At 53.0% G+C, this 110,980-nt stretch overlaps 3 protein-coding genes and 1 long non-coding RNA gene across 7 annotated transcripts; 3 read left to right on the forward strand and 1 right to left on the reverse strand.

The window, feature by feature from the left end:
- The first annotated feature begins 2,677 nt into the window (after positions 1-2,677).
- On the forward strand, positions 2,678-4,655 carry LOC121485023 (galectin-7-like). Its single transcript, XM_041744984.1, has 4 exons — positions 2,678-2,725; positions 3,136-3,224; positions 3,938-4,139; positions 4,494-4,655. Exons 1-4 carry the CDS (start codon positions 2,711-2,713, stop codon positions 4,605-4,607), a joined length of 420 nt encoding a protein of 139 aa, XP_041600918.1. The 5' UTR covers positions 2,678-2,710; the 3' UTR covers positions 4,608-4,655.
- A 17,464-nt stretch (positions 4,656-22,119) lies between these two features.
- Positions 22,120-33,698, forward strand: CAPN12 (calpain 12). The gene is made up of 21 exons (XM_041735175.1): positions 22,120-22,356; positions 22,719-22,788; positions 22,923-23,041; positions 23,233-23,366; positions 24,299-24,467; positions 25,831-25,905; positions 25,977-26,062; positions 26,139-26,213; positions 26,825-26,988; positions 27,074-27,303; positions 27,658-27,669; positions 28,422-28,630; positions 28,733-28,775; positions 28,855-28,914; positions 29,299-29,356; positions 29,650-29,738; positions 29,827-29,889; positions 30,578-30,656; positions 33,241-33,357; positions 33,436-33,494; positions 33,586-33,698. The coding sequence occupies exons 1-21, from the start codon at positions 22,120-22,122 to the stop codon at positions 33,610-33,612; spliced, it is 2,175 nt and encodes a 724-aa protein (XP_041591109.1). The 3' UTR covers positions 33,613-33,698.
- A 416-nt stretch (positions 33,699-34,114) lies between these two features.
- ACTN4 (actinin alpha 4) lies at positions 34,115-107,354 on the reverse strand. Of its 4 annotated transcripts, XM_041735205.1 has the most exons (22): positions 107,071-107,353; positions 61,363-61,477; positions 61,007-61,126; positions 57,665-57,751; positions 56,572-56,659; positions 55,832-55,910; positions 54,580-54,661; positions 53,767-53,852; positions 49,179-49,271; positions 47,354-47,584; positions 46,612-46,759; positions 43,041-43,191; positions 40,556-40,664; positions 40,203-40,343; positions 39,943-40,125; positions 39,707-39,841; positions 38,591-38,770; positions 37,654-37,800; positions 36,703-36,783; positions 36,335-36,400; positions 35,595-35,753; positions 34,115-35,463 (listed from the first exon to the last, which is right to left on the reverse strand). In XM_041735205.1, exons 1-22 carry the CDS (start codon positions 107,230-107,232, stop codon positions 35,305-35,307), a joined length of 2,802 nt encoding a protein of 933 aa, XP_041591139.1. In that variant the 5' UTR covers positions 107,233-107,353; the 3' UTR covers positions 34,115-35,304. The 4 variants fall into 4 exon arrangements, with proteins under 4 accessions (XP_041591139.1, XP_041591135.1, XP_041591125.1 ...); XM_041735201.1 differs by lacking the exons at positions 36,703-36,783; positions 53,767-53,852 and adding an exon at positions 52,471-52,556 and having other exon boundaries at positions 107,071-107,354; XM_041735191.1 differs by lacking the exons at positions 36,335-36,400; positions 53,767-53,852 and adding an exon at positions 52,471-52,556.
- On the forward strand, positions 43,365-60,993 carry LOC121479540. Its single transcript, XR_005984747.1, has 3 exons — positions 43,365-43,943; positions 58,076-58,169; positions 59,989-60,993. It is a non-coding gene; the product is annotated as an uncharacterized LOC121479540 (long non-coding RNA).
- Positions 107,355-110,980: the final 3,626 nt, after the last annotated feature.

Below are 110,980 nucleotides of genomic sequence, written 5' to 3' on the forward strand. Positions count from 1 at the left end.
AAAAAGAAAAAACAACAAAAACAAAACAAAACAAAAAACAAAAACAAAAAGAAAAAACAGAAATAGGCTAGAGAGGTGTCCTTTCCCGCATTTGAATGGCCCTGTACAGAACCAAGAAGCCCCTGCGTGGTCTTCCCCGGGAACCACAAACAAGCCCGAGCCCCCAACAAGCTGCCGCTGGCAGAGCCTGGGATCTTCAGTGCCCACAACCACGGGGACAGGGACGGGGGTACAGTGAGTTCCTTTGCATTGACCCCAGTAGCTTCCCCAAGGAGGCCGGGGGTGGGCCACTCAGTCTGCTCACCCCTCCTCTTGAGGGTCATGGCAAGTGAACCCTGTGGCCATGAACTGCCAAGGGGTGGCGGTGGCTTCCTGGGCAGTGGAGGGGGGCTGGCTTGTCTGGGGCGCCAGGAGTCTCCATGGGGGTGGCAGTGGCTGACGTCTGCACACTCGGCAGATCTCCCCATCAGGGGCACCTGGTGGCTCAGGCGAGTAGGCGTCTGGCCTCAACTCAAGTCAGGATCCTGGGCCCTGGGATGGAACCCACATTGGGCTCCCTGCTCAGTGGGGAGCCTGCTGTGCACCCCGCCCCCGATCCTGCTCTCTCTCTCTCTGTGTCTCTCATTCTGTACTCACTCAAATAATTAAATCTCAAAAAAAAAAAAAAAAAAAAAAAAAAAAAACCCCAAACCCTGGTCGACAATCTGCAACACCCTGCGCATTGAGCACGTTTCCCCCTGGGAAGTACAGCTGGTGGGGCGGGGGGAGTGAGAGTATTGAGAAACAAACACATCCACTACTTCCTTGGAAATGAAAAAACTGCTCCCGAAAATATCATTCCGGAACTGATGGGAGGATGATCCACAGAGGAGAACAAGGAGGCAGCGGGGCGCGCCGCTCTGAGCCCCAGCTGAGACATGGGCCAGCGACCAGCGCCATAAGGGATCACGTGCAAACACTGGACCAAGCACCCAAGTCAAGCTGGGACTCGCGGGTCGGCCACCGGGAAGAAATCTCCAGGCGCGAAGAGGAGCCCAGGGAAGGACGGGGGGCTGCCACCCCCGCCCCAGAGGCGGGGCCCAGAGAGTGGACACCCTGATGTGGGTGGTGGGCCCATCACCCTGGGACACCTCAGGCCCCTGGGCCCTGGCTTGGGAGTCCCCATGCCCTGGCCTGGCCCATGCCAGGCCCCACCCAGCGCGGGGCGCTTCCCTGCCCTGTGGCCTGGGCTGAGAGGCTGCCCCTCTCTGGGCCTCAGTTGGCTCCCCTGTAAACTGGGGGTGCTTGTGGGTCCCCCAAACACAAGTACTCGGCCTCCTTCTCCGAGGCCCTGGCTCCCAAGCTGTGCCCCACCTGGGTGCCTCGCGAGGTGGGAGGATGGAGAGTCTGGGAGGCCTGGGGGACAGTGAGGCAGTGGATCAGGTTCTGGGTCTGCTGTCACCACCCAGAGTTTCCATTGAGTTCCCTGCCCCAGGCCTCCTGCCTCTGTGGGGTGGGGCAGGAGTGGGAGCTGGGAGCAGGGTGGTGCAGGTGGGGAGGAGGGCTGCTGGCTGCTAGGAGGGGTTTCTGCTCAGCTGCCCCACCTGCCTCTTCCCTGCTTTCCAGAACCATCTGTCAGCTCCTCCCTCTGACCCCACCCTTCCTATCCTGGAGTGCTCCTGTGGGGCTCGGGCTGTGGGGCTGGCAGTGGGCTGGGGTGGAGGGTCCCTGGCTGCTGTCATCCTCCTGGGTCTGGGTGTGGGCGGCCTAGGACAGCCGTCCCCTGCCGTCCCTGCCCCTGGGAGCTGGCTGGCTGGGAGAGTGCGGGCAGCCCTGGGAGGTGGAACAGGACAGAGCTCTGGAGGGAGGGAGCGAGGGAGGGACAGACAGGGACACCTGGGGGAGGCAGTGGGAGCCAGAGGCACAGCCGGGGCTGGGGCCCAGCGCACCCTTGGGGACCGAGGCACAAGACAGACACTGCCCCGGCCAAGGGAAGGCAGGGCCACAGGGACGGCGGAGGCCGGGCCAGGGCCTCTGGGCATCAGCCTCCCCCTCTGAGCCCGGCTTCTTGTGTGTGGAATGGGGGCGCCGATGCCCCTGAGGCCGGGCTGAGCGCAGGGGTCCCGAGTGCGCAGGCGCGCCCCGACGCTGGGCAGTGGCCCCAGTTGGCAAGTCTGACTCCTTCGTTGGGGTGCGGGCCTATGCTCTGGGCCCCCGGGCCACAGGCGCCCCTCAGGCGAAGCCCCAGCCCCTGGGAGCCCCTGTCCTGGGGCTGTCGGTGCGGGGGTCAGGATTCTGGGGGCGGCTGAGGCGGCCTGTCGGGGTGCAGCCCAGCCCTGGGTCCAGCCTGGGAGGGGGCCCGCGCTTCCAGCCACCGGCGCGGCCCCTCGGGCCAAGTCTCCCCAGATAAAATGGGCAAAATACTCTCTTCTGGCTGCCAAGCTGCAGGAAGGGGGCTGCCTGGACGGGGCTCCCCGGGTCCCCTCTGGCCCTGGTGGTTCCCTGGGATCTGTCATTAGGACCATTAGTTCAAAGGAGCGGGGAGTGAGGGGAATCCTGGTCCCCAGAGACAGGGTGCTGGGCCAGGTGGCCCCGGGGCCAGGGTCTGTGCCAGGTGTGGGTGGTGGGCGTGGAAAGGGGTGATGAGTCAGCCAGGCCTGCCACACCCCACCTCACATAAGGTCCCAGCAGCCATCCCCAGCAGCGCCACTGCCTGCCCCGCGCCCCAGCCATGGCAGAGAGCTCTGTGAGTGCCCCGGGGCCGGGGGCTTGGGGGGCTGGGGGGGCTTGGACCCAAGGCCCCACCAGACTAGGGCAGGGCCTGGGCCCGCCTGAGGTGGCCTGTTGGGAAGGAGAAAGCGGGTGCCAGGGGTGCTTGAAGAGCCCGGGCTGTGGCTCTTGGGTTGACCCAGCCCGTCCCAGGGCTCCCAGTGCCCCTGGAGGCTCCCTCCTGGTGTCCCTGTCTCTGCTGATCCCGTGTCTCTCTCCACCTCTGCCGCTGCCTCTGCCTCTCCCCTTTCTCTCTGGGGCCTTTCTTCTCCCTGATTGTGCTGATCGGGGTCCTGGTCGCTTGCTCCCTGGGGTGACCCATGTGCGTCTCTCCCCTGCACCCCTGCTCCCCTCGGACCAACCCCCCCCCCACCGCTGCTCCTGCAGAACGTGCCCCACAAGACCTCACTGCCCGAGGGCATCCGAGTCGGCACTGTGATGAGGATTCGGGGTGTGGTCCCGAACAAGGCTGGCAGGTGAGAGCCGGGGCCCAGCAGTCGGGGTGGGAGTTGTCCAGGCTCAGCTCACCCCGACACTTCCAGCCCAGACCCGAGGATGCCAGGGCCACCTTTGTCCCCCAGGGGCTTGGAATCCCCAGACCTTGGCTGACTTTCTGGAATCTCATGTCTTCACTCTGTGTCCCATGGCTGTGTACAAGCTGGGGTGCCCGTGTGTCCCTAGGAAACTGGGGTTTCAGGGCAATCTCAGGATTCCTGCCTGTAGTCCTCTACCTCCCAGCCGGAATCCCCAGGAACTCTGCAAATATGTCCTGTGATGCGGGGTGCCTGGGGCATCTGGGAAAGCCACGCAGTCAGCCCTGTGACATCGGGGTCTGGCTACAGTAGGAGTTTGGGGAAACCAGGAATGATGGGGTCCATGGTATCGTTCTCAGCCTTGTAGGAAAGGGGATAGTGTAGGAATGGGGAGCACCCTGGCCATTGGCACCATGACTCATGGCAACTCTCAGAGGCTTTGGAAATCGAGGGGGACCCAGGCCATGGCACGGTGACCCTCGTGCGGTGGATGTGTCCAGCTAGAAGTTTCTGGGTCCCCTGGAATCTGGGTTCCTGGCGGCAGTCTACAGCCCTCCCTGTGGTGTGCGCCGTTCCAGGTCTCTATATTGGTCGTGCTCTGGTAGAGGGGAGGCAGGCCCGAGGCCCCTGAGGTCCTTCCGCACCCCCCCCCCCAGGTTCTACGTGAACCTGCTGTGCGGCGAGGCCCCGGGGAGTGAGGCTGCGCTGCATTTCAACCCCCGCCTGGATGAGTCCACCGTGGTCTTCAACACCCTGGAGCAGGGCGCGTGGGGCCGCGAGGAGCGAGGCGCGGGCGTTCCCTTCCAGCGCGGGCAGCCCTTCGACGTGCTGCTCATCGCCACGGAGGAAGGCTTCAAGGTGGGTCCCTGCTCCCCCAGGCGGCCCCCCAGGCCCAGGCCCAGGCCCAGGCCCCGCCCGCAGGGAACCGGGGCGGCTGCGGGCGGAGGGGGGAGCGCAGCCAGCAGGGCGGGGTGGGCCCCCCCTCCCCCACCGTCTCCTCCCCCCCTCCCCTCCCCCACCGTCCCCCCCCTCCCTTCCCCTCCCCTCCCCCGGCGCATCCGCACTGCTGTCAGGGGGCAGGGGTGTGGCAGGGCACGGAGCCGCGAGCGAGGCCCGGTGCCCAGGGCGGGGTCCCCTAGCGGGGCAGGGGGCAGGGCCCAGGGCGGGGGCGGGTCACGGCGCGGCCCTGCAGCGCGGCCCCTCGCCCCGCAGGCGGTGGTCGGCGACTCCGAGTACCACCACTTCCGCTACCGCATCCCGCCGGCGCGCGTGCGCCTCCTGGAGGTGGGCGGGGACCTGCAGCTCGAGTCCGTGAGCGTCTTCTGAGCCCGCAGGCGCCTGCGCCCCGCACGCAAATAAAGCCTCCGCGCGTTGCGCCTCGTGTGCGTGTGTGTCCCCTGCGCGTCCACGCGGGAGGCGGGCTCGAGGGGCGAAGGCTGCCGGGGTCGCCGCGCGGCTCCGCGGCCGAGGCGCGACGCGAGCCCCGCTCTGGGCCGACGGCGGGGCCGGGAGGCGTCGGGAGTCGCGGTCCGGGCGGGCGTGTCGGGCGCGTCCTCCAGCCGCGCTTGGCGGAGCGGCCGGGCGGGAGTGCGGGGGTGCCCCGGGGGCTGCAGCGCGCTCGGGCTGGCCCCACGGGGACGACTGTCCGCTCGCCTGGCCCCCGCGACCGCAGCGGACGGAGACGGGTGCTGCGCCCCGACGGTCCCGGCGGCCTGCCTCCCCGCCAGCTGCGCGCCCGCTGCCCTCGGGTGCCGGCCGGCGGCTGGCGCGGGGGGCGGGGGCCGAGGGGGCGTCGCGGGACCCGCCGCCCCGAGTCGGGACGGGCCCCGCCCGGGCGCCGCGGGGCAGACGCGCACGGAGCCGGAGCCGCCTCTCCCCGCCGAGCCGACGGAGACGCGGCGTTCAGGCCCCGGGCCCCGCCGCGGTCCCCGCCCCATTCGCACGCTCCTTCCTCCTGGGCGGCCGGGCCCTGGCTCTGCGCGAGCGCCCTCGGGGGCGGGGTGGGGCCCGCGCAGACACCGTCACCCCCCGCCAGGCGGCGCGTTTCCGATCGGAGGCGGCGGCTGCTGGTGACTTCTTGGCTGGGGGGGAGGCAGGTCGCGGCTCTGAGCGGGAGGTGTCAGGAAGGGTCCTCTGCCGTGGCCGTGGTCCTGACTGTGAGACGGATCCAGGGACGGCCTGGGGTTTGGGTCGGGTCGGGGAGTCAGGCCCCTGGAGGGATGTGCCCGGTTCCCGGCGTGGGCACGTCGCCTCCCCGTGGCCCCTGCGGATGCTGCAGCTTCGGCAGTTGGTGAAAGAGCGTGGGCAGATGCAAAAGAATGTGTACGACCTCCAAATCCGGCGAATTCGGATCCTTCCAGGACAACTTTTTCTGCACCTTCGGAGCTCCCGCAGGGTGCAGCCGCTCTTCATTCTGGGCCCTTCTTTGTATATTTCTGGGTGGGCTGTGTCGTGAGGGGTCCTCCTCTCGCAGTGGGAGACCTGAGAAATCTCACATCGGTTGGTACACCAGGGCTCTTCGTTAAATGAATTAATTTTTATTTTATTCATATGTCATGTAGTTTCCGAGCTTTTTTTTTTTTTTAAGTTGTACCTACCCATAGGTTACAGATTTGGAGGACAGCGGAAGGTAAGACACTGTTGGCAGAGCTGGTAAACTAGGTTGGACGGTAGTGATCCATCTGTGTTCATTTCCTGATTTTTCATTTCTGTCTTATCATATATACAGCGGAGAATGTTCATGTTCACACAAAACATTACTACATATTAAGAAGGTATTTGAAAGTAAGAGGCAGAAAGTTGGCAACTTACTCCTAAGCGGCTCAGTCAAAATTATTAAAGTTTGGGCTGTACTTAAAACTTTGTCATTTCATACATATAGAGGGAGACCATTTGAGTTAATTTTTTCCTATGTTGTGAAGTAGGGGCTCAAGTTTGGCTTTTTTGTGCATGGATTTCCAATTGAAAACACTGTTCTTGGGATCCCTGGGTGGCGCAGCGGTTTAGCGCCTGCCTTTGGCCCAGGGCGCGATCCTGGAGACCCGGGATCGAATCCCACATCAGGCTCCCGGTGCATGGAGCCTGCTTCTCCCTCCGCCTGTGTCTCTGCCTCTCTCTCTCTCTCTGTGACTATCATAAATAAATAAAAAATTTTAAAAAAAAAAAGAAAAGAAAACACTGTTCTTGGGGATCCCTGGGTGGCTCCGCGGTTTAGCACCTGCCTTTGGCCCAGGGTGCGATCCTGGAGTCCCGGGATTGAGTCCGGCATCGGGCTCCCAGCATGGAGCCTGCTTCTCCCTCTGCCTGTGTCTCTGTCTCTCTCTCTCTCTATGTCTATGAATAAATAATAAATTTTAAAAATCTTAAAAAAAAAAAAGAAAACACTGTTCTTTCCTCATTGCATTGTCTTGACACACTCATCAATATTGAATTAATCATAGATGTTTGTGTTTATTTCTGGACCTTCAATTCTATTCCGTTTACTATCTACAACATGTCCATCCTTATCCCAATATCACCATCTTGATTACTGTGATTTTGAAATTGGAAACTTTGACGCCTCCAACTTTTTTCTTTTTCAAAATGCTTTGTTTAGTTTGAGTCCTTAGCTTTTCCAAATAAACTTTAGAATCACTTTGTCAGTTTCTCAAAGAAAAAAATCAGCGGTGATTTTGATAGGTATTGTACTGAAACAGGCTGATCAATTTGAGGAGGATTGCCATCTTAATAATATTAAAGGTCTTTGAGGGCAACCCGGGTGGCTCAGCGGTTTAGCGCCATCTTCAGCCCAGGGCGTGATCCTGGAGATGGGGGATCGAGTTCCATGTCGGGCTCCCTGCATGGACCTGCATCTCCCTCTGCCTGTCTCTCTGCCTCGCTCTCTCTCTCTGTGTCTCATGAATAAATAAATGAAATCTTAAAAAAAAAAAAAAAGGTATTTGAATCCATGAACATGGGCTATCTTCCCATTTACTGACATCTTCTCTAATTTCTTCCAACAATATTTTGTAACAACAAATTGTAACTGTGTACAACAGTGCCTGTACCCATTATATTGCTTCTCTGATTATCTAATTCTTTATATTTACTTTTGTGTTTACTTTTTCCACCTATTTTATTTTATTTAAAAACTTACCTAGGGCAGCCCCGGTGGCGCAGCAGTTTGGCGCTGCCTGAAGCCCAGGGCGTGATCCTGGAGACCCTGGATTGAGTCCCACGTTGGGCTCCCTGCATGGAGCCTGTTCTCCCTCTCCCTCTGCCTGTGTCTCTGCGCCTCTCTCTCTCTGTCTCTATGAATAAATAAATAAAATCTTTTTAAAAATAAATAAAAAAATAAAAACTTACCTATATTTAGTTTATTGCTCCATTATTTTTTACTTATTTTTAAAAAGATTTTGTTTATTTATTTAACAGAGAGTAAGAAAGAGAGAGAGAGCACAAGCAGGAGGAGCCATAGACAGAGGTAGAAGCAGACTGCCTGCTTAGCAGGGAGCCCAGTACAAGCCTCCATCCCAGGACCCTGGGATCAGGACCTGAGCTGAAGGCAGATGCTTAACCGACTGAGCCACCCAGAACACCATGCTTTCTTATTTAATAACAAAATAATTTAAGTCTACTAACATATTCCTGATTATAATTTATTCTAACAATTGTGCTTTATTATTTTTTAAAGATTTTATTTATTTATTCATGAGAGACACAGAGAGAGAGGCAGAGACATAGGCAGAGGGAGAAGTAGGCTCCATGCAGGGAGCCCAATGTAGGATTCGATCCTGGAACTCCAGGATCACACCCTGAGCCGAAGGCAGCCGCTCAACCACTTGAGCCACCCAGGTGCCCCCAAAACTCATTTTTAAAAATAACAAGCAGGGGCACCTGGGTGGCTTAGTTGGCTAAGCTGCTGACTCTTGGTTTCCACTTGGGTCAAGATCTCAGGGTTGTTAGATTGAGCCCCAAGTCAGGGCTCCAGGCTCAGTGCTCAGCAGGGTGTCTGCTCAAGATTCATTCCCTCTGCCCCTCTCCCTGTCGCCTGTGCGTGCGCTCTCTCTCTCTCAAATAAATAAAAATATTTTTAAAAATAGTAATCAGGGGTCCCTGCCTGGCTCAATCAGTGGAACATGTGATTCTTGACCTTGGGGTCACGACTTCAAGCCCCATGTCTGGTGTACAGATTACTTTAAAAGAGAAAAAGAAAAAAAGAACAAGAATTGTATCGGGATTTGTAAAACAATAGATAAATTCCAACTACAATCAGGAAAAGACAATTTGGCTACTATCTCTACCATTCAATACTCTGGAAATATTAGATATTGTGATAAGATATAAACGAGACATAGCAGGTATAGTGATTACAATAGAATTGGAAATTAGCAAAAATTAGAAAAGCAAAAATCTGACAAAAAGCAGAAATTTAAAAACACTCATAACTTCCATAGGTGAAGAGACTATCTATAAAATAATGCATATAATTAAAACACAATTGTTTGGGATGCCTGCATGGCTTGTTATTTTTAAAATTGAGTTTTGGGGGCACCTGGGTGGCTCAAGTGGTTGAGCGAATGCCTTTGGCCTAGGTTGTGATCCCAGGGTCCTGGGATTGAGTCCTGCATCAGGCTCCCTGCAGGAAGCCTGCTTCTCCCTCTGCCTGTGTTTCTGCCTCTCTCTCTATGTCTCTTATGAATAAATAAATAAAATCTTTAAAAAATAGAGTTTTTGTAAATGTTTGATAGATGCTTAAAATATATATATATAGTTATTAAATTAACCTTACTAATCATATTACTGAAAAGTTTTTTTTCAGCAAAGAAAAAGAAAAACATTTTGCTTGCAAAGATGAATTGCAAGGGAGTTTGGGTTTTATAAGAACTGACTTGCCAAATAAAATATACAACACGCATTTAAAAGAAAGCAAACGGGAACCCTGGGTGGCTCAGTGGTTTGGCGCCTGCCTTTGGCCCAGGGCGCGATCCTGGAGACCCTGGATCGAATCCCATGTCGGGCTCCTGGTGCATGGAGCCTGCTTCTCCCTCTGCCTGTGTCTCTGCCTCTCTCTCTCTCTGTGTGACTATCATGAATAAATAAATAAAATCTTAAAAAAAATAAAATAAAAAATAAAAAATAAATAAAAGAAAGCAAACACATGGGATCCCTGTGTGGCACAGCAGTTTGGCGCCTGCCTTTGGCCCAGGGCGCAATCCTGGAGACCCAGGATCGAATCCCACGTCGGGCTTCTGGTGCATGGAGCCTGCTTCTCCCTTTGCCTATGTCTCTGCCTCTCTCTCTGTGTGTGACTATCATAAATAAATAAATAAATTTAAAAAAATAAAAGAAAGCAAACACAGGATTACCAAGTTTAGAGTTATTCTGTCCATCATTGGGGGAAAAAAATAGTCATCTCACATGGGTGTTTTAACCTCAAAAATTGTATCATTATCTTTATTTTTTTTTAAGTTTTATTTATTTAAGTAATCTCTACACCCAACATGTAGAGTCACGACATGGAGATCAAGAATCTCTAGCTCCATGGGGGTCCCTGGGTGGCTCAGTGGTTTAGGACCTGCCTTCAGCCCAGGGTATGATCCTGGAGACGTGGGATCGAGTCCCACGTCAGGTTCCCTGCATGGAGCCTGCTTCTCCCTTTGCCTGTGTCTCTGCCTCTCTCTCTGTGTGTGTGTCTCTCATGAATAAATAGATGAAATCTTAAAAAAAAGAAAAAAAAAAAAAAAAAAAGAAGAATCTCTAGCTCCACCAACTGAACCAGCCAGGTGCCTTTATGACATTACCTTTAGATACCAACATTGCAAAAGTCAATAAAGTTATGAAACAATAAAGTCATTTTTTAATAAAGTCATTTTTAAAAAGATTTTATTTATTTATTAGAGAGAGAGAAAGAGAGCATGAGCAGGGGAGGAGCAGAGGGAGAAGCAGACTCCACGCTGAGCAGGGAGCCCCATGCAGGTTCAATCCCAGGACCCTGAGATCATGACCTGAGCTAAAACCAAGAGCTAGAGGCCTAACCAACTGAGCCACCCAGGCTCCCCTATTAAGTCATTTTTTTTTAATACAATGATTCAGCAATTTTTTAAAAGAATTTTGTTTATTCATGAGAGACACACAGAGAGAGAGAGAGAGAGAGAGAGAAAGGCAGAGGCACAGGCAGAGGGGGAGGCAGGCTCCATGCAGGGAGCCCCAGGTGGGACCCGATCCCGTGCCTCCAGGATCCCACCCTGGACTGAAGGCGGCGCTAAACCGCTGAGCCACCGGGGCTGCCCTATAAAGTCATTTTTATTAGAAGCCAGTAACTTAACAAAAAGTTCTAGATTTTTTGTATATATTTTTACTTTATTATGATTGTTTTAAAATTATATTGTTGTTCAAGATTTTATTTCTTTTGGGGACCAGAACTAGATAAGACTGGTCTTAGGTCCTGTTTTTTAAAATTGTGGTCTAGGTGACAGATAACAATATATTAGTTTCAAGTGTTTCAGTGATTTGATATTTGGGTGCATTGCGAAATGATCATCACAATAAGTCTAGTTAAACAGCCATCACCATACGGAGTCATGGAATTTTTTTCTTTTAATGAGAACTTTTAAGATGCACTTTCGTTTTTTTGTTTTTTTTTTTTAAGTCTTATTTATTTATTTGAGAGACAGAGAGAGGTGGAAGAGAAAGAGAGAGAGAATCTCAAGCCGACTCCTCGCTGAGTGCAGAACCCAATGCAGGGCTTGATCCTACGACTCATGAGATCGTGACCTGAGGGAAAAGCAAGAGTCATTGCTTACCCGACTGAGCCACCCAGGCGGCCCTAAGAACTTATAGGGTAGCCTGGGTGGCTGTCGGTTGAGTGTCTGCCTTTGGCTTAGGTCATGGTCTGAGGGTCCTGGGATGGAGCCCTGCATCCGGCTCTCTGCTCAGCAGAGCCAGCTTCTCCCTCTCCCTCTGCTGCTCCCCCTGCTAGTGCTCTCTTGCTCTGTCAAATAAATAAATAAAATCTAAAAAAAAAAAAAAAAAAAAAACAACGTACTAATTGCCACAAAGAATCATTAACTGCAGTCCCCATGCTGTACATTACATCCCCAGGACTTACTTATTTTACAACTGGAAGTTTGTACCTTGTGACCCCAATCCCCCATTTTGCCCACCCTCATCCCCCCGACCTCAGGCCACCACTGATCTGTTCTTTATGAGGTTGAGTTTTTTGTTTGTTTGTTTTATATTCCACATTAAAGGGAGATCATGTGGTATTTGTCTTTCTCTGTTTGACTTGTTTCCCTTAGCATAACGCCCGTGGGTTTCTCTGTGTTGTCACAAATGGCAAGATTTCATTCTTTTTTATGGTAAATCATATTCCATTGTGTATATGTACCACGTTTTCTTTATCCATTCACCTATCGATGGACACTTAGATTATTTCCATATCTTGGCTATTGTAAATAAAGCTGCAATGAACAAGGGGGAGGGGCACATATCTTTCCCAGTTAGTGTTTTCATTTTCTTTGGAAAAATACCCAGAGATGGAATTGCTAGATCCTATGATAATTCTGTTTTTAATTTTTGGAGGAAGCTCCATACTGTTTTCCACGACGGCGGCACCAGTCTACGTGCCCACCAACAGCGCACGAGGGTTTCTTTTCCTCCACATCTTGCCAACACCCGATGTTTCTTGTGTTGTTGATTTTAGCCATTCTGACAGGTGGGAGCTGATATCTCATTATGGTTTTAATTTGCATCGCTCTGATGATGAGTGATGTTGAGCATCTCTTCATGTGTCTGTTGGCCATCTGTATCTCTTCTTCGGAAAATGTCTATTCAGGTCCTCTGCCCAGTTTTAAATCAGATTGGTTTTTTGGAGAGTGTTTTGATGTAAGTACAGTTGATTTTGTTTGTTTACCTGCTCTCCTAAGTTTTACACATTTGCACAACTAAGCTTTACTTTGATCACTGTCTCATCTTTTCTGTTTTTATTTTGTATGATCTCCACATTTTCCTGTTTTTTGACCTTTGCCAATTGATTGTATTTTTTTTTGTTTTGTTTTGTTTTAAGATTTTATTTTTAAATTTATTCATGAGAGACACACACAGAGAGAGGCAGAGATACAGGCAGAGGGAGAAGCAGGCTCCATGCAGGGAGCCTGACGTGGAACTCGATCAGGGTCTCCAGGATCACGCCCTGGGCTGAAGGTGGTGCTAAACTGCCAGGTGACCAGGGCTGCCCCTTTTTTTTCGTTTTAAACTGTTCTATGGGAAAAAAAAAAAAAAATAAAAAAATAAAAATAAACTGTTCTATGGGGCATCTGGGTGGCTCAGCGGTTGAGTGTCTGCCTTGGTTCAGGGAGTGATCCCAGGGTCTGGGATCAAGTCCTACATCAGGCTCCCAGAGGGATCCTGCTTCTCCCTCTGCCTGTGTCTCTGCCTCTCTGTGTGTCTCTCATGAATAAATAAAATCTTTAAAAAAAAAAAATAAACTGCTCTACTAATTTGAAAGTTATATGTCCTATTCTTATTCCACTAATGGTTACAGATTTTCTTTTTCTTTTTTTTTTAAGATTTTATTTTTAAATAATCTCTATACCCAACGTGGGGCTCAAACCCACAACCCCAAGATCAAGAGTTGCTCTGTCTACCAACTCAGCCAGCAAGGCGTCCCTCTTTTTCTTTTTTTTGAAGTATAGTTCACATGTAAATTTTTTTCAGCTTATACTTGAACCTGTGGTTTCTTAATTAACGATGTCAAGAATTAAATGTGATCTGTTAATTCTCCCCAGGTAATACAAGGGAGATGATATAATTAATCCTTCTTCCCGGTAACTTATTCTGGTTTTTGTTGATATACTTTAGGGCTTTCTTATTATTCTTTGCCTCTCCTTTCCCAGTGTTTGGTTTCCATGAGGCCACCAAAACAGCAAGGAGAGGACAAAGGCCAGCCCGATCTATAGCCAATGCAGTCATTAGCTACTATTTGTTCTGATTTTGAAATAATCACAAACCTATGGAGAAGTTTCCTCATAGAGACACTCTAGGTGGGCAGAGCTGGGAAATGCTGGGCTTTGGGCCGCTGCATCTCACGACTGTGTCCCTCAAAGGACGTGCCCTCTGTCACAGAGGACAGCCTCACCAAATGTCATGTCCTTCCCAGGGAGTGGCCCATGCCAGTGACCAGATGGTTACTGGGCTACAAAGCCCTGGCCCCTTTGTTTTCACTGGGAACAACTCTGAGCGGCCACCCCAGCTCCAGATCTCCTCATAGCATTGTCTGGGCTTATCTCAACCAGGTTGTGTGTCAAATCTTCCCTCCGTCCAATCCTGTCCCCCTTTCCTTTTGAGAGTGTCACCTGAGGCCACCCCACAATAGCCCTTCTGCATGCAGCCCTTTGTCTCTGGTTCCATTTTTTTTTTTTTAAGATTTTATTTATTTATTCATGAGAGACACATTGAGAGAGAGGCAGAGACAGGCAGAGGGACCAGCAGGCTCTATGCAGGGAGCCCGACGTGGGACTCGATCCTGGGTCTCCAGGATCACACCCTGGGTCAAAGGCAGACTCTAAACTCCTGAGCCACACAGGGATCCCCTCTGGTTCCATTTCTAAGGAACTCAACCTAAGACACAGGATGATATAAATATATGTGGCATTAGGTACAGTCCAGGGGCCCTTGGGTGGCCTTAGCTGGAAGACTCACTTCCAGAATAGTCAGCCAGCATCTGATGAAAAGCCAAACAGGCAATTACTTACTACAAGAGCTTCAAGTATTTACCTTTGAGAAACACAAGAGGCTTCATTAATTAGCATGATGCAGGCGCATGGGTGGCTCAGTCCGTTCAGGGTCTGCCTTCAGCTCAGGTCATGATCTTGGGGTCCTGGGATTGAGCCCCTGCTCAGTGGGGAGCCTGCTTCTCCCTCTCTCTCTGCCCCTCCCTCTTTATGCTCTCGCAAATAAATAAAATCTTTAAAAAAAATTAGCACAATGAATGTCAGAAATGGGTTTTGGGGGTGGCTCAGACGGTTAAGCAACCAACTCTTGATCTCAGCTCAGGTCTTGATCTCAGGGTCATGAGTTCAAGCCCTGTGTTGGGCTCCATGCTGGGTGTGGAGACTACTCAGGGGAAAAAAAAAAGCAATGGGTTTTCATTTATATATCGAGTGGCTTATTAATAATTAGCTTAGCTAATGAACATGTCTGGTTCAGTTGATAGTGCATAGGACTCTTGGTCTCAGGGTTGTGAGTTCAAGCCTCATGTTGGACATAGAGTTTACTTAAAAAATTATTGGGGTGCCTGGGTGGCTCAGTTAGTTTAGCATCTGAGTCTTGGTTTCGGCTCAGGGTTGTGAGATTGGCTCTTTGTGGGGTCCTGTGCTCAGCAGGGACTCTCTGGGGATTCTTTTTTACTTTCCCTCCACTCCCCCTGCCAAAGCGCATGTGCTCTCTCTCTCTAAAATTAATAGATCTTTTTATTTTTTAAGATTTTATTTATTCATGAGAGACACACAGAGAGAGGCAGAGACACAGGCAGAGGGAGAAGCAGGCTCCATGCAGGAAGCCCGATGTGGGACTGGATCCTGGGACTCCAGGATCACGCCCTGAGCCACCCAGGGGTCCCAATAGATCTTTTAAAAAATTAGCATAATGTGTGTTAAAAATGGGCTGCTATTGGTGAAATTGGTAACAAGCAGCGTTGGCTAAAAGATTTCCGATACTTCCCACCCTTGTTTGAACAGTGATAAGAATCTAGTGAACCTTCACTGCTCACTTGGGGGTATGGTGCCCAAAGCTTGAGTTCTCAATGATCCCCTGATGGGTCAGTGACCCCAGAAGGGCTGTGGTTGCCTGACACCAGCTCACAAGGCTAATTGAATGTGGTCCTCAAGGATGTGGTCAGGTGCACCTCAAGTGAGCCTTTCATGAAGGGTGAGTTCAGAGCACCTCTAAAGAGACAGCTTCCTGGGACTTTGTCAAACCTACAGGACAGGTTGGGAGGCCATTCTTGTTGGTGCTATGAGTCGTCATCAGCCACTGCTTTGTCTCTGGCGAGTCTAGGCTGAGTCTCAGCGAGTCTAAGCAAGTCTCAGCTCTGCTGCCCTTGGCGTGGGCTTGGTTCTCCAGCACACTCGCCTCTTGATGCGAATTGACGGAAGCCAATGCATCATGTTCAAGCCAATGCATCATGCTCCGATACCAGTTCTTTAGGGGGAGGTATCAGTGGCTGCCAAGAATTGGAGGCAGGGCTTTCCCTTCACACAACCTCACTACTCAGTAATCTGTTAAACAAAACCTCTCCAAAGGAATTCAAGCAAATGTAAGAACATTTAAAAAACAAAAACAAGGGGGATCCCTGGGTGGCTCAGTGGTTTAGCGCCTGCCTTTGGCCCAGGGCACAATCCTGGAGTCCCTGACTAGTCCCACATTGGGTTCCCTGCATGGAGCCTGCTTCTCCCTCCTCCTGTGTCTCTGCCTCTCTCTCTCTCTCTCTCTCTCTCTCTCTATGTCTATCATAAATAAACAAATAAATCTTAAAAAACAAAACAAGGGATCCCTGGGTGGCGCAGCGGTTCGGCGCTTGCCTTTGGCCCAGGGCGCGATCCTGGAGACCCGGGATCGAATCCCACATCGGGCTCCCGGTGCATGGAGCCTGCTTCTCCCTCTGCCTGTGTCTCTGCCTCTCTCTCTCTCTCTCTGTGACTATCATAAATAAATAATAATAAAAAAATTAAAAAAAAAAAAAAAACAAAACAAAAAACAAAAAACAGGGATGTGGCTTAGCCGTTGAGCGTCTGCCTTCAGCTCAGGGCCTAATCCCCAGGTCCCACATTGGGCTCCCCATGAGAAGCCTGCCTCTCCCTTTGCCTATGTCTCTGCCCCTCTTTCTGAGTCACTCACTCACTCACTCACTCACGAATAAACAAATAAATAAATAAATAAATACATACATACATACATACATACAATCTTAAACACACACACACAAGCCATGCTCCAAAAACTGGCAAATAAAAGGAAAGAATCAAGGAAGCATCCTCTCTTTTATGTATTTTTTTCAAAGATTTTATTTATTGATTTGAGAGAGAGACAGCACAAGAGAGAGTGAGCGCGAGTGCAGGGGTAGGAGGGGCAGGGAGGGGTAGAGGGTGAGGGCGAAGCAGTCTTTGCGGGGAGCCCTACATCAATGTGGGACTCGATCCCAGGACCCCGGGACCCTGACCTGAGCGGAAGGCAGTCTATTAAGGCTGAGTCATCCAGGCAGCCCCTGTCTCTCTTTTATGACTGTACTTTAGGGCCAATAAACAGCAGATAAGGAGGTTTCCCTTTGTATAATATTCCAGCTACTACAGGAAGATGAAATGACAGAAGCACAATGTCACCATTTTGCAGTCCCCATCTGGCATCAGCACTTGTAGGCAGCGAGCACCTGCTGCTTAGCATCACGAATGCAGAGACAGCCAGATGGAAAAGCCAAACACCTCCTGGGGTGTCATTTGCCGAAAAACGGAGACTGCAATGGATAAGTGTCTAGATTTCATGCCCAATTACAGGGATTACAGGAGACAGAGGCACATGTGAAATGCCACTAGGGGGGCGGTGCATCAGCCTCACCCGGACCTTGGCAAAGTCTCCAGGATAATCGAGGTGTTCAGCCAAAAATTATAAGAAAAACAAAGAGCTGAAAGAAGAAACTTGTAGATTAAGAGAGATTTAAGAGACATGTCAATCAACTGCAGTAAATCCATCTTATTTGAGTCCTGATTCCAATAAATTGCTAACAATTTTATGACATTCAGAGACAGAAATGTGCATACTGACTGGGTATTTGGTGATATTAAGGAATTTTTTGTTAATTTTCTTTCTGTGGCAATGGTATTTGGATTAGTTATGGTGCTCTTTGAGAGTTTTTCCCTTTTGGGGCACCTGGGTAGATCAGTGATTGAGTATTTGCCTTCAGCTCAGGTGGTTATCCTGGGGTCCCAGGATCGAGTCCCGTGTCAGGCTCCCTGCAAGGAGCCTGCTTCTCCCTCTGCCTGTGTCTCTGCCTCTCTCTGTGTGTCTCTCATAAATAAATAAATAAAAATATTTTTTTTAAAAAAAGAAGAGTTTTACTTTTTAGAGCAATGTATTAAAATATTTACTGAGGGACGGATGCCAGGGTGGCTCAGTTGGTTAAGTGTCTGCCTTCAGCTCAGGTCGTGATTCCAGGGTCCTGGGATTGAGCCCATGTCAGGCTCCTTGCTCAGTGGGGAGTCTGCTTCTCCCTCTGCCCCTCCCTCCCATTCTTTGTCTCTCTTAAATAATCTTTTTTTTTTTTTAAGAAATATTTACTGAGATAATATATGAGGGAAGGGTAGTGGGAGGGGAGGGAGGTGGTAGTGGTGGGGTATAAGTGAGGCTGCATTTCCAGAGTTAATAATTTTTGAGCCTGGGTGAGGAGAATGTGGGATTCCTCATACCATCCTGTCTACTTTTGTTGATGCTTTCAATTTTCTGGAGCAAAAAGTACCTTTTTAGAGAATAATATTGCACTGCGGGTATTCTTCTGAGGCTTGCTTTTTCATTCAATGCTATGTTTCCAAGATTTACCTGTGCTGTAACTGCAATTCATCCAATTTTCGCTTCTGTGTAGTCTTCCCCTGTATGAATATAGCACGATTTTCTTATTTTGTTGACAAGACAATGGATATTTGAGTTTGTTTTTTGTTCTTTTTTTTTTTCTTTCTATTACAAACCATGCTGCTATGAACATCTCTGCAGGCATCTCCTGGGACATGTGTACAAACATTTCTTCTTCTCTTTCTCTTTTTTTAAAGATTTATTTTATTTTATTTTTATTTATTTATTTTTTTTAAGATTTTATTTATTCATAGAGACACAGAGAGAGAGAGAGGCAGAGATACAGGCAGAGGGAGAAGCAGGCTCCACGCAGCGAGCCCGATGTGGGACTCGATCCCGGGTCCTCAGGATCACACCCCGGGCTGCAGGCGGTGCTAAACCGCTGCGCCACCGGGGCTGCCCTAAAGATTTATTTAAAAAAAAAAGGTTGATTTATTTGAGAGAGAGTGTGAGTGGGGGGGAGGGATAGAGGGAGAGGGAGGAGAGAATCCCAAGCAGATTCCCCACTGAGCAAGGAGCCCAACGTAAAGCTTGATCACACGAACTCAGGACCCGAGCAGAAATCATGAGTCAGATGTTTAACTGACTGAGCCACCCAGGCGACCCCGCGCATTTCTCTAGTACATGCATAACTGGGAGTGGAGTCGCTGTGTCATGGGGTAGGCATTTACCGAGGAAAGCCAGTTCGTCTTCTCACGTGTACCAAGTTGCAAGTATCAGCGTGTCTGTTGCTCCACATCCCTGTTGACAATTAGTATTTTCTGGCTTCCTTTTTTTTTTTTTTTTAAGATTTTGTTTATTTATTTGAGAGAAAGTGCGTGAGAGCACCCACAAGGGGGACGCAGGAGAAGAGGGAGAAGCAGACTCTCTGCAGGGAGCCTGACGCAGGGCTCCATCCCAGGACCCTGAGATCAGGACCCGAGCCAAAGGCAGATGGTTGACTGAGCCACCCAGGCGCCCCCATTTTCTGGGTTCTTAACTTTCTTCCTAGTGTAGTGGGTGTGATGGAATTTCAGATGGTCTTAATTAGCAGCATGTTTTCACATGCTTATTGGACACTGATTCTGTGATTGCTTATTCACGTCTTTTGCCCATTTTCTATGGAGTCAATTGTGGTTTGTTTATCGGAGCTCTTTATATATTCTGAATACTAATCTTTGAGAGGCGATATAGTAGAGTCAGTAAGCCAGACCAGATTGAAATCCTGATTCTAAAACCGTGAGAGCACAGGAAAAGCACCGCGCTCCTCTAGGCCTCAACTCTCTCAGCTGTACACCTTACCGCTGGCCATGACTATGTTTGTGTCCCAATGTTTTATTTTTGTAAAGATTTATTTATTAGGGGACGCCTGGGTAGCTCAGCAGTTAAGCATCTGCCTTTGGCTCAGGATGTGATTACACAGTCCCAGGATCGAGTCCCACATCAGGCCCCCGCATGGAGTCTCCTCCCTCTGCCTATGTCTCTGCCTCTCTCTGTATCTCTCATGAATAAATAAATAAAATCTTAAAAAAAAAAAAGTTTTATTTATTGGGGCTGGGGGAGAGAGTGCACGAGCAGGGGGAGGGGCAGAAGGAGCAGCAGAGAAGTAGACTCCCCACGGAGCCTGACCTGATGAGAGGCTCAATCCCACAACTGAGAGGCTCAATCCCACAACGTGACCTGAGCTGAAATCAAGAAGCTGCTACTCAGCCACAAGTGCCCCCTTGTGATAGTGTTTTAAGTAGATTTTTTGTTGTTGTAGTGGCTCAGGTGCAGCCTTGGTGAAGCAGGAACACTCCACCCTGTGCGGGTTAGATGAGGGGGCAGGCTAGACACAGTGTAAACTGGCCCCTGATCCCTTACTCGGTGGCTGCGGGGGAGCTCTCACCCCATAGGGATGTGGGGACATTCCGGCTGGTGCATGGGTGCAGGTATCATTCACGCCAACCAAATCGGGAAGGGTTTTTTCGGTTGCTAGTGACAAAAAAAAACAAACAAACGAACAAACAAAAACAAAAACAAAAGACCCAATTAAATTGAAATTAAAACTGGGAAAGAGAGGAGCAGAATTGATTGGCTCCTTCGAAGTAAAAGTCTGGCTTCCGGCGCCCGGACCGAGGGGCGCGGCTCACGGCATCTTTCTGCCCGCGAGGCCTGGCCCCGCTTCGCTCGGCGCTGCCCTCCTCAGGCCGCGTCCCCCGACCGGGTGGCCGGGGTTCAGGGATGACGTCCGACCGCTCAGGGGTCCCGGGGACAGAGAAGCCCCGCCCCGAGTCCCGGGCACGGAGGGGCGTGGCCAGGGCTGCGCTTCTCTGATTGGCTGGAGTGTCTTCCCGGAGCGAGGGGGCGGGGCTTGAGGCTAAGGACCCGTGGATCCCCAAAACCATGGGGGTGCTGATTCTAGAAAAGGAGGTAGGGGGTGCTGGGCTCACAAAGCAACGGACACCCACCACGCTGGCTTCAGTGCGTTTTTCTTAGGTTGGCCCCGGAGGCATATGTGGGATCCTGGATGTGAGGCGGGAGGCGGGGAGGGATGATCGCGGGGGTCCTGTTCGTGGGGTGTGAGCAGAACCTTCCAGCGAGGCAGGCCGGGAAGAGCAGCAGCCCGCGGGGACCTGAAGACGGAGGCGGGGAAGGGCCGGGGTCACAGGTAGTTGTTTCCTGCCCGCTGCAGGCTGTCAGGCCGGTGTCGTTCCTCGCGTCCTCGCGCAGTACCTCAGGGACAAATACGGGGGAGGGCTGTGACCCGGAGGGGAGCGCGGTGGCAGATGCGGCTGTGCAAGCGACGGCAGCAGGAGGTGACAAGTGGCTGTGGACCGGGCCTCAGACGTCGTCCCAGCAGCTGATGTGGACGGGGCACCTCCTGGGTGTCAGGCGCTGCTCTGACCGTGCCCCACCTACCACCTCGGTCCCTCAGGTCCGCTGTCCTGCGACTGCCCCCACTGTAGAGCTGAGGAAACTGAGGCACAGAGAGGTTAAGCGACTTGCCCAAGACACACAGTGCTAAGTGGCAGAGGCTGGATTTGAATCCAGGCCTTTTGGCCCCTACCCTGGCAAGTGCTCCAGACCACTGTCACCTCACATGGCAGGGGTGGGGGATGGCCTTGGCAATTCTACAGGAAGGCATCTTGTTTACAACCCCTTTTTGGTGGCCACACAGCAGGGGGGCCCAGACAAGATCTGTTGGTCCATTTGGATGGAAGGCCGTGGGAGGACTCAGGGACGTCTGTCGCAGAGGCGACAAGATTCAGCCAGTGCAAGAGGCCCCCCTCCTGGGGTGGAAGTCTGCTGGGACCCAACCCGGTGAGTCTCTGGCCTCTCAGAACCTACTTCTGTCATTGCTTCCAGGGGCTCTGGCTTCCCCTGGGGGCCCCAACCCCGAAAGGGGGTCGGATCAGGTGTCAAGGTCACTGGAGAGTGTGGCTCCCAGCCCAGGGGGTGTAGGGCAGACCCCACAGTCAGCGCTGTGCTGGCGAGCAGGTCGCTGTCTGTCCGGGAAGAGGGGGCAGGGTCCTGGTGGCTCAGGACGAGGGAGGCGGGTTGGGCCCCCCGCCCCGGGAGCTGCAGTGGGGGGCTGGGGGACGGAGTAGCCACAGGGCAGAGAAAAGGGTGCAGAGGGGCAGACAGGGGGGTGCACAAGAGAGAAGGTGCGGGAGAGACAGCCACGCAGAGGTACGGAGACAGGGACGGAGACACGGGGAGGGGGGTAGTTACAGCGACAAAACCCAAAACACACACTGAAGAAAAACCCCAAAACACAGCAGAGGAAGACAGGAAGAGACAAGAGAGATGGACAGAGAGAGACAGAGACAGAAGAGAGACACGATGGCAGATAGAGAAAGAAACTGTCACATGGAGAGACAGAGATACAGTGTAAAGGCACCGCCCCCCCATACCCCCCCCCCCCGCCCAGCCCCCCAGAGAGAGAGGCAGGGACCAGAGGGCAGGAACACACCCCCACACTGACCTCCTTCCAGGGGCAGCCGGTCCTCCCTCAGCTCTGCCCGCCTTCCCTCTTGCTGTGGGCCAAGCCCATTAAGCTGCTGCCCCGGCCACAACTGAAGGCCCCACGCCCTGGGGAGGAAACCGCCATCGAGGCGTCCCTTGCTCTGTGGCTCCCCAAACCATCAATTAGTATTTATAAAGGAAGGCTCCTGGCTGCCTAAAGACCCCCATCAGGGCTCAGATGGAGGGGAAGCCCCACCCCCGTGACTCAGGAGGTTAAAGAGCCTGGGGCCGCCCGGGAGCCCAGAGTGTCCGGATGGCGTGTGGCAGCGGGAGGGTCACCATCCAGCTGGTGGACGAAGAGGCAGGGCCTGGAACCAGAGGCCCAAAGCCCTTTCGGGGCCAGAGATACGAGGCGATCCGAGCAGCCTGCCTGGATGAGGGGATCCTGTTCCGAGACCCCTACTTCCCTGCTGGCCCCGACGCCCTTGGCTACAACGAGCTGGGGCCCGACTCCGAGAAGGCCAAAGGGGTGGAATGGATGAGGCCCCATGTAATGTGTGGTGGGGGGGGTGCTGGGCCCCTGGGTCTGAGGGAGGAGGGGCTGGGGGGCTGGGCCCCTGGGTCTGAGGGAGGGGGGACTGGGGGGCTGGGCCCCTGGGTCTGAGGGAGGGGGGACTGGGGGGACTGGGCCCCTGAGTGTGAGGGAGGAGGGGCTGGGGGGCTGGACATGAGCAGGAAGGCTGAGAGTTCCCCGCTGGGTGTGGAGAGGCCCAGGGAAGCCGGGTGCCTCCCGCAGGCTCTGCCAGCGTCTCCTGGGGGGGCAGCGAGGGCCGGGGGCCCAGGCTGGGGACCTCTAGGTGGCCCCTTCCCTCCCTTCCCTGGCTGAGGCCTGGAATCCCCTGTCGCCCCCAGGAGTTTTGCGCGGAACCCCAGTTCATCTGCGAGGACATGAGCCGAACAGACGTGTGTCAGGGGCGCCTCGGTAGGACCACGGAGCCATCTGGCCCCCCGATCCGGCAGGCGGTGGCTGGGACCCTGCGGTTCCACCCCTGGGTGCCCCCTCGGCCTCTCCCCGCACCTCAATGTCCCTCGTCCCATCCTCGCCTCTCCTCCCAGGTAACTGCTGGTTCCTTGCGGCCGCTGCCTCCCTCACTCTGTACCCCCGGCTCCTGAGCCGGGTGGTCCCCCCTGGACAAGGCTTCCAAGATGGCTATGCAGGTGTCTTCCACTTCCAGGTAAAGCCCAGTTCCTTTGCTCGTGCCTCAGTCTCCCCCCTGGTGACACGGATTTCAGAGTTGACGTTGTCCCCTTGGGGCTGTCATTCTTGGACGGGCACAGCAGGGCGAGGGGGCCGAGGATGGGGTCCGGCGCGGTTGGAGGCTGGTGGCCGAAGCCGGGGCCCGCCCTCACCCCCCTGCCCCCCCAGCTCTGGCAGTTTGGCCGCTGGGTGGACGTGGTGGTGGACGACAGGCTGCCGGTGCGTGAGGGGAAGCTGATGTTCGTGCGCTCGGATCAGCGGAACGAGTTCTGGGCCCCGCTCCTGGAAAAGGCCTACGCCAAGTAAGGACCCGGGCGCACCTCGCTGGCCAGCAGGCCCCAAGCCCCAAGGGAACCCGAGACCCCCCAACTTCTGCGATCCTCTAGACACCCTGCCAAGGGTCCTCCCCAACCAAGTCACAGCGCCCAGGATGTCACACCGTCTGATGTCACCATTCCCTGAGGGCCTCCAAATCATAAATACCTCCCTCTATGGACATTTCACACAGAACATTCCTTAGGGCCCCGCCGACACCCACAATCCCTGAAATCTCATCTATCAGACCCGGGAACCGCTATATCTAAGATGTACCCCCTTGGGGGACCTCTAACCTCAGAAGACCTCTTGCTCCATTGAGAAACCCAAAACACTTGCCAAATTTTTTATTTTTTAAGATTTTATTTAAAGAGAGAGAAAGAGAACGAGCGAGAGGGGGGTTGTTGGAACAGGGAGAAGCAGACTCTGTGCTGAGCAGGGAGCCAACGCGAGGCTCGACCCCAGGACCCCGGGATCATGACCTGAGCCAAAGGCAGACGCTTAGCCGCCTGAGCCCCCCGGGTGCCCCACGCCTCCCAAATATGGACTGTAATCCCCGGGACCCTCAATCTCTGCTTTCCTCCATCCTGTGGCTCTGAAATCCCTGACAAGCCCCATAGAGATGACCCCCAAAGCAGACATCTCCCGGAGACTCGGAGTTTCAGACATAGCCCCCTGGGTGCCCCCAATTCTGACACAGCTCCCCTGGGATCCCCCGAATGCCACAGTCCTGGAGGCCCGGGGACTGCAGGCCCGATTTCCGAGGGCTTCCAGAGTGTGCCACGGCCCACCTCAGGGGCCCGCAGGTGTCAGGGGCAGCCCCGGGCCCACGCCCCGGGACAGCGGCCCCCGGGGTCCCAGGGGGCGTGGGAGCTGCCCGCACACGCCTCACGCGTGCCCCCGACACCCGCTCCCACAGGCTCCACGGCTCCTATGAGGTGATGCGAGGCGGCCACATGAACGAGGCTTTCGTGGACTTCACAGGCGGCGTGGGCGAGGTGCTCTACCTGAGGCAGGACATCCCGGGCCTCTTCTCGGCCCTGCGCCATGCCCTGGCCAAGGAGTCGCTCGTGGGCGCCACCGCCCTGGTGAGACAGCCCCCACCAGGACCAGAGCCCAGCCATGGCTGTGGTGGGGGGCCGCGTCCTCCTCTGTGTTCCCCATTGGCTGCTCTGCCCCCCGCCCCCCCAGTCAACCTCGAGCAAGTCAAAAGGCGATGTATGTGCTCTCATAGCTACACAAGCTTCAGGCACAGCTGAATCCAGGTGCTTAGCGCACGCGGAGAATGCGGTTTTCTATTCCTGGTTCCGGCTTAGCTTCACCCTCGGGCAGGCATTCCCCTCATGGGCACCAAAGGGGCCCCCACAGCTGCAGGGCCCTCCCATCACCCCAATGGGTCCAAAAAAAAAGTAGTAAAGGCAAAGCCTCTTTCTGAGAATTTCAGCAAAAGGCCTAGGATCGATTCCCAGGGGCTCAGCCGGAGTCATGCGTTCATCGGTGGTGACCCAGTCACACGCCCCGTCGTTCACGGAGTTGATCTAATTCCTGCTCTCGTTCTTTGCTTAACCCCGTGCTCATCTGTGGGCTGTCTGTCCTTTGGGTTTCTTTCTGCCCGTGTCTCTGTCCTCCCTGTGTTTTTTTTTTTTTTTTTTTAAGATTTTATTTATTGGGCAGCCCCGGTGGCACAGCGGTTTAGCGCCACCTTCAGCCCAGGGCGTGACCCTGGAGACCCGGGATCGAGTCCCACGCTGGGCTCCCTGCGTGGAGCCTGCTTCTCCCTCTGCCTGTGTCTCTGCCTCTGTGTGTGTATGATAATAATTAATTAATTATTTTTTTAAAATTTTATTTGTTTTTTTTTTTAATTTTTTTATTTATTTATGATAGTCACAGAGAGAGAGAGAGGCAGAGACACAGGCAGAGGGAGAAGCAGGCTCCATGCACCGGTAGCCTGACGTGGGATTCGATCCCGGGTCTACAGGATCGCGCCCTGGGCCAAAGGCAGGTGCCAAACCGCTGCGCCACCCAGGGATCCCAATTAATTATTAATATAATAATTTATTAAAATAAATTTTATGTATTTATTCATGAGAGACACATAGAGAGACAGAGAGAGAGGAGAGAGAGGCAGAGACACAGGCAGAGGGGGGAGCAGGCTCCCTGCGGGCAGCCTGATGTGGGACTCGATCCCAGAACCCCAGGATCACGCCCTGAGCCAAAGGCAGACGCTCAACCTCTGAGCTACCCGGGCCCCCTCCCCACGTATTTTGTCCTGTGTCCGTCTCCCTCTCTGGCCTTCCGTCACCCATCCGATGCCCTCTTGGAGCCCTGTGTCATTCAGCTGGGTGCCCTGGTTGACTCCTGCTTTGGTGGCAGGAGGCTGGGGGGGACACAGAGGAGCAGCCCCCCGCTGGTTCCCCACTGTGGCCTCACCGTCCCCTGTCCTCTGCCCAGAGCGATAGGGGCGAGTACCGCACAGAAGATGGGCTGGTGAAGGGACACGCGTACTCAGTCACGGGCACGTACAAGGTGAGTGGCCCCCCATGAGTGGGCTGCTGGGGTGTCCCAGCGCCACCCCCCACTGACAATGCTGCCTCCAGGTGACCCTGGGCTTCACCAAGGTGCGGCTGCTGCGGCTTCGGAACCCATGGGGCCGTGTGGAGTGGACGGGGGCCTGGAGCGACAGGTGGGATGGATGTGGGGTTGGGGGGGGGCCGGCGCCACCTGCTCAGCCCTCACGCCCCCACCCCACGTCTCCCTAGCTGCCCCCGCTGGGATGCGCTCCCCACCGAGTGGCGAGATGCTCTGCTGGTGAAAAAGGAGGATGGCGAGTTCTGGTGAGCGGCCCAGGGTCCCAGCCCTGCCTCTGCGCTGGCGCCAGGCCACAGGGGCGCGGGGAGGGCCGAGGCCTGCCTGCAGGGACTGGGACAAGTGCATTGCGAGAAGCTGTCCGTAAGGCGGCAGCTTTGGGGTTTGGGGTTACGGTCTGTTCGGGGGAGTCGAGGAACAATCAGCAGTAATAGAGGAACTGGGAGCCACAGGCATGTTGGGAGGGTCGAGGGGGCATGGGTAACAGGTAATATTTAGGACAATTGTGGGAGGCTTGGTGACATCAGGGGCATTTCTTCAGATCTGGTAATATTGGGGGGCTGAAGAATACTTGTTGGCCATTGAGAGTCTGAGGGTCTTGATATTTGGGGGCTGAAGGCAATTTGATGATAGGTGGGGGCAGTGCATGGATCTTGGCTATTTGTGGGGCCTTTCTGGGGACTTGGAGCAATCTGGGGGAGCTGGAGGGCTCAGTGACTGGGGGTCACTTCCGGAGACGCGGTACTATGTGGTGGGCCGACGGGCGCTCGGCAGTGTCTAAGGACTGGCGGGGTTGTGATCTGGGGCTGAGATCCTCGGGAGCGCGGCCCTGGGGTCCTGACCGCCGGCCACCGCGCAGGATGGAGCTGAGGGACTTCCTCCGCCACTTCAACACCGTGCAGATCTGCTCGCTGAGCCCCGAGGTGCTGGGCCCCAGCCCGGCGGGAGGCGGCTGGCACATCCACACCTTCCAGGGCCGCTGGGTGCGCGGCTTCAACTCTGGCGGGAGCCAGCCTGGCACCGGTGAGGCCTCGGAGGGTGCCCCGAGAGGTGAGCAAGGGGGTGCCCCCCGCAGGCCGGGTAACCCCGTCTTTTTCTTTCCTGCTAGAAACCTTCTGGACCAACCCCCAGTTCCGACTGACGCTGCTGGAGCCTGACGAGGAGGATGATGATGAGGAGGGGCCCTGGGGGGGCTGGGGGGCAGCAGGAGCGTGGGGCCCGGCGAGGGGGGGGCGCATCCCCAAGTGCACTGTCCTTCTGTCACTCATCCAGCGCAACCGGCGGCGCCTGAGGGCCCAGGGCCTCACCTACCTCACCGTGGGCTTCCATGTGTTCCAGGTGGTCCCGGCTTAGAGGGGGTGGGGGCCGGGAGGTGGGGGAGGCCTGGGGGGGTCAGAGAGGGGAGATTGCCGGGGAGAGGGTCAGGGAGAGACTGAGGTGGGGAGGGCCCCCGGGGGCGGGGGCCAGTCCCCACGGAGGGGACCAGGGGTCAGAGGAGAGTCATAGGCTTGGAGGATCAGGGAGGGGACACGGAGCAGAGAAGGGCCTTGAGGGCGCAGACGGGAGGGGCCGGGAGGGGCGTGGCCGGTCAGAGACAGGGGTGTGGGGGCTTAACGAGGGGGGTGGGGTGGGGGGCTCTGAAGGGTGGCCGCCCCGCTGTGGGCTCTGACTCCCCGCTCTCCCTGCTTGCAGATCCCAGAGGAGGTGGGTGTCGGCGGGACCCGGGATTGCAGGTCCACCCTGGGCGGGGGCTGGGACAGGCTGTGGGGCGGTCGGCCCTGACAGTTGCAGGCGGTGGGAGCCGGGATCGGGGGTCAGACGGCTGTGGGCAGGAGGAGCCTGGGGTGACCGGGGGGGGGCTGCGGGCGGGGGCGGCCTGGGGTGACGGGGGGGAGGGACTGCGGGTGGGCGGGGGGGGGGGCCTGCGGTGACCAGGGGTGGCTGCGGGCGGGGCGGCCTGGGGTGGGGGTGGGGGACTGCGGGTGGGCGGGGGGCTGCGGGCGGGGGCGGCCTGGGGTGAGGGGTGGGGGGGACTGCGGGTGGGGGGGGGGGGGGCGGGGGGCTGCGGGCGGGGGCGGCCTGGGGTGACGGGGGGGGGGGGGGACTGCTGGTGGGCGGGGGGCTGCGGGCGGGGCGGCCTGGGGTGGGGGTGGGGGACTGCGGGTTGGGCGGGGGGGGCTGCGGGGCGGGGCGGCCTGGGTGACGGGGGGGGGGGAACTGCGGGTGGGCGGGGGGGCGGGAGGCGTGCGGGTGGGCGGGGGGTGGGGCGGGGGGGCCTGGGGGGGTGACCGGGGGGGGCTGCGGGCGGGGGCGGCCTGGGGTGACGGGGGGGGGGGACTGCGGGTGGGCGGGGGGGGGGCCTGCGGTGACCGGGGGGCTGCGGGCGGGGGCGGCCTGGGGTGACGGGGGCTGCGGGCTCACGGGGCCTGGGGTGACCTCAGCCGCCCGGCCCGCAGCTGCTGGGCCTGTGGGACTCCCCGCGCAGCCGCGCGCTCCTGCCGGGCCTGCTGCGCGCCGACCGCTCGCCCTTCTGCGCCCGCCGCGACGTGAGCCGCCGCTGCCGCCTGCGCCCCGGCCACTACCTGGTGGTGCCCAGCGCCGCCCGCGCCGGCGACGAGGCCGACTTCACGCTGCGCGTCTTCTCCGAGCGCCGCCACACGGCCGTGTGAGCCGGGCGCCCGCCCCCTCCCCAGCGGTCCCCGGGCCGCCCCCTCCCCGCGGGGATCGGCCCGGGCCGCGCCCCGACTCGCCTCCCTTGTCCTCGCAGGGAGATCGACGACGTCATCAGCGCCGACCTGCACGCGCTCCTGGTGCGGGGCGGGGTGGCCGGAGGGGGGCGGGCTGGGGCCTCTCGCACCCCCGCACTGAGCCCCCCGCCCCGCCCCACAGGTCCCCTACGTCCCCCTGGAGCTGGGCTTGGAGCAGCTGTTCCAGGAGCTGGCAGGAGAGGTGAGGGCTCGCGGCACTCCCAGGTGCCTAAATCTCCTGACTCTCCTCCCAGTGCTCACAGCTCGACCCTGCCTCAGGCCCTTTGCCCTGTCTGCACCTCTGCCTGGCGCGCCTGCTCTCCCCTCGCGTCCCTTGTCCTGCCTAAGGCCTCATCTTTCTCATATGCCTCCCCCCGGAAGCCTTCCCGGATTCTCCCCCAGGCTGGTCAGCGGCCTCCCACTGTGGACTCCCGGACTCCCACAGCTCGGTGCTTCCCTGCTGCCGGCTGCCGCCCTGGGGACAGGTCCCCCCCCCTCCCCCACCAACCTGTCTCCGCTGTGTCCCCAGCACAGCCCTGAGACTGCCCGGGCCAATGGCCTCACAACTGACTCTCTCCTTGACCAGGAGGAAGCACTCAGTGCCGCTCAGCTCCAGACCTTATTAAGCATTGCCCTGGAGCCTGGTGAGTTGGGGACCGAGGTGGACCCCACAGAGCCCCCGCCCCCCGTGCGTGTTAACCCACCAGGCCACTGCCACTCATAAGGCCCCCTCTTCCCCTAAGGGAGGCAGGGAGTGTAGCTGCCGTGAGGCGGCTCGGAACCCCCTCGCCTGGGTTCAGACCCCTGCTCTGCTGGCCACCAGCTGTCACGTGGCTCTCTGTACCCCCATTCCAACAGTGGGGACAGCAATAATCCCCAGCACTTACAACGATGGCCAGCACACAGGAAGTCCCCCGGGGTTTTTTGTTTCCTGTAGCCAGGGCCCGCACGCAGACCCCTCGAGACACTCAGACCCCTCGAGAGATCGGGCTCAGGACCTGCGAGCAGTTGCTGCGGTGTTTTGGGGTACATGAGGGGGCAGTACCTGGGTGGGGATGTTGGCGTCTCTGTCTCCCTTCTGGGGATAGATTTTAACCAGATGCCCCATCCCCAGAACGGACAAAGCCTCACCCTGCACCACTTCCAGCAGCTCTGGGGCCATCTCCTGGAGTGGCAGGTAAGGTCGGGGCTTTGCTGGGGCCTTCTCCTCCTGGAGGGTGAGGCACCTTTACTACTAAGGACCTAGGTGCCCTGTGGGCTAGCAGGGCCCCGGGGGCAGGAGAAGGTGGGCCACATCATACCTTGGAGGGACAGCCTGGAGGGATCGGCTGGGATGTCCTTGCCCCATCTACCCTTCTGTGGTCTCTCTCAGGGCCCTAAATAGCTCAGGGATGGAAAGCACAGGCTCTGGTCCTCGGGTGAAATCCCAGCCCCGGTTCAGCCCCTTTCTGGCAGTGTGACCTTAGGCAAGTCGTCTCCCCTCTGAGGGGCCTTTGCTTGTCTACCAGTGGGAGGCATTAATCCCCACTACTCTGGATCCCCGTGAGGAAATGGTCTGAGGCCCCGCTATACTCGTGAGCGGTGAGCCACTGTTTGCTGAGCCCTCACCAAGCCCCCTGTGGCTAGGATCCCGACTTGTCCTCACCGCCCTATTCCAGCTGGTTCGATTATTCCCACTTTACAGACTGCGGAACAGGCTCAGAGAGGTAAAGCTGCGCGCCCAGGGAACCAAGCCAGGAAGAAAGGGAGCTGGGGTGGGAACCCTGGCTGACTGGCCTCCGAGGCCCCCTCTCAGCCCTCTTCAGGGTGAACGGCGGGGGGTGAGGGGGGGGGGAGGTGAGACTGACCTATACCTCCCGGCCCAGGCCACATTTGATAAGTTTGACGAGGACGCCTCTGGAACGATGAACTCCTATGAGCTGAGGCTAGCGCTGAACGCGGCAGGTACGCTGGGGAGGTGTCATGGGGACCTGCCCCCCACACACACCTGCCATACTCTTGCAGGCCTGGCTGCAAGCCGGGCCTCCTGGAGGGAGGAAGATGGGGAGAGCCTGGGAGCTGGTGTGAGAGGCCCGGGCCCCAGGGCACTGTGGTAAAATGGCCTGGATTCCCAGGAGCCTGGGTTGGATCCTGCTTCTCGGGACTTACTCCCTGGGGGCCCCGGGCCTGCGAGTCCACCTCCTGGAGCCTCAGTGTAAACTGGCCACTCCTCGGGGTGGCTGGGAGGGGCCTGCGGGATGGGCCGCGGGGGCAGCGCTGCGGGGCACGCAGCTGCGTTACTGCAGGAGTGCCCGGAGTGCCCGTGCCGGCCAAGGTTTCCGAAGGCTTCCAGGAGAGGCAGAACAGCCCCATCCCTCCGTGTAGCACAAAGCCCTACCCGAGGGACGAGGGACGGAGCCACGGAGCTAAGCTTCTCCCGGGCTCTGGGGCAAGTCAAGGAAGTTCCCGAGTGGAGGGCTGGGACCGGAAGGGAACTCCCACATCCCCACCCCCCACCCGGGGCTCCAAGGGTGAGACAGGGGAGGCGGGAGGCTGCCGCCTGGCTCTGACCCCGTCTGCGAGGCAGGGAGGCCCCAGGGAGGCGCTGCAGAGTCCAGAGATGTGCACGGAAAGAACCCGAGCCAGGGGGGTTGAGGAGTCAGAGTAGAACCTTGGGAGGTGGCGCACGCAGACAGAAACGGAGTCCCGGGAAGTCCCGGGCGCACAGAGCAGAGGCCAGAGAGGGAGGAGGACGGAAGGTTTGCCCCGACTCATCGATGTCACTGGGCACCTGGTGTGTACATTCTTGGTGTTATTCTAGCCAGACGACTGAGATCGTGCTGGGTTGAGAGGGGTGGGGAGCTAATGTACTGCGGTGCACACAGAACGTCTGGGTCACATGGTAATACATGCTGCGACAGGAAGAGAAAGCAGGTGTGTACGTGTGGGAGGAGGTGGCTTGAGACAGTGGTCAGGGAAGGTCGGAGGTGCTGTTTGAGCAGACCTGGAGGAGGGGGCCTGAGCCTTGGGGACACGGGGGCAGGTGCAGTATAGAGAGAAGGAACAGCCAGCACAGAGGCCCTGAGGTGAGCATGAGCCCTGCCGGACCAGCTTCAAGGGCCAGGAAATGCAGAGGAGGACGGCGGCGGTCAGAGATGAAACGTCAGTGCAGGGAGTCAGTAAAGCCCCATGAGACCTCATGAATACCTGGGGCCTTAAAAATTTAAAAAAAAAAAAAAATGTATGAGAGGGAGGAGGGTGAGGCAAGTCCAGCTGGTGGGGGAGAGGGGGGACTACAGGTGACAGCAAAGGAAGGGTCACGCTTGTGTATGGAGGGAGTACCAGGGAGTGGGCCAGCAGGAAGCAGGTTCCAGAGACCCTGGAAATGGGCAGGATCGGGACGGGGGAATTAGCAAGAAAAGCAACGTGCTGCAACTCAGCCACGCACTGCTCTGCGGCACCACTGTCCCCCAAACACTGCCTCTGCTCCTGGCTGTGCCTCTGAGGCTGGGGACTCTGGGGATTTGGCAGTGGCCAGAAACCCTTCCCTTCCTCCGCCCACGGCTTCCGTGCCAGAGCCACCCATGATGGTGACAGCTCAGAGGGGTCAGGGTGGGGACAGGGTTGGCACAGGGAGCCCCAGGAGGTGCCCCGTGCGGCAGGTGGGAAGAGCAGGGGGCCCACGTGAGGAGTAGGAATGTTCTGGGCCAAGGGAGGACCGGGCCTTCTGGGCAGAAGGAACATCACAGGCAAGGGAGGCAAGACAGCACCGAGCCCAAGTGCAGGAGGGGAGGAGGGGGAGGAGGGGAGGAGGGGTAGGTGAGGCGTGGTCTGCGAAGGCCACCAGCACCTAGTACCCCAGGGGAGGGCTTTCCTGGGCAGGACCCTGCAGCAGGGGGCACACCAGAGGGACCAGAGGAAGCTGACAGTGTGCACGAAGGCTGACAGGAATTTGAGGGGGCAGCTGAGGGGCCCCCCTAAGGTGGGTGAAGCTGGAGGGACTGCGGGAGGTCACTGTGCCAGTGTGGGGCTGTCCATGGCACCAGGCAGAGATCTGCTCGATGAACAGGGGCACAGAGGGGCTCCAGGGCCAGGGGCAGCCCAGGAAATCAGCCTCAGAACCGTGTTTATCTGCACACGTGGGGGAAGGAGGAGCCATGGTTTTCGGCTTTCGAAAGCCTATGGAGATTTCTCGTCAGAGGTGATTTCTAAAGTTTAGACCTTGTCTCCTGTGAAGAAACTGATGCCATGTAGGGCTAACAAAAAGGCTCTCAACTGCACAGAAATCTTCTCCGTGCCCATGCGCAGAAACTGGCCAGAATCTAGAGGCGTAAGAAAGCAGGCACCCAGTCGTTATGTGCCAGACGCCGTTCTAGGCTCTCCATCTAACAGCGTCCCGCAACCTATGGGGTCAGGGCCGACCCAGGAGAGAAAACAGTGCAGTGAAGGGAGCTGCAGGTGGTCGCACAGCTGGGATCAGAGAGGTGGCAGCAGGCCCCTGGGGTGGGGCTCACAGGGACAGCCTCGGCTCAGAGGTGGCCTGCCCTAGGCTTCCACCTCAACAACCAGCTGACCCAGGCCCTCACTAGCCGCTACCGGGACAGTCGTCTGCGGGTGGACTTCGAGCGCTTCGTGTCTTGTGCAGCCCAGCTCACCTGTATCTTCCGTGAGTGCTGCCCCTGCATGGGTGGGGTGGGGTCCCCCACGGGCCACCGTGGGCGCTCAACCGGCCCACACTGCACAGGCCACTGCAGCCAGCACCTGGATGGAGGCGAGGGGGTCATCTGCCTGACCCGGAGACAGGTGAGCCGGGCTGGGGACTGGGGGCACGCAGGTGGCCAAGCAGGAGCCCTTGGAGACCTCTACCTCAGGCCGGCGGTCTTCTCTCCCGCAGTGGATGGAGGTGGCCACCTTCTCCTAGAATCTCCGCGCGGAGCACCTGTGGCTGGAGGCGGGAGAGCTGCCAGGAGCCCTGCCTTTTCTCCTCTCCCAGCCTGGCCTGGGGTTAGGGAGGGGGCCTGAGCAGAACCGACCCCTCTGCCTCTCTGCCTGGCACGTGGGGCTGATGCTCTGATGCTGAGCAGCCGTTCAGAGCACCGCCCTGGGAGCCAGCCAGCCTGGGGGGTTTCTGTCCCCACCACTCAGCAGCAGGGTGAGCTCCCTGCGCTTCTCTGTGCTTTGCCCTCCTCACCTATAAACAAGGACGGTCGGTTACAGCGCTTCTCTCGCGCAGGCTACACCAGTTAGCACTCGGAACAGGACCTGGCTTAGCGCGAGCCCCCCAGGAGACCCTCATGTCTACACACTCATGGGGACAGGGATCTCCCACGCCCAGCCCTGCTCAGGGAAGAGGTTCTCCTGCGGCTCTCCTAAGAAGTAGAGAACAGACACAGGAGAGAGATAAAGAGAGACCACTATAGGAATCCTTCTTAAAAATATTACATGTTTTATTATCCTGTCCCCAGAAGGGTGGTTTATCCAGAAACCGAGAAAAAAAATAATCAGAATAAACTCAAAAAAAGGGGGGGAGGGGAAGGGAGCAAAACCCATCAACTAACAGGCAGCCAGGCCAGCAGCCCACCCTCCACCTCAGGAGGGTCCCCAGAGACCCATGCCCAACGACAGACAACAGAGAGAAATCAGTAAGGGGCTGGCGGGAGGGCAGCAAATCAGCTATGTCTTCATTATGAGCAAGAGGCGGCGAGGATATGTTGCTAGGTGAATATATATTTATATAATAAATCCGTAAGTTAATAAAGTAAATAGTAATTCTCTGAAAGTTTTTAATTCCTTTTTTTTATAGATTTTTTTTGTGTATTTTTTGTTTTTGTTGTTTTATGGTTTTTTTGTTTGTTTTTTTGTTTTTGTTTTTGTTTTTGTTTTGTGGTCCTTAGAAAATCTGCGAGATACACGTGTCTGGACAAAGCAAGGTGGGGGCTCGCAGGGGGTGGGGGTGAGAGGCTGGTCTGCCCAACCCTACTCCTCTGTGGCAGAAAACGGGGGGTTTGAGTTGCACCCCCTCACCTCCTGGCAATCGCCAAGTGGGGGAAGAAGGGAAGAAGGGAGGGGCGGGGTCCTCTTTCCTGTCGGGCAGCTGTGTCGCCCTCTGCTGGGCCCACTGTGGGGCCCATGCAGGCCCGGGCAGCTCCTGGACAAGGCACGTAGGGCTTTGGCCTGGATGTGGGAGGCCTTGAAGGGACCTCGTAGGGGGAGAGGGGAGGACAGGCAAAGGAGGGATGAGGTGGGGAGGGCATTCCTAGGGCCTGAAGGGACCTGTTTTGCTGTGGGAATCCACTGTCCCCTCCACATAGTTAAAAAACAAAACAACACATCATATATATTTACCAGACCAGAAGCGCTGACGCCTTGTGTCTCCCTCACCCCTCTCTAGGGGGAAGGGCCGACTGACAAAGAGAGAGGAGAGAGCCTGCCCCAGCCCCTCCCTGCCCACCCCCCCCCCCAAAAGACTGACAGAGTGCTTTGCATAGATACAGAGTCAGAGGAACAGGACCTGGGCGGCCCCCACAGCGGGGAGGAGGGCAGAGGGCTCCCCCAGCCCCTCCTGGAGGCTGTGAGGAGGGGGCATTCGGTCAGGGTTTCTCCAGCAGGGACCTCACAGGTCACTCTCCCCGTACAGGGCTGTGGAGAAGGACTTGTAGTCGAGGGCGCCGGGCACAGCGTCAGGGCCCTGGTACGGAGCCATGCGAGCGATGCAGTACTCCGCCTGGTCCGGGGGCAGCTCTCTCCGCAGCTCCTCAGCCGTGATGAAGTTCTGGGGGTGGCAGGGTGGGACTCTGGACCACCCACACCCACACCCATCCTGCCCAGCCCCTCACGACCAGTCCTGGCTGCAAGGGCTCCTCCGCACCAACCCCCGAGGTGCCTCCAAGGTATCCTGCTTACCTTGTCCCCTGCCAGAACCTTGAAGGAGGCAATGACCTGGTCAGCTGTGTCTGTGTCGGTGGTCTCCCTTGACATGAAATCAATGAAAGCTTGGAAGGTCACGAGGCCACTGTGGTTGGGGTCAACCACGCTCATGATGCGGTTGAACTCGGCATCACCCTGCAAGGGGGAGTGGGGTGGGGGACAGGTAGCATTTGAGCAGGGCAGGACTGCCAGGCCTGGCCTGGTGGATGCTCTCCCCATGGAACGGAGCCAGGAGAGCGGGGCCCGGCGCCGGAGGACAAACCACCTGTTGTCAGTCTGCCTCCAGGGGTTTTGGCTTCCCCAGGCCAAGGGCCCCACTCGTCCAGACTGGGATGTGCTCCCTCTGCTCCTCCCCACCCACGTCTTTGGGAAGTGGGGGAGTTGGGGAATGGATCAAACAGGTCTACTGCTTCTCAGCCCTAGGCTCACGATTTAGCTCTGGAGGGTGGGGAAGAGAGAAAGAGAGAAAGAGAAAGAAAAAGGGGAGAGAGCCAGAGGCCTGACCTCCTCTCTCGGGAGACTTCCAGGGAAGGAGGTGGGTGGCTCAGGAAGTCATCGGAGAGACCCCAGCCCAGCAGAAGCAGCACAGGTAGAGGAGGAGGAGGAGGAGGCAAGGCTGCGCTGCTCTGGTGGGGGAGTGTCCCCGAGGAGGCGGTGAGGAGGAGAGGGAGGAGGAGGAGAGGCAGAGCAGCGAGGGGGAGGCAGAGGCTGCATACCAGGCTGTATCCTGTGGAGATAAGCAGAGCCCTGAAGTCATCGGAGTCCATGCTGCCTGTCTGCTTCTGCTCGAGGACGCAGGGACAGCAGAGGAGGCCAGGCCCAGAGTAGGCAAGAGGGGCCGCCCCATGTGCACAGCAGGGAAACAGGACAGTGGCGGGAGCCAGGGAGACAGAGGCGGCCCCGAGAGACCAGGTAAGGGGGCAGGTGTCCAGAGAGACACAGGGCAGGGAGGAGGCAAGAGAGCCGGTGAAATGGCACACACATGGCAAGGGGTGGAATGGCGAGAGGGAGGGAAGACAGAGAGAAGGAGAGAGAAAGAAGAGCAGTTAATGCCACAGTCCTCTGGGGCCCAGGGAACGCGTACCTGTCGGTCATTCTCCACGTCGTAGCCCAGGCTGATGAGGCAGGCCTTGAACTCCTCCGGCCCCAGCGCCCCGCCGTGGTCCTGCCGGGCGTCCGAAGGCAGGAGTGTGCGAGGGGCGGTGTGGAGACCAGGCCGGCACAGAGACATGGGGAGAGGGGCCAGGGTCACATGCAGAGGACAGGGGAAGGGGAACACATCGGGGGAAAACACAGAGTTAGAGGTAACGTGGACAAGGTGATGGCTAGGGACAGTGGAGCAGGGGGACGGGCATGGCGGCCTGGAGGGCGGTCGGAGGCCAGCCCGCCGCCTGGCCAGAGCAGGCATGGGGCTGAGTGGTGCAGAACAGAAGACCGAGGCCCAGGGCTCTTGGGAGGGAACAGGGAGCTCTCCTTGCCTCCAGGATTTGGGATGGGAGGAGCTGACACTGTCCTATCTGGGACACCAGGTCCCTGCCTGACACGGTGGAGCTGAGCGTGCGCCCACAGAGGGGAGGTGGATAGCACACTGGGCCCAGCAGGGCGGGTGGGACCACAGCAAACTCAGGAGCTCAGCGCCTTCCTAGTGGGCCTGCCAGACGAGATCCAGACTTCTGAATCTTTAGAATGTTCTGCGTACACGTGGACTAGACACACAGTCAGGTCACAAATCTTGGGTATGCTGGGACTTAGGCTGCCCCAGGGTCTCATTGGCAGGTTGGTGAGGACACACGGCCTCAGAGGCAGGACTTGGGACCCCCACCCCACTTTCTCCTCCTGAGGAAACGTGCCCAGGCCATGGGTCAAGGTAATGCACCTCTGCACCGGGTTCAGTGGTGGGGAGCCTGCTGGGCCCTGTGAGTGGTGGCTGATACTCAGCACTGTGAGGTGAATGGACAGATGCAAAGACGGAGGGGGCAGGATGGGACACTGACAGTGGGGAGGGAAGACGCCAGGGGCAGACGGAGCTGCTCACCTTGTCGAAGTGGTTGAAGGATGCCCGGAACTCCTGCATCTGCTCCTGGCTGATGCCCTTGGCATCACGGGTAAGGATCTGGTTCTCGACCTCGTTGATCGTGCGGGCGATGGTGGTGAGCAGCTGCTCCCAGCCCACACGGATGTGCTGTGGGCGGAGCAAGGGTGTGAGTGTGGGCTGGGCAGCTGCTGGCACCACCACAGCCATAGCCGACGGGGGCGGCGAGGAGGCTTTGAACTTGGCTCTCCCTGCACTCCAGGCCTTGACTCTCTCCCAAACCCCAACCCAGCCCCACACTCTCCTGTGCACCTCCTCTGCACACAGGGAACAGGCATGGCACCCTATCCACTGCCTCTGCCAAGCAGCAGGGTCACATCATGTTGTGTATGTCTGGTGCTGGAAGCAGCTGAGGGCCAGGGCCCAACATGTGCAGCATGCATGCGGAAACTACACAAGTAGAGTGGGCAACGTTTAACCAGCTTCCAGGGGAAAAAAACCAGGTTTCTCTGTGGTATCAGTGCACTTGCACTGTGTCACTGTGAACAAGTTCAGGCTGCCCAAAGGGTGACAACCAGCCCTGACACTTCAACTTGGCCATGGCGAGAGGATGCACACACTGGCTGGCTCTGGGTCCTCGAGTGAGGGTGACACAGCTGAGGCCACAATGGGGCAAATGCTGCCCTCCCAGCTCCCCCTGACCCCCCCAGGAGTGGGTCCTTGACACTGTGTCATCACAGTGATGGAAAAAATGATAGGAAAAGTGTGATTTTTAAAAAGTGTGTAAACACTTAATCTAGTCTTTTCAGTCTGAGGCAACAGCAGACACCTTTCCTGCTGGGCAAAACCCGTTTGGGTTAGAGAGGCCCGGCCTGCGCCAGCTGCATAAACCTCCCTTAGTGCTGGCAGGAGGGGAGGAAGGGGCGCCCGGCGGGTGTACCTCCATGGTGTAGTTGGTGTGCTTGTTGTCGAAGATGAGGGCCTCCTGGATGAGCTGGTGCTGCTGCTCGAGCAGATCCAGGTTCGGCTTGTAGTCCACGATGCTGCGCTCGTACCGCTTCAGATGGTTCAGCTGGTCCTCCAGGGTCCCGTTCATCTCGATGGAGATGCGCCCAATCTCCTGCACAGAAGGCAGGTGCTACTGCATGCAGGAGGTGGCCAGATGCTCGGCCATGACCAGCCACGCGGAGGAGACCTGTTGCTGGCATCCCCACACTCCCAGACTGTCCCCTCCAGTCCCACTCTCCGCTATACAAGCAGCTGTGGGGGAGTTTCTGGACTGAGGCTGCCAGGCCTAACCTCAGTGCACCCTGGACTCCCTGGGAGGCCTGGAAACTGAGGCCCAAAGAGAGCAACTCTTCACAGTGAGAGGCAGGGCCAGGATCGGGACCCAGGCCTGGCCAGCTTCAGCATCTGTGCTCCTGAAGCATGAGTACCCGAAACGTGGCCAAACGTGGCCGGGTGGCACAGCCAGCATGGGGTCCAACACCCTCCCCAGTGCCACCCCACCCCCCCGTCCAGCTTGGTGCCTGGCAGGGAGTGAGCACTCTCTAAGGCGTGCCCAGAGCTGCCATCAGCCTCCTGACACACCTTCCAGGGCTGGGTGCCAAAGGTGAGCCTGCCAGAAGGGTCTGTACTCGGACCACCCTGGTCCCAGCTACACCGTGCTTGTAATGAGGCTGCCACAGAGCAGGGCCCAAAACATTTGCTGAGGCAATGAAAGGACTGTTTCCAACCCCTCTGGCAGATGAGAAAGCTCAGGGCAGAAGTTCTATTGTACCTGACCTCCTGGTCAGCGGGCATGGCAAACCCGAGACTCGAACCCTCCCCTACCTGACTCCTCTGCCAAGTTTCCCTCTGGAGGGTGCTGCCATTTCCATCAACAATCACTGACCCTTTCCAATCTTATGAGGCTGTCATCGCTCCCAGAGCAGGGACCCAGGAGTATTGGGGACCTGCACAAGGGGCGCGCGGCCTCCTGCTCACAGTGACTCCTTCTTTATTCTCCCCCGAGAGACCCACCTAGATCTTCTAGGCTGGGGCAACGGGCCCTCACCTCCATCTTAGTCTGGATCCAGGGCCCCACGATGTTGGCCTGGCTGGCAAACTGGCGGCGGAGGTGCTCATTGGACTGCTGCTTGCTCTGTTCCTCCAGGAGGGCGTGGTCCCGCTTGGGCACCAGCTGCTGCACCTGGGGGACAGTGGGGGGAGGGAGGAGCAAGCAACAGTGGTCAGGGTGGCAGCTCCTCACCTGGCCAGCCCCGGCCCAGCCCTAGCAACAAGCCCACCCACCTTTTCCCACTTAGAGTTGATGATTTGCGGGGTGACGGTGGTGTAGGGGTTACTGCCCGACAGTTTGATGTGGTTGCTCTCGGCGATCCTCTGGGCCTCCTTGTGGATGGCCAGGATGGCCTCCCGCTCCCTGTCGGCATCTGGCAGTGTCGACTTGAACTGGTCGTGGGCTGAAATCAGGCCCTGGAAGGAGGAGAAGAGGAGTGAAGGGGCAGCCCAGTCTCACAGAGGTCCCAAGAGAAAAGCGGGTGGGAGCAGACCTCAATCTCCTCGATGGTGTGGACGATGAACATGTCCTGGAGGTCCTCCATGGCACTCTCCATCCAGTTGTTGAAGGGGGCTGCCCGCTTGGCATATTCCAAGTGTAGCTGGTCGATGGTCTCCAGCTGCTTCTCCGTTTTCTGGTGTGTGTCGGCAGGGACAAAGACAGAGAAGGGATGGTGGTCAGTGAGCAGGTGGTTGGCCTGCCCTTGGTCCAGGGCACCAAGGGCTCAGAAAGCGTCCCCTCGGGGTGGGTCAGGAGAAGCTCGGGAGTCTGGGCATCATCCACACAACCCCAGCAGCCCTGAGAGCCACAGGGGCACAGAGCTCCATGGGTGATGTCGTCCCTCACCTCCAGGGCTTCCCTGCGACTGTGGGTCAGGGAGCCGAGAGCATCCCACTGGTCACAGATCTTCTGGCACCGGGTGTTGACATTGTGGGAGTCGTAGTAGTCCAGCTCACTGTGGGTGGGCACATGGCGGTGAGACCCGGCAGGCAGCAGGCAACATTCAAGGTCATCCGTTCTGCATCACCCCCCTCAGTGCCTCCCCTCCACCCAAGACAGGAGGAATGTAGAGGGGAGGGGGGACAAAGCGGGGCAGGTGTGGGGGGAGGCTCCTGCTCACTTACTTTAGACTTGCTGTCATGACACACTAACGCAGGGGTCCCCAGAGTGTGGCCCTCAACCACACCTGTATTGGGACTGATTTTGTCACTCAGAAGTCTAGCAGAGCATACTGGTTAAAGAATGGACTCCTGGGACAAGTTCCCTAGGTCTGAATCCAGGCTCTAATTTTGTACTTGTGTGATCCCAGGGGCGTGAATTCCCTATTCCAGAGAGCTCGAGCTCAGTTTTCTCATCTGTGAAATGGGCATGGGGTCAATGTAGAGATGCAGTTACTGAGTGCACGTGAAGTGCTGACAGCAGTCCTTGGTACTCAGCAGGTAAATGTAGCAACACAAATTAAAGGGATTTATTTTAATGAACACTAAAAAACTGAGTAACGAGCCTGCAATGTCATTCTTAGCAATTAATAATACATCTAAGAAAGAAGTGGGTGCCTTAACAGTTCCTGGCCCCTCTGCCACCAGCATGCCTCCTGCCCCTACTTTCTTCCCATCTGTTCCAAGATTTCTTCCTCCTGGGCTCTAGACTCTGGATATTCTCAGAAGGAGGTTCCCAGGGAGTTGATGTACAGGCAAAATCTTGGGGGCCTGGTGTAAGGGATGGGGAGCAGCAAACGAGTCTGGAAGGAACGGGACGTGGGGGCCAGGGACCACCTGTGATTCCACCAGGCAGGTGGGACACAGGGACAGGCAAGGACTGGGAGAAGGCACAAGGCTGTGCTCCAGAGAGGGGCCAGGCAGCCTGAGCTCTGTTCCCGTCTCAACTACGCCCCAGCAGTGTCACCTTGAGCAAGCCTCTCGGCCTCTCCGTGCCTCAGCTCCCCTTCCATAACATGGGGTTGCTGGGCCATTAAAGGAGTGTGTGGAACACAGGGCGCTCTGGGTTTTTGAGCTCTGGTGCTCTTCACCAACGTTCAGCTGGTCTGTCTATTCAGGCTTACTCTGGCCAGCACTTGGCCCTCTGACTCATCCTTGGGGGAAGAGACAGCACCCCCAAACAGCCCTTTCCTCCTCCAGGGCTGTTGTCCAGAAAAATTACCTCAGCAGTTGCCTGCTGCCTCACTCTGGAGAGTGGGTGCCACACATCTGTCCTCTGTGCCTGGGAGGTAGGCTGGCCGAGCACTTACCCCAGCCGGCTTCCTGTCTGCCTCCAGGGGCTCACCAGTCCATGGCGGAACACGCCCACACCCCACCTCCCATGGTCCCTATGGACATCTGCATGTGTGACCTCTCCTTCACCTGGGCAGGCCGGGCACAGAGGCTCAACCCTACAAGAGGCTGCGAGACCCCAAGGGAGGCCCTTAACAGTGACCAACAGGGAAATTGTCTTCCTACTACCGTGAAGGCCCCGTGGGCGAGCAGTTGAGCACTTCTGCCTCTGGCTGAAAGAACGGGGCAACCCCCAAAGCAACTGGGCGGTGCAGAGGGGGTGAGTCAGGGAAGAAACTGGTCCTGCCTGGCATGGGGCTCCACCAGGCACTGCAGCTGGGCCCCAGCCTCGTAGAAATAAGCAGAACTTCAGGGATGATGGGGGGGGGGGGGGGGATGTCTGTGGAAAGGGCAGCTCCAGCCAAGCATCCTATTTTTGAGCAGACAGCTATTTTGGGAGCCTTGCCGCCCCTCCAAGGCCTGTGGATTTTCCATGAAGTAATGGCCTAGGCCTCCCACTCCCTCGGCCCTCCCTGCTGCTGGCCGCTGTGCTGGTAGAATAAGGCCCCATTCACTGGCTCCTGGAGGTTCAGTGTACTAATTGTGTGCACAAGTTTATCTGACTGGGGCGGGGAAGGGGGAGCCAAGAACCCGGCTGCCTGGAAGCTTGTACAATAAATGTATTCTGAGCGAGCAAGGGAAGGGGCTGGGCAGAACAATGGGCTTTCTGTGCGGCCCGATTCCCCCAGGGAGGGGCGGGTGGGAGCAGCGGGGGCTAGGGGGGGCTCTCCTTGGTGTGGCAGGCAAAAGGTAGAGCCCAGAGACCCCGACAGCTTAGGGCATCAGAGACCTCTCTTCGGCCTGAGAATATAGATTCTGCTGTTTCTCATTTAGGGGTTAAGACCAAGAGGGCAAAAGGCATCATTCCATAAGGCCCCTCCCTGGCCCCTGAAAGGAGATGGGGGTGAGGGGCGGGACACCCCCCACTTAGGCCGAGAAGCAGGCTGCGCCTCGGGATGCTGCCCTCCCACTGGGCAGGGGCACCGCGAGACCACACATACTTGAGCTCCTGAGCAATTGCCGCGATTTGCTCCACACGGTCCTGGTGGGCGGCCAGGTCGCTCTCAAAGGCCTCGTGCTTGCGAATGAGGGCTTTAATATCCGACAGGGTGGCCGTCTCATAGTCCCGCTGCTTCAGCATGGCTTCCTTCCCTGGGGGCAGGCAGAGGGCAGGAGGTGTTTAGACAACAGGGCCGCGGGAGTTCAGAGGGCTGTCCAGCCCCAGAAAACGGGATACAGATTCTACATCCTGCCTCACGAGGACGGTGCTGTGAAGACTAGAAATCCCCAGAACTGTTTTCCTTGCCTTTTCAAGGGATCTCTAAACCCAACTCTCACCTGGATGGAGCTGGGAGACATTGTGGGGCTGGGGGGCCTGAGACAGATACCCCAATTCAACCTGTGTGTTCTTAACTTGGGGCTCTTTATCAGTAGACTGTAGGAACTAAACTGTGCCACCACTGCTGGAAAGGTAGACACCCATCTGTGGAGGGTCAGCATTTGGACAAGCTGACCAGCCCCACTGGGGTTGCAGCCCATGCCCCAGTGGTGTGTGGGCAAGGGGGAGTGTTCTGGTCAGAGCTCTCCATGGGCCCAACCCCTTGTGGCTGCCTCCTGGCACATGGGGGCCAGGTTCCCTCGGGGTGGGGCCCTATCACAAACCTCTGTGTCCTCTGCCACCCTACGGGCCTTCTACACACAGTGAGGTGGGGCCCATTGTCAGGCCCTTTGAAGGGAGAGAAGAACACTATTATTAGTCCTGGAGCCTGGCTAATTATATACCCCAGGACAGAAGCTCAAGTAGGCCCTGGAAGTATGCGGTGGTATTGCAGAGAACGGGACAAGAAAAGGCCAGTCTGTGAAGGTAGCTGGGAACCCTGGCACCCAAAGGTGCTCTGCTTCAGGTAAGCTCCCTTGGGGGCTACCCCTGGAGTGGCAGCTCAGAGACCTACTGCTCAGCTTGGCGTCGGAGCCCATGACCAACAGCTGCCTGCCTGGCGTAGCAACTCCTAGTGGTGGGATGGCACGCAGCCTTTCCCCACCTGTTCCCTCATCTGTAAAATGGGGCCTACACCAGTGCCCAGTCTCAAGTCTCAATAAGGTGGTGTTTGAGAAGGGCAGGCACGGAGCTGGTACCATCCGCATTTGAGCCGTGCTGAGGATGGGGCTGGCACTGGTGGGCAGGAGGCGGCAGAGAGTGACTCCACTGGCCCTGCCGCCCCAGCCCTGGGGCAGGAGGCTTAACCACAAAGGCAAGCTTGCAATTCCCTTCACCAAATTGCTTTCTCCCAAGGGTGGGAACCAGAAATAGTAGGTTACTGCTTCTCTGCCTCAGCAGAGTTTCAGTAAGGGAGCTGGCAAGGGGTGCAATGGGGAGAGTCAGGAGGACTGGCCCGTGGCCATGGATGCTGTGGATTTAGGCCAAGGGGCAGCCACAGTAGGGATACAGAGGCTCGTTTTTTATTTTTTAACCCAGACGATCCAAAACCCTCTGCACAGCCTCCACACAGACCCTTGCCCCTGCAGGCTGTGGGGGATGGTGAAGGAGGCACAGAATGATGGTAGCTCAACCCAGGCTCTGGGGCCACCCCTCCAGAGAAAGGAGGCTGCTAGCGTGGGATCCTAGGAGTGTAAAGGAGGCCAAGAGTCAGTCTGTCCTCCTGCATTGCAGAACTAAGTGGTTCAGAGGACAGAAGCTTTAGGTCTTGGGAACGAGAGTGGGGAAGCCTGCCTGGGGGCTCCAGGCTGACGTGAGGGGCAGGGCCAGATGCCAAAGTGCCTGCAGGGAGGCAGGGGTGGGGCAGGGGCGTGTGGAGGCCTCTGAACCAGTTGGGCCCTGGCTATAGACTGAATCAACCTCTCCTAAACGCCTTTTGGGTGAAGTCCAACTCTAGTCATTCCCAGGAGAGGAACTCTGGTGGGCCATCATATCCACACCCCTCAGCCTCAGGACACCATCCTGCCAGGACCTCCTACAGCTCCAGGTGGGGGCTGAAGAGCTGATCACATGGGCCATGAGGCCCGAGAAAGGAAGTGCATGGGGGTGGTGCCCAGAGTCCATGGAAGGACAGTGGAGAAGCAGGACATGGATGATGAAAGGAGGAGACAGCGGAGTTCAGGAATGGAGTACGGATGCTATAAAACCCACTTACACGCCCCAGGACCCTCTGACAAGAGAAAAGCCAGAGTCTGTGGGGTTGTGAGTTCCCTGGGCAGGGGCCTCGCCCCCCCTGGGAAAGTATTGGGCTCAGGAAGAGCCGAATGAAAAAATAAATGAACAAATGCACTAAAGGGCACCCCCCACCCTCCCTCTGGCATCCACAGGCTGCTGCAAGATGGAGAGTGGCCCCCACCCCTGGGCCCAGTGGACTCTTGAGCCAACTCTTCATTACCTGGTCCGCATGTTTTCCCCAGCAGATGGATTAGGGTATCTCTCTTGGGCTGGCAGCTGCTGCCAGAAAACAGTAGCCTGCACAATGTGACGCAGGCATTGGCTGAACTGCAGCCAGGGATGTGTGGGACATGGGCCCTGGCTCTGTAGATCTTGCAGGCTTGTGTGTTCATGGCCGGCAGGGCTGGGGCAGGGTCTATACAGGGGCATCTAGGTAGATCTCAGCCTCTGGCCTGTGTTGGGGCTGCCTGCCCAACAGCTAGAGGAGCTCTCAGAGGCACAATGAGGACCTCATGGGAGACTGTGGGGTGGGAGGATGTCACACTAAGCCACATAAAGAGTGTGACCAGCCAGGCAGAGTGGGGGCAGCAGGACACACCCGGGAAGGAGGTGGCCAGCAGTGGGAGGACAGGCGTCCTGGCTCGTGGCTTTCCCAGGCACTGGCCGAATTCTAAAGGCTTTCAGACCCCTGGGACTTGGAATCTCAGCCACTGTGTGGGTCCTGACCGAGGGCCAGGGACATGATGGAATTCCACATCTAGAGCCAAGGGAACAGGCAGCTGCAGAGCTTCTGAGAAACAGGCACCGCTGGCCACCCTTTTGGGAGAAGCCATTCTTCAGGGGGCCTGGGCCTCAGAAGGGGAGAAAGAGCTCCTGGGTGGGTGTTGCGGGTCAGTGTTCACCAGCTGCAGGCCAGGCAGCCAAACCAGGAGGCAGCTCCCTGGCCTTGCCCATAAGGACTGTGCTCAGGCACACGGGCTCTTCTGTGTGAAGTCCATGGTCACAAAGTGTGCAGGCGCGGGGAGGCAGGCAGAAAGTCCCCCTCTCCCCCTTAGCCTGGCAGCGGCACCATCCTCAGGGAAGGCAGTGGAGGGACAAGGGTTTCCTTCTCGATGGAGCTGGGACAAGGTTGGCCAGTGTTCCTGGACGACAGCCTCCGACCACCTAGAAGGGGCCCACCTGTAAACACTCTCTGAGGCGAGAGCAGACTAGGCAACTCTGCTCTGAAGCGTTCCGTCTCCCTGGGGCTGGGTGAGCCCAAAGCAGCATTTCTGACAGCCACATCCCCAAGCAGCAGGAAAGAGGGCCTGACAAACAGATCAACGACACAGAAGGGGCTGTGTGCACACATGTGTGCGTGTGTGAGAGACAGGAATGCTGAGGGAGCTAGAGGACCATACCGTCGGTCCAGGCCTCGTGGATGGAGGCCTTCTGCCGGAACTTCTCTGCCAGGTGGTCGAGCCGCTCCAGCCTGCGGATCTCATTCAGCAGCCACTCCTCATAGCCCTTCTCGGCCTGCTCCAGGTGCTGCCAGCCGTTGTTGATGTCCTGTGGGGACACGAGAGATCAAGGCTCAAAAAGGGGAGCTGGGGCGCCCTGCAGGGCAACACTTTCCTGAGGGATGCTGATGGCAAGGCAGGCAGCAGAGATGGGCTGGGTCACATCTAGCCTCTGCTTTGCTATATCCACATGCCTAGACAGGGTCCCTGCACATGCCGGGGACAATTCATTTTTTGCATTAAATGAATGAGTGACAATGAAGGAATGCCATGGCCAGCGCTGTGGGAGCCAGGTGACTGTGCAGTGAATACCATCCCTCTTCTGAAAAGGGGCCTTGAGCACGTGGCCGTCCTCGAATCATGGCCAACTGGGGTCAAAATTCAAACAATGCCACACAAAATAAGGTGTGGTTTGGGGATGACTATAAAATTCCAGGAAGTGATGAGGGGAGGAGGAACGTGGTAAAGAGTCAAGCAACCCCCCTACCACACCCTTGCACCCCAGAGGCTATGCCTTCCAGTTAAGAAAGCCTATGTTGGCCAAACAGTAAGCCTGGTGGTGGCGTGAAGCTGCTCCTCTGTAGCTGGCTGGGGCATTGGGCCACACCCCCTGGGCCCCAGCTGGCCAGCCCCAGGCACTCACCGAGACCATCTTGCCCTCGGAAGGCATGAAGGCGGGCCGGTTGCTGAGGCGCAGCTTGGTCTGCAGCGTGTTGAAGTTGATCTCCAGCTGGCACTTCTCCTGCACCTTGGGCGGCTTATGGACGCGCCGGTAGTCCCGGAAGTCCTCCAGCTTCTGCTGCATCTCCTGGATGGTCTTTTGCGGCACGCGGTCCTCCAGCCACGGGATGGTACGCCGGATCCACTCCAGGAGCTGTGGGCCCATGAGACGTCTCAGAGTGCTGGAGGGGTCTGGCCCCATTCACAGGCACCAGGGATGTGGGTTTTCAAGGGCCTCGCCTTGGGGATCACCCCTGGTCCCCAGCCTGACTTCTCCAGGATTCCCGCTGGGATTCTATGGCTGTGTGTGCCTCCTCTGAACCAGTGCGCTATTCTCTGGTCACTTCTTATTCATGTGTTTGCTCTTGGGCTTCCTTTTCCACAGATCTAAGCAAAGTGGCCTCATTCAAGTGCCCCTCCCACCACACGGGCCCACTGCTGCCATGCTTGCTGAACTCAGCACTGAGAGAGACATCTCACTGCTTCTTGTTCAGGGGCTATAAGCGCCTCGAGGGCAGGGCCCACAGCACGCTGGGCTCACTTAAAGGTGACCAGCATACACTTCAAGGGCCTAGGATGTAAAAAATTCAACAGTAAAATTGGGGGGATAAAAGTGACACGTATTTTTATGAGCCACTCATACAATGAGGCCAAGGTACAAACAAGCAAACAAACTAGACATTCCAGAACAATCCTAGGAGAGGAAAATCAGTTCTTGCCCAGTATAGATATGCTTGAAGAAGTGGTTCCCAAATGTCAAGCTCTGACAAAATGAGAAAACCAAGGAGAGGGGTATCTAGGTCTTTACATCTTGATGCATGGTGCCAGCTGCCCGTTCTTAGGAAGCAATGGGATTCCAAGATAGAATCTTAACTTTTCCATGGTGTTAGAATGGTGGTTAACAGATGGTAGCTTTTTCTTTTAATTTTTAAAAAATTTTAAGTAATCTCTGCCCCAAATTAGGACTTGAACTCATAACCCCAAGATCAAGAGTCCGCTGCCCTACCGACAGCCAGCTAGGTGCCCTGCTAGCTTTTTCCACCAGTCTCAAAGAATAGTCAAACCACTGCCCTCGAGGAGCTTCAGAATCCAGAAGAGAGGTACTACATTCCCAACTGAGTTTCTAGGTTCAGGCTCTGGAGTGGAGCTGCCTGGGTTTGAACCCAGCTCTTTCCTCTACTGTTAGCTGCGTGCCTGGTCCCTGACCCTCTGGGTCCTAGTTTCCCCCCTCGGGAAAGGGATAACACGAGTTCCCTCCTTCTGGGGCTGCTATGGAGACAACAGATCCTTTTCTAGAAGTGCTGGCACATGGCCCCCTATGACAAACCACAGTCCTGTCACCCTATCAGCTCCGGAGTCTTACTCCATCCTACAGAATTGATCATTGCATAGTGAGGGCATGGGAAGCTTTTAAAGACCTCCCCCAGTACTTCTGAGGTGGTGGGGTGTTCAGCAAACTCTGTCCTTGAGTACCTCTGCAGGAACCCAAGCTCAGGACTGCAGGAGCCAGGGAACATGGTGACACACCGCCCTGACCCCTTAGCCTTGTGAGACTCGCCTGAAAGGTCACATACTGGCTTGGCCACAGTCCAGTCTGGAACCTTACGCCCTTATCTAGAAAAGTGTCACTGCCATACCTGCTCAATCCTCTGCAAGTGTCACATGACCTTTGCCCAAGGGTAACAAGAGGCAACCCAATTCTCCTGCTCTGGTGGGGCCACCCGGCGTGGAGTGAGTAGCAGACTTACGTCACTGGCCAGCCTCTCATAATCTTCCATGAGGTGTTCATTCTCCTGGTTGACAGCCAGCACCTTGCAGATCCGGTTGGCAGCGGTCTCGGCCTGGGCAGGGGAAGCACCACAGTCAGGGTTGCCTGGGAGCTAGTGACCCTCCCTCCTGCCAGGCTCATCCCCTATAAGCTGGCTCATCCATAGCCCACACAGCACTCCCCAAGGAAGGAAGGAGAGAAGCACAGCTCCAGCAAGATGGCACCCTGAGTAGCTGTGTCCTGATGGGTTCTGCCGATGTCCCCAGAGCCTACGGCTAAGGCACACCCCCTGCCCCTCAGATAGTTGGGCCCCTTGGATCCCTTGGCCCAGACCCTGGAGGGGTTGAAGGGGGCCAGGGAGCCCCTCACACTATGACAAAAATGGATTAACAGGCCCACAGAGAGGAAGGCTGAGTAGTGACGCAAGGTGGGGTCCTCAGCTAGGCCAAGCCCTGAAGGAGTCTCCCCCTGGGTGGGAAGGTCTACTGCAGAGAGGCCAGCACCAGGAAGCTGTGGCAGAGGAGGTGCTGGTGCCCCCAAGAAGTCTGTGCATAGGCAAAGTACACGTGTCCCCTTCCTAATCCTCCCCTCGGAGGTGGGTGTTAATGGCTCATTGGGCAGAAGTCACAATCCAGGGGGCAGAAGGGAGCCAGGGATTTGGAGAGCAGGAGCAGTGAAGACTGTGACCAGTCTCTGCTCAGAACTACAGGACTATGTGCTGCCTTGTCCTGCTGTGGGGGTGGAAATTCAAGGAGTGGAGAAGAAGGAGAGTGAGGGGGTGCCACACGGGGAGAGAAGAGACTAGGTACCTTTCAGGAAGCACAGAAAGAGTCCAAGAGGAGAAGTTGAAACGGCAACAGAACAGGAACAGAAATAGTGAGGAGGGTCTACAGAGCGGTGGGGAAGGAAAACAGAGAGGCTTGGGGATGGCTCCAGACCCGCTGGCTGCGGGCACTGACGCCCAGCCTCTCCCATCAACACTCTGCTTCTGGGATGGACGGGGAGGTGAGTGGGGGCCAGCCGAGATCAGGTGCGTACACACGTGCCCACACATGCACACACTGTGCATCATGCTGCAGGACACACATCAATGGCCCCAGGCAGTGCTCCTCAAAGACGAGGTTCAGGAGGGCCTCGGCCGATGAATACCCAGCCCCAGTAAGTGCAGGAAACAGAACTAAGGTCACAGCTTTGTGAGGGCATCGTGGAGGTCAGTCCCTGAGCCCTGACTTCAGAGAGACAAGGGGCACCCCAGCGCTCAAATCCACCCTGCTGGGCAGACCCATGAAGGTGCGAGCTGCTAATCACCAGTGCTCTGCTTCACCACTGAATTCCTGGCACCCAGCTCAGGGCTGGGGATGTTTTAGGTACTCAGCACTGATGAATGAGTGAACAAAGGAATAAGGAGCAAATGCTTAGTGACCAGAAATAAACTCTCCAGGAGAGAATGGGCATGCTTCATGCTAGGTCTGGAGTTCGCCTTGTGCTCATAAAACAAAACAAATGCCAGAGAGCACTCTTCTAAGAGACAGGATTGAGTCTCTGAGGACAAAAAGCAGCAATAATAGAAGCATCGCATTGCTGTCTTGAGAAGTAAACACAGGCTGGGGGAAGCCGCACCCACAGCTGGAGAAGCCCAAGTGCTGCACGTCCCTTGGTGAGCCGCTGGCTCCCAACAGCCTGGCCTTTACTTCCTCTCTCACAAGAGGGGCCCAGCTGCCTCCAAAACCCCCGAATGCTCTGGCCTGAGCTTTCCTGCCAGTATCCGCTCCCACAAATCCCTCAAGGCCTCCCAGCCCCCACCACAGCAGAGTCCAGTGCTCAGCCCAGGAGGGCAGTTTGGTGAAGTGGTAGGCAGTGAGGCTGGCCTGGGCCTGCAGAGTAGTGAGTTCCACGGCAAACGTGCTGTTAGTCGGGTTGGGTGTGAGTCCAGGAATCCCAGCACTGCCCACCCTCGCTCCCCTTGCCTGTGCCCCCCAGCAGAACACTCCAAACATAAGCTCCAACCACACACACCAGATAGATAGTGAGAGGCCACGAAACTCACTCTGTGGCCACGGGGCTAGAGGGATGATGGTAGACAGGGGCAAGCCCCACAGGCTGCTGACCACTAGCTCAATGACGGAGTACTCATGGGGCTGGGCGCTATTCTAAACTAAACCCTTTACCAACCTAAGGTCATTTCATCCTCAGGACAATCTTAAGACAGGGAATGGGATGATCCCTGTCTTACAGATGGGGAAGGTGAGGGGAAGGGACTCATTCGAGGTCGTATTGCTACGAGGTACCAAAGCAGACCGCCCACAGAAGGCCCCCGTTGGGCCTGGGGCCCTGGAGAAGGTGGTCTGGACAAGATAGGTGGTATAGTCCCTGTCCTGTGACTGCAGGAATGGCTCCTTACCTCCCTGAACTCTGGCTTCCTCCTTTGTTAAATGAAGGTAACAGCACCCACCCGCCCTGGGGTGTGCACAGAACTCGCCTAGAAACTGTACAGGCAGAGTCATTGGAGAACTGCCTAGCATGTAGTAAGTGCCCAATTAGTGAGAGCTAGTTTCTCCTCCTCCGCCCTGCCCAGTTTTAATTGGTGACACAAGTATCAAGTCACTGGGAATACACGGATACTGCCCAAGACCAGAGACTGGAAGGCAGATGAAGGGGACAAAGGTGCCCAGGCCTCTCTCCCCAGGGGCAGCCAGACACCTTCTTGTGGAAGAGGACAGCTGCTATTGGGAACAGACACTTCCAACTGCTCTGCCTGTGTCAGCAGCCCTGCTGGAGACTGGAGCCCGACAGGCTGGGTTGGCAGACCAAGAGAGGATTTAACCTGCAATGCCAAGCCTTTCCCGGGGCATTTGGGAGGAGGAAGGAGCTTGTGAAGAGAGCCAAAATGGTCAATGCTCCCCTGTGAAAGAGCACAGCCAGGGCTGCAGGAAAGTGGCCAGTGTGGACTACATAAAAGAAGGGTAGGGTGACCAAGGGGTCAGGAGCACGGGTGCAAACTGAGGCTCTGGTGGGACTCAACCATCCTGAGACACTGGGATGCCACCACCCCACAGGGTGGGCTGTGTCCACAGAGAATATCCATGGCGTGTCAGCACCGGATCAGCGCTGGCTCAGTGGTGGCACTGGGGGCCCATGGTCACGAGAACCCTTCCTGACTGGGCCTGTCCTCTGGCCAGGGCTCCAACCACAAATGGTGGTGGGGACATAAGGGGGACAGCAAGGGCGAGTCTCCAGCCACAGCAGCGAGGGGTGCTCCCGCCCCAGCTCACCTTTTGAGCCCCCGAGAAAGCGTGGTAGAAGCAGGACACGTAAGTCATGATGGCTTTCTCATCTGGCCTCAGAGTGCCTACAATATCTGCGCAGAGAGAGAGAGAGAGAGAGAGAGAGAGAGAGGCAGGAGAGAGTGAAAGCTGCAGGGAGGGCGGCCGGGGCCGGACCCTAGGCTCATGCGGGAGGAATAGCGCTTGCTCTGGACTGGAAGCCAAACCCCGGCTCCGGCGGTGTGGGCATGTTTCGTTAAGGTTTTGTAGAGGGCGAGAGGGAAGTCCAAATAGGAGGATTCCTTTCCTAACCAGAGCTGGCTTTGTGACATGAGCTACTGGCTTTAGAAAGGAAGACTTGCTTAAGGCCAGAGGGGTCAAAGGCTAACCAATCTTTCTGCAAACATCAGTGAGATCATGTCTTATGTAACCACCTACCACCCCAGAATAGATTGCCAAGTGGTCTCCTGGGGCCCTTAGAATAAAACTCCTGATCCCGGGCTACTGTGATTCTAACATCTTGGCCCTGTTACCATCTCCAACCTCATTTTTCTCCTCTCAGCTATTCCTTGAATTAGCCCAGCTCATTTCTGCCTCAGAACCTTTGCATTTGGGGATCCCTGGGTGGCGCAGCGGTTTGGCACCTGCCTTTGGCCCAGGGCGCGATCCTGGAGACCCAGGATCGAATCCCACATCGGGCTCCTGGTGCATGGAGCCTGCTTCTCCCTCTGCCTGTATCTCTGCCTCTCTCTCTCTCTCTCTGTGACTATAATACATAAATAAAAAAAAAAAAAATTAAAAAAAAAAAAAAAAAAAAAAGAACCTTTGCATTTGCTCTACCCTCAGCCTGAGATGCTTTTCCTGCTGATCTTCATCCGGTAGCTCCTGCCATAAATCCCAAGCACCCTTCAGAAGCCTTCTGGCGTGGCCCCCAGCTGAAATAGCCATCCTGCTCCATGTTCTCCACTGTGCTCATCAGCACATGAAAGGACTTTATCTGTGGACATGCCTGCCCCCTGTCTTGCCCACCAGAATATAAGCTCCGTGACACCAGGGATCCCGCCTGACACAGTCACTACCGTGTCCTCGGTGCCTGGAACAGAGTCTGTTACATATCAGGCACTCAATAGATAGCGTAAGCAAAGACTAAATGGGCAGTGATGCCTGGAGTCGGGGGGGGGTGGCTTCCAGTCGGAGAGAGGCCACTGCCGTCTGCAAGAGAAATGAGGTGAGCGTGGGAGGCGAGAGGCAGCAGCGGCATTGGGCAGTGGCGGCAAGGTGGGCCGGCCTGGCCCTGCCCGGTACCTTCTGCGCTCCCGAAAAGGCATGGTAGAAGCTGGACACATAGGTCATTATGGCCTTCTCGTCGGGCCGGGCCGTGTTCACGATGTCTGTAAGTGAACGACAAGGGTTAAACTGCCCAAGTAGGGGCGGGGGGAGGGGTGGTCGCTCACTGGGATCCAAAGTCTCCCAAGGCCACAGGCATCCCAGGAGAAGGACCCTCAGAATGGGTTCAGTGACCCCCGGTGACTCCAGTGGGCTTGTCCACACCCTCAGCCCCTCTATCCCCCGTGGTCTCTAGAAAGGCCAAGGCTGTGGGAACTGGATTAAAATGAGGCCACTTCCTCTCTCTGAGAATGGCCTCCAGGGGCTGCCGGACAGTCAAGCCCAGGGGCCACCAGAGGCCACAGCCATGGGTCCTGGCTGGGGGTGGTGCGTGGCTGGGAAATGGAGCAAAGCCGGAAAAGGAAAAAACAAACACTCCACTTTGATGGGCTCCGGACTTGGTTGTCTGCAGGAGCCAGCCCTCCAGGGCCACCTGGCTTGCCCATTCCAGGGGAGCAGCAGGACTCAGGCAGGGCTCTGTTCAGAGATGCAGCCCCCAGAACTCGTCCTCTTCAAGCTTCTCCTTTCCCTCACTCCCCCAGTCCTCCCCCAGCCCTACCCGAGCCTGTCTGGTCTGCTCGGGCTGCTCCCACTCTGGCTCCCAGGCAGCACCCTGTCCCTGGCTCGACCAGCTTCATTCAGCCTTTCGCACTGGCACCGCCAGCTAACCTCAAGTTACTGCAAGACATGCTCACAGAACAGGGTGGTGACTGAACAAAGGGATGTGCTTACCCTCCGCATCCAACATCTTGGGAATGTCCAGGTATTTCTCGGCCACTTCGAAGGCATTGTTCAGGTTGGTGACAGGGTCGTCCTGGCGGGAGGGAGGTGAAGGAAGGAGGCAGAACTCTGTCAGGGGCAGGGTGTAGAAGCACAGGGCCAAGGCTGGCCCGGAAGGGAAGCATTTTGGGAAGGGGTAGGACTAAAAGCATTCTTTAGGCAGTTCTCAGCTCCCTGTGCTGCTGTCGGGGCTAGAGGGGGATACCCAGGTACAGTCAACTCCCACTCAAAGGAACGCCTCTGGAAATCTTTGTGGGGCAAACTGTCGACCTCTTCTCCAGAGAAAATGCAGGTGTGCTCTTTTATTACATTTTCTAGCCCTCCAGACTCCAGATTAAGACTTCTGTCCTGCAACTTGAGAAAATGTGTGCTCCACACCTAAGAGAGCACTGGGGGGCGGCGGGGAGGGAGTAAACTGAGAGCTTCCAAGGTCCAGCCTTCCTGAAGCATCCTTCACACTGTCTCCCCACTATCCACAGAATTAAAGATCTTCCCTCACGTGCCTTAGTCAATATCCAGCTAGAGCTCAATCGGGTTACTCGGCAGAGCATGAACAGGCCAAGTGCAGGCTCATACCCCCACCCCCAGTGAGTATGTCCCCTCCTCCAGGGGCCCTTGCCTGACCATGCCAGCTCAGATGTGTCATCCTTCCTCCACAGCACTTGTCTGGTCCTATTCCCTTCCTGCCCCCATTCAGCCTGAGCACATGTACAGGACCTTGTGGGGCTGGTCTGCTCTGGACACATTATCCTGCTTTCTCCACTGGCTGGGAGCTCCTACAGGGCAGGGCTTTGGTCTTACAGGATCACAAGCCTTGTACAGGCAAATCAGAACAGGACCCTATACGGGAAACACCTGCCAGCAGTGACAGTTTCAAATTCCTTACCACTCTTCTCCGTTAGGCAGAGAGAAAATGCTTCTAGAATCTAAAAGGTTAAGGGAGGGGAGCTAGATGGCATGGTTGGCCAGGCCCTAAAATAACTGTGGGCAGCCGCAATGGCCATAAAGGGAGAAGGAGATAGTCCCCCAGGGGAGCAAGGGAGGTAAGAATCAGAGCCTGGGGTCTGGTGATAGCTGGCACAGGCTCTCCCAGCTCATCTGAGCACAGAATCCAGCTACAGATGCCAACTAGGGGAAGGCGTCCCAGGGTCAGGGTCAGACTCAATGTATCTCTGGGCCATTAAGGAGAATGCAAGAAGCAAACCTTTCTCAGCTTGTCATATTCGATCAGCTCTGGTCTGTGCCGGTGGATCAGTGCATTGAAGGCAAGACCGTCCTTCCAGCTGGGGATGGAAAGGTAAAGGTTAAAACGAGGCCCTCTCACCATCACACAAGCACTGATGGCCCAGGAAATTCATAGGAATGGTTAATTCCCATTTATTGAGGTAGAGTGTGTGTGTGTGTGTGTGTGTGTGTGTGTGTGTGTACGTGCATCAGGCACTGCCCAGAGACAGAATGGTAGAGAAGCCGTGAGTGTGACTGCTGGTGCTGGATGGTCTGGGGTGAAATCTCAGTTCTCACTTACTGTCAGTGTAACTGTGGGCCAGTTTCATAATCTCCTGCTCTCTCAGTTTCCATGTCTGTAAAATGGGGTAGTAACAGCACCTACACGCCACTGGATTGTTGTGAGGATTAAGGAGTAAATACATGTAAACACTTACACCAGCCTCTGATGTGTGACCAGTACTTTATGAGCAAGGCTTGCCACTGGGACAGCATAACCTGCTGAACACTGCGTTGCAAGATTTCCCTGAATGGACAGCCCACTGCGGAGGGAGATGGCCCACTGTGGGAGACCAGTGCCTGTGCTACGTGACTTCCTGCCTTGGTGGCCCTGACCCATGGGGCAGAACCAGGAAAACAGAGTAGGTGGCAGAATAGATCTCCGTCCTAGGGAGCAGCAAGGGAAGGAAATGGGCTGGGATGCTCTGGCTGGGTGCTTACCTGATGTGGAAATTCTGTACGTTGACGTTCTTATATGGCGCCGTCTTCCTTTGGCACCACAGGAGCAGCCCTTCCTTGGCAGAGGTCTCTGAGGAACACACAAGGACAGTGAGCACTGGCTCAAATACTTTCGAAGGATACTTTCAGATCAAGGACAGGAGTCAGACGGAATAGGAGCACGGCCAGTAGTAAGAACTCCTCCTGTTCCTAGCACTGGCAGGCCTCTGCTGGTCCTAACCACCAACCTGCACCCAGAACCCTGAGCAGTCACTTGCCCAGGAAGTGGCAGTGACAGGAGAGCACCAGGGCCTGAACCTGTGCCATGTTTCTGACCACAAAGCCTGTGCCTTTATCTGCCAGAACATGGTGCCAAACAAGCCTCTGATGCTGGCTTTGCCCACTCAGGGTCTCCCAGATGTGGCTGCTTCAGAGAAGTGGAGTGGGAGGGGGCCAGGTCGTTTGTTCCCCACACATGGCTCTGTGCTCGACAGACTGGGAGTGCTGGGGACAGGGTACACTTCTGTTCTGGTCACCACTGTGGCCTGCTGCAGGAGCTCCCTCCACGCACTGGCTGGGAGAACTTTTCTCATGCTGTGGCACACACAAGTGCTCGGAGGGAAGTTAAGCAGCTCATTCCTGGCTGGCCTGGCCTGGCCCTAGGTTCACGGAGGCAAAGGTCTGAGGGTGGGAGTGTCAAACAGAAACACGAAGGTGCTGATGTGAGGGGAGGACCAGGCCAGGCCTGACTCCATCACTAGTTTGCTGTGTCTCAGATTCCACCACTGTAAAATGGGACCAATTATGCCCCTTTGACGAGGACTGTGTGAGGGTCCACTGAGACGGAGACCTCAGGAGCCAAAGGGTTCTGCGTGGGTACCAGAACTGGGCAGCTGCTGGGGCCCCCCTCCCCTGCAGCCGGGGCCAGCATCTCACTAACCACTCTTGTACTGGGCAGGGGCCCTGTGAGGGACTCGGGAAATAGGGCAGGGCCTCAAGCAGGAAGACAAAACCCCAACACTGTCATCTAACTTGCCCCAACCTAGAAGCAGGGTGGGGCAAAAAGGCTGTACTCTGCCAATCCGTGGGCTCTCACCTTCCACAGAGATGTCTTGGATGGCGAACCTGAGGATGATAGTCCAGATCATTCCCAGGGTCATCTTTGCATTGCCGTCCACAATCTCTGCAAGCAGGAAGGGGGCAGACGGTGAGAAGGTTGTTAAAGCCAGAGGGAACTCCTTCTGCCTCTATGTAGATCAGCTTTGATTAGCCTCTGCACATGTGCTGTGGGCCACACAAGCCTCTTCCTACCTGGCCAGCTTGTTCTCTCACCCAGCTCAAGACTGCTCCTCCCTGAGGCTTATCCCAGGTGCCGGGCTGGCACCCCCAGCTGTCTGTCAGCCTCTCCCTCATGCTGTTACAGGCACATCTCTCCACTGGCAGGTGCGTGCTGGACTAGTACTACTGTCTGTTGAGAATCTGTCCACGTCCTTTCACCTTTCTCCAGGCCACTGTGGTCTCACCCAGAGCTCGACACACTGCCTCCTAAGTGCCTCATGTAACCCACCACCACGCAGCAGCCAGGGAGATCACGTTAAAAGGTACGGGGTGGTGGGGAGCGGGGGTGGGGGGGTGGGGAATGCCTGGGTGGCTCAGGTGGTTAAGCATCTGCCTTCAGCTCAGGTCATGATCCCAGAGTCCTGGGATTGAGGACTCCCTACTCTGTGAGGAGTCTGCTTCTCCCTCTCCCTCTGCCCCTTCCCGTTTGTGTTCTCTCACTCAATTTAGAGATAAAAATCTTTAAATATATATATGTATATGTACGTGTGTGTATATACACACACACACACACGCACAAAATAAATGAAAAAAAGTACATCGGATTTGTGTTGCTCACCTGCTTAATGCTCTACCACATCTAAAATGAAGCCTGTGCTCCTGAATCCCACTTACAAACCCTGCCCGGGGTGACCCAGCCCCTTGCTCCCCGGCATACTCGGGCTGTGTCCTTTCGGAAAGCCAGGTCTTTCCTGCTCGAAAGAGCGCACACTTCTTGCCCACCCACCAAGTGCACCCCTGGACTCTCTCATCAGATGGCCTTCCCACCCTCTGAGCCTCTGCCGTCACCTCCCCGAAACGGCTTCTCCAACCATCAATCAGAAGGTACAAGCCCAGGGCCTCCCCCCAGCAGCCTGCCCTCCCCCTCACACACTGACCATCATTTATAAAACTGTGGGTTTGTGGGTTAACTTGTTCTCTGCCTGCCTTCGTGAGCACTACTGTCTGCTGTACCAGCACCTTACCCTTGTGGAAGATGATGCAGGACAGGGAGAGCGGGGATATAGGCCCAGCTGGGAAGGGACATGCTTTCTTAACAGAAGACCAACTACACTCTCAAACTTCCGGGAGTGAGAGAAAAGGGTCTGTATCACATGTTCTTCAGCTTCAGGGGCTTAGAAAGAAGTTACCTCTGTAACATTCAGGGGCACCATGTGTTTAGGGCTGGGTAGGAGAACTGCATGCAAGTGGCCTCATCCCTCAGTCTGCCAGCCGGACGGGCCGTGGTGGTCCCCTGAATGCCTTCTGCCCACCCCATCCCCCTGACATCTCAGCACAGCAGGTGCAGGGAGACAGACCCTGTCCACTAACCCTGGAGAACAGAAACCTCTGGGATGGGCTCAATGTAGAGCCATCACCCAGAGGATGAGGCCCAGCCTTCCCCAAGGGCACACTGGAGAAGGAAGGGAGGGGCTCATGAGCCATAATAGAGATACTCTCCACAGCAAAGCCACCGGCTAATGGCAGAGGGCAGCTTTCCGCTGTAGAGTTTTGGGATTAGGAGACATGCATAGCCTGTTGGCTGGAGCAGGGGAAGGACACAATGTCTGTGGGGCCCTTTCCCAGGGTTCAGAACCCCAGACCCGGAAACCAGGCAGTCTTCCCAGCCTAGGGCAAGGGCGGCAACCCAGTCAGGAAATCTACACTGCGTTCCCCCGCAAGTGCTGGGCACTCCAGAGCAGGAGGACGGACACCAGCTGGAGAGGAGGCCGCAGCTCCCTCATCGGGCAAGTCACGCAGGGAGAGACCGTGGGGGCGGGGGAATTGGGGGAAGGGAACACCTCTTCGCTGGTGACACATGCACCAGCTGCGCCCCTATAACGAAGCCATGTTTCTGCTCCAGCCTAGACTGCATGGAGGGGCAGGGGGCAAGGCAGGGGCTAGGCTCTCAAGTATTTTGGAGCCCTTGGGGTGCCTCCAGTGGGCTGCCTTCCAGCTTTGTCTCAGGGCCCAGCAGTCACAGGGACTGGGAGTGAACCAATTTGGGCAGGAACAGAGAACATTTTTCGACGGAGTTTTTCTTCAAATGAAAACTGATGAGTGCCACCAGGTTTCTCCTCTAACCCCTACTTGTATTTACAGGCTAGCATTTGAGCAAAATAAATGCAGCTGTGAGAAGCAGAAGGCTGGAGTGGAGCCAGAAGGAAAGATCCATGTTAAGAACAGAAAATCTAAGGGCCCAACTGATTTTTTGGGTTTCGATTTTTTTTAAAAATAAACACCAACTACCTCGACATGGCATATGACACTTGGCACCCCTCCCCAAGAGGTCCCAGGCAAGGCCAGAGCCTTGGAACCCAGCATACACACTCTGGCCTAGAGTCTTCGCCAAACTCGCAGAGCCCTGTCATTAACGGCAATTAGTTTTCTTTGTTTTTCTAAAAGCTGGGACAACATGGATGTCAGGGTGTAGGAAATCCTGCTCTAATGAGCTGAACTGTGAGTGCAAGCTGATGGTGAGCTTCTGGGCTCCATCAGGCCTCACCTCATCTCCAAAAGCGCCTGTGAGCTCAAGACAAGCTGGCTGCTGGAGGGGACAGCATGTTGTTGATCTAGTGGGAGGGTCTAGAATGAAGGACCGCAGTCCTGGGTGTCCTCACGGGGCATAGAGTGTCCTGGGTAACCCTCAGGTCATGAAGCCAGGAAAGTCTACTTACTGACCTTTGGACTTGCACCTCCCCACCCTAGAGCCCTGACACTGGGCCTTAAGTGTCTCCCTCTTCTCTGTTCCCTCCTGCCCACAGATAGCAGGCAGGGCCAAAGGGCAAAGGTGTTCTAGGCACACAGAGATGCCAGGTCACATGTCTGTCAGTGTCTCCCCGGCTCAGCACAAGCAGGGTGATGAGGGTGTCCAGGGTTCAAGTCAAAGCCATTACCCCCACCACCCCGCAGGAGATTATTCTGCAAGTGGAGGGGCGGAGGAGGTTGTGGGCTCAGTGATCACACTGAGGGTAGTCACTGTGGTCGCTGCTGGATATATATTGGTGCTCTGCACACCCCGAAGTGTTCTCTCTACCACCCACACGGCTTCTGTTCAGAACACAGAACTTGAGGCTCAGAGCCTACAGGTCAGGAACTGTGCTGCCTCATCTGAGCTCACCTTCTGCCCCGATGGAGACCAGCTTGACTCCTTTGCTGGCGATGAAGTCCAGGGCTTTGTTCACATTGTTGATTTTGTGCACTCTCATCTTGCCCCGCTCCGGCTTAGGTAACCGCTCTCCTGAGAGCCACACACCGAAAAAAAGGGAGGGAAAGGGAAGCTTTAGTGTCCCCACCACTCTCCAGAACCAGCCACCACGGCACTCTGGTCCACCCCACCACAGCAGTGCCTGGACACACTGCAGCCCTTTGTGCGTCACCCTCCTCTCTAGCAGGCCCAGTACGGTAGGTCCCTGGGATCTGCTACAGGGCACCTGTCCCAGGTGTGGGCTGAGCTGCGGTGGAAAGGAGCCTCACCTGAAATGACCTCCAGGAGAAGCATGAGCTTGAGCCCATCTCGAAAGTCCTCGTCGATGTTCTCTATCTGTGTGCCAGCCTTCCTCAGGTGGGAGTTGCACCAGGCTGTGAATGTCTGGGGAAATGTGACAGAGAGGCTTGGAGGATCAGCATAGCTGTTAGGGCTTCCTAGCACAAGGGCTAGGCCACAGCCCTGACCCTGGGACAACGTGGGCACTACTATTTCTGATCTTAAGCGACCTAGGCAAGTTGATCTGAGGAAACAGGCTTAGGGTAGTTGATAGACCCACCACATGATCAGCCAGGTAGTGAGTTGCAGAGCGCGGACTAGAGCCCAGTCATGCAAACGTGACTGAGCACCCCCTCACCAACACCGAGTATGGAAATGAGATGCCTTGTCCCTGCTCTCATGGACCTTACATTCTCTTGGATAGACACACTGAGCCCTTCTTCCCTGAGAGCAAGTGGATGAGACCACAGGGCCCCTCTGGCGCTGGCTTCCTTGCCCCTCAGGGGTTTGGGGCAAGCACAGAGATGACGTGGGGCAGGAAAGCAGTTGGAAAATAAAAGTTGTCTATAAATTCAAGGTTTCCTCAATCGGTCTCTCTTGGAGCTTTGGCTGGCCTGGCAGCAAACACCTACCCTAAAAGGCCAGGAGCCCAGATCCTTGGAGCCCTCTGCAAGCCTAGTTTGTTTCCCAGCAGGCCAGACATCCTCTGTTCCCTGGAGAACATTCCATATCCCACTCTTCCAAATCTTAAGGGGGCTGGAAGGCAAGTGGGAGGCAGGGACCCACCTCCCACCTGGGTTAGGCAGCTGTCTCTGAGGAAGTTTCCGTAAAACACAGAGAATGCAGATGCTGAGAGGTGAAAACATGCTTTTGGGTAGAAAGGGCCACAAATAAGAAGCCCAAGTCCCAAACCCCAACACAGAATATTGAGCATAGGGCCTCCATCACTCAGCCCGCCACTGGCTGGGCATGTCACCAGACATCAGCTCCAGAAAGCACGTCACATCAGTTAAAGATGGACGTGTCCAGACACCTTCTGGGGAAACCGGCCCACTTAGCGTCCCACAGCAGGGTCTGGGAAAAATGCCACACTTCTGTTTCTCATGGAGCCCCTGTGCCCCGCCCTGCCCCCTCAATCTACAGGGGCCAGCATGGACGTGGGCAGAGGGCCAGGAGCACACAAGAGCACACTCCATGCCCAGGCACAGGCAGAGGCCAGGTGGGGGGCGAGAGGCTTCCAAGGAGCCTCTGGCGGGGCACCATGTGTTTTCATAACTGTCACCACTCCTGCTCATTCAGAGACTCAACACAAGGCCCCTCCCAGACAAAGAAGCCGCCTAATTAACATGCTGTGCCACAGCAAGGATGGGCACAGGGTTGCCTTCCAGACCCAAATCTGAAGGGTAGACTGTGGGTGGGCCAGGGGTTCCCACCCCACCTATCGCCACTCTGCATGGGGGACACAGACGTGTGGGGCTGTCCCCTCAGTTAAGGGTGCCTGGGCCCTGCTTCCGCCTTTCCTAAGTTGGCACCTACTGATCCCTCAAAATCAGCTTCAAGTGCAGCTCCCTGGGGACACCCACACTGACCTGCTTGCCTCAACCCGATTCTGACACAGATGTTCTGAACCTCCTCTGGGCAGCTCTCATCACGGCACCTTTCCCTCTGGGCTCTTACAGTTAAGTGTCATCCTCTGCCTCCCCACATGTATGAGCTCTGGACACCAAGCAGGTGCTCACTGAGGAACACAGGAATGCGCCTTCCTACCTCATTTCCCAGCTCCCCCTTCCACAACTCTCGATTCAGACAAACCAGGGCTAGACTGCTGCTTATACCACCCATGTGGACACATCTGCCTCCTCATCTGCAACACAGCGGTGAGGACAGAACTCAAGCCATAGTCTGTGTGACAATTCGCGATGGTGATGTCTGTAGAGCACATGGCAGGTGCTCAGTCAATAGCAGGTCCCTGGTCATCGTCGCTGGGCCTTTCCAGACCTCCTCCTCTCCCGAAATTCTGCCACCTCTTCCAGAGTGCCTTCTCGGTCCCCTGCCTGCCCTGGCCACCACAAAACCCCTGCAGCTCTCAGCAGCATTCTCCAGTTATTCTGTTTTACTGGATGTTGCCTGCATGTGTGCACGCTCTGAGGGGGTAGGAGTCAGGTCTCACATCTCACGTGCCATTACGCCTAAGGCACAGCCGACTGCAGTGGTGGGCAGTGAGCAGGTAGGCAATTCAACCATCCTACAAAGCCACGGGCAGCAGCGGGCCGGGAATGCCAGGCCTCTGCTTATGCATGTATCTGAGAGAGTACATGCTGGTGAGTAGCAAAGTGACCAATCCCATCCTCCCCTAGGGCTCTGGTGCTGTTGGGGCCAAGATCTAGGCCCCTGATCTGCAGGCAGGGCCTGCAGATCTGTCTAACGGCAGCCCTCATCAGCTTGGCCTGCCTGGGTTATGCCCACATGCTCTCAAAGGGCAGAGGGTCTGGGTTTGAATGCCAGCTCCTTGACCTACTTATACCTGTTTTCTTCTCTGTAGGATGGTCTTATCAGAACCTACCTCCTGTAGCTGCTGTAAGCATTAAAAGATGGACATGCTTTAAAGCATCTGACACAGTGCCTGGCATCAAGTAAATGCTAGATGAATTATCTGCGTGCACAGAGGCTGCTTCCCTCTGCAGAGGCCCTTACCCCAGCACCATGGTTGGGAGTGGAAAGGAAATTGCAGGAGACCCTCTTTCTGTGGAGGCTGTGAACAAATCTCACCTTGTCGGGTTCAGGCTATCCATCCTCACAAGGTCACTGCACTATCTGCCCTCCAAATACATACACCATCCTTTGCTCATATTCTCTGGCGACCACACAAGAGCTCTGGGGCTTGGGACTCACACAGATCCGGATTCAAGTCTTGCTTCTGCCAGTGAGGCAACCTGCCAGCAGGATAACCCTGGGCAAGCAATGAGACTCAGATTCTTCACTGATGAAATAGGGACAGTAACCTCTCCTCTTAAATGAAGATTAAACAAAGTAATTCAAGTAAGTCACTTAGGACTGTGCCTGGCACAGATTAAGTAAGCACTCAGTATTATACATATGTCAAGGAAAAGAGGTATTACAGATAAATGGTATCTCTGCACTGGGCACTGCTGTCTCCCTAGCTGGAAGCAGGCACAGTCCTAAGCAGAACACAGAATATTCACTTGCCTGGCCTAGGGGTGAGAAGGAAGGATTTCTTCCTGGATCTGCCACAGATAGAATGAAAACCCCACTGACAGGCCTCCCACCCTTCCACTCCATGCCCTGCTCAGCTCTATTTTCTCCTTCTGGAAGATGAGGGGCAGGTACTGACACCAGAGGCTCATGGACAAGGAGAACAGGACCTCATGAGGCCATTCTCAGGGAACAAGTCAACCAGAGACTGCCACTTTTTCACACAGTGACTGGTGAGTAGGAGCTGGAATCTGAACACGATATTAAAGATTCAGTTTTTTCTAGCTGGGTATGAGAATAACTCTCTACTTATACACTTCCCCTCCCTACCCAGTTTAGACTAAGATGTGTGAGGTGGATAGTGTGGAGGGGTGGTTTCAAAGATAGAGGCCAAAAAAAAAAAAAAAAAAGATAGAGGCCGTGTGTGCCCACCACACCACCTTCTGCTATGCAAAATTCTCAGAGCATGCAATACAGAGCCCAAGCACCAACAGGCCCCACCGTTCCACAACGTCCCAGGTCCATGGGGTTGGAACACATCCATTCCCTTGACAAGCATTTGCTGGGTGTCGACCCCAGGCCAGGTCCTGGGTTGACTACCCAGGAGTGAACACACTGCACACAGCTTGTACACTCATGGACTGCCCAGTCTGAACAGGGAGAGGGTCTCATCAATCAAACAACTACTAAACTACAGAGGTAACACCCGCAGGGGAAATGGTAAGAGTTACAACTGGCATAGACACTTCCAACAGAGCTCACTGTGTGCTGGACACCGTGTCACATATTAGCTTCTCTCATCTTCACAAGTATCTTGTGGGGTAGTTGCCACCACTGCCCCATTTTACAGAAGAAACCAAGGGTCTGAGAGGTGTTGACATCCCACCCACCCCACCCCACCCCCCCAGGAATCATGCGCCTGGAAAGTTACAGAGCTGGACTTAAATCCCAGAGGCCCCACTCTGAGGTGGCAGGTATGTGCCCTCCTCCCTGCTGCCCTCGGAAAGGGAGCTGAAGACTGTTCAGCATGCTAGCTCCTGATCCAGTGGTTAGGGGCAGACACGGGGAAGTTTCCCTAACAAGGTGATCCCCAGACTCTGATACAACCAAGAAAGAGTTAAGACAAAAATATGGGAGACTTTCCAGATAACAGGAACAGCCTGTGCAAAGGCCCTCCAGCAGGTTGGAGCAGGAAGAAGGGAGCAAGCTGTGCCAGGAGGCTGGCCAGGCCTACCTCCCTGGGCCTTGGGAAGGTCACCCCAGCTGCTGTGTAAGGGGAGAGCTGAAGGGGACGAGGGTTGAAGCTGGACCACCAGGAAGAAGAGAGAATGAAGAGCCTTTGAGAGAACCTTGCGGAAGGAAGGTAGAAGAGCCAGGTTGGAGATATGGACTGCCGTGCCTGAGAAAGGCAAGCTCAAGGTTTCCATTTCACTTGGTGGGGGGAGGGGGGGGTGAGGGGAGAGGTATCCAGAGCTACTGGCAGGCACTCTGTGGGAGGAGGAAAAGGCACAAGGCATCTAGCTCTGTTGGGCTTTACTGTTAAGGTCATTTTCAGGGTAAGCACTGACTCTGAGCAATGGCCATGTCCCTGGGCGCTCAGTGCATTCACCTGGCCAATAAATCCCAAATCCTGACTTGGAACCCCTATTAGATACTGGGCATGGGAAGAAGCAAAACAGAATTTACATGTGGGGGGGAGGGGCATGCCAAAGGTAATTATGCAAGAACTGCTAATTACTAGTTCTTACTCTTTATACATAGTAACGCTTTAAAACCACCAACCTCATGATTATGTAAATTATCATCTCCACTTTATAAATAAAGAAACTGAGGCAGGGAGAGGTGAAGTGACTTGCCCAAGGTCACAGAGCCTGTCAACACAAACACAGGGCAGCCGAGCATCCACAATGTCCTAGTGGGATGCCGGGTCCTGTCAGAGCCAGCAGGATGGAGTCAAGAAGGGTCCCAAGGGTCCCAGCCTCAGCCCAGCCCCCGAGCTGGAGGGGAGCTCACAGAGTGAAGCAGGCAGAGCTGTGCCTCCCAAAGCTCGCCTACTTCTTAAAGGGTGGCCAGGACCCAGTGCAAGGCAGGCAAAACAACACCAGTGGTGGCTCTGTCGCTTCCCGCCTGTCCTTGCCATTCTGAGAAGGGAGTCTGCACCCAGCCCTTGACCTATCTAGGGAGGAAGGAAGGATGTGGACTTGTCTTTGAGAATACATGTGAAGAAAACCACAGAGAAGAGGCTTTAGAACCTGCCTCTGCACACTGGCAGCCTGTTCAAGATTCTTCTCTGGTTGTTAAAATAGCACAGGGTGTGAGTGGGGGAGAGGAAGGGGTAGAAGGAGAAAGATGGGCTTGTTGGTTCTGCTGGGATCCAGTCACCACTCCCAGTGCTGTGGTGCACCAGGGAAGGCAGGCTTCAGAGGGGCCCCTGGGCTGTTTCTGCTTTGTCACTCTGTGTGTGGGGGGAGGGAGAGGAGGTCTAGCATGCTGGTCATAAAGTCCTTCCTGTGTCACAGGGACCCCTCCCAGTGGCCAGGATGTCGGTGCGGCAGGAGGAATGAATGATGGATATTGTTTGGGAGGTGACCTAAGCAGCCAGGAATGTGGCGGGGGGGGGGGGGGGGGGGAGGCCCTTTAATGAGCCATTCATCGATGACTCCCTCCCCCACCCCAAAGAGTTAAACTCTACTTGGGGGCAGTCACTGAATAAGAAACAAACATTTGAAGACCCAGGGCAACCAAGTGGTATTCCAGCGGGCAGAGTGATGGTGAGTGCAAGAAAGGGTTCTGGCAGGATGCGGCTGACCCAGCTGGAAAAACTTTGCTTCCCTCTTTCTCTCAACGACTTCCTGTTACAAAACAAGGTCCCTGTTACAAAACATGGTCGTAATACTGAAGGCGGTGGTATGGAGGGAAGTATCTGTTGGAAACTGGAATTCCACTAAACCCAGAATAAAGGGAGTCTCCTGCAAGTCAGTCTCCTACAAACAGACTCGGCCAAGTGCCTTGGCTGGGGCGAGCACGCTGGCTTTGATGATCAGCCCTGGCAAGGAGGGCTCCTGGACCAGGGTCGGAGGCTGCAGTATTCCTACTCACGCGGCAGATCCTCACATGTGGATTCCATTGACACCACGCTTCACAGAATTTTAGGAAAAACTCTCTGCTGCCTCATGCGGCATCCCCCGCCTTCCGCTGTGTGTGCTGCCCACCCCCTTAGCAGCACATGGCAGGCCAAAAGCCTGACCTACAAGGACCAGCTGCATCTTTTCCCCAGACCCAGGACTGACTGGAAGTGGCCATAGCAAACTCCCCCAGGATACACGGAGGCAAGACAGGTGCTGGGAGTTTTCAAACCTCAGCTCTGCAATACCGTGTTGGGTTTGCCGCTCCGCTGGGGCATCAGCTGCCTTGAGGGGGAGGGCGCCGTCCCACCTCCTGAACTCCCACCTTGCCTGGTGTGGCCTCTGATGCTGCCCATGGTTCCTGCTTCCACGGGTCCTCAGGAAGGGTGTCTGGGGCTTGGACACAAGGGAGGGACAGCTATTTATCCCAAGGATAGGCATCCACCCTTCTTATCACCTATCTGCCTGGCTACTGCCAGGCTTCAGATGAGGCCTGGCCCCAGTGGGGCACCTTTTCAGTTCCTGAAAGCAGAAACTGCTCTCCTGGCCTCTGGGCTTCATCCACCAACTATAAAGGCCCTTTCAGGGCCCAATGCCTCAGCCTACTGGAATCTGGGTTGCCAGCAGCCCAGCAAAAAGGCAATCACCCTGGCAACAGCTGTATGGATTGTCCAGGGAATCTGTGAGCCTCTGGAACAGTTCTGAGACTGTACACATAAGTACTGTTTTGAAGACCCACTGCCTTTGACCACAGCCGAAGGGGACAGAAACCAGGGAGCAGGCTGAGAAAAGAAGATGAACCACTCATGATAACAGGGCTACCATGTAGACAGATGCAGGCCAGCCAGAGGGGGGAAATTAAGGCTGGTGGTTTTGTAGCATGAGGGACACAATGAGCTGCCCACCCAGAACCCAATTCCACAGCTAGCCAAGGGCAAAGCGGGCATGCTGCATGTGCCTGCCCCATGATGACATAACCTAATTTGAAAGCAATTACAGAGAAATATGGAATGCTTCTTAGGTCCTGGCCTGACGTTGCCTTATTCGGAGTTTTCTCAGCCTACATGAAAAAGCTCTGACTTCCCAGTTGAAGGAGAGGTATAAATACCACAGAGCGGAGTAGTGAGCATTCCAGAGGTCCTGCGTGTCTCTCCAGAAACCATCTCTCCCCCACACCCCCTCCCCAGTAGCCAATGTTCCGCCCCAGCCAATCACCCTGTGAAGCTCTCGGAAACACATGTGCTGCTGCTGCTGCAACAGGCTGATTCTGGAGTGCAGTCCCTACCTCATGAGAAGCACCGGTCTAAAACTTTCCTGCAGCTCCTCACAGGGCTGGCTACTGCTCATCAGTCAGGACTTTCTTCAGATAACATCATCTCAGAAAGCCTTCTCCGATCTTGATATCTGCACCCTACAATCACTTAACTCTGTTACGTCGTATTTGCTGTACTTGTTACTTTCAGAAATTATGTCCTCTGTCCATAACCAGTGTCCCTCCCAAGTGTACCATAATCTCCGTGAGAGCCGAGTCCTGCTGGCTACAGGGCCCCCACCGCATTGCACAGCTGGTGCTCAGTAAACCCTAGAACCAAGAGAATGGTTTGGGGGCTTCTCATGTCCAGTCACGGATGACTTCGTGGTTTCTAATCCCATTTTATACTGGTTAGAGTCCCAACTTAGGGATAAAACTGCTTGCTTTCAACAGTTCACAAAAATAAATCCTGGAACTGTACATATTCCAAAAACGAGCCAGGGAAGACACGCTCTTGGCCTGCCACTCCAATGGAAGGGGAACGGGAGCCCTCAGGTGCCTTGTTTGCCTAGGCATGGGGCCACTGGACTTGCTGAGACCCAGGTTCAAGGGCTGGGCCGGGACACTGTAGCAATGAGCGGACTAGGAGGCGGGCCAAGGAGAGGACAAAGTGGCATGGTGCTCCAGAGAGCAAGAGCCCTCGAAGCTCAAACATGGGTTCAAACCACTTCGCCACTTGTGTGTGGCCATAGAAAACAAAGTCACCTCTCTCAGCTTCCACTCCCTCCTTTGTTTTTTTGTTTTGTTTTGTTTTGTTTTGTTTTGTTTTGTTTTCCACTCCCTCCTTTGTAAAATGAGGATAACAGACAATGATGTGAATGTTTAACAACAGGGCTACACACATAGTGTGCAGTAAGTGATCAGTTGATGCTCTATTCATCACTGCATCCTTTCTATTCCAAAAGGTGCTACCCACGGCATCAGTGCTGCAGCTGGTGAAACCAGCTCCCCCACACCCCCGCCCCTAGGATTCACCACATTGCTGGTTATACACTAGTGGCTGACACCACATACTTTTCCCCAAACCTTCCTTCCTTTAGCCTGGCTATCTGACTACCAAATGAGTAAAGTAAAGGTATTCCTTTACTATATGATCAGACCTAGTTCTTCATGCTTCCAGAGACCCTTTAAGCCCAGAGGTTTTTGCCTCTGGCTGTATATTAGAATTACTCTTAAGCTCTTCTGGTGTTTTTTTCTCTCAATTTTTACAGTAACAAATACTGTTTGAAGCCACTAAGCTTTGACGGAATTTGTTAGCCAACAGCAGAGTACTAATGCAACACAGAGGCAAAGTTGCTGGATCGTAGGTGTGCACGTACTTCTTTTTAACGAGGTGCATAGTTTGGAGAACCATTTTTTTTTAATTGAGTTAGAATTCACATACCATACAACTCACCCTTTTAAAGTATAAAAAATCAGAGTAAAAAAAAAATCGGTGAGTTTTAGGTTTTAGGTTATTCATGAGGCTATACAGTTATCACTATCTAATCTCAGAATATTTTCTCCAAACTGTGAGCACTCTGTCCCCCCAACGCCCAGCTCCTGGCAACTGCTAGTCTACCTTCTGTCTCCGTGCATTTGCCTTTTATGGACATTTCATATAAATGGAATAATGTGGTATGTGGCCTTGTGTCTGGCTTCTTTCATTCAGAATGTTCTCAAGGTTCATCCACGTTATACTGGGTGTCCGTGCTCTGTTACTTTTTGTCCAAGTACTATTCTATTGTTTGGATGTGTCATATTTTATTTACCCATTCAGTCACAAGTTGAATGACGTTTGGGTCATTTCTACCGATGCTACTGTGAATAAGGCTGCTACAAACATTCATGGGTAAGTTTGAGTGGATGTGCATTTCCAGCGCCCCTGGATATACACCTAGGAGTATAACTGCCGGGACATACAGCAACTCTATGTTCAATCATTTAACGAACGACCAGACTGTTTTCCAAAGAGGCTTTACCATTTTACATTCCCATCAGCAATGTATGAGGGTTCTGATTTCTCCGCATCCTTGCCAACACTTATTATTGAACGCTTTGATTACAGTCATCCTGGTGGTTGTGAGGTGTCATCTCATTGTGGTTTTGTTTGTTCGTTTTTAAAGATTTTATTTATTCATGAGAGAGAGAGAGAGATTGGCAGAGACACAGGCAGAGGGAGAAGCAGGTTCGATGTAGGGAGCCCGATGTGGGACTCGATCCCGGGTCTCCAGGATCATGCCCTGGGCCGAAGGCAGACGCTAAACGGCTGAGCCACCCAGGGATCCCCTCACTGGGGTTTTAATTTGCATTTCCCTAATGACTAATGATGTTGAGCATCTTTTCATGTACTTATGGACTATTTGTATTAACCTCTTTGGAAAAGGTTTCTAATCCTTCACCCAATTTTCTTTCTTTTTTTAGATTTTATTTATTTATTCATGAGAGACACAGAGAAAGAGAGAAAGAGGCAGAGACACAGGCAGAAGGAGAATCAGGCTCCATGCAGGGCACCAGATGTGGAACTCGATCCCAGGACTCCAGGATCCTGGGCTGAAGGCAGGCGCTAAACCGCTGAGCCACCCAGGGATCCCCCCTTCACCCATTTTTTAATTGGCTATTTGTCTTTTCATTGGTTGTATGTAGGCATTCTTTATATATTCTGGACACTACACCCTTATCAGATACATGATTTGCAAGTATTCTCTCCCATTCTGAGGGCTTTTTACTTTCACTTTCTGAGTGTCCTTTGAAGAAAAAAAAAGTTTTTAATTTTCACTCAGTCTAAGATAACTATTTTTCTTTGTTATGTGTGTTTTTGGTGTCCTATCTAATAAATCACTGCCAATCCAAGGTCATGAAGACTTATGTCTACATTTTCTTCTAAGTTTTATAGTTTTAGTTCTTACCTTCAGGTCTTTGATCCAGCTGGAATTATTCTGTATATGGTTTGAGATAGGGGTCCAACTCCATTATCTGCATGTGCATATGCAATTGTCTCAGCACTATTTATTGAAAAGATGACTCTTTTGGGGTGCCTGGTGGCTCAGTCGGTTAAGGGTCTGCCTTCGGCTCAAGTGGTCTTGGGATCAAGCTCCAGATACTTCTCCCTGCTAAGCGGGGAGTCTGCTTCTCCCTCTCTCTCTGTCCCTCCTCTGCTTATGTGTGTGCTCTCTAATAAATAATAAAATCTTAAAAAAAAAAAAAAACTGAAAGAAAACTCTCCCTGTTTAGTATGTCTTTCACCCTTGATGGAGATTAACTGACAATAAATACATGGGACCTAGGAGTTTCATAAAAATGCCTACTTCACCCCAGGTCAAATGAATCAGATTCCCTGGAGATGGGTCTTGAATAATGAAATTCAAGAAGCTTACCAAGTTGAGTCTAACATGTTGCCAGGGTTAAGAACCACCACTTTAATTTAACTCCCTCATTCTGTAAGTGAGGAATCCAAGGCCCAGTGAGAACTAAGGAGCCCCTGGATTTGTCGAACTGAACCGGACCATGGAGCTAAAAGAAACCCCCCAGAAAAGCAGGGAGAGGCAACCCAGGGTAGGGGAGGGGGTCCTCCAGTCTAAACTTGTTTCTGTTCTTAAATGGACCTTTTCCGGAGCTATCCCACACACGGAAAACCAACCAACCAACCAGCCAACCCAAAGCTACTCAGATTACACTCAAAAGAAATGAGTCCTCCCCAAGGGGGAAGACGCTGCCCTCTCCACAGAGTACACAGGGAGATAAGGGTCTCAACTAAAGGCGGTTGGGGCCCACAGGGTTGAGGTAGAGGCAGCACTCAGCTCTCAAAAGAAAGCTTTTCAGCAGGAAGAAGAGATGGGTGAGGCCTACCTGAAATAGCTACCTTTAAAAGAGAAAACTTCCACTCCCAAAAGGCAGTTTTTAAATTAGGGCAGCAGCAGAGACTGGGGACATGCCCTCCGCCTCCTCTCACCCAACCTGGCATTTTGCTGTGAAACCATCAGGCACAGGGGCGCTTCACCTGAAGAACAGGGAGTCTGAACTACAAAAACCCCATTTACTTTCAATAGCTTACAGCTGAGCTCAGGTTTCGGTGTAGGAAGAGAGATTAAAGATCGTCTGGTTTAAACTTTGATCCTTCAGAAAGATAGCCAAGTGAGCCAATTCTGGCCCTGAGACTGTGTGGCTTGGAATCCTAACAGGTGCCTAAGAAACAAGTCTTTAGATTTATCATTTCAGCGTGGACAATCCACCCATGGACTTGCTTACCTAGGTAACAGGCATTTGGTACTGGGGGAGAAAAAGCAAGAGGAGGCACTGAGCAGACTCGGGTCTCATTCAGGCAAGTGCTACTTCTGCCCTGAGCCACCAAGGCCCACCCCAGAAACTCCCCGACAGAACTGAGAAGTGAAAAGGCAGGTGGCATGTGGAGGGAGGGCAAATACCACCATTTCTCCCTCTGTTCACCCTCTAGCAGACAGCCTGATTCCTGCTGGAACTTACATGATCCACAAACTGGGCTGTGGTAGGGGAAGGGTAATTATGCCAGGCCTACAAGCGATTTCTAACAGTGGGGCAGATTTTGCTTTTGACAACTACAACTCCTCCTTGGTGATTCTTTCCTTTTTCTTGTTTTGGGACATTCTGATTTAATGGTCCACCAATCAGGTCAGAAGCCTTCTCCTACTCCAGTGAAAGCTGGGAGGGGTGTCTGGGGATGGGTGACATGGCTAGGGCAGAACTTAGTTGGTCTAGAAATCTATGCTCTTGACGACTAGAGCCTGGGGCAACACTCAAGACATATATTTGTTTCAGATGTACTCTGTCCCACTGGCTTCCCACTCAGAGCCCGGGAGTAAGATGATCCCTTCGAGAAGAAGGGTGAGTTCAGAGGCCAAGAGAATATAGGGCATTTATCTGCATGATCAATTCCTCTCATCCCTGAGTGGACCAGCACTGGCAGGGGGCCCAAGGAGGTGCTGAGTACTCCTCAGCCTGCCCACCCTCTGCTGAGGCTCAGTGAATACTGGGTGAGGGAGTGAATGAATCCATCGTCAATCTGGGAGGTGCCTCAGACCCAACATTCCTGGCTTAGAGTTCGGAGTTTGCCAAGAGGTAATTGGTGGTGTTCAGAGTTATCCACTCTAGCCCTTAGCCTCGTGTAAGCAGGCTCTGGGGGTCTTTTTCCTTTGCTATATTCACTCTGTCTTAGATCTCTTGAACACAAAAGGACAGTATCAACAGTGTCTTGAAAGGATTTTTTTTAAAAAAAGAAAAACCAAAATAAGGTTCTATAGCCAAAGGGTAATTACAGGATTGGGAGGAACCAGTCGAGAGAGAGAGAGTGAAACCTCTGACTCATAATCGCTCCATTAAAAATGGTGAAACTGTCTGCCCTGGCAGAGTGACAGGGCTAGGCTCCCACTCCGGCTCGCCCCACCTACAGGCCTTCCTGGGGCTGGTACTAAGGCCTGGCCAAACCACAGAGCAGTCGTAAGGGGCAACTGTCTCCAGGAGCAGTGTGACGTCAGCGAAGGAGGAGGCCCCTGCTGCTCTCAGGGGCAGATCTGACTCCTGGCCCTGTCAGGACAGAGGAGTGGCTTTGTCTGTGCGTGTGTGTTGGGAAGCGCAGAGGTAATGGAGCATCGTCGTGAAGGTGTGGGGTCAGTCTTCCAGGGAGGACTCAAGTGCTCCAGCTCTCTCTGACCCATTAGTGCTGCTATGGGTCTTTCAGAGGAGAGAGCAAGAGGTGTTTTTATGACTGGGTGGGGTATGAGGCTTCCCCTAATCTAACTGTACAAATGACTCACATTTATTGAACACTTACTGCTTACCAGAATTTGTTCTGAGTGCTCTATATTTTACAGATAAGGCTCCAAAAGCTGAAGCAATCTGCCCATGGTCACACAGCTGGAAGGTGTCAGAGTTGGGATCCACACATCTCCTAACCAGCCTCAAGTCTGACCAAGACTGCTTTGTTTGTGGATCTTGCTGTCAGACACCACATAAGGTGCCTCCTGTAGTTTTTCTCACCTGACCCACTCTAAGGAAGACACAAAACCAAGTGCAGTCCCAGAGGCCCTTGGCCAATTCCATCTACCATAAGCACCGCAGGCCTCGCGCTGGGCTGCAGGGTGAGTCATGGGAGAGGGAGGGCAAGTCAGGTGACCCAACGAGAATCAGAGCTATGCTGAGGTGGCCTGGTTACCTTGACATTCCTGTGATTCTGCCAAGGTAAAAAGTAACCTGAGGAGTTTGCCTTATATGGGCACAATGACAGATTTCAACACAATGTGTTAACTGACCCTGCATCAAATCTGTTCCCGGATTGCAGAGGAGAGGCTTGATAAAGCTCTGAAAGTATAGGAAATAACAATTTATGACAGGCTATCACTGGTGACTCATAAAACAAAGGTGCAGCCCAACTGCCATTTTGTGCCCTTTAGAGAAGTGGGGGAAGGTTGGTGGCTCAAAGGCCAAGTGGCTCTATCACTCTCCTTCTCACACGTGGCAGGGGAGGCCTGGCTTAGACCCCTCCCTCTGTTCACAGGGCCTGGTTCAGTGCAGGGCCTGGAGGAAATTGATTTCAGGCTGGAGCAGAACAGCCAGTCCTCTATGGGTTCAGAGAGCCCCAACCACCTGCTCTGTCTCAGAGGAGTTCAAAAAGGAGAAACAGGAGCTGCACTGGGAGGCACAGCCTTTCAGATCCACAGAGAACAAAATGGCTAGGTGTCAGTTCCCTGACACTGCCTGAGAACCAAAGAAGGTGACTGACTAGGCCTTCCAGGATTCCAGAGTCATTCATTCCAGGTTGGGCCCAAAATGCTGGTATCAGACAACCCCCCTCCTGGGCAGCCCCTAGCCCCTACCTCCCCACCCCCCAAGAAGAAGACACCGCTCTGAGCCCCAAACAAACTGCAATCATTCTAATTTTCAAATTATTGGGCATCTATGACACACCACCTACTATTCTGAGCACTGGGATCAAACAAGGCCAACAAGAGTGGAGAAGTGGACAAGGAGTGATTTTCAAACAGCAGTCCCAAAAGAGCTCTGCCTTGAGGGGTGCCAGTGATGAGGGCAGGTGCCCCCTACTCAAATTTACCCTCAGCAGCTCTTTCTATTTTATAAAAATGGCAGATACACAGAACTCAACTTGAAACACAGTTGTGCTGCTGAAAAATACCATGGTGTTAAGTCTCAAATCCTCCGTGTGAAATCTATTCCAAGTGGCTGTGGCCCTTCCATGGTAGCCGCTACATCCCACCGGATCCAGTATGAGTGTAAGACAGGGCTCTGTGGAGCTCTGGAAGGGGAAAGGGGGGTTTCTGGTACCACTGACGTGAATTCCCTTCCCTCCCCTCCTCTGCTAAAGCCTTTGATCCTCTCTGCTCCGTGGGTGGCAGGCGGCTGGAGAAGGCAGACACCACATGTGCTGCCATTCCAGTCTGAGATGGTGGAGGCCTGCTCCCTTCTGGAAGGTGGAGCAACAAACAAAGGGAAGATAAGAAGGCCTAGATCCCAAAGTTCTCTCAGTGTCTGGCCTGGTGCCCACAGATAGAATTTGACGGGGAGGACGAGAGAAAGGCAGCCTGAATCCACAGCGGAGTTGCCGGAGTTGGCAGCCATTCTTTCTGGGGGGAGCAAACCCTTGCCGTGAATTCTAACTTCCACAGCATACTCTCCTCTCGAACAAGAAAACTACAGGCAGGGCAGCCCCGGTGGCTCAGCGGTTTAGCGCCATCTTCGGCCCAGGACCTGGTCCTGGAGATTGAGTCCCACGTCGGGCTCCCTGTGGGCTCCCTACGTGGAGCCCGTTTCTCCCTCTGCCTGTGTCTCTGCCTCTCTCTTTGTGTCTCTCATGAATAAATAAATACAATCTTTAAAAAAAAAAGGAAGGAAGGAAGGAAGGAAGGAAGGAAGGAAGGAAGGAAGGAAGGAAAAAAGAAAAGAAAAGAAAAGAAAAGAAAAGAAAAGAAAAGAAAAGAAAAGAAAAGAAAAGAAAAGAAAAGAAAGAAAGAAAGAAAGAAAGAAAGAAAGAAAGAAAGAAAGAAAGAAAGAAAAGAAAGAAAGAAAAGAAAGAAAAGAAAGAAAACAAACTATAGGCAGAGGGGATGAAAAATCCTCAGTTTCTTTCACTAAACAACTACTAAGGTAAAACTGGCCTGCAGGTTACTTTCCCATCTCCTGGAGGAGCTGAGATTCAGGACAAGTAAAGAGAATCACAAGCAAGAGTCTGGGGAGACCTACAGAATCTGACAGCTCTACCCGCCCCCCCGCCCCCCCCCCCAAAGGAGTGTGTGGTCGGGCTGGAGAGGGACACTATAGGCTGGGCAGTGTGATCTGAGTACAGTAGAGGTCAGGCGACACCCAATCCAGGCTGTGAAAGAGGAGCAGTGTTCTGATAGGGGATGACCTGGGAAGAAGGTCATTCTGAGCGGTGGAAACGTCAAGAGCGTAAAAAACAATGGGCAGATGTCCAGGGACCCCTGAGAAGTGGGAGGAGATGGGGCCAGAAGGCAGAGAGGCTGAAGAACTCCAAAATTATTCTTTGGGCCATGAGGGGCAGGTTTCTTCGTGACCTGATTAGATATGAGTCTCAGAAAGATAACGTTCACAGGGCTAACACGCGATGAAGCAGGGGCCTGGAGTGAAGACAGTTGGGAGACTGCTGAGGAGACTTGGGCACACGAGCATTAACTCACGGAGGTCTCACAACAGCCCTGGACGCACTATCCTCACAGAGGGGTTAAGGCATTTCACCGGAGCCACACAGTGAATGGCAGCACTGCAGCCGCACCCAGACAGTCTGACTGGAATGTGCACCCTGAAGCAGCCCGTGTGTGGTCCCGAGCTAGGGCACCAGTAGTAGCAAAGGAAAGGAGGAAGGTGAGCATCTGCAGATACTTGAGAGACAGAAATGAGCAAACCTGGATGCCCCTCCAGGCAGGGTGAGAAGTCACAAGATGACTCCAAGGCTTCTGAGCTGGATGTGACCCATGGGCAGGGCAATGGTCAACCAGGGCAGAAAAGCCCCAGAGGGAAGGGCCTGCAGAATGAGCGCAGTCTAGGCTATGCTGAAAGTGAATTATGTGCTGCACAAGCAGCCAGCACTCAGAAACTGAAGGGTCACGTTTTCCCTTGGTCACTCATTTAAACATCTCCTGAGCTGCTCCCATGGCCGGGAGTGGTACTGGTGCCCAGCATTCACGGAGAGGTAAGGCCACATTCCTCCATGAAAGACCTCAGAGCCTAACAGGTGACAGTGATACGTGAGCAAACCATTGCATGGAGAATAACGAGTATGTTGGGACTTGAGACACGGGAGTCCTGCACAGGGAGGTAAGACCAGAGGCCAGGGAGGATAAACTCCTCCAGGGAGGGGAGCCTGGGTGGCTCAATAGGTTAAGTGTATGCCTTCAGCTCAGGTTGGGATCCTCAGGTCCTGAGATCAAGCCCCAAGTCAGGCTTCCTGCTCAGCGGGGAGCCTGCTTCTCCCTCTGCCCCTGCCCCTGCTCTCTCTCTCTCTAATAAATAAATAAAATCTTAAAAATCCTCCAGGGAAAAGGACACACATTTAAGAGATGGGTAGAAGGAAAGGAGCCAGAGACGGGGATGAGAGGAAGTCAAGAAATAGACGGTAATGTCAAGGAAGGCAAAGGGGAGGAGTTTCTGGTTTTTTCTTAAGGCAAGGTCAGAAGCATCAAGTGTGACAGGGTGTGGTGTGGTTATACTGAAAACATACATCCGTATCAGTTAAACATAAGGCGCATTTATGGGTGACGTCTGGAGTTGTCTTTAAAATACTCTAAAGTGGAGTGTTGGACGGTGCTGAAAACAAGTTTGGCAAAATGATAATCGCTCCTGCTGGGTGATGGGTACATACGGATTCTGTTTGCAAATGTTCCTGTTCCTGTGTGTGTGTGTGTGTGTGTGTGTGTTAAAAAGGATCATGCACTGCACAGATGTTGAGAAAGGAGGGCAGCCACCACCACCTGAATCCCCAGCACTTAACACAGTGCCTGGTGCAGGGGGAGCGCCAAATCCATCCCCTCTTGGGGGTGGAAATTAGCCAGTCTCTAGAGATTGCCAAGAGAGCAGCCGTGGGGCCCAGAAATGTATATGGGAAATGAGGAAACAGAATCAGCAAGCAAAGGCTTACACATTTTTAAAATCACCAAGGCCAATATCCAAGCCCACTTCTTTTTCCCAGGACAGAACCATCCAGCACCATTCTGTTTTCCTATGAGAGAGACATAGAGTCCACTGCCCCCAGCTTTGGTTTCCCACTAAGTTCCCTGGGCTCCTCTCCTTTCACTATACCCAGCAAAGGCTGCTGGGGCAAATGGGCCCTTTTCAGAGGCATATCAGAGCACACCTCCCTATAGTCAAACGAATAATCTCTTTCTCGCTTTTCTCCTCTCCTGCAGAACAAAGTTGTATTTAGAAGGAAAAACAGTCTCAGGTTTTGTGTCCCGAACAGAGAGGTCCCAGGGGCACAGACTCGGAACAGAGAGTGGCTGCTCCCCCACCATCGCTCTCGTGGACAGTGAGAGAGGTGTGGAGGGATGAGGCAGACAAAGCCCAAGGCCAGGCCTGACAGCAGACACAGGGCAGACTGTCATTCTGGGTCCCATGGCCTGGAGAGCAACGAGGAGCTATCAAATTCTGCTCAACCACACCGTGTAGCCTATCTTTCTCTAGATTTTCCGTGGTTTGGGCTTCTCTGCCAATGCCCCATAAATAACAATGGCCACCAAAGATAGCCCGACTGAGCTTCCTTTCCTGGTCCTGCATGTCTCCAGGCTCAGCTCAGGATGTGGAGACGAGTGGGCTGCCCCAGACCACGGTACAATAGTGAGCTGGGTTTCAGGAAGGTGGCCAGCCTGCTAAAACATGGGGCTATGTTTTGATTTTTCCAGCTATCCCTAGAAACAAGACACTTCGCTCTCCTACCATATAAGTTAATTTGACTTATAGGTAGCAATTTCTGTATAAAAGGACGAAGTTTAAATAAAGAAAAGAAAAAAAAAAAAAAGACAGGTCTTCCTCTTGTCCTAATCACCGTTGTGTCCCGCTGCCGAGACCCGTGCCTAGCACACAACGTGCGGACATCTAACTTGTTAAATATTTCCACAGAATAGGATTCTGTTCTAACTATGATTTCCCTCCTTTCCCCACTCGAAAAGCATCCTATTTGTGCCTCATCACTACAGGCATTGATGCACAACTCTGTGAGGACAGCTGGCTACCCTACTGGGGCTGGAAGTGACCCAAGGGAGGACTTCTTAGGACGTTCCAGAGCGCAGAGCTTAACAGAGAGGCCGCGTTTAGATGGGATTCAACTGGCCTGCAGAGACGGCCTGGTTCTGGACAGTGACAGTGCCTTCTCAGAGGAGGGCCTGTGGACACTCAATCTCTACCCTTAACATCAAGGAGAGACACTGTCCCACGGAAGACACTCAAACAAGTGATGGATGGAGAAGTGGCAGGTCCATTCTACCTGCTTGATTGGCTATTTCTGCATTCATCCAATAAATATTTATTTACTGAACACTTGTATCTGCCAGACATGCGATGGCATCACGCTAAGGACACAGCCATGGACAGAACGGATTCAGTTTCTGTTCTCAAGGCCTTCACAGTCTCATGGTGAGCAGAGAAAGCAAAGGATGGTTCCAATTAAAAGGAGAAATAGAGGGATCCCTGGGTGGCGCAGCAGTTTGGCGCCTGCCTTTGGCCCAGGGCGCGATCCTGGAGACCCGGGATCGAATCCCACATCGGGCTCCCGGTGCATGGAGCCTGCTTCTCCCTCTGCCTGTGTCTCTGCCTCTCTCTCTCTCTCTCTCTGTGTGTGTGTGTGTGTGTGACTATCATAAATTAAAAAAAAAAAAAATTTTTTTAAAAAAAAAGGAGAAATAGAGATGACAGACATGCCCCTAAGAAAGGTACTGAACCTTAGGCTAGAGGGGTCAGGTATGATTTCTCTACAAAGAAGAGTATAAACTCAGATCTAATGAATGAGCAGGAGCTGGGATTGCTGGGGATTTGGCAGCAGGAGGGGGTGGAAAGGATTCCACAAGTAGGAAAGAGCATGGAGCAGAGGCAGCTGGTGTGCCTGGAGCACGGTGATAGGATGGGAAGGGGTGAGAAGATCCTGCAGGGCCCAGGGGACTTCCAGATTTGATCCCAAGGGCAAGGGTTATCAATCAAGATTTCAAGCAGAATATTCTCTGGCTCCCAAGTAGAGAATGGAGGGGAGAGGGCCCAGGGTTGCTGCTCAAACTTCAGCATCGGCACCTGGCCATGCTGGCGCCGCAGAAGCTGGGGCACCTGGTTATGCTCCTGCAAAGGGACACAATGAGGCTGCTTCAGGAGAGCCAGGCGGACCTCAGGGCTTCCTGAGATGAAAAGCTACAGCTCGGGCCTTTCCGGGCCTGTCTATAGTAAAGAGCAGAAGGGCTGCCTGTTTACCTTCCACATCCGGCCACAGTTGCCCTGCCTGGGTGGAAGGCTTCCCAGAGGGAAGGACGCATGTGGTGCTCTGTAGGACACATAATACCTCATCTAGCTTCCTCAGAGCCCTGGGGGGGCCCACCTGCCTCCCTCAGAAAAGTCTACAGCCCCCTCACAGGACACTGCTATACAAAGCACTCATTCTCTCCCGCCTTGGCTTTCTCACCCAGCAATACTGAGTCTGCCCCTGAGCCACAGAGGCTCCATCCACCATGCCAGGTCTGAGATAATCAGGATGAATAATAGATTGGTACCTCTTTCTGGGAATCTCACTTCCGCTTCAATGAAGACCCCTTCAATGCTTAATGCTGACATCTAGCAACTGAACTTTCTAGAACTCAAGTACAATCTTCAAAGAGGAGCTGGCTGCAAGTTTAGACCTAAGACAGCACTCTTGCCTGCAGTTCCCTAGTTGAACAGTTCCCAACCTCCTACCTCCAAAGGATCCTCCGTATCCAACAGGATGAGACCTCAGAAAGACTCCATCCCAACCCCTAAACCAGGAGACTGAGCAGTTATTAAAACAGCCCCCATGTACTGAACTCTACAATGTGCCAGACAAGCCCCACACCATCACCTCACTGGACTCTGACAACCAGGACATAGATATGTTATTGGACCCATTCTATAGATGAGGAAGTTGACGCTTCCTTCCCCAAGGTGCCCTGGGCAGTAAGTATTGGGTGAGGACCAAACTGGAGCCTCTCTGGCTTCACAGCCTATGTTCATGCTACAGCCTCCAAGGCAAGAGAAAGCCTAAGAAGACACCAGGCCCAGCTTCAGCCTCTGCTTGGCACCACTGTGGACCCTGGGAGCGCCCAATGTCCAGGGCCTGCTTTCACTTTGCTACAAGGCCTCTCAGCTAGGTGATAGAGAGTTGGGCCAATCCAGCTGACCTATCATCAGCAAAGTCCATGGTAGCAGCTGAAACATCTGCTCAGCACCTCATCAGCCAAGGTGCACATGAACATAAGATGGACTTGAACCCTTCATGGCTGCAGGCCTCACTATTAGCCACTGTCAGCCATAAGGAACATGGCTTAAGATGTTCGCAAAAGTCCTTTCTCTTGAGACATAGTTTTAGACTTATTAAAAACCAACAAAGCTGAAAAGGCAACACCCAAGTCAGGTTGGCTATAGTCTCACCATATGCTTTTCAGACCAGGATTAATTCTTTGGCTGGTTTTAGACCTTCAATTTCAAAAATATCTAGTTTGTGCTTGCCTGCAAAGGAATGTAGCTGGGCACCTCCCACCAGCAACACAGAAAACAACTTCTATTGCCATCACCTGGTTTGGCCAGAGAGCTAAGTCAACTCTTCAACATCACACCACCGTTTCAACAGTCCTGCTCTGTCAAATGCTTGTCTCCAATCTAAGGTGCTGAGGTGAAGGTGACATGCCCACAGACTCACAGAACTCTAGGCTACTGAAGCAGGGCCATCACCAACTCTGTCCTCTCCCATTCCCCAGGACCCAAATCGTAGGTGGTCTGATGCCAACACATGCCTGAAGTCCATGAAGGATCACCAAGAGCCCTTGAGTATTACTCTTAGGCATATGAAGTCACAGAGAAGAGAACCAATCGCTCAGCCCTGACATGGGAGAAATAATCAGAAAGAGAAGAGCACGGTTTGATTCTTGGTTCTGCGGCTTACTGGCTGAGTGCCCGTGGGCAAGTACATAACCTCTGCAAATCTGTTCCCTCATCTGTAAGGTGGAAATAAAAACACAAGCCTGAAACCCTACATTTTTTGCAACATTATCTGTAACTGCCAGTGTTGGAAGCAACTCAAGTATTCATCAATAAATGAATGAATAAAGAAGATATGGTATATTTACACACATACATGCAGACAATGGAATGTTAGCCATAAAAAAGAGTAAGACCTTGTCATTTGTGATAACATGGATGAACCTAAAAGGGCCGATGCTAAGTGAAATAAGTCAGACTGAGAAAGACAAATATCCATTTATACACGGAATCTGAAAAACTAAAATGAATAAACAGCAGAAACACACAAATGGTGGAAACTGAGGTTGTCAGAGGGGAGGCGTAGGAGGACAGGCAAAATGGTGAAGGGGAGTGGGTGATACAGGCTTCCAGTTAGGGAATGAATAACTTATGGGGATAAAAATTATAGCATAAGGAATATACTAAATGGTCCTGTAATAGTGTTGTGTGAGGAGAGATGGTAGATAGACTTGTGGTGAGCACAGCATCATAATATACAGACTTGTCAATCACTACTGCTGTACACCTGAAACTAATGTAATATTGTGCATCAACTATACTTCTATTAAAAAACACAGAGATCCCTGGGTGGCTCAGTGGTTTGGAGCCTGCCTTCGGCCCAGGGTGTGATCCTGTAGTCCCAGGAACAAGCCCCACGTCGGGCTCTCTGCATGGAGCCTGCTTCTCCCTCTGCCTGTGTCTCTGCCCCCCTCTCTCTCTCTGTCTCTCATGAATAAATAAATAAAATCTTTTTAAAAAACAAAAAAAAAAACCGGGGATCTCTGGTGGCTCAGCGGTTTAGCACCTGCCTTCAGGCCAGGGTGTGATCTGGAGTCCTGGGATTGAGTCCCATGTAGGGTTCCCCGCATGGAGCCTGCTTCTCCCTCTGCCTGTGTCTTTGTCTCTCTCTCTCTCTCTCTGCATCTCTCATGAATAAATTAAATAAAATCCTTTTTAAAAAAACAAACAAACAAACAAACAAACCCACAAACAAGGGCACCTGGGTGGCTCAGTTGGTTAATAAGCACCCGACTCTTGGTTTCAGCTCAGGTCGTGATCTCAGGGTGGTGACTAGGGTAGTGACTAGGGGGTCGACACTCAGCAGGGAGTCAGCTGACCCTCTCCTTCCCCATCTTCCCCTCCCTCCCACTGCACCTCTGCTTGTGTGCGTGTGTGCACGTGTGTGTGTGCTCATGTGTGCATGCTCACCTGCACGCACACTCTCTCTCAAGTAAATAAGTAACTAAAATCTTAACAAAACAAAACATGCAGGGGTGTCGGGCTGGCTCAGTCAGAGGAACATGCGACTCTTGATCTCGGAGTTGTTAGTTCAAGCCCCATTTTGGTGTAGAGATTACTTAAAATCTTTAAAAAAAAAAAAACCCACACAAACAAAAAATACACAAGGCTGATGTGACAATAAAACTAAGGAATAGATGGAAAAGTGCCATATGCTTTATGAGGTGTCATGGGATCTGTCCCAGCATCAAAAAAGGACATGTTTCCATGGTGTTCCACTTGACTGGGAGCCCTATGAGGGCAGGGCTGGTTCTGTTGGGGTTTTTCACAGCTGTGTACTCAGAGCCCTCAAACAGTGACTGGCATGAAATATATATTTATAGAATCAATGCTTTCTGATTGCATTTAGAATCAAACCCAAGATCCTGACCAGATGCACATCCAGGCCGCTGTCAACTTTCTTTTTTTTTTTTTTTTTTTTTTATGATAGTCACAGAGAGAGAGAGAGATGCAGAGACATAGGCAGAGGGAGAAGCAGGCTCCATGCACCGGGAGCCCGATGTGGGATTCGATCCCAGGTCTCCAGGATCGCGCCCTGGGCCAAAGGCAAGCGCCAAACCACTGCGCCACCCAGGGATCCCCCCGCTGTCAACTTTCTGACCTCCTTTTGTACTCCCTTCCCCACTGGGCCCCAGCCACCCCGGTCCCATTCTCTCTCTTCCCATACTCTGCTCCCGGGCTGACTCCTGCTTACCATCCAAGTCTCCTTTCCCTGTCACCATCCCCTAATGACAGCGAATTCCCCTCTGCACCCTCTTAAAGGGATCTGCTTTTTCTTTATAAACGTGATCACATTTTGGAACACTAAGTATTTGGGATTTTTGTTGTTGCTGCTTTGAAAGCCTATCTTCCCCACTGGGCTGTAAGCCTGATGAGGACAGGAAGGAATATCTCATTTTACTCAGTATCTTGCTTCTGGCACATACCGAATAAATGCTCAGCCTACAGTGAATGTGTAGACCACCTCATCTCCTTCATCAACCACAGTGGGATCAATTACCTAAAATGGGTGAGGAGGCTTCACCTTCTCTTTTTTTTTTTTCCCCCAATGCATTGCTCTACCTCTCCTTTCTCCATAATTCATTCCCTTCCTCCTTTATTCATCCCAAATCCACCAAAAGGGACAGAGATTAAAAAAACAAACACCCATGTATGGTCCAAATGGCTGGCAGCGGAACCCACTTAGAACTCCTATTACCTAATGAACCTTGGCCTGACGATCAGTGGAGAGCTAGAACGTTATCACCCTCCTTGCTGTGGTAGTGTGAGAACCCCGCTGGACTGATGTGACGGGCCTACGAGGGTGACGAAGTCTCCTCCACCCAGCTGTTTTTCTGGGTGGAAAGTGCTTTCCCTCTCAGAGAGACTTTCCATCCATGGAGAGGCAGTGAGCAATGCAAAGCATTACAACCATTTTTCCTCTAGCTATTTCTAGGCACACAAATAACATGTAAGGACTCAAGGCCAGCTTGAGAAAACAATTGAGCCAGGAAATACTCAAGCCAGTGCGGAGGCAACAGAGCCCAAAAAAGTTAAGTTGAGGGCGATGGCTTTCTGGAGAGTTTCCTGGCTCTTCCCAGACAGAAGGTCCAAATTCAAAGTTCAACAAGGATCCTTTTCTGTGGGACCATTCATACAATTAACAGGAGCCTCGATCGGAGCTTAGAAAAAATTATGTGAATTTTTCAGGAATCAGCGTCAAAAAATTTTTTTCAAGTTAACAAATTTATTGCACACCAAGTACATCCCATTTTTCTGAAATCCATCAACCCTCATCAGTAATTAGTGCTGCATTGTGGTTTTTCTAAGAAAAGATCTTAGAATTGGTCTCTTTCACAAAATCTGGATTACCAATATCTTCCAGAAGTCAAATTAAAGGGATCGTTCTTAAATGAGTATTTCTGTACACCTGCCACTTGGGTGTAAATTTTGAACTGGCAGCTAATTTTGAACGTTGGCATTGTTCACCAGGTTATTGTGTGTGCAGAATAGCTGCCTTTGTATGTAAGTGTGGTTCGGGACCTTCTAAAACAAAAACAACAATAAAAACCTTTCTGCTATTTTTGTTCACAGAAACATGGAGCCAGATCCTAAAACATGTACATTGTGAGAATTTTGAGGAGCCAACTATTTGTTAGCTATGGTAAGGGGGGGGGGTCCCAAAGATGGAAAACCACAGATAAGGCAACCCGCTTTCACTGCCATTCATTTCAGCCACCTTTTATCAGAGCTGTCAACAAGGAGCAAAAGAAAATGGATTTTCTCCTTCCTGGTAAGAGGATTAAGCAGTAGAAATCCAGTCAAGAGGAAAGAAGGAACTTCTGAAGGAAACTGCAGAGAGGATCAAGAGCATGCAAATGTCCAAGGTCAGAGGTCATAAATGGGTAGCTCTAGGAGCCATAAAGGCCCCATTTTGTTCAGCTTGCTAGTTGTTGTGTTTTGGTTTTTTTTTTTTTTTTTTTTAAGTTGAATTAATTGCCTCTTAAAACTCCATTCCAAATTTTTGGAACATGAAATCCCAGACACTCATTCCCACCTGGCCACAATCAGATGAAGCTGAACAGTGGCTGCCACAGCCCTACCCAGGCTACTTCACTGGTTTTTGTCACCTGCCCTATGGTAATCCAGGACCACAGTCCCTCAGCTCCAGAAGAAAACCAGAAGCACTCACATCCATTCCCCTCACAATGGCCCAAGTGACAGGACCACCCACCCAGGGTGACAAAACCACCCCCACTCAGCTTCCAGCTTCCTTTGGCCACCATCCCACTGTGCTATGCTCCCAGAGACCCAGAGACAACCTGAAATCCCAGGTGGGAATGGAGGGTGTTCTGTGGTCCCCAAACTCCAGAATGGAAACATCAAATTCCCTGGGGGACCTCGAAGCCATTCTTTCCAGGCATTGTGTCCAAATGGTGGGGCTGGGAGGCTGACATGGGGCAAAGGTATGGTCAGGAAAATGTTAGAAACAGGATATACTGGCTTTACGGGGCCCAAGAGGAATGACACCCCCCTCGGCTGCCCACACTTTCCAATTGGTGCTAAGAGTGAACAGCTATTTCCACTAAAGATCAGAAAAGCGCTAAAGTTTCCATACACTGAAGATCAAGCCTTGAGATTTTTGGCTGGGCTGCAACTGCCTCTCTCTCCTTCCCTCAACTCTTGCTTCCACCTAATTAGCAAGTGAGCTAGCATTCCAAGGGATGATTTCCAAAGTGTTCCCAAAGAACAAAATCCCAGGACTACAACCATGAGGATGTCAGCCCTGGGACTGCTACGAGCCCATCAAAAAGTGGTGCTAACCTCACCAACTTCCTGAGGCCACATAGGACTCAGCTTCCTGGTGGTTACCACAAAAAACATGGCTCCTGATGCCCAAGGCAGATCTAGAATCAAGCTGCAGCTCGAACAAATCCAAGGGCAGCCATCTTCTCAGGCACTGGCTGTGGTTTTTGCCACCACCCCACCATGATCTCCACCAGTTCCCCAGCTGACACACACACACAATGTAAATAAAAACAGCAGTCTTATGGCTTCTAGACTCCTCTACCCATTCATCACTTAAGACCAGACTGAGGAGGCACTGAAGTTTCTCCCACATACAAAGTCTAGATGCCACTGATGGTGGACAACTGCAACTCTGGCTTCCTTGGCCAGAGAAGCATCCTTTTTGCCCACATCATTCTCTTTCCAGCAGTGTGTCTCAAGCCAGGACAGCTCTAAGAAAAGCTGGATCCCACAGTGATCCCTCAGCCTTGGGGAACTTATGAACCCACACAGCAGGAACCAAATGCTCAGGACTCACCCGGAGGTCAATTTATGAGAGAGTAGTAAACCAAAAGTCACATTCGGAAGTACACGTCACCTTAACATCCAATTCACTTTTGCCATTAATTTCATTGACCATCTTCCCCTCCAGAATGTAAATGCTATGAGGAGAGGAGGTAGGTTAGTTTTCTAACATGGTGTCTGGGTAAATATCAGTTGGGGGGGTGGGGCGGGAATACTAACAGATCACAGGATATGAACCTCAGGAAACTTACATGGCTCTTGTATTTAATCCTCAAACTTCCTTTTAAAGCTGTTAGGATGTTTTCTAAGGAGAGGAAGGTGCAGGGGGCACTCCAAACTGTATCCTGATCCTGCATTAGCATTTCAGAGCTTTCATCAAGAGACCAGACTGTGCAAACATGAAAGGAGACCCCGCATTAGAACCTCCTCCGAGTAAATCATCCATGGTTTATTTGGAATTCTGGGTAACAAGCACCTCAAAAGACATAACTCTCCTTAACCAGGCCTGGATCTTCTTATGACTGCCTTCTGCCGTATAAATAGCAAGCCAGCTTGCATATTTTGCATTAATGTCTTCATGCAGGGCTGGTTTGAGTTTATTTTTGTTGCTTTCATTTTAAGACTGTGTTTATGCCTCTCTGTTAGACTTCCAGCCAGAAGAAAAATGACAAGATGCTAAGCTTGTCCTTTTTTCAGAGATGCTCCAGACGGTTCCTGGAGGCACATGGGAAGATTAACAACTTACAGGTGCCAACTCATGGCATGGGTGGTTTTCCAAAATGGTTTTTGTGGAAAAAACAGACACACAAAACTAGGCCTGTGTCTCAGTTTCCACACTTCACAACGGAGCCTCTCGTTCTTAGAGGAGTGGCAGCGTTCACCTAGTGCTGAACTTAGCACCCTGCCTTGTGGGCCACAAATCCCACTATAGAGAAAAGCACTAAATGCGGAATGGCTCAGAAAAGGCTGTCTCTTAAAAAGGCAGCAGCATTTTGAGGAGCAAAAATAGCAAGAGAGAATTTTTTAAACTTGGAGAAGTTGAACCCAGCTAAGAATATTTCAAAGACCCCCCCCCCCACTTATGATTTCCCTCCCCGCCCTGCTTTTCAATTGATTTGCCTCTTCTGAGGACAGCTAAACACACACACATTCACAAACTCCTTTTTTAATCCCACCAACCCTCCTCCCCCAAAGCCAGGCTCGCAATGACAGCTCCGAACAATGACATCACCCCAGGTTTGCCTCTTTGGCAGGGTCACCAATATTGTTTGCAGTGGATTTCCTGTAAAGGTTCTTAAGGCAGGAAACTAGTCCTGTGCCTTGAGTCCTCCGCCTGTTTTGAACCATCCTGTCAAGTTGAAACAAAGGCTTTTTGTGTTTTTTCCTTTAAAAAAAAAACCAAAACTTCCCTGCACTTTTAATGAGCACCTTAATTACAGCTAAAGAATTAGATATATTTACGGATGACCTCATGCCTGCTGATAATTAGCAATTTGAAAGACCTGGCACATCTTTAGCGCCGGTTCCTTCTCCTTCACCCCCTCCCAGAAGCGTTCAGGTTAATTACTAAGCTTGACCTTCCAAAGCAAAGTAGGTCTGGCCCAGTCAGCCCCCCTCCACCTGGGCTCCCAGGCGGAGAGGGGCTGTTCCTCCTTCTGAGTGGAGAATGGAAACTGCGTCAGAGAGGGTTGATTCGCCTGGGATAATGATGTAGGAGGGGTGACAGGTTTCTGGGGGGCCCTACTCTAAGTGCCGACAAGTTTTAATTAACGCCCGGGCTAATTCAACCCTGGCACAGTCAAGGGGAAGAAAACTGCTCATCTTGGAGAACGTGTTTCGATTTGTGAGTCCCAGGAGTGACGGAGGAGTGCCCCTCCAAGGGGGCTCCCACCGAGGACTCTTCCTATGTATGCTTCAGGTTCTCCTGGCCCGTGAATCCCAAAAGGAGGTACGGCTGACTCAAGCAGTTCCTTTCCATACACTTCTCTGTGCAAGAGGGGTGTGTGGGCCAGATTTGGAAAGCGCAAACCGGGTGGCCCTCCAGCAGGGTCCGCCTGCACCCCCACTACTCCCCCAATCGTCAGTTGTCCCTCCATTGTAACATTTTCCAATTTCCAAATTTGCTGCGGGCCTGCGCCCTGTTAGGGGAGAGGCTGGGAGGCGGACATTCTCCTCATTCTTTTGCCTTATTAGGTTATGGATTTGATTGCTTTTGGGGGGGATAGGGGCTAAGTTGAGGAATGGCATCAGGAAGTGACCTCCGGAAGGGGGGGCTCCCCCGGAGGAAGGCAGTACAGAGGATGGAAGAGCAGGCAGTGAGAAGCACTGGGGAAGGAACCCTGGAAGAAGCATGGCTCTGTGAAGCACTCTAGAAGGTCCCATGTTCCAGGTCAATGACTGGAACACCTCTACACCCTGTGATAGCATTTCTGCAAGTTATTTTTGGGGTTATCAGTGAGAAGCTCTTCCTCTTTCTACATCATTACCAGTTGAGGGATAGCAACACGACCTGAGGCTGTGGGTTGTTTCTAACTTGAGTGGATAAAGATTTTTTTTTCTTTAGAGGAAAGAGGATAGGGCAAGAAGGGGATCTAGGGAAAGAGCCCCTGGGCTGATCCCAAACTTAATAATAAGCTGTCTTACTCATGAAAAAGCCTTGCCAGCACTACCTATGGCTCATCCAGACATGAAACTGTTCAGGATTTGCAACTCTGAAATAAGCTACCTCCCTAGGTAATGAGGCCCAGATACTTGACAGAGAATTGGTCTTTGAAGGTGCTGGCTAGGTTTCAGAGTTCAGAGCTCCCTAAGAGAAGACTTGAAGAAAGTGGGTACATGTTCTGGGTTTTCACTGAGCTGCACAATTCAGCAGACCTCTTCAATTCCTTTATTTATTTATTTATTTATTTATTTATTTATTTATTTATTTATTTATTTATTTATGATAGGCACACAGTGAGAGAGAGAGAGGCAGAGACATAGGCAGAGGGAGAAGCAGGCTCCATGCACCGGGAGCCTGACGTGGGATTCGATCCCGGGTCCCCAGGATCGTGCCCTGGGCCAAGGGCAGGCGCCAAACTGCTGCGCCACCCAGGGATCCCTTCAATTCCTTTAAAGAGAAGATGCGGGGTGCTTGGGTGGCTCAGTTGGTAAAGCATCTGCCTTTGGCTCAGGTCATGATCCCAGAGTTCTGGGATGGAGCCCACATTGGGGCTCCCAGCTCAGTGAGGGGTCTCCTTCCCCCTCTTTTTCTTCCTGCCGCTCCCTACTTGTGCTTGTGCACTCTCTGTCAAATAAATAAATAAAATCTTTAAGAGAGAGAGAGAGAGAGAGAGAGAGAGAAGACATAAGCAGCTGAGCCCACCTGGATGCAGGCTGGTGAGCCGCTGAAATAATTCTGAGAAGCGTGCCAGGCACTGTGCCAGATGCTTTATATATACACTATCTCACTGAATCCTGGAATCATCTTGTGAGGTAGGATGATGACCCCTTCCAAAGGAGGACACTGAGGCTTAACCCCTATCACTTGCCCAGGGTCACACAGCCAGTGGGTGGAAGGAATGTGTGCAGAAGCTAGGTCTGTCTCCCTCTAAAGGCTGTGCTCTGACCCTCTTCCCACCACACACCTTCCACCACCTCCCGGTTCTGTCGCCAGAACCAAGCCTGGAGATGGCAGTGCAGGAACACCTCCCACAGGAGCTTCAGCACTCTCAACACCCCCTCCAGGCTTGCAGCTGCTTGGACCAAGAGACAGCCTGAATCCCAGTGACATCTGAGCCGCCTTCTCTGGTCTGGTGGGTAGGCTGGGTGCTATCGGTTAACCCACTAGCTGAGCAGGCATCTCTTCTCAGAGCCTGGGATTGTGCAAGAAACTTTGTGACCCTGTATATTCTGCAACTTCTCCCTGAGAAAGCTCTCCCAAAACACGGGTAGAGCAAGCATTCTCCCACTACAACCAATGAACCCCAGGTTCTCTCCACCAAGAAAGCCCACCTCCCTAACATCACAGCCTTTCAGAAGGGGGGGAGAAAGCATCTCTTAACGATTATGAGGCAGAGTCTGCCTCAAAGCCGTAACAAGCTAGGAAAGGAAACCAGCTAATGCTAATAGTCTGCAGCACTTTCTCCCTAACAGCACAAGCAGTGCTCTGGTGCCCAAGATACAAAGTCTGGCTCGCTCCAGGTAATACTTTCCACCTTCACCACCCCCACCAATCTTTCCACAGCAAACCTACTGGTCCCCCTCCCCCAGCAGTCTAAAAGATGGAAGCCAAAATAAAGGGGGGGGGGATCTCTGGGTGGCTCAGGGGTTTGGTGCCTGCCTTTGGCCTAGGGCGTGATCCTGGAGTCCCGGGATCGAGTCCCACGTCAGGCTTCCGGCATGGAGCCTACTTTTCCCTCCTCCTGTCTCTCTCTCTCTCTCTCTCTCTCTCTCTCTCTCATGAATAAATAAATAAATCTTATAAATAAATAAATAAATAAATAAATAAATAAAGGAAGGAAGGAAGGAAGGAAGGAAGCAAGCAAGCAAGCCAGCTTCTGCTGGGTGATTGCAGTCGCTACTTTACTTTCATGAGTTGATCTATGTCACAGGTCTCAAGCATCATCTAAAGGGAGAAAAACCCAACCTGAAACCACACAAAGAAAGAAGCATGGGCCAGCTACCCGAACCTTATCTTGCAGTGGGGCCAGAGTGCAACTCAAGTATGTCAATTTTGGAAAAGCATATCAAGGGCACTGTACTATCTGAGTCACACATTTGGCCGTGAGCACCTGAATGAATTTTTTTTTTTTTTTTTTTAAACACACTGGAGTATTTCCGGGGATGGGAACTCTTAAGTTCCACAAGCCAGCTCTAAGGCATTTATTTAAAGAATAGCACCTGTAAGCCGAGCTTGGCAGGCAAGAATAAACTTTCAAGGAAGAACACTTCCAGGCTACCCTCATTCTAGGGATGGCATGTTAACTGTGGCACACCAAGCCAACCAGGCTGTCAGGAGTCAACCCCATTCATTTGTGCAATCTCAATACAGAAATGCCTCTTCCAGCTTGGAGTGGTCATCTGGACTATGCAGCAGCACACACCCGGAGAGGCTGTAAGGCACAAGGCTTGGAGAGACTCTTAGATCTAAGAACCAAGTCTCTCTGTTCCTTTTCCTAAAGCCTGCGCTTATTCTGAAGGGACCACCAGCAAGCTGAAAGCACTCTTAAAGAGTACTCAGGGCACACTCCCACATAGGGAGGGGTCCAGCCTGCCTACAATAGTTCTGAAAGTGACAGGACCTGCCAATGGCTATGGATTCAGACCCTGGGGTCTGGCTACTCAGAGCTTCCAAGGTATAGTTAAGATATACCAGACATGGTACCTCAAATGTGAAACTCCCCACAAGACAGTGCTCATCAGGGGAAGGAACAGGCAGGACTGCTCGAAAGAGACATCTCAGGAATACTGTTCAATTGCACACAAGAGACCCCCTAACACTTCTCCCAGAAACCTGCACACCACTGGGGCAAAGGCCCACCCCTCCTGCACACTCACCTCCTTTATGAAAGTTTCCATGACTGACCCCACCTGCCCTTATTCACCCCTTTCCTCTCCCAGGACACAGCTAGAGTGCTGTAGGCCTTTCGGTGTGCCGCTTAATGTCCTCCTGACGTCTCATGTGGCTTTGCTTTCTCCCCAATTACACCGTGAGCTCCTTGAGAGTGGGTTGGGTCTCCGGTTTCTTTCATACCCCCAAAGGCTCGGCGCAGAGCTCTGCTCTGCAGAGGGGCCCAGTGAGGGTTGTTGTCTGGCCCTGGCGGTCATGTTTCTACCTGAGTGCTGGACTCCAGGGCTCATGAAGCCCCAACTCATGTTACACAACATGCTGGCTGGCTATAAAATGCAGACACACTTTGGTCAGCAGCCCCCAATTCTGCTACCCAAGTGACAGCTGCTGAAGTCTCTCAAAAGACCTTCCTCCAAGTCTTTACAGTGCAATGGAAAGAGACAGCTTCCCCCACACACACCCCACTCCCCTCCCCCGTCTCACCCCAAGAAAGCCTTTTCTATCTGCAGGAACAGCCTGGAGCAGGTTCAGCTCAGCATAAATGCATAATAAGCCACCCACCGTGGAAACTTACAGCTGTATCCCAAACGTGGAGTAGGACTCAATATAATCGGCCACGTTTTCCATTTTCCATACACTTTCTTCCCACTCTGAACTGGTTTTATAAAGGGGAGGTTTTATGTTTGTATTTAAGAGGATAAAGATAAACACTTATCTCTCCTCCTATACAGCTACTTAAAAGATTTAACAAGTTCACATGGGTATGCTGCCAGGAGAATGGAAACCTCACCATCTTCTTTCCAGCTGAAGCAGCTGGGCTGGCCATGCTACCACAGGACACCTTCATACTCATTCACTCCTTTATATTGTCAACAGGGATGATTTCTGCAGCCGAGCTGCATTAAGGGCAGGGCGAGAGAATTCCAGCCCACATTCACGATGGACACCTTATGATCTGTGAACTTAGCTTCTTGCTGAGTGCTGTGTATACAGTCAGGAGTGTCTATGGATAGCCCAGAGCTGTTGCTGTTCCTCCCTGAGTAAAAGCCACATAACTAGTCTGACAAGGTGTGCCTTCAGATGGGGAGCCATGGGCCAAATGAAATCCAATGTCACTGGATTGGCTTCCAGTGGGGTATGGAAGGCTGAACGCCTCAATCAGCCTGCATGTATGTCTCTCTGAATTAGAACCATGCTAGCTATAACTCAACCTGACCAAGAGAAACAAGGGGGAAATATTGAGTAAATGGAAGACGGATTTACAGAGAAAGGGAGGTCCTAGGAAAAGAGCCAGTTAAAAAAATCAGGCTTCCTGGCTTCCCACTTCAAAGAGGGAACCACATTTTACCAAAGATGCTTTATAAATCAAGCAGCCTCTTGATGGGACTGAAGGGGACTGGAATTTGTTCAGAGGGTAAGAGTTGAGTTCTGTAAGAGAGACACTACAAAGCCACATGAGCCCGCAGTGCTGTAAAACTCCAGATTCAAAAGTTACCAGTGCTTTAATCAAACACAGGTGTCTACTGCAGCAATAAGCAGAGGGATAATTGAAGCTTTTGTTCAGTTTAATGCTCCATCGTCCCAGGGTTCCCACTTTAGAAGTCAGTTCTGGTTTGGCCAGTCCAGAGACTCTGAGAGGAAAGGGTTACAGGGCCAGAGTTCTGGAAGTAGGAGATTCCTGGCCTAATGGGAGTCCAAGAGGCACTGAATCTGCAGATTCTAGGCCTCATCACCATTTCCAACAAAAAAGCTCTAAGAGATCTGGCTGGGACCATCCTTTGTACATGCCCTGCTCTGGCCACTCTGGCCTTCTTTCTCCTCCTCATGGCCTCCACACTTTCTTCCCCCCTGCTTGAAAGAGCCTCCCTGTAGTGTTCTCTTGGCTCCCTCTTTCCCATCCCTTAGGGAACAGCCAATATGTTCTGTCTTCCAGGATCTTCCTCTTGGAGGTACCTGGGTGGCTCAGGTCATGATCTCAGGGTCCTGGGATTGAGCCCTGCATTGGGCTCTCTACTCAGCAAGGTAGAGAGCTCTCTCTCTCTGTTCTTCCTCTCCTCTCAAATAAGTAAATAAAACAGAAAGAAAGAGGGACGCCTGGGAGGCTCAATGGTTGGGCATCTGCCTTCAGCTCAGGATGTGATCCCGGAGTCCCACATCGGGCTTCCTGTGTGGAACCTGCTTCTCCCTCAGCCTCTCTCTCTCTCTGTGTCTCTCATGAATAAATAAGATCTTAAAAAAAAAAAAAATCAAAGAAAGAAAGAAATCTTCCTCTTGATCTAAAGTACCTGCACTGCACCCTACTCCCCTCACCCACCTCCCCCCCAAGCCATTCCCAATCACTAGATTAGTGTTTGTAGATATGAGAGCACAGGCTTGAAGGCCAGACCTTCGAGGTTCAAGCCCTGGCACTGTTGTCCAGACAAGTGACTTAAACTTTCATGGCTCCATTTTTACACCTGTCCTGTAAAGGTAATACCACCTACCTCACAGGATTACACAAGTGAGTCCAGGTAAAGCACTCAGAATAGAGTTGAGCACAGGGTAACACACTAGCGATTATTAATTAGTATTTAATTCACACTACAACACACAATCCTATCTGAAATTGCCTTGTTTTATTTACATGCTTGCTCTCTGTCTTCCCCACCAGCCTATAAATAGACCAAGAACATACAGAAATGAGATGGAAGATGGTTTGCATTTGGTCATCTGAGTTCCTGGGTGACTACTGGCCAATCCCAAAATGGGGAGCGAGCTCCCCAAATTGCCCACATTCTGACATAACTGAACCCACAAAGCCTGAACTGCTACTCAGAAGTCTCATGTTTAAACAATGCTTGGAATGTTTGATAGGAACATGCACTTATTTTTAGGCAAGAAAGTTGTCTCCTAAGCTAACCCTGTGGCCCTGGAGCAGGCCGTATTTGGCAAGAATTGCTTTGTGGTTGTTTATTAAAGAGGCCCAGAACTTTCCCAAGTCTAAGGTAGCTGCAAAGAGAACTGAATGCACTTTGAGTCTTCTGTTTTTAAGATCAAAGCTTGTTCCCTCTGAATCTCTAAGCTGTTTCTGGGCAGCAGGTAAGAGCTGAGTGCCACTCCTTGATGCAGCTTTGGGCCAGGATCCCTTAACCCACCATCCCTAAAATGGATTGCAGCTCTCAATGGATCAAATTCTTTTCCGCGGATCGTCTTTGTGTGAGTTAAAGAAAATTACAAAAAGTTTCCAAAATGGTCAAGAAGGCCCCCCAAACCCGTCTAGGTATTTCCTCTTACTGTACCCAGCAGACACAGCTCTGGATGACTACAGGCCTGACATCTTTGAAAAAGACATCTTGATACAGACCTTTCTGTTTTACAGAAAGCCAAATCCTACCAGGCTTGGCAGCATAGCTCAAATGACTCCCCACATCCACCCCTCCCCAAAAAAAGAGAAAAGAAAAGGAAAAAGAAAAGGAAAAAGAAAAGAAAAGAAAAGAAAAGAAAAGAAAAGAAGAAAAGAAAAGAAAAGAAAAGAAAAGAAAAGAAAAGAAAAGAAAAGAAAAGAAAAGAAAAGAAAAGAAAAGAAAAGAAGCCTCACAATCCTGGTGATGTTTACTGTCTGGATACCTTCCAGGACTGGTTAGCAGACCCCGCCTGTAAGAAGGGTTGATTCATCAATCAGACTGCCCCTTGAACCACCAGCCTGGAAAACCAGCTGCTTCCAGACATTTTGAATTTTGAAGCTGATTTTATATCATAAGCCAGAACTAGATCATACAGACCAATAAAATTATTTTTTTTAAGATTTTACTTATTCATGAGAGAGACACAGAGAGAGGCAGAGACATAGGCAGAGGGAGAAGCAGGCTTCCTGCGGGGTACCTGATGTGGCACTCGATCCCAGGACCCAGGATCACAACTTGGGCCAAAGGCAGATGCTCAACCACTGAGCCACCCAGGTGCCCACTAACCAATAAAACTAAAGAAATAAAAATAAATAAATAAATAAATAAATATATATATATATATATATATATATTTTTTTTTTTTTTTTTTTTTTTAAACCAAAAGCAAAGACAACCAGACACTTCCAAACACAATCTATGGCGGTAGCAGGAGCCAAATAAGCACTTTGTAAAAAATGTTTAAAATTTTCATCAGACTCAGAGTTTACTGTAAAGATATTCAATTCCTTAAAGGAAAGCGGGGGAAGCAACAGGGAGAAAAAAGTTTATTTACTGTCGGAGCTGGGGTAGGAAGGATGTGGATTTTTTTTTTTTTTTAAATGTTATCATGGAATGAACCGCACTTGGGATTTGCTGGAAACTTTAGAGTTCTTTTTAATTTGTCAGTGTTTGTGAAAGCAGGCAAAAGATGCAGGCACATTCTGCCCTGCTATTAAGAAGTCACATAGCTGAAATTCCAACTCTAAATGCCTAGAGAAAAAGCACACGTCCCAGCCACAAAGCCAACAGGGGCTTTCATGCTGTAAGCTTTTCCTTCTTTCTCTCTCCTGCACAAACACACACCCTCACCCCTCATCCATAAGAGGGACTAGACTGGTCGGTGTGATTCCTGTGATTCCTGCACAACAGAGGCTCCTCGTCCACCTACCCAGCATGGCCACCATGCCCCTGGATATTTTCCTAGGAAATCAGTTGGCATCATATTTCTGCCCAAGAGCCCAACATTCCAACATTAGTGCTGCCTCTGGTGTGGAGGCACTCCCCAAAACAATAAATAGGCGACTCAGTTCCCATGGTGATATTAACTAAATACCTTTTACTCACACCCAGATGTAGACAGATCATAGGGCACTCATATGCTGACTATTATACACATACACACACACACACACACACACACACGGACTAGGACAATGACCCTGACAGAAGGAGGCTTCCAGCACTGCCTTGGCACTTGGTGAAAGAAGGCCGATCATTTCAATAACACAAGCTGAAGACCCACCAAGCCTTCTAGAGTGACAGTCCCTCAAACAACCTCCCAGCAAGGCTGGCTGTTGAATCACCTTCAAGCTTCCACCCGTGACATTTCTTCTACTCGCAAATTGGCCTTCTTGGCCATCGAAATGAAATACGTATTTAAAAAAGAAAAAAAATGCACTCATACTACTTCCTGTTGTGCCTCCAGCCTGGATGGCTGATGATTAAGACATTTTTAAATCAGTCATTATTGTTCAGGAGGTAGGACATGAAAACTCTTAATCTTAGGGTTTTTGGAGATTAAAAAACCAGACTGTTCTCACACATGGAGAACAAGGAGCAAAGCCGACTGCCTGCCTTCCGCACTGCCTCCCATCCACCTAGAATGTGGCTTCCACCCACTGTCAACAGCCATCGGGGAGGGGGAGAAGATGAAAAGAAAAACCCACTAGAAAGCCAGTGACAGACATCACTCAGACCCACACCTTTGGGGGGGAAACTTTAAAAAGCATAAAACAAACCACAATGTCTTCTTTATTCCTGCCCGAAGCTGAAGACACAAATGCTATTGTATTGCTGGTGTTCTAGCATCCCATTCAATCATTTCAACACCGTCAACGATATTTCCCAAGATGACTTCATTGTGCTGGGCGAGTAGTAACTGCCACTTTCAACTACTCTTGCCCTGTGTGGATGGTTCCACTGGAAAACAAAGAATCTGTTCTGCTCTGATATTTGGAAGAAAAACATTTAAATAAGCCTTTCTTAACTCGGCAGGAGGGCACTGCTTTCCTCTCAGGATCTCAGATTCAAATACCCAAACAGCATAGCACTGTATTCATGGGGGGCAGCCAAACTTCCAGAGTGTATGTGTACGAAAACTGGAGTCTTAAAAAGAAAAAGAGCATATATTCTTATATTTACAACGTGGCCCAGGTTTCTTAAAAAACAAACAAACAAACAAAACCTAACAGTTGAAAGCAAAGATAGGGCATCTGGGTGGCTTAGTCAGTTAAGCATCTACCTTCGGTCCTGGGATTGAACCCTGCATTGGGCTCCCTGCTCAGTGGGGAGTTTGCTTCTCCCTCTCCCTGCTGCTCCCCCTGCTTGTGTGCATGTGAGCTCTCTCTCTCCCTAATACATAAATAAAATCATTTTTTTTAATTTAAAAAAAGAAAAAAGAAAGCAAAGATATATCCAGTGTCATCCAATTTTGAGTGATATGTGGGACATAGGGCAAGCAGGATAGGCAGTGTGTTCCTGGGTAAGTCACTCTGCTCTGACTCTCATGGAATCTTTCCAGGGTCAAATGAGATAGTTTTTTCCAAAAGTGGCAGGCACATATGGGAGATTTTAAGGGTTATTCATATCCTACATTAATCCTCGAATCACTGTGAGGTTATTCCTTTGATTTCTTGTAAACCTTCTGATTACTTCAAAGAGAAAGTCTCTGCTTGGCACTGTGGATCTTTAGCACTTCACTAATACTTGCCAAATTCTCTTTTTAACAAACGGAGCAGAGCTCAGGCCCAGAGCCTTCAGCAGGAATAACACCTAGCTGGAATTTAACGACATCAGTTTTGTTTTCAGCATGTTTATTTTCCCAGTTTCCTTCTATTTATGGCCAGGGAGGCTGACTTTTTCATTTATCATACTTATATAACTTTTCCTTTTAAAACTGAAGAAAGGCAAATTAACTCTAAAAAAAAGTCTTAATTATATAAAAGTAAAATGGGCATGGAAAAGTCACAAATGGCTGAAGTTTAGGAAACAGGGAGATAAATCACAGAAGCAAGGATTTTGAGGGATGAGGGGGAATGCTGCTCTGGCTGGGGAGCCACTGTCTTTTCCAGAAATTCAGGATGGGCCCTCACTATTGGGGAGATGGGGGCTCATCCCAGGAAGGCAGGAGCCAGCATAGAAATAGGTGGCAAATATCAAATCTCCAATAAACTCAATCCACTGGCTTTCCAATAACTCTTCAATAAATTATGCCCAAGAAAAAGACCACTGGCTTCTCCCAGAGTAACTGCAGCTCCAACTAAAGAGAAGGCAACCAAGTTACACCAACCAGCTTTTCAAAACTTTCCCTGGACATTCCAAGTTAATGCATCGATTGTTTACAAAGGAAGGGGGAGGGGGAAGGGACGTGAAAGAACACCACAACCAAAAAAGGCACAACACCAAGGCGAATGTCTCAGAGATTTTTATAATCCCAGGCAGACTGCTACTTGGATAAAACTTTCCCAGCACTGATGTAAAGACCCCCCTGCCCATTGAAAGATTTCACTTTCTGGGAGATGCAAGATCCTTCTCCTCCTACCACCCCCCCCCCCCCCCCCAAATAAGATCGTTCTTTACAGAGTCCGGAATTTAATATGATTGTTTCTTTTGATTCACTGACCCTTACATACTCCTTGATACCTGGAATACTGACTAAAATGTAACTCATAAACCTTCTTGAAACAAAGCAAGTGCTAGTGTGCCACTTTCAGACACTTTATAACAAATTCTGGCGCCTTGACTGCCAACACTGTAAAACTAAGTTTCCTTGTAACTGTGCTTTGATGTTTTAAACTTTAAACTCATCCTAAAGGATACTGTCTTGAGCTCTCACACCACCCATGATATAAAGACGTCTTTCAAACCTCCATGGATGACAGAATTTGCATCCGCTCAAGTAGAAACTTCCGTCTGCCTACCTTTCCCTTTCTTAGGTGTTTCAATTACCACTGTCACTGAATGACCAACCTGCTGTCGCTTGCCTTCCATTTCCATGAAAAAAGAAAAGGGGAGGAGAGGAATTTGAACCAGGTAACAGGAGTGTTTTGTTATTCTGTAAAATAAATCCATAAATAAAGGCAGTGGAAGGGAATCTGGGGGAAGGGACCTGAACCTGACTGATGAGATGAGATGAGACCTTGGACATCACTAAGCGAAGGAAAGAGGGACAAAGCTGAGCAAGACACTGGTCTAGAATATACTCCATGCCAGGGAAGAGAGAAACATGTAGATATTTTGGCTATTCAGAAAACCTGAGCAAGTGATCCTGGGACAAACAGGTGTTCGCTAATTATTTTTGCCCTTCTCCTTTCCTCCCCTCCCCCCAAAAAAACAGAAGCAGCAGGGAATCCTTGTTTTAAGAAGCCTTAAGATCTGGTCAAAGGTTTGTACAATTCCTAGCACACTACAAATCAATACAGCACAAGCTGAAGGTGTCCACCTCAACAGTCTTAGAAATTCCTTCAGCCTTCTCAAATCAATTCTTTTTTTATTCCATTCTCTCTTCTGTCATCTGCTAGACAGCACTGCCAGGTAACTTGTACAATCACTCAGGGTAACTCTGAAAAACAGTGCTGTCTGGCCAAAGTCCACCAGGACTGCAGTCTACGTTTAGAGATTTTATCTATTTATTTATTTATTCGAGAGAGACAGATCATGAGCAGGCGGAAGGGCAGAGGCAGAGGGAAGAGCAGGCTCCCCGCTGAGCAGGGAGCCCATGGAGGGGCTCCATCTCAGGACCCCAGGATAATGACCTGAGCTGAAGGCAGCCCCTTCACTAACAGAGCCACCCAGGTGCCGCAACTGAAGTCTACATTTAAATGACAAAAGTCGGGAGGCCTGGGTGGCTCAGTGGTTGAGCATCTGCCTTTGGCCCAGGGTATGATCCTGGAGACCTGGGTTCGAGTCCCCCTGCATACAGCCTGCTTCTCCCTCCGCCTATGTGTGTGTCTTTCTCTGAATAAATAAAATTCTAAAAAAAAAGGGGGGGGGGTCAAATAAATAAGTAAATGACAGAAGTCCCCATCCCAGAGGCTTAACACTAGAATCCACACTTGTCCCTGTTGTCCTGAAATCTGATTAAGAAGACTTTTTGAGGGATCCCTGGGTGGCACAGCGGTTTAGCGCCTGCCTTTGGCCTGGGGTACGATCCTGGAGACCCGGGATCGAGTCCCACGTAGGGCTCCCGGTGCATAGAGCCTGCTTCTCCCTCTGCCTATGTCTCTGCCTCTCTCTCTCTCTCTCTCTCTCTCTCTCTCTCTGTGACTATCATAAATAAATAAAAATTTAAAAAAAAAGTTAAAAAAAAAAAAGAAGACTTTTTGAGAGCGCCATCCTGTGTCTTAATTGACCTCCCTGGCAGCAAGGGCATTCGCCAGGATACTATAGCACTACCCTTCATTTCCTGGGTTGTTTCCTCCAACGTGCTCACCAAACTTTCGCCACAATGAAGCCCACTTGAGGCCAGGCAATCAGCTGCCCTTAAATAAAACCATCTACCACCAGTTCCAACCCAAGAATGAGTCAGCTCCCTGCCGCCAGGTAGCTTAGCTAACTAGCCTCCTTGTTGGTCTTGGAAGCCAGAACCAGGGAGGGTGTTTCAAAACGCAGAGGGCAATTCTGGGTTGCCGCCCAGGACCGCCTAGGATTAGATGAAACAACAGGCACCGCTCCCATTTCATGGTACCAACTCTCAACTGAACAAGTGTGAATGGCTACAAGGGGTGCAGTTACTCCCAGGCCACCCTCCCAGACCTCACCTCTTTGGCAGTCACCAGGAAAGAAAACCATGTTCTAAGACACGTTTTCAGCGATTGGGGAGGGAATAGTGCTAGTAGCCGAGTAGCTTTCTCTATCCCTCTCCTGAGTATAGCTGTCCCCCTCTCATATTTATAGTCTTACTTCTAGATGATAATTAAGTTTGATGGGGTTTTTAAAAATTGCTATTAATTTTTTTTAGGTATATTATTTAATTCTGAAAGCCGCTAAGGACCTGTCAATCTTAGCCAGAACCCAAGAGGAAAGCAATTACAGTAATGGAACAAAATAACAGATGGCTACTTTGAGGCCCCTATTGTCAGGCTTAAAAAAAAAAAAAACCTGGAGAAAAATGAACCATCAGAACTTTCAAATAATTAACTCACCCTTGATAGAGCCCAAGCTAAAGGTCAGGGATCTAACCTGAGGCCCTGCAAACAGTGATGTTTCAAGGAACAAGCAAGCTTAGCGAAGGAGGCGATCCTTCTTGCTATGTTGAGAGGGGATCCATCTGAAGGAGCTAAGAAGAGACAGCTCCTGTCCAGGAGAGCAAGGAATAATACCAAGGCTACCCAGGACCCTCTCAGACGCTGGGAAAAGGAACTGTGGCAGAGAACTGTACTTGCTGGAGCATTTACTCAAAACCCAGGCCAGTCCTTCTCCTATCTCCCAGGAGGACACTCAGGGCCTTCCACGTCAGAACTGTTCTATAACCTACTTAGCAGGTTGGTTACAAGGGTCCCTAGAAGTCAGAGCAAATGGCTTCAGGTCAAAGTGAGAACCATCAGATGCTACATACACCCTGACTCAAACCAACCCTGGCCTAATTCCTGGAACTTGGAATACAACTCCAAGCACTTTACGGGACTGCAGTGATCCTGGAAACAGATTTTCAGGATACGTGAGTGTGCACAAGATACTCACAGGACTACCACTCACTCTCCCTGTGCCAATGGCTCAGCAAGGCAAGAAGGGCAACCTGTCATTCACTTAAGCGACACTGTAATGCAGAAAAACTCGCCCAGACTGTTTGAGGGGTGGGGGGGTAGTTCTTCTTAGAAGGAAAAGAACAGTACAAATTTGTGTACATGTTCCTTTCCATCATTCCTTCCCCCATTTCATAAAGGATCCCTATTCCATAATAGGAAAGTGCACAGCGGTGAAGCAATATTTTCCCCCAAAGAACAGCTATGTGTAAATATTTGCTGCGGTAGGTATAAAGCAGGACATGCTAGAATCTGACCCTTATTGAGAACTGAAAGCGGCTTGTATTAGAGAACACTGTGAGCCACCCTTTCCCTCAACCTTGCCTGGTCCTTGAGGAAGGGAAGAGGGAAAAATAATACACAGCAGGCAGGGCCTTGGGGTTCTGGTGAGTCCTCGCTCCCACCCAGGGCCTGAATGGTGCTCTGGCCTCACCCTGTGCGCAAGGGAGACTTAACCACGAAGGAGCACACACCCTAACTGCCAGAAGGGAGTGGAAATGAGCTAGCAAAAGGAGTCACCTGGGGAGGCATAGAAGACAGGAAGGGAGGGAAAAGGAAGGTTTCCCCCCCTCTTCCCACCACCTGACCGAAAAAGCCTCATTCTCCCAAGCACCTGGAGCTGGAGAAGTCAGATCCCAAAAATACTCAACAACAACCCCATGGAACCCCTGTTCCCCTCCCAACTTTCCAAGTGTCTTGGCGACCCTTAACCTTTGCCACCCTGGCAAGGCCTCAGGCAACAAATTCTTGTTGGGACTACAGGCTAGATCTTCTCCCCTCAAAAAGCATTTTCACATCAGATCATCTCAACCTGGCCACCCTGAGATAGGTGGAGATAAGGAGAAGAACACCACCACCAACCTGCCACTCCCCCACTCCTGATGAGGAAATTCAAGCAGAGCTTGGGAATTTACCCAAGGTCATGCCAGGCCCCACCCCAGGCCGCCCTGGAACAGCTGCCCCTTTCACCCTTCCCCTCCGCACTGGGCACTCTGCACTTGGGCCCCCAGGGTACCAATTCATACCTTTAAGAGGCTTCCAGTCACACTCCTCTCACTCAAACCCCTTGAGTCTGCCCTATGTTCCTGAAAAAGTTCCACCAAATCCGCCCTCCCTAAGTTCCAACACCATACACATCCACTTCTGTAGGCCTCGCAGAAGGGTCTGCTTCCACACCCCCAACTCTCATTTTACAGATGACAGACCTGTACTAAGAGAGAAAGGCAGGGTCTTGCCCAGGACCACAAAGCTGATTAGTGACAAATCTGGGAAGAAAATTCAGATCTCCTGAACGTACTAAAAGCTTCTAACTTCGAGTACCTCCCACTCTCTTCACACACTTTAAACCATCTCTCCAAACACACACATCCACTCAACACTCTCCTTTCTTTAGCTCTTTCTGCGCACAAGCCCTCTCTTCTATCACTGGAGAGCCCCCCCACACACACACCTTCTCTGGGCCTCCCACTCCTCTTGGTCTCCTTTTCACTGCTGTGGTTCCCCCGCTAAGCAGCTTCCACACCCCAACATACCACCTGAGAACAGACCCTGCTTTCAGGGTCCATTCACCCCCCACCCCACCAAAGACACAATTCTTCCCTGACCCTCTCCCTGTCCCCCACCCCCAAACACACTCTGTAGTCCTGCGACTGTACCTCTAGAAGCCCTCCCCCCCAAATTCCTTTCTCAGTCCATCCATCACACACTGCCTTCCTAATGAGACTTTCATTTTCCTAAACTAATCTCCCTCATTACCCGCCATTCCGCCGCTCCCATTCTTTCTTTCCAGGATGCTCACCTTTTCCACACTACCTTTTCCTTAGGCTCCTCCAAACTCTTGGCTGAGCTTTTCAACCTTCCATCAGTTCTTCAGAATCCCCTCTTCAAAACACTCCAGGTTCCCTCTGCATCCCCCCTTCCACCTCTCCATCCCTCCATCAATTCCTCTTACTCCTCCCGCCTCCCACTCAGAACAGGACACCCCAAATAAATCTCTTCAAACACTTCTTAGGACTCCGTACCTTCTTTCATTTGCACCCCTGCCCCCCCTCCCCCAACACCCCAGTCTCACACCCACTTCTTTCCTCTGCCCCTCTCCTTTTCCAAGTCTCCCAGGTGCCCCCACTACTCGTCAGACTCCACATCCCTCTCTTAGTACCCCCCTACTCCATCCTCAGACTTCCAGAATCTCCACCCCCTTTAGAACTCCCCCAACCCCAAGGTTCTTCAGAGCTTTCTGCACTCCAAATAACCCCCTCCACCTCTCAGCCCCTCCTCAGGCTCCCCCAAACATCAATTCCATCCTGGCCCATAAATTCCAGACTCCTCCGTTCGTCTCCGCACCCCCAACCATCCTCTGACCCTTCCATCCCGCCTCAGACCCCAATTCCATTTTAGAGCCTCCAAGCATCTCGGTTTCCCCCAGTTCCCCGCCCAGACCCTCCAATTCCTCCATCGGGCTGATTTCGTTTTTTGGTTTTGGGGGTTTTTTTGTTGTCGTTGTTTTTGACTTCCATATTCCCTACTCGGCCGCCAATTATTTTTTTTCAGGCTCCCAATTCCTTGCTCAAGTTCTACAGTTTCTTCTCAGGACTACAAATCCCTTCCCGGTCCCGCCAATTCCTTCTCCTGACCCCCCGATTCCCATCACGGACCCTCCAATTCCCTCTCGAGACCTCCAACCCCCTTCCAGCGCCCCAACCTCCCTGCGAAGCCCCCCCCTTGGGCCCGTCCGGCCCGCGGGCCGCGCACCTTGCGCTGCTGCTTCTCCCAGGCCGGGTCCAGCAGCAGGTCCCGGTCCCAGTCGTCTTCCTGGGCCATGTAGTCGCCCATGCTTCCCCCGCCGCCGGCGCCATTGCCCCCGCTGCTGGGGCCGTACTGGTACGACTGGTTCGCCGCGTGGTAGTCCACCATTCCGCCGCCTCTCGCTCGCCCACCAGCCCGTCCGCTCCCGCCTCAGCTCCCGCCCCTCTGCCCGAGCCTCCTCCGCCGCCGCCGCCGCCGCTTCGGCCGCTTCAGCCCGCCCTCCCGCAGCGCCTGCGCACTGCCTGCCGCGCCTGCGCACTGCGCCGCCGCCGCCGCCCTCTCGCGCGCGCGCGCACCTCCTAACCAGAAATCGCTGAGACCCGCGTCGGGGAGTTCGGCGCCTGCGCAGAGCCCACTTCCCCTGCCGCGCCTTCAGCTCAGGTACGCGCCGCGTCCTCTCTTCCGCGTGAGCGCGCGCGTCCTCTGCGTGTGGGCGGGGCCAGGTCATGAATGATTCATGAGGCGGGGTCTCGCCTTCAAGCCTTAACCTGCTCGGGCCTGGAACGTGTGTCTTCCCGGTCAGCAACACAAACTCAGCAAGTATTTATTAAACGCCTACTGTGTGCCAGATCATGTTTTATTACCCATTGGCACTAAACAAGATAGGCAAAAATTCCTGCCCGCTTGGAACTACCTTCTAGTGAAGGAAGGTAACAGTCGTAGGAAGTATGTATGCCAGGGTGGTAAGTGTTATGGAGAAAAATTAAGCATAAAAAAAAAAAAAAAAGAAAAGAAAAATTAAGCATGAGCTGGAATGTCAAACAGTAGTCAGGGCAGGCTTTGCAGAAAAGGAGGACATTTGAATCCAGACCTGGAGGATTCACAAAATGCACATGAGAGTTAGGTAGATTGGAATTGATACTGGCTGACCTAGAAGGTAAAAGAATTTGGGGACTTGTCAATCTTCATTCATTCATCAAACATTTATTGAGCATCTGTGGTGTGCCAGGAATTGCTCTTGGATGCTGGCAATACAGTGCTGAGCGTGATAAGCAGGATTGGTTCTCAAATGGCTCACATGGTGGGGGGGTGACAATAAATAAACAAATACAGATAAATGATGTTGCCATATTTTTTTTGAAGATTTTATTTATTTATTCGTGAGAGATACAGAGAGAGAGGCAGAGACATAGGCAGAGGGAGAAGCGGACTCCATCCCAGGACCCGAGATTCCTCCCTGAGCCAAAGGCAGACGCTCAGCCTCTGAGCCACCCAGGTGTCCCATGATGTTGCCATATTAACAGGCCTCTCAAATTTAAATATCCAAACCTAAGCTTCTGATCTTCCTAAACCTGATTGCCCCCACAGTCATCCCCATTTCAATTAATGGCACCTCCATCCTTTCAGCTGTGGGGCAAATAGGTCAATCCTTGCCTCCTCTTTGTCTTCACACCCCACATCCAGTTTAGGAAATTCTGTTAGTTCCATCTTAAAAATATAAATGGGGGCTGCCTGGGTGGCGCAGTTGGTTAAGTGCTGGACTCTTGGTTTCTGCTCAGGTCATGATCTCAGAGTCGTGAGATCCAACCCCATGTGGAGCCTGCTTAAGCCGAGTATGCTTAAGACTCTCCCTCTTGCTCTGCCTCCTCCCCCACTGTGTGTGCTTTTTCTTTTTCTCCCAAATAAATAAATCTTTTAAAAAGTATATACAGGGGATCCCTGGGTGGCGCAGCGGTTTGGCGCCTGCCTTTGGCCCAGGGCGCGATCCTGGAGACCCGGGATTGAATCCCACATCGGGCTCCTGGTGCATGGAGCCTGCTTCTCCCTCTGCCTATGTCTCTGCCTCTCTCTCTCTCTCTCTATCATTAAAAAAAAAAAAAAAAAAGTATATACAGAATCCAGCCATTTTCTCCTGCTGCCATGCCCCACTCTAGCTCTGTCCACCCTTGCCTTATCTCTGCTTGGATCACCACAGTAGGCTCCTTACCATCTCCCTACTTCCTTTTCCATTCCTCTACCCCATTCTCTTTCCCACAAGAAGCCCCAGGGAGCCTGTGAACACCTGAGTCAAATCTCTGACCTAAGTCTCTCCCTCCTCTGCTCAGAATCCCTCCTTGGTGGGGCACCTGGGTGGCTCAGTGGTTGAGGGTCTGCCTTGAGCTCAAGTTGTGATCCCAGGGTCCCAGGATCAAGTCCCACATCAGGCTCCTACAAGAATTCTGTTTCTCCCTCTGCCTATATTTCTGTCAGGGAGCCCCACATGGGACTCAATCCCCAGACCAGGGATCACAATCTGAGCTCAAGGCAGACCCTCAACCACTGAGCAACTCAGGCATCCCCCAGCCTTGCTTTTGAAACAAGACACTCCTGGGGCTTCAGCCAGACCCCCAAGGCCCTTCCCCATCCTGTCCCCATCTCCTCTCCCAGGTCACAGCCCTCTCTCCCTCTCAGTCTCTGAGGTTCTGCAACACTGCCGACTTCTCCGCTGGTCCTCAAATGTACCAGGCACTTCCCAGCCTCAGGGCCTTTGTACTGTGTGATGCCTTGTTACCACTGCCTGGAATGCTTTCCCCACATACTGGAAGCCCAGGGCTTCAACAGCCTCCTCACCCACAGGTCTGCAGAAATATCACCCCTTCAGTGAGACCTTCCCAGACCACCTTAGTTAAAATAGCATCCTACACCTTCCGTCCTTGGCTTTATTTTTTTCCAGCATACTGGCTACCTGATTGGCTTATTTACCATGTTTATCTGTCTCCTCCTCCAAGAGTGTCAGCCCGTGAAAATGGGGATCTTTGGTCACTGCTGTTTCCCTGGTCTCTGAAGCAGTGTCTGGCACAAGATTGAAGCTTAATATATCTTAGGTGAATGGATAGACTTAAGGCCATGATGAGTTTGAATTTTATTGAAAATGCAATGGGGAAAAAAAAGGGGGGCGGGCAGCCCGGGTGGCTCAGTGGTTTAGTGCCTGCCTTTGGCCCAGGGCCTGATCCTGGAGACCCCGGATGAGCCCCGCGTCAGGCTCCCTGCATGGAGCCTACTTCTCCCTCTGCCTGTGTCTCTGCCTCTGTGTGTGTCTCATGGATAGATAAGTAAAATATTAAAAAAAAAAAAAAAAGAAAGAAAGAAAGAAAGAAAATGCAATGGGAAATTCAGGGAGGACCCTAAGCAGGGCAGGGCTGGGATCCAATGCAGCTGTTCTAGGATCCAGTGGCCACAGGAGGGGAACAGACTGTAGGTAGAGGGAGGGCAAGGAGACCAGCCAGGGAGTGGCCACAGTGGTCCCGATGTATATGGTCAGGACCAAGATCCTGGAAGAGGAGACAGCCATGGAGGATGGGCAGTGGAAGGATTTGGAAAAGTGGAGCTGACGGGACTTACTGTCATGGATTGGATGGGGGGAGGGGGTGGCCAGGAGAATGAAGAATCCAGACTCAGGATGGCTCCCAAGGTTTGGACCTGGGCGACGGGAAGGTGAAATCGACTGGTCAGGAAAGGTAGGAAGGTTAAGGGTTTGAGTTAGAGTAGAGCAGGAATTGGCCCACAGTATGAACAAAGGAGATTGTGTCGGAGTCAACTACTGGGGATGGGGATGAGAAGACATGGCTCCTCCAGGTATAGGAACTCATGGATTTCTCCCCACCTCTCTCAAAGGCACTGGAAGAGATCCACTGGCATGCAAAGGAAGGGGACGAGGCCTGGGCACGGCTCAATTTCCCAGGGGATGCCAGGACCTGGCCAAAGATCCAGGAATGTTAGCTGTGACCTGGAGAACAAACCCAGGACTTCTGTGCTGGGCCTAGTTGGCAGAGAGCGCCACTGGGGCTATGGGTCATTGACTCCACCCTGACTGCTCCCAGGGGACACTGAAATACCTCCCAGACGAAGGGCTGAGATAAGTGGATGGCTTGTCAGG

Source organism: Vulpes lagopus, chromosome 2 (assembly GCF_018345385.1).
Source record: "Vulpes lagopus strain Blue_001 chromosome 2, ASM1834538v1, whole genome shotgun sequence".
In the NCBI taxonomy this organism is placed as follows: domain Eukaryota; kingdom Metazoa; phylum Chordata; class Mammalia; order Carnivora; family Canidae; genus Vulpes; species Vulpes lagopus.

Coding starts and splice junctions, on each gene's coding strand:
- LOC121485023 (XM_041744984.1), top strand. Junction 3,225..3,937: donor GTCCCGAACAAGGCTGGCAG/GTGAGAGCCGGG, acceptor CCCCCCCCCCAG/GTTCTACGTGAACCTGCTGT. Junction 4,140..4,493: donor CCACGGAGGAAGGCTTCAAG/GTGGGTCCCTGC, acceptor CTCGCCCCGCAG/GCGGTGGTCGGCGACTCCGA.
- CAPN12 (XM_041735175.1), top strand. CDS start 22,120: ATGGCGTGTGGCAGCGGGAGGGTCACCATCCAGCTGGTGGACGAAGAG. Junction 22,357..22,718: donor TGGAATGGATGAGGCCCCAT/GTAATGTGTGGT, acceptor TGTCGCCCCCAG/GAGTTTTGCGCGGAACCCCA. Junction 33,358..33,435: donor CCAGCTCACCTGTATCTTCC/GTGAGTGCTGCC, acceptor CACACTGCACAG/GCCACTGCAGCCAGCACCTG.
- ACTN4 (XM_041735205.1), bottom strand. CDS start 107,232: ATGGTGGACTACCACGCGGCGAACCAGTCGTACCAGTACGGCCCCAGC. Junction 53,853..54,579: donor CAAGATGTTGGATGCGGAGG/GTAAGCACATCC, acceptor GTTCACTTACAG/ACATCGTGAACACGGCCCGG. Junction 38,771..39,706: donor GGATCCAGACTAAGATGGAG/GTGAGGGCCCGT, acceptor CCTTCTGTGCAG/GAGATTGGGCGCATCTCCAT.